This window comes from Rhinoraja longicauda, chromosome 4, assembly GCF_053455715.1.
Source record: "Rhinoraja longicauda isolate Sanriku21f chromosome 4, sRhiLon1.1, whole genome shotgun sequence".
Lineage (NCBI taxonomy): Eukaryota > Metazoa > Chordata > Chondrichthyes > Rajiformes > Arhynchobatidae > Rhinoraja > Rhinoraja longicauda.
The window spans coordinates 70645456-70774885 of record NC_135956.1 but is presented as its reverse complement, the minus strand read 5'-3'; the positions used below and the strand labels follow the sequence as shown (position 1 = coordinate 70774885).

The window sequence follows — 129430 nt, the reverse complement described above, 5'->3', positions numbered from 1 at the left end:
GAAACTGTTCCTAAAACTGAGATAGATTTTAAAACTGTTGATCGTTGATATGCAACTGAAAGACCTTTTTAGTTTAGTTTAGAGATACAGCACGGAAACAGGCCCTTAGGCCCACTGAGTCCGCGCTGACCAACGATCCCTGCACACTAACACTATCCTACACACGCGAGGGAAAATTTACAATTTTACCAAGCCAATTAGCCTACAATCTTGTACGTCTTTGGAGTGTGGGAGAAAACCGGAGCACATGGAGAAAACCCATGCAGGTTACGGGGAGAATGTACAAACTCTGTACAGACACCACCTGTAGATAGGATCGAACCTGGTTTACTGGCCTGTAAGACAAAAACTCTACCGCTGTGCCACCTTTTCATTCGAATTAATTCTTTGACTGAACATTATATTCCCACATGGCCCGGCATACAATATTATAATTTTGCTTTGCAAACCCCAGTACATAGAATTTATTACCTGGTGCTTGGTGAAGCCACTCAGATCTTATTCTCTTCCTTCTCTCTGGAACCACAAACTAGTAGATTTAAACTCTCTTTAGGCACTAGAGCCGAGTCAGGTGCTGCAGTGAGCTGAAGGAGGCACAGAACTGATGCCAAAAACCAAATCAATAAAAAATATATTCAAAGTAAGCACCCGAGTTTTATTTGTGGAGCCGTCTGTCTCATTGCAGTAAACCTCAAATCATTTTTCTTTCCGAGGATGCTGTTAATAGATTATTAGCACATTGCCAGTAAAAATCAGAGCAATATTATGATTTCCATTAAAACTGGAAAGAGTGAAGTCAGATTCCTTCCAATCGGCAGAGAGGAAAGGTTTGGAAATTAAACCTACAGTAACTACGTGATTGGAATTAATGAAACAAGAATAATACGATCAGGCAGAAAACAGTTTAATTTAGTTTAGTTTAGTTTATTGTCACGTGTACTGAGGTACCGTGAAAACTTTTAGTGGAAAGACAATACATGATTACAATCGAGCCATTTGCAGTGTACAGATACATGATAAAGGGAGTAATGTGAATAATGTTTAGTTAAAGATAAAGCTAGTAAAGTCCGATCTAAGATAGTCCAAGGGTCTCCAATGAGGTAGATAATAGTTCAAGACTGCTCTCTAGTTGTGATAGGATGGTTCAGTTGCCTGCACTGGACTGGAAGGAAGTCAAGGTGCTTTTAAGAAGGATCCCGTCCAACAACGTCACCTATCCGTGTTCTCCACAGATGCTGACTGACCTGCTGAGTTACCACAGCAATTTGTGTCTTTTTTCATAAACCAACATTCGCTGTTCCTTTTGCTGAAATAACTAAGCGGGTCAGCGGCTCAATCCTGTCTGTGTGGAGTTTGCACGTTCTCCTTGTGACCGTGTTGGTTTCCTTTGGGTGTTCCGGTTTCCTCCCACATCCCAAAGATGTGCGGGTTTGTAGGTTAATTGCCCTTTGTAAATTGCCCCCAAGATTGTCGGAAGATTTGTGGCACGGTGGCGCAGCGGTAGAGTTGCTGCCTTACAGCGAATGCAGCGCCGGAGACTCAGGTTCGATCCTGACTACGGGCGCCGTCTGTAAGGAGTTTGTAAGTTCTCCCCGTGACCTGCGTGGGTTTTCTCCGAGATCTTCGGTTTCCTCCCACACTCCAAAGACGTACAGGTATGTAGGTTAATTGGCTGGGCAAATGTAAAAATTGTCCCTAGTATGTAGGATATTGTTAATGTGCTGGGCGGCGCGGACCCGGTGGGCCGAAGGGCCTGTTTCCGCGCTGTATCTCTAAATCTAAAAGTGAATGCAAAAGTGGGATAACATATAACTAGTGTTAATGGGATCGCTGGTCAGCACGTACTCGGTGGGCCAAAGGGCCTGTTTCCATGCTGTATCTTTAATCTAAACTAAACTAAACTAACCACACTACCTCAGAGGGCTACACAGTGGCGCAACAGTAGAGTTACTGCCTTACAGCACCAGAGACCCGGGTTCGATTCTGACTACGGGCGCTGTTTGTATGGAGTTTGTACATTCTCCCCGTGACCTTTGTGGAGTTTTTCCACGTGTTCCAGTTTCCTCCCACATTCCAAAGATGTACAGGTTTGTAAGCTAATTGACTTGGGAAATTGTAAATTGTCTCTAGTGTGCGTAGGATACTGTTAGTGTATGGGGATTGCTAGTAGTCTGGACTCGCTAGGCTGAAGGGTCTGTTTCTGCGCTGTATCACCAAACTAAACTAAACTAAAGGGCTGGAGATGCTGAGGGAGAGATGGAAATGTAGAATTATTTTTCCCAAACGGGAACTGAAGCTGATTCAATTGCTGACACTGTCTGACACTAATAGACAAAAATGGGAAGATGGAGAAACAAGGAATTGCAGATGCTGGACAAAACGTGCTTTGTCAGACAGCGCCGATGGAGATCATAAAACAGAGCATCAGAATTAGGCCATTCAATCATGGTTGATCTATCTTTCCCTCTCAACCCCATTCTCCTGCCTTCTCCCCGTAACCTTTGACACCCGTACTAATCAAGAATCTGTCAATCTCTGCTTTACAAATACCCTGTGACATGGCCACCACAGCTGTCTGTGCCAGTGAATTCCACAGATTCACCACCATCTGACTAAAGAAATTCCTCATCATCTCCTTCCTAAAGCTACGTCTTTTTATTCTGAGGCTGTGCCCTCTGGTCCTAGACTCTCCCACATCCTCTCCACATCCACTCTATTCAAGCCTTTCACTATTCGGTAAGTTTCAATTAGATCCCCCCCTCATCCTTCTCAACTCCAGCGAGTACAGGCCCAATTCCATCAAATGCTCATCATATGTTAACCTAATCATTCCTGGGATCATTCTCGTAAACCTCCTCTAGACCCTCTCCAGCGCCAGCACATCCTCCCACAGATATGGGGCCCAAAACTGCCCACAATACAGAAGCTCCTCAACTTACGAAGCTTCGACTTACGATATTTCGACTGTACGATGGTGCAAACGCTGGGCAATGGCAGCGAGCTTCCGGTCACGTGATCGGGTGTATTTAAATGCATTTTTGACTTACGATATGTTTGGTTTACGATGGGTTTATTGAAACGTAGCCCCATCGTAAGGTGAGTAGCAACTGACTCCAAATGCGGCCTGACCAGTGTCATATAAAGCCTCAGCATTACATCCCTGTTTTTATATTTCAGCCCTCTCGAAATAAATGCTAGCAACCAACGCAACAGATAAAACACTGACTAAGTCACCAGCGAGGTCACTGAGAGACTTGCCCCACAGCCACTTCCAGCCTCAACTATGAAAACTATAATGCTACAGTCATCGTGCAAAAAAGTTCTCAAAATATCCTTCAACAAATTAACTTGTCGAAGCATCAGTACATTTTCCAGCACCCAAAGAAGCCAAGTAAGTTGTTAGATAATTCATTTTCCGTTTACTCTTTCACGTTGCCAATATTTCTTGGTCTTTGCAAATTCAGAGGAAGAAAAACCCTTTGCCAAATATTTAATTTCCACTCGATAAAATTTTTGACTTTGGGAATCCTGGAGCATATCACTGAGTCTGGGAGTGTTGTAAGGAGATAGACAATAGACAATAGACAATAGGTGCAGGAGTAGGCCATTCAGCCCTTCGAGCCAGCACCGCCATTCAATGCGATCATGGCTGATCACTCTCAATCAGTACCCCGTTCCTGCCTTCTCCCCATACCCCCTCACTCCGCTATCCTTAAGAGCTCTATCCAGCTCTCTCTTGAAAGCATCCAACGAACTGGCCTCCACTGCCTTCTGAGGCAGAGAATTCCACACCTTCACCACTCTCTGACTGAAAAAGATCTTCCTCATCTCCATTCTAAATGGCCTACCCCTTATTCTTAAACTGTGGCCCCTTGTTCTGGACTCCCCCAACATTGGGAACATGTTTCCTGCCTCTAATGTGTCCAATCCCCTAATTATCTTATATGTTTCAATAAGATCCCCCCTCATCCTTCTAAATTCCAGTGTATACAAGCCTAATTGCTCCAGCCTTTCAACATACGACAGTCCCGCCATTCCGGGAATTAACCTAGTGAACCTACGCTGCACGCCCTCCATAGCAAGAATATCCTTCCTCAAATTTGGAGACCAAAACTGCACACAGTACTCCAGGTGCGGTCTCACCAGGGCCCGGTACAACTGTAGAAGGACCTCTTTGCTCCTATACTCAACTCCTCTTGTTATGAAGGCCAACATTCCATTGGCTTTCTTCACTGCCTGCTGTACCTGCATGCTTCCTTTCATTGACTGATGCACTAGATCTCGTTGAACTCCCCCTCCTCCTAACTTGACACCATTCAGATAATAATCTGCCTTTCTATTCTTACTTCCAAAGTGAATAACCTCACACTTATCTACATTAAACTGCATCTGCCATGTATCCGCCCACTCACACAACCTGTCCAAGTCACCCTGCATCTTCCTCACAATTCACACTACCCCCCCAGCTTAGTATCATCTGCAAATTTGCTAATGGTACTTTTAATCCCTTCGTCTAAGTCATTAATGTATATCGTAAATAGCTGGGGTCCCAGCACCGAACCTTGCGGTACCCCACTGGTCACTGCCTGCCATTCCGAAAGGGACCCATTTATGGAGAGGGGAATAGATTGCTGGATTCCTGGAACACGATAGAACACGATAGAACATAGAACAGTACAACACAGGAACAGGCCCTTCGGCAAACAAGGGTCTGTGCCGAACATAATGCCAAGACTAACTCTTATCTACCTGGACATAATCCAAACCCCTCCATTCCCTTCACATCCATGTGCCTATCCAAAGGCCTCTTAAATGCCGCTATCGCATCTGTTTCCACCACTACCCCTGGTAGCGTGTTCCAGGCACCCACCACCCTCCATGTAAAAAACCTATCCAGCATATCTCCTTTAAACGTTGCGCCTCTCATCTTAAAGCTATGCCCTCTAGTATTTGATATTTCCATTCTGGGAAAAAGGTTCTGACTGTCAGCCCCATCTACGCCTCTCATAAATGTATACACTTCTATCAGGTCTCCCCTCAACCTCTGATGTTCCAGGTCTTGGTGACCTCCCCCTTTAGCCAGTAATCCAGGCATCACTCTGGGAGTTATTCACTCCTGCCATCGAGAAGAAAGTATATGAGTCTGAAAACAGGTTCATTAGTATCTTCCCAACAACCATCAGGCTACTGAATGCTACGAACTCCAACTAAACTCCAAAACTACAAGCTGCCTTAGTTGCACCAGGGATTTTGAGCTTTTGTTTCGTTTTTGCTCTACATTGAACTGCACACAATATTCCAATTGTGGCCTAACCTAAGTCCTAAAATCCCTCAGACAAAACTCATACAATATTGGAAAGATAGACACAAAGTGCTGGAGAAAGTCAGCGGGTCAGGCAGCATCTCTGGAGAAAATAGATGTGATGTTTCGGGTTGGGAGACTTCTTCAGACTGATCCGTCTTCAGACTAAAGGAGGGTCCCGACCCGAAACGTTACCTATCCATGTTCTCCAGAGATGCTGCCTGACCCGCTAAGTTACTCCAGTATTTTGTGTCTATTTTTGGTATGAACCAGCATCTGCAGTTCCTTTTTATTATAGCATGCAAAAAAAAGGATGGGTTTCCTAATCTGGTGAAACTGGGATGCTTGCCAAAAGAGCAGGTGGGAGCGGGATATGAAGAAGTGGTCTATGTCACTGTGTATCTGCCCACTACTCTTACTGTGCGGTGACTCTGGGATTCAACGTTGACCAGAAACGTAACTGGACCAACCACATAAATAGTGTGGATACAACAGCTGTAGTGAGTGATTGACTTCCCGATACCTCATAGCCTTTCCAACATTCACAAGACAGGAGCCAGGAATTTGATGGAATACTCTCCACTTTCCACTCAATATTCTCCAATACTGTAGCATTAGAAACGAGATGAGGAGGAACTTCTTCAGTCAGAGGGTGGTGAATCTGCGGAATTCAGACGGCTGTGGAGGCCAAGTCAATGGATATTTTTAAGGCGTAGATTGATAGATTCTGTCAATTGGCAGGAGCACCTGGGGAAAAATCAACCGGTCACAGAGAGAACGTACAAACTCTGTGCAGACACCACCCTTGGTCAGGATTGAAGGTGGGTCTCTGGCGCTGTAAGGCAGCAACTCTACCGCTGTGCCATCGTGTCGCACTACCGGTTACTGGAGTCACTGCTAAACTTTAACAGTCTGAGATTATTTGCAATATCATACGGAGAATTTCTCACAATGAGGGGGTGATTTGAAGTCGATTTTCTCTTTCCAAGTCACCTTCACAGATACATTGAATGAAATAAAAATCCAGCACAGAATGCTTGTGCTGGCTCTTTGAGAAAACTTTCCAATTAATCCCACATTCCATATTCTAGGTATTGTTTCCATTCAAGTTTAGTTTCGTTTATTGTCAGGGTTACCGAGATACAGTGAAAAGCTTTTTGTTGTGTGTCAACCAGTCAGCAGAAAGTCTTTACATGATTACAATCGAGCCGTTCACAGTGTACAGGTGCAGGATAAAGGGAATAACGTTCATTGTCCAGTAAAATCCGATTAAAGTGGGAGAGAGAGAAACTGTTCCTGAATCTGGAGGTATGCGTTTTCTGTACCCTCTTGCCTGATGGGAGAGGGAAGAAGAGGGAGTGACTGGGGTGAGACTGCTCCTTGATTATGCTGGTGGCCTTGCCAAGGCAGCGTGAAGTGTAGATGGAGTCAATGGAAGGGAGATTCATTTGTGTGATGGTCTTGGCTGCATCCACAATTCGCTGCAATTTCTTGCAGTCTTGGATGGAGCTGTTCCCAAACCATGCTGCAATGCATCCTGATAAAAGGCTTTCTACAGCGCATCAGTAGAAGTTGGTGAGAGTTGTTGGGGACTTGCCGAACTTCCTGAACCTTCAAAGAAAGTGGAGGTGTTGGTGTGCTTTCTTGGCCATTGCTTTTAAAGTATTTATCTATTGAATGTTCCCATTGAATCTGCTTCCAACTCAGGCAGCGCGTTCCAGATCACACCTCATTGAGTAAAATTATGTTTCCGAATGTGGCATGTGGTTGACAGTATCCTGGAAAAAGACCTTGGCAGTTTAGCCCACGAGCTTTCTCCACCTGTCCTTCTAGGCAGCGGAGGCCATGGATGTGGGAGGTGTTATTGGAGTAGACTAGGCAAGAAATGACAGTGCTGTTTGCAGAAGGAACACTATGGAGAACAGGTAGTGAGGGAATGAATGATTAAGGAATTGGATGTGGTGATAATCTATTCAATCTTTGTCTTCTCACCTTCCCCTGGTTTGTCCTGGATGGTACCAAACTTCTTGAGAGTTTTTGATGAGGATGTTGTCAGAACTAGATTTTGGAATAGATTGGGTGCATACACAGAGTATCTTGCCCAGAGTCGGGGAATCGAGAACCAGAGGACATAGGTTTAAGGTGAGGGGGGGGGGGGGAGATTTAATAGGAACCCGAGGGCTATCTTTTTCACACAAAGGGTGGTGAGTGCAGGGAATGAGCAGCCAGTGGAGGTAGTTAAGGCGGGTACTATCGCAACATTTAAAAAAACATTTGGCCAAGCACATTGAAAGGGTAGGTTTAGAGGGATATGGGCCTAATGCACATGCATGTGGGACTAGTGTAGATGGAGCATGTTGGTTGGTGTGGGCAAGTTGGGCCAAAGGGCCTGTTTCCACGCTGTATGATGCTATGACTTTGACTTGATAACTTGAATGCCTAAGCTATAGGGAGAGGTTGGGCGGACTACGACTTTATTCTTTGGAGCGCAGGAAGCTGAATGTGATTTTATAAGATCATGAGGGGACTAGATAGGGTGAAAGCACAGTCTTTTTCCTAGAGCAGGGGAATCAAGAACCAGAAGACATAGGTTTAAGGTGAGTGGGTAAAGATTTCATTGGAATCTGAAGGGCAACTTTTACACATGGAGGATGGTGGGTATATGAACCATCTGTCAAAGGAGGTAGTGGTGAATGTTGCCTTGGTCTTAGAGTCATGGTATCATACACGACGGAAACAGGCCCTTCGGCCCAATTCCTCCATGCTGATCAAAGTAGCCCATCTATGCCAGTCCCAATTACCTGTTTATGGCCTATGTCCTTCTGAACATTTCCTATCCATGTACCTGTCCAAATGTCTTTTAAATGTAGTTATTGTGCCTGGCTCAACTACCTCCTCCAGCTGCTCATTCCATTTTCACCTTAAATCTATGTCTTCTGGCTTTAGGTTCCCCTTCTCTGGGTTAAAGACTCTGTGCATTCACTGTTCAAGATCTTATACACCTCTGTAAGATCACCCCCTCAGCCTCCTGCGCTTCAGGGAATAAAGTCCCAGCTGGTTCAACCTCTCCCTATCGCTCAGGGCCTTGAGTCCCGGCAGGCACTGTTGTGCCACTCCAGCTTCTTTGCCTGCCTTTCATTTCACTCCCCTTTGAATGGCTCTGCTCCAGAATCTCCACAACATTTCTCTTCTTGAATCCAATGAATAAACCAGGCATTGCCAAAAAAATGACAGACAACTAGCAAGCGCAATTTTAAATGGATTGTCCCCAAATATTATTACAAGAAATTTGGCTAGAATACATTTGCATTCCACTGGACATTATAATCACCATTCATCAGTAGAACCTAGAACTGCGCAGCACACCAACATCCCTTCGGCCCACAGTGTCTGTGCTGAACATAATGCCAAGTTAAACTGTGTAGGAAGGAACTGCAGATGCCGGTTTACCCCGAAGATAGACACAAAATGCTGAAGAAACTCAGCATGTCAGGCAGCACCTCTGAAGAAAAGGAGTAGGTGACGATTCGGGTCAGAATCCTTCTTCTGAAACATCACCTTCTCCTTTTCTCCAGAGATGCTGCCTGACCCGCTGAATTACTCCAGCATTTTGTATCTACCAATCTCCTCTGTCTGCACATGATCCATATCCCTCCATTCCCTGCATATCCATGTACCTATTTAAAAGTGTCTTAAGGTCTGCCTCCACCACCACTCCTGGCACCCACCACTCGTGTAAAAACCTTACCCCACACATCTCCATTAAACTTTGCCCCTCTGAACGTAAAGCCGTGCCCTCTAGTCTGTGACATTTCCACACTGCGCTCACAGCGCCAGAGACCCGGGTTCAATCCTTACCTCAGGAGCTGTCTGCGGGATTGTGGTGCAGCGGTAGAGTTGCTGCTTTACAGCGCCAAAGACCCAGGCTCGATCTTGACTAAGGGTGCTGTCTGTACAGAATTTGTACGCTCTCTCTGTGACTGCATGGGTTTTCGCCGGGTGCTCCGGTTTCCTCGCACATTCCAGAGGTACAGGATTGTAGGTTAATTGCTGCAAATTGTAAGTTGGCCCAAGTGTGCAGGATAGTGCTAGTGTACGGGGATGATCGTTGGTCGACACGGACACGTCGGGCCGAAGGGCCTGTTCCATGCTATATCTCTAAAGTCTAAAGTCTAGCTTAGCCAGCATCTCTGAAGGGTCTCGACTTGAAACGTCACCCATTGTTTTTCTCCAGAGATGCTACCAGATCCGCTGAGTTACTCCAGCAGTTTGCGTCTAGCATCATGGGAGAACATGGATAGGTTACGTTTCGGGTCAAGACCCTTCTTCAAACTTTGCGTCCTTTTGTGTATTAACTAGCATCTGCAGTTTCTTGTTTCCACCATTCGGAAATCATCTAGTGAACGCTTGGAGTTAAGAAACCAATCCAGGACTTCCGTCAAAGTCAATATAACCTTCCTTTGAGATAATGAGTGAATGCTATCTGACTTACTGTCATAGAGTCATACAGCGCAGAAACAGGGCCTTTGCCCAAACCGACCAACATGCCCCATTTACACCAGTTCCACCTGTCAACTCTAGGCAAGAGACTCCATGCGTTTACCCGATCTATTCCTCTCATGATATTGTACATTTCCATAAGATGAAGATTTCTTGTGATGGTAAAGATCTGAAACCATGAGGTGACACAACAAACAATATCAGGGTCGGCATGCTCAGCATTTATTGAACCTTTTGTATTTACAGTCACAAATTGATCTAAACAAAGATTTAAATGAAGATTCTGTGACTTCATTCATTATCAATCAGAGCCATGATGTGAAACACCAATTCAATGTTCTGCTCAATTCCAACAAACACTCACAATTCACATTTTTGTTTCAGTCACAGGATTAAGGAGTCTTGTCCTGGCACCCGATTCCCGTGAACCCTTGGCAAGTGAACACAGCAGTGAAAATCATCGACAGTGAAGTATAACACAACAGAAACTTCAAATAAAACTCAGCATTAACCAGGATAAATACTGAAGTGCCCTATTCAGAAGCCCAATGTGAAGCTTTCAGTTCAATGGATATTCTGTCATCCAGCGCAGACGTAGGCCATTTGGCCCATCAAGTCCATGCCAACCGTCAACCACTCATTAAAAGACACTAAGTGCTGGAGCAACTCAGCGGGTCAGGCAGCATCTGGGAATGTCTGAATAAGGGTCCCAACCCAAGACATCGCCAATCCATGTTCGCCAGAGATGCTGCCTGACCCGTTGAGTTACTCCAGCACGGTGCGTCTTTTTTTTGTAAACAAGCATCTACAGTTCCTTGTGTCTCCAACACTCATTTACACTGATCATGTGCTGAGAAACTATATTCTGCACTCTGGCACCCTTCTCTTCCCTCTACCTGTTGCACTTGTGTTTGGCTTGATTGTGTTTATGTGTCGTATAATCTGATTTGATTAGATAGCACACAAAACAAAGCTTTTCACTGTACCTCGGTACACATGAAAATAATAAACCTATACTAATCCCTTTCTCCCCATTTCTCATGAACTCTCTCCCAATTCCACCACTCACCTGCACACTAGGGGCAATTGACAGAGACAAATTAACCCATCAACCTACATGCCTTTGGGATGCGAGAGGAAACCAGAGCAGCCGGAAGAAACCCATGTCGTCACAGGGAGAACATGCTAACTCCACTCACAGACAGCACCCAAGGTCAGGATCGAACCTGACGCTGTGAGGCATGGGCTCTACCAGCTGCACCACTGTTCCAAGCACAACATAGCAAGTTAGCAGTTCCCAACTTCAGGACTGCAGCCCATTTTAAGCTCGCAAAACTTAAAATAAAGGACATTTGTCAGTGTAAGGTTAGTTCTTTTCATTTGCAAAGAAAGCCAATTCAACAAAATTCAACAGAAAGTCTTAATTCAAAGGGACTATGGAAAATACTTGCTTTGGAGAGGGTGCAGAAGAGGTTTACCAGGATGCTGCCTGGATTTGAAAGTATTAGCTATAAGAAGAGGTTGGACAGATTTGGATTGTCTTCTCCAGAGCATCTGAGGCTGAGAATAAGTATATGAAGTCTATGAGAGGGCAGACAGTTAGAATCTTCCTCCTCAGAGTTGAAATATCAAATTCCTGAGGGCGTACTTAAAGGTGAGTGGGGAAAGTTTAAAGATTTTTAGTGTAAGTTTTTTTACACAGAAAGTAACGTGTCACTGCAACGTGCTGCTATGACTTGCTTCTTGATTCCACTACTCATTGAGTCATAGAGTCATAGAAGCAAACATCGTGGAAACAGGCCCTTCAGCTCAACTTGCCCACACCGACCACCACCCCCCAAATACACTAGTCCCACCTGCCTGTGTTTGGTCCATCTATATACTAAAACTCTCGTTCGTTTGTTTGTTTGTTTGTTCCTGGACCACAGCCCGAACAGTACACGATAGCGTGCCATTTCTCGGCCCACCTTACTCATCGTCGTCCCTTTGGTGCTAATGGAAGAGGTTTAATTGAAATCGGTGTTATATTTTTAAAGTTATTCACATTTTAAAGTTTAAATCTATCTCCTAGGGAGGGAGGGGAGAGGAGGGAGGAAAAGGGGGGTTGAAGGGGATGGAGTGGGGGGGAGGGGAAGGGGGTGGAGGGAGGGAGGGGGAGAGGAGGAGGGAGGAGGGAGGGGGAGATGAGGAGGGAGGAGGGGGAGGGGAGGAGGAGGGAGAGGGGAGGAGGGAGGGGGGAGAGGGGGGGGGGAGGCGAGGTTGGGGGGAGAGGGAGAGAGGGAGGGGGGGAGAAGAGGGTGCTGCACCAATGCAGGAGAGGTTTGGGCCCAACGGGTCCACTTGGTCTATTATCCCTCTAAACCTGTTCCATCCATGTACCTGTCCAAATGGATTTTAAATGTTTTTATAGTACCTGCTTCAACTCCCTCCTCTGGCAGCTTGTTCCATACAACCACCTTCCTCTGTGTGAAAAAGATGCTCCTCACTGTTCAGAGAGTTGGGACTTGGAGCACATGGGGTGAAAGGACAGATTCAACAGGAGCTTTTGAAAGGGGGAATGGAGAAATTCAGCAAGGCTTGGTGGGAGGGTGATGGAAGAGCAGAGGGAATGGGTTGAAAGGCATAATGAACTGAATAGCATCTCTATATTGCACCAGTCTATGATTCTGTGACATTATATTCTAATTGCTAATGAAAGAAAGTTGACAACATACACACACACTCACAATCACACACGCATACACACACTATCACACAAGATAGCACCTGCAAACAATAGCAGGTACTAGCGCAACGTTTAAGAAATATTTAGACAGGTACATGGATAGGACAGGTTTCGAGGAATATGGACTAAACGCAGGCAGCTGGGACTAGTGTGGATGGAACATGTTGGTCGGTGTGGGAAAGTTGGACCGAAGGGCCTGTTTCCATGCTGTATCACTCTATGACTCTATGACACACAATCACACACGCACACAAGTGCACACGCACACACATACACACACATGTGCACACATGCAACTCGCACACAGACACACATGCACCAGCACACACACACACACACTCATGCACACATGCACACACGCACACGTGCGCACACACACACATACCAAGCACCAACACACACATGCACATATGCACTCACACACACGCTCACACATGCACATTGTTACCAACAGGTATAAAGTTCAAAATATCCACAAGGAATCACAAAATATCCACAAGGTGCAGAGAATTCCCACACTCCTCAATATACAATCTGGTTTCATTGTAAAATACTTGCATTAACTTGAACGTCGACTCTTTCAAATGATTCCCCAAAATCCTTGGGCATTAATACAATAAATCCTTTTTCATAGGATGCGTTGTCCTCTTAGACATTACTGGGAGCGATACAAACAACCAGAGGAAAAAAGCAACAAGAAGAAATCTTAATAATGGGGTTCTTCATTCCCAGAACGAGCGGACACGATGCACGGTTGAATGAAGATCCCTCTTACAGAGTGTAGTCTGACACTGAGCCTACAAGGATGCACACAGTCTTGCTTAGGTCAGTTTCCCTGTGACTTTAAGCGGAGATGTACGGAGGGGGTGGGTCTTTCTCAGGGATTAAAACAGTCTCGTCGTAGTTCGGAAGGAGAACCTAAAGATGAAAGAAGTAATTTTGTTACAGGCGGGAAAGAAGGAACAGAACATAGAATGCAGAACAGTATAGCACAGGAACAGGCCCTTCAGCCCACAATGTCTGTGCCAAACATGATGCCAAGACCAACTCTTATCTGCCTGCACATAATCCATATCCCTCCATTCCCTGCATATCCATGTGCCTATTCAAACGTCTCTTAAATGCCACTATTGTATCCGCCTCCTTCACCGCCACCTCCGGCAGCATGTTCCAGGCACCCACCATCCTTTGTGTAAAAAACTTGCCCAGCACATCATACCTTTTAAACTTTGCCCCTCTCATCTTAAACCTATGCCCTCTCGTCTCTGATATTCCTACCCTGGGAAAAGGGCTCTGCCCGTACAGTGTTGGAGTGTGTACTAAACTTTATCTTCTTACAACCACATATTTCAACAGATTCATACAGCACGGAAACAGACCCTTCGGCCAAACTCGTTCAAGCCGACCAAGATACCACATCTAAGCTAGTCCCATTTGCCCGCGTTTGGTCCATCTATCCCTCTAAACCTTTCTTATACCTAATAGTCAGCATGGTTTATGGACCAAAGAGCCTGTTTCTATGCTGTGTGATTGTATAACTGTACGGAGTCTCTCAAACAAGGGGATCAGAGGTTCACAATAAAGAGCTAACCATTCAGCAGAGTTTTAGAGAGAGACAGCATGGAAACAGGCTCGTTGGCCACGCTGACCATCAATCACCTGTTTTCATTAATCTTGCATTGATCCCATTTTATTTTATTCTCTCCATTTCCATCAACTTCCATCAGAATCTCCCACTCACCCACCATGCCATTAACCTACAAACCCTATGTGGGAAGGTTACTCCAGCACTTTGCGTCAACCTACAAACTCTCACATCTTTGGGAGAAAACCGGAATACCTGGTGGAAACCCACACGAACGTGCAAACTCCACACACACAGACAACACCCGAGGACAGGATCGAACAGGGGTCTCTGGCGCTGTGAGGCAGCGCCTTTAACAGCTGTGCCACCGTGCCGACCAGCTGTGCTCCTTCTTTCACCACCTTAACTCGGTAGGGATTGCAATCAGGGTAAACGTTGCATGCAGGAGGCACAGTGGATGGAAAAAGATCTAAGGTTCAAAGACATTTAGGGCACTCACTCCTTGCTTACCATGGTGTCATTAGCCACATAGACCAACACGTCAGCCGCATGCCTGCCATTGATGTACCTGTAGCAGTTCCAGACACAACCAATGAGATACGCCTGGAAAACAAAGGAGATTGTTACTTCCTTTTGCATTTCAAACCCACTACATCACATGACCTTGTGTTTAGTTAGGTTTAGTTTATTGTCACGTGTACCAAGGTACAGCGAAATGCTTTTTACCGCATGCTATCCAGTCATCTGAAAGACTATACATGAATACGTTTAGTGCAAGATAAAGTCCAGTAAAGTCACCCTTGATTAGTAGGAGTGTCAGGGGTGATGGGGCGAAGGCAGGAGAATGGGGTTGAGAGGGAAAGATAAATCAGCCATGATTGAATGGCGGAGTGGACTTGATGGGCCGAATGGCCTAATTCTGCTCCTAGAACTTATAAAGTCCAATTGAAGATAGTCTGCGGGTCTCCAATGAGGTAGATAGTAGCTCAGGATGTCAACGTTTAGGATCAAGACCATGCATGAGGAAACCTTGCATCGGACCTTGCCTGCTAAGAACACACAACCTAGAGGGCCCAGGTTCAGGGATAATCCAACCCTTGCCAGTAACAATACCACACCATGAATTGTGCCGATTCACACTCATTTAATGTCTGTTTAATCCAATTGGATATTAATTTACCTTGGCACCATCTAACGTATACATATACAGAGAAATATTTTCATATCCGAACAGGATTTCTGCTTTTTGTGGGCAATTTAAGGCTGAAGGTTATTTAAAGGGAGGAAGAAGTTGCAGCATAAAGTACACAGAAACGTGTTGTTTGATCTTACGCACCCACACGCCTGCTCCATTTCTATAGGAACTTAACTTGGGTAAGTGTGAGGAGGTGCATTTTGGCAGGTCAGACCAGGGCAGGACTTACTCAGTGGGACATTGGAGCTGTCGTAGAGCAGAGGGACCTTGGGCTAGAGATGTCCAGTACCCTGAAAGTTGAGACACAGGTAGCTGGGGTGGTGAAGAAGTTCATGTTCATAAGTCAAAGGAGCAGGATTAAGCCATTCGGCCCATCGAGTCTACTCTGCCATTCAATCATGCCTGATCTATCTTTCCTTCTCAATCCCATTCTCCTGACTTCTCCCCATGACTCCTGACACCCGTACTAATCAAGAACCTGTCAATCTCTGCCTTAAAAAATCCAATATATGTGCCTCCGCAGCCGTCTGTGTCAATGAATCGCACAGATTCACCACCCTCTGACTAAAGAAATTCCTCCTCATCTCCTTTCTAAAGGTACATCCTTTTATTCTGTGGCTGTACATTCTGGTCGCAGACTCTCACACTAGTGGAAACATCCTCTCCACATCCACTCTATTCAGGCCTTTCACTACTCGATAAGTTTCAATGAGGTCCCCCCCCCCCCCTCATCCTTCCAATCTCCAGTGGGAGCAGGCTCAAAGCTGTTAAACGCTCCTCAATAGTCAACCTCTAGAATCATTCATGTAAACCTCCTCTGGACCCTCTCCAACGCCAGCACATCTTTCCTCAGATCCTTTTAGAAGGATGAGGGAGGTCCTCATTGAAACTTAATGAATAGTGAAAGGCCTGGATTGAGTGGATGTGGAGAGGATGTTTCCACTAGTGGGAGAGTCTAGAACCAGAGGGCACAGCCTCAGACTGAAAGAACATACCTTTAAACAGGAGATGAGGAGGAATTTCTTCCGTGAGAGGGTGGTGAATCTGGAATTCATTGCCACAAACGGCTGTGGAGGCCAAGCGATTGGTTATTTTTAAGGTGGCGGTTGATAGATTCTTGATTAGTAAGGGTATCATGGGTTATGGGGAGAAGGGCAGGACAATTGGATTGGGACAGAAAGATAGATCAGCCATGATTGAATGGCAGAGTAGACTTGATGGGCCAAATGGCCTAATTGTGCTCCTATTACTTATGAACTTTTTATGGGGGCCCAAAAGTGCTCACAGTATTCCAAATGTAGTCTGACCAGCGCCTTATAAAGCTTCCTTTTGGGAAGGGTCTTGTTGAGGAGAGCTGGTGGATTGCAGGATGAGGGGCGAACTCACGGGGCAAAGCTGAGCTTGATTGTACCAACACTTACCTTAAAGGCCAGAATAGCGCTGATGAAGAACATGACGATGAACAGCAGGCATGTTGAGCTCATCGAGGTGATGTCCTCCTTGTAGGGGATGTTGTCAGGCTGTGGGGGCAGAACATGGGAGACACGTTAAACCTGGAGCTTCTTCGGTTTGCTCTATCTATTGTTCGTGAGTTTTATTTGTTTGTATTTATCAATGGTATTATCTCAGCGGGTCAGACAGCATCTCTGGAGAAAAGGAATAGGTGACGTTTTGGGTCGAGACCCTTCTTCAGACGGTGTCTACCTTCAATTTAAACCAGCATCCGCAGTTCATTCCTGCACATGGTATTATCTTATCTGTTTGGATAGTATGCAAAGCAAAACTTTTAATTTCACATGGCAATAATAATATAAACCTACGCCTAAAATTGGAAAATTGAATGGTTATACTATTGGGTTGTAAGCTATCCAAGCAGAATACAATTGTTTAGTTTAGTTTATTGTCACTTGTACCAACATATAATGAAAAGGTTAGAAACAAAGAACAGCAGATGCTGGTTTATGCCAAAGATGGACATAAAGTGCTGGAGTAACTCAGCAGATCAGGTAGCATCTCCAGAGAAAAAAAAATGGCTAATGTTTCAGTTCAGGACCCTCCTTCTGACTGACAATAGGTCTGATTTGTGGCTGGCCCTGAGTGGTCCTGGTCTTTTCTCACCTCAATCTCTTCACCGCTCCTCATCCCCCCCCCCCCCCCCTCCCTCTTTTCTAGACTTTCCCCCCCTCCTACAATCAGCCTGCAGAAGGGCAGTCATGGTGGCACAGCGGTAGAGTTGCTGCCTTACAGTGAATGCAGAGCCGGATACCCAGGTTCGATCCTGACTGCGGGTGCTGTACTGTACGGAGTTTGTACGTTCTCCCCATGATCTGCGTGGGTTTTCTCCAAGATCTTCAGTTTCCTCCCACACTCCAAAGACGTACAGGTTTGTAGGTTAATTGGTAAATGTAAAAATTGTCCCTCCTGGGTGTACGATATTGTTAATGTGCGGGGATCGCTGGTCGGTGCGGACCGGATGGGCCGAAGGGCCTGTTTCCACGTTGTATCTCTAAACTAAATGAAACTAAACTAAACTAAAAAAGGGTCCTGCCCTGAACTGTCACATATCCATGTGCTCCAGAGATGCTGCCTGAACCGCTGAGTTACTCCAGCACTTTGTGTTCTAATGAAGTTGTTGAGTAGACAATAGACAATAGGTGCAGGAGTAGGCCATTCAGCCCTTCGAGCCAGCACCGCCATTCAATGCGATCATGGCTGATCACTCTCAATCAGTACCCCGTTCCTGCCTTCTCCCCATACCCCCTCACTCCGCTATCCTTAAGAACTCTATCCAGCTCTCTCTTGAAAGCATCCAACGAACTGGCCTCCACTGCCTTCTGAGGCAGAGAATTCCACACCTTCACCACTCTCTGACTGAAAAAGTTCTTCCTCATCTCCGTTCTAAATGGCCTACCCCTTATTCTTAAACTGTGGCCCCTTGTTCTGGACTCCCCCAACATTGGGAACATGTTTCCTGCCTCTAATGTGCCCAATCCCCTAATTATCTTATATGTTTCAATAAGATCCCCCCTCATCCTTCTAAATTCCAGTGTATACAAGCCTAATTGCTCCAGCCTTTCAACATACGACAGTCCCGCCATTCCGGGAATTAACCTAGTGAACCTACGCTGCACGCCCTCCATAGCAAGAATATCCTTCCTCAAATTTGGAGACCAAAACTGCACACAGTACTCCAGGTGCGGTCTCACCAGGGCCCGGTACAACTGTAGAAGGACCTCTTTGCTCCTATACTCAACTCCTCTTGTTATGAAGGCCAACATTCCATTGGCTTTCTTCACTGCCTGCTGTACCTGCATGCTTCCTTTCAGTGACTGATGCACTAGGACACCCAGATCTCGTTGAACATCCCCTCTTCCTAACTTGACACCATTCAGATAATAATCTGCCTTTCTATTCTTACTTCCAAAGTGAATAACCTCACACTTATCTACATAAAACTACATCTGCCATGTATCCGCCCACTCACATAACCTGTCCAAGTCACCCTGCAGCCTTATTGCATCTTCCTCACAATTCACACTACCCCCCAGCTTAGTATCATCTGCAAATTTGCTAATGGTACTTTTAATCCCTTCATCTAAGTCATTAATGTATATCGTAAATAGCTGGGGTCCCAGCACCGAACCTTGCGGTACCCCACTGGTCACTGCCTGCCATTCCGAAAGGGACCCATTTATCCCCACTCTTTGCTTTCTGTCTGTCAACCAATTTTCTATCCATGTCAGTACCCTACCCCCAATACCATGTGCTCTAATTTTGCCCACTAATCTCCTATGTGGGACCTTGTCGAAGGCTTTCTGAAAGTCGAGGTACACCACATCCACTGACTCTCCCCTGTCAATTTTCCTAGTTACATCCTCAAAACATTCCAGCAAATTTGTCAAGCATGATTTCCCCTTCGTAAATCCATGCTGACTCGGAATGATCCTGTTACTGCTATCCAAATGCTCAGCAATTTCGTCTTTTATAATTGACTCCAGCATCTTCCCCACCACTGATGTCAGACTAACTGGTCTATAATTACCCGTTTTCTCTCTCCTTTCTTAAAAAGTGGGATAACATTTGCTATCCTCCAATCCACAGGAACTGATCCTGAATCTATAGAACATTGAAAAATGATCTCCAATGCTTCCACTATTTCTAGAGCCACCTCCTTAAGTACCCTGGGATGCAGACCAGCAGGCCCTGGGGATTTATCAGCCTTCAGTCCCATCAGTCTACCCAAAACCATTTCCTGCCTAATGTGGATTTCCTTCAGTTCCTCCATCACCCTAGGTTCTCCGGCCCCTAGAACATTTGGGAGATTGTGTGTATCTTCCTCAGTGAAGACAGATCCAAAGTAACGGTTTAACTCGTCTGCCATTTCTTTGTTCCCCATAATAAATTCCCCTGCTTCTGTCTTCAAGGGACCCACATTTGCCTTGACTATTTTTTTCCTCTTCACGTACCTAAAAAAACTTTTACTATCCTCCTTTATATTATTAGCTAGTTTACCCTCGTACCTCATCTTTTCTCCCCGTATTGCCTTTTTAGTTAACTTTTGTTGCTCTTTAAAAGAGTCCCATTCCTCTGTCTTCCCACTCTTCTTTGCTATGTTATACTTCCTCTCCTTAATTTTTATGCTGTCCCTGACTTCCCTTGTCAGCCACAGGTGTCTCTTACTCCCCTCTTTGGGATAAATTGATCCTGCAACCTCTGCATTATTCCCAGGAATACCTGCCATTGCTGTTCTACCGTCTTCCCTGCTAGGGCCTCCTTCCAGTCAATTTTGGCCAGCTTCTGCCTCATGCCTCTGTAATCCCCTTTGCTATACTGTAATACCGACACATCCGATTTTCCCTTCTGCCTTTCCATTTGCAGAGTAAAACTTATCATGTTGTGATCACTGCCTCCTAATGGCTCTTTTACCTCTAGTCCCCTTATCAGATCAGGATCATTACACAACACTAAATCCAGAATTGCCTTCTCCCTGGTAGGCTCCAGTACAAGCTGTTCTAAGAATCCATCTCGAAGGCACTCTACAAACTCTCTTTCCTGGGGTCCATTTCCAACCTGATTTTCCCAGTCTACCTGCATGTTGAAATCTCCCATAACCACCGTAGCATTACATTTGTGACACGCCAATTTTATCTCCTGATTCAACTTGCACCCTATGTCGAGGCTACTGTTTGGGGGCCTATAGATAACTCCCATTAGGAGTAGTATCGCTCCTTCCGTACCAGTTGTCGTAGGTAGTCCTGGATGGAGCTTGGGTAGACGACCACACTGATGGCCACGAGAGCGTTGAGGGTGAAGTCAAAGATCTGGTAACAGAAGAAGGGAACTATCCACGCACTCCGTTGCTGCAAATCAAGAAGGAATAGACAATAGATGTAAGTCATATTAGTGGGCTCAGAAAGCCAAGGAGGCTGCTTCAAGCAGTACAACTCTACGATTGAAGCCCATCAATGGCTTATAATGTTCAATATGTAACCACCAAGGAAGAACGGGTTCAATGTTTTAAATTACATTACATCCAAGGTGGTCATCAAAGGTCGGCACAGTGGCACAGCGGTAGCATTGCTGCCTCACAGCGCCAGAGACCCGGGTTCAATCCTGACTACAGGTGCTGTCTACAGGTACAGAGTTAGTACATTCTCCCAGTGATAACGTGGACTCGGTGGGCCGAAGGGCCTGTTTCCACACTGTTCTAAAACGAAAACTAAAATTAAAGTCTAAATGCAACCTAATCTAAAGAGTCTTGATCTGAAGCAGCCATTAAGTTCTCCTGCTCTTTACATCTGAGATTGGTTGTTGTGTAGTTAACTGCAGCACCATGGCGCAGCTGGTGGAGCTGCTGCCTCACAGCGCCGGAGACCCGGGTTCAATCCTGACCTCGGCTGCAGTCTGTGTGGAATTTTCTCATTTTTCTCCAGGTGCTCTCGGTTTCCTCCATTTTCCTCCAACATAAACACGAGCAGGGCTGTGGGTTTAATGGCCCCTGTAAATTGTCCTTCGTGTGTGGGATGAAACTTGTGTATGGGTGGCAGATGGTCAGCATGGACTTGGTGGGCCGAGGGGGCTGTTTCCACGCTACATCTCTAAACTAAACTAAACTGCATTCATTCAGTTCAAAACCAGGCGGACAGTCCTAAAGGGAGCAGGTACACAGAAACAAATGGTCCCCATTTACAATTCACTGAACGTGAAATAACTTTGAACTGTAAAACTACCGTATTTTAAAACTTTCATCAAACCAACCAGAACCAGGGGCCACGGTTTAAGAATAAGGGGTAGGCCATTTAGAACGGAGATGAGGAAAAACTTTTTCACTCAGAGAGTTGTAAATCTGTGGAATTCTCCGCCTCAGAAGGCAGTGGAGGCCGATTCTCTGGATGCTTTCAAGAGAGAGTTAGATAGAGCTCTTAATGATAGTGGAGTCAGGGGGTATGGGGAGAAGGCAGGAACCGGATACCAATTGTGAATGATCAGCCATGATCACATTGAATGGCGGTGCTGGCTCAAAGGGCTGAATGGCCTACTCCTGCACCTATTGTCTATTGTCTATTAAGCACAGGTCATTCCATTCCTAAGAAACCTGCGTTTTAGCAAACTGTGTTATAAAAACAATTCTGCCAATGGGGAAGAGGGGCTTAGCCATTTTTTATATGGCTAAAGGTTAATTAAAAGTACTGAATGCTCTATGTTACATTGTTTAATGGATTATTGCATGTGTCAATAGAAGCGATTACTTCATGTTCATAAGTTATAGGACTAGAATTAGGGCATTCCGCCCATCAAGTCTATTCCACCGTTCAATCATGGCGGGTCTATCTTTCACTCTCAACCCCATTCTCCTGCCTTCTCCCCATAACCTTTGATGGCCTACCTAATCACGAAATTGGTCAATTTCTACTTTAAAAATACCCATTGATTTGGCCTCCACGGCCGTCTGTGGCAATGAATTTTGCAGATTCACCACCCTCTGACTGGAGAAATTCCTCCTCATCTCCTTTCTATAGGTACGTTCATTTATTCTAAGGCTGTGCCCTCTGGTCCCAGACTCTCCCACTAGTGGAAACTTGTCAATTACAATGGCCTCCCATGGTGAAACTGACAGACTCTGTCCTTAAGAGACAATGGAGTCTGATTACTGCGGGAACGTTACATGGAAACAGTTTTTTCCTACAGCAGCTTTTTTCTGCTCGGGCAATTTCCAACTCTTAAAATGATTTTCTAGTTCCTGATCAAAAAGGTCTTGCAATCAATTAGAACTGCATACTATAAATAGTGATCCCTAATTTACCAATTGCATCATATCCAATTCGGATTATGGAAATATTTGTTTGCACTGCAAAACGAAAAATTCTTAAATGAAATTATAGAATTTCCTCAGCTAAACAAAAGCCACCAAGATGCCTGTGGTGTTCATCTGTACCTTGTATGCACCATAAGTAGCCATGCCACAGATTGTAATCATAAGCAGGGAAATTGCAGTCGCTATGCAGATACCTGCAAGATACAGGAGTCACACGCTTGATAAAGCACACATTAGAGTCATAGAACCATAGACTTTAGACTTTGAAGATACAGCCCCACTGAGACCACGCCAGCCAGCGATCACCACGTACACTAGCACTATCCTACACACTAGAGACAATTTACAATTTACAGAAGCCAATTAACCTTTGGAGTATGGGAGGAAACTGGAGCGCCCGGAGAAAACACACGTGGTCAGAGGGAGAACATGCCAACTCCACACAGGCAGCACCTTTAGTCAGGATCGAACGCGGTTCTCTGGCGCCGTGAGGCAGCAGCTCTATCGCTGCTGTCCTACAGCGTGGAATAGGCCCTTCAGCCCAGCTTGCCCATGCTAACCAAAGTGCCCCATCTACACTAGTCCCACCTGCATTATTTCTTGATGACCAGACCAGCATGCAATGCAGCTTCCCTTCCATCAGGCAAGAGATAAAGAGGTTTGTAAACGCACACCTCCAGATCCAGGAACAGTTTCTTCACAGCTGTCATCAGGCAACTGAACCATCCTTTCACCAGCTAGAGTGTGGTGCCGATCTTTAATCAGACTTCAATGTTATATTGTGTATTGATTGCTGAACCTGCATCTTTTATCCATGCATTGTGAACAGCTTGATTGATTGTATTCATGTATTGTCTTTGACTGGATTGCGTGCAAACCAAAATTTTTCACTGTGACAATAATAAACTAAACTTTGTAAACTGCAACAGGGTTGTAATTGTTAAGTTTGTACACTGACAAACTACAAGAAAATTATACAAGTGAAAATGACTTAAGAGGCATTTTTTGATTGATCGAAAGATACAGCATGGGAACAGGACCTTCAGCCCATCGAGTCCATGCCGAATAATCAACTCCAAGATATAAGATAGATCTAAGGTCACAATGGAGCCCGAGTCTCTGGCGCTCTGAGGCAGCAGCGCTCTGAGCTGTGCCACTGTGCCACCTTCTTCTTTAGAGGATTATCTACCCAGGATCCACTTTAATCTTTTAAATTGGCTCCAAGATTTATTTACCTCGATGGAAACACTTTCCGTCTACTCTTGCTAAATCATCTTTCCATCTGACATAAATGGTCCCAATTTTAACCCTTTGGTCCTATTTTATTGTTGTTACAGAGTCATAGTCATAGTCATACAGTGTGGAAACAGGCTCTTCGGCCCAACTTGGCCACACTGACCAACATGTCCCATCTACACTAGTCCGGCCTGCCTGTGTTTGGCCCATATCCCACTCAATCTGCCCTATCCATGTACCTGTCCAAATGTCTCTTAAACTTTGCGACAGCCCCTGCCTCAACCACCTCCTCCGGCAGTTCATTCCATACACCTACTGCACCACCCTTTGTGTGAAGAAATTACCCCTCAGGTTTCTATTAAATCTTTCCCCCCTCACCTTAAACCCATGTCCTCTGCATCTCGGCTTAATTTTTTCCAAGATTTACTTACATCAATGTAAGCACTATTGTTCACTATTGTTAAATCACCTTTCCATCTGACATAATTGGTCCCAATTCCGAACCTTTGGCTCTATTTTATCATTGATTATAGTTACAACCATATCCAATCTAAATACTGGCCACCACCATCGATATGCTCCCCATTGATCTTCCTTGACTAGCTTTATCCCCTGAAACTAAACCCAGTACTGACCCAGTACATGTCCCCAACACACCTTGCTTTGTCCAGCTTAGAAATATTCTCCTGAATGGAATTGAGAAGTTGTACCTTTCACACTGCTATTGGAAGATCAGTCCGAAGATGGGCCCTGTCCCGAAATGTCGTCTTTCTATTCCCTCTGCAGATGCTATCTGACCCACTAAGTTCTTCTAGCACTTTGTGCTTTGCCCAAGATTGCAGCATCTGCAGTTCCTTGTGTATGAAGATAGGCACAAAAAGCTGGGGTAAATCAGCGGGTCAGCATCTCTGGAGAAAAGGAATAAGTGACGGTTTGGGTTGAGACCCTTCTTCAGACAGAGAGTCAAGAAAAAGGGAAACAAGAGACATAGACAGTGATATAGAGAGATGCAGAACAATGAATGAAAGATATGCAAAAAATAACGATGATCAAGGAAAGGTGGAGCCCACAATGGTCCATTGCTGGGTGTGGGGCAGGTAATAACGAGTTATACAGACAGTGAAACCCAACCCTTGTATCTCCGTTATTGGTACAGTGTTGGTTCATTATTAACATGTGCACCGATGCAATGAAAAGCTTTAGTTTGTATGCTATCCAGACAAATCATACTCTACAGGAGTACAATTGGACCGAAGGGCCTGTTTCCACACTGCATGACTCCATGACTCTATAAAACAAACCATGTTTGCCCAACCTCTCCTTAGAGCTAATACCCTCTAATCCAGATAGAATACCAGTAAACCTCTTCTGCATCCTCTCCAAAGCTTCCACATCCTTCCTGTAATGGGGCCACCAGAACTGTACACAACACCTCGTGGTAAATAACTAAACTAATAATAAATAGTAAATAATAAACTAAACTAAAGCTAATCTATGTTGTAGTCCCTCCATGGCATATGCTGAAGAAGGGTCCTGACCCGACACGTCACTTATCCATGTTCTCCAGAGATGGCGCCTGACCCGCTGAGTTACTCCAGCACTTTGTCTCCGTTTGCACATTTATCCTTTCTTAGTTAATTGCAGTAACATGTCTTCTAATAAGCACAGAGAGACGTGTAGTAAGGAACTGCAGGTACTGGTTTAAAACAAAGATAGACACAAAATGCTGGAGTAACTCAGTGGGTCAGGCAGCATCACTGGAGAAATAGAGTGGGTGAGGTTTCGGGTCGGGACCCTACTTCAGACAGAAAGTCGAGGGGAGGAGGGGGACTAGAGGTAGGAAGAGGCCAGAAGAAATCAGGGCCAGCAACAGGTGACCAAGGAACAGTGGAGCCCATAATGGCCATTGGTGCCTGGGGAAGAGGTGTCAATGTAGGATTAGAAGGACGCGGACAGTGGAACTGGTAGGGCGTCTAACGAAATCTGAAGAAGGGTCCCAACCCGAATCGCCACCCATTGTTTTTCTCCAAAGATGCTGTCTGACCTGCTGAGTTACTCCAGCATTTTGTGTCTATTTTAGGATGACAAGGGTGGGGGAAGGGAGGGGGAAGGGGGGCAGGGAGGGGGAAGGGGGGAGGGAAGGGGAAGGGGGGAGGGAGTGGAGGGGGAAAGCAGACCTATCAGGTATCCAAAGGGCAGAATTGTCATTAATTCATCACACGTTATAAGATTCTGTAACACAATGAAAGATTTATATGAATAGCAAACTTGATCTCACATCGTTTGTGCTGGGACAAAGAGTTTCTTTTGAAGCTAGACAATAGGAAACTGAATTGGATTGTCTGCAAAAGACATTGATTGTTCTATTTTCTTTATCTTTTGTTCGACCTGGTTTGACCCTCATACTTAGTTTTAACTGGCAGGTTTGTACGTACCCTGGATCTACTTGACACCCATTCAGGAACGTAAGAACACAAGGAAATAGGAGCAGGAGTAGGCCACTCGGCCCCTCAAGCCTGTCCTACTAATCAACGTGATGATGGCACGGTGGCGCAGTGGTAGAGTTGCTGCCTAACAGCGCCAAGAGACCCGGGTGCGATCCTGACTAGAGGTGCTGTCTGTACGGAGTTTGTACGTTCTCGCCGTGACCTGCATGGGTTTTCTCCGGGATCACCGGTTTCTTCCCACACTCCAAAGACGTGCAGATTCGTAGGTTAATTGGCTTCTGTAAATTGTAAAAACTGTCCCTAGTGTGTAGGATAGTGCTAATGTATGGGGTGATCGCAGGTCGGTGCGGACTCGGAGGGCCAAGGGGCCTGTTTCCACGCTGTATCTCTATAGTCTAAAGGCTGAACTCCCTCAGGAGTTATAGAACAGTACAGCACAGGAACAGGCCCTTTGGCCCACAATGTCCGTGCCAAGTTATACCAATCTCCTCTGCTTGTACATGACTCATATCCCTCCATTTCCTGCATATCCATGCACGTATCTAAAATTCTCTTAAATGTCACTTTCGTATTTGCCTCCACCACAATCCGTGGCAGTGCACTCCAAACTGCCCCTGCACATCACTTTTAAACTTTCCCCTCTGACCTTAAAGCTATGCCCTCAAGTCTTTGACATTTCCACCCTGGACTTTTCCATCCTGGGAAAAAAGTTCTGACAGCCGACTATTTCTCACATAATTTTATAAACTTCTAGCAGGTCTCCCCTCAAACTCTGATGCTCCTGAGAAAGGAAGAAGGCACAGGAGTCTGAAAACATGACCACCAGGTTCAAGGCAGCTTCTTCCCATTAAACATTAGGCTCTTGAACTCCACACAACTCTTGTTTCTTGAGTTAGATGAGATACAATGGGGATGCTGAATTTAGAAAGGACTAAAAATGTCATGACGGGCTTTCAGAAGTGAACATCCCATTTTAAAAGCATTATTTTAATTTTTCAACACTTCGGCAGTGCTGTATTTGGTTGTCTCAGTGTGGCTCAGTCACTTAATGGTCCCTGTTGAGGCCGCCACACTTGAGCAAACTCATTCTCATTCTTCTAGGTGGAGCCACCAGATGGCAGTGTTGGACAGCTTGAGCTCCAGCCCATCTCGGACCATAGTACATCAACTTTACTCAGTTCAGTGCCGAACATGATGCCAAGATAAACTAATCCCCTCTGCCTGCAGTGATCCATATCCCTCCATTCCTTGCACATGGTTTAATTTAGTTTAGTTTATTGTCACGGGTACTGAGGCACAGTGAAAAGCTTTTGTTGTGTGCTAACCAGTCAGCGTAAAGACAATACATGATTACAATCGATCCATCCACAGTGTACAGTATCCATGTGCCTATCTAAAAGCCTTGTATACGCCATTAATGTATCTGCCTCCTCCACCACCCCTGGCAGCAGCTTCCAAACACCCACTACCCTCTGTGTAAAGAACCTTGGCCCACACACCTCCTTTAAACATTCCCCCTCCCACCTCCCGCCCTACAGATTTTGACATTTCCACCCTGGGGAAAAGATTCTGAATGTCAACCCTATCTATGCCTCTCACAATTATATAAACGTCTGCAAGGGTTTCCTCCGTTTGCTCCGGTTTTCTCCCACATCCCAAAGACGTGCGGGTTTGTAGGTTAATTGGCCTCTGTAAATTGTTCCTAGTGTGTAGGGAATGGATGAGAAGGTGGGATAACATAGAACTGGTGTGAGCGTGTGATCGATGTTCGATGCTGACTCGGTGGGCCGAAGGGCCTGTTTCCAGGCTGTATCTCCGAAACTCTAAAACTCAAAAGGATAGAAAGGAAAAATGAGAAAGAAAACTAGGGAAAGTAAGGAAGAAATTCAGAGGCCATGAACACACAGAGCCATATGGCACAGAAACAGGCCCTTCGGCCCAACTCATCCATGCTGACCAAAATGCCCCATCTACGCTAGTCCCACCTGCCTGCGTTTGGCCCATATCCCTCTAAACCTATCCTATCCATGTACCTGTCTAATTGTTTCTTAAACGTTGTGATGGTAACTGCCTCAACTACCTCCTCTGGCAGCTCATTGCATACACCTACTACCCTTCTGCAAAAAACGTTGCCCCTCATGTTCCTATTAAAAGTCTTTCCCCCCCTCACAAACCTATGTCCTCTGGTTTTTGATTCCCCTATTCAGGGTAAAAGACCGTCTATTCATCCTACCAATTCACCTCATGATCACCCCTCATCCCCCTGTGCTCCAAGTAATAGAGTCCCAGCCTGCCCAACCTCTCCCTACAGCTCAGGCACTCGAGTTCCGGCAACATCCTCGTCAACCTTCAATGTATTCCAGTTTCCAGTTTTTAATGGCATGCTTGCTGTAGCAGGGATTCACCGGCGATGTTTATGTTGAAGGACTTACTGGCATCGTCGGTGAAGTCAAAGTCAGTGGCAAACTCAGCGTGGGCCAACTTGTAATGGTCGGGGTCCCCGAGGGCAGACAGCAGAATCAGCAGCACCGCGCCGTTGATCAACTAACGGGAGAGAAAGTCAAAGCATTAATCACTCACTTTGAAAGTTGATTTGTTTCGTTTTTTAGTTTAAGTGTTGGACTTGGCATTGTGTTCGGCATAGATTTTGTGGGCTGAAGAGCCTGTTCCTGTGCTGTAGTGTTCTATCACAGACGGTGGAGATAGGCCCTTCGGCCGACCGAGTCCGCGCTGACCAGCAATCCCCGCTCACTAACACTATCCTACACACACTAGGGACAATTTACAATTATACCAAGCCAATTAACCTACAAATCTGTACGTCTTTGGAGTGTAGGAGGAAACTAAAGATCTCGGAGAAAACCCACGCAGGTCACGGGGAGAATGTATAAACTCCGTACAGACAGCGCCCGTATTCGGGATCGAACCCGGGTCTCTGGCGTAACTCTACTGCTGTGCCACTATGCCGCCCTTGATTTGAGTTCAGTTTTAGTTTTAGAAGTACTTTGGGCCCACCTGGAGGAACAGCACCTCATATTCCACTTAGCTGGCTTACAACCCAACAGTAGGAATATTGAATTCTCCGATTTTAGTTCACCTCTAACTAACCCACACCCCATCTTTTCTCACTCACATTACCCCACTCTGCCTGGCTTTCCACCCATTTCTCCCCTCTCCACCCACCTCCCCTGTACTACTTTCCTCTCCCTGACTTCACAATCCACAACTCTTGAAACCTGTCGCGCACTTATTATCTCTGGCCTTTGTTCCAACCATCTGCCTGTCAAGCCTGTGTTGGCCTATTGCCTGCCACACTTTGGCCAACCTTTCCCCTTTTCCAGCTTCCCCACCCCCCCCCCCCCCTCCCAATCAGTCTGAAGAAGGGTCCTGACCCGAAACATCACCTATATAATAATAATATTCATTTATTGTCATTGCAACGAGTACAACGAAATTAAAAAATAGCCAATCCTGACGGTGCGTACAAACATATATGCAATAAATGCAAAAACAAATAAATACATAAATACAATTATATTAAGTACAGGATTTTTTAACGGTGTTGCCTAGTGCAAAGGTAGTGTTCAGTTCTCGTATGGCCCTGGGGTAAAAACTGTTCTTAAGTCTGTTTGTTCGGGATTTGATCGACCTGAAACGTGTTCTCCAGAAATGCTGTTTGACCCGTTGAGTTACTCCAGCACTTTGTGTCTTTTCTAAAGGTCCATGTAGAATTGTGTTTCTAAGGACGATTCTACCCTTTCTAATTCAGGACTTGGATTCAATGAAAATACAACAGTCTATCCTTTGTTTATTATGTATCAGCTTCAGGGATCATTGAAAATTTAATGATGTGCTTGCTTCAGTTACAATGATGCCAATCCCATGTGACTTGCATTGCCATGATATATATTACCACTTACTCATTGCAGGCAAAATTAACTTGTCTTTGCTAAAGTACTGGACAACTACCTTGATCACTGAAGAATTCTCTTGTATCTGAAAGGGTTTTATGTCATGGAAAGCAGGAGATCAAATTCCTGTTCCTCTCCATTCCGATACAGCCCTGGATCACATTGCAGCTCAGTTGGTGTTTAATGACCCGTCAATTAAACGATAGTGCACTGCGAGGTGTAAAGGCCTTGGATGAGTGACGAGCTTTGTGCCCCGTCCACCTTGGTGGCCCCCGGGGAGCATCCCGCAGACCACCTCGAGGGCGCGGTGGGCCAGACCACGGTTCCCTCTCCTCTCCCATCCGCCTCTCTCCTCGCCCGTCACGTCCGTCGTTGCCGACTCCATCCTCCTGGTTCCCACTCCTACCAGCCTCGTTCCTCACTGACTCCATCCTCCCGCTCTCTGGTCTTCGGGGGACAAGGGAGGGGGGGTGCGGCTTGGCGACTCACTCCCCTACCGACCGCGGCCCTCCACGTGTTTGTGCGTCTGGCCGCGGGGGGGGGGGGGGAGGGGGTGGCTCAGCGGCTTCACGCCTACAGGCCGCGGCCAGCCGGGAGCTTCCGGCTCAGTGGACTGTGCTGTGTGTATGGAGTTTGTACGTTCTCCCCGTGATCCGCGTGGGGTTTTCTCCGGGTGCTCCGGTTTCCACCTACACTCCAAAGACGTACAGGTTTGTAGGTTAATTGACTTCTATAAATTGTAAATTGTCCCTCGTGTGTAGGATAGTGCTAGCCTATGGAGATCGCTGGTCAGCGCGGCCTTGGCGGGCAGAAGGGCCTGTTTCCACGCTGTATTTCTAAAGCCTAAAGTCTAAAGTTAAATCCTTCCTAGATAGAATGCACTCCATTCCTCTGTACTCTATGCACCTCAATACGGGTCAACTGGGCACGGGGATGGCAGGTGAAATTTAATTCAGACTAAGTGCAAACTGGTGCATTGTCAGGTGAGGGTACAGATTTAAAAGCGACCTTTTCACACAGAGATGGGTGAGTATGTGGAACGAACAGCCAGAAACTGCTGTAAAGTTGAGTACAACTACTATGTTTAAAAGTCATTTAGGCAGGTCCTACAGGCGATGATCGATTGGGAGCTTTGGGGTCAGTGGACTATTCCTGTACACTTTACTAATCGGGCATTGTGATGAGGCATGGCAATATTGTACTGGACTGTATGTAATGAAAATAATTTCACTGTGCGTTTGTTTTCGTGACAATGAAGAACCATTGAACCGTTGGGCTGTTGTCCATCATTTACTGGGGACTCAACAGGGGAAAAAAGTAAAGCAACTGGCGTGGAGAAGTGGAAGGTGAGGTGTAAAATGCTGGCAATGTTAGGTATCGCTATCAGCAGCCAGTCAAGCTGGGAAAGAGTGCATGGAACATAGAGCAGTACAGCATGGGAACAGGCCCTTCGGCCCACACTATCTGTGCTGGACATGATGCCAAGTTAATCTCCTCTGCCCGCAGGTGATCAGAGAGTCATAGATGTAGCCCAGTCCATCGCACAGATCAGACTCCCCACCATCGACTCCATCTGAACTTCCAGCCTCCTGGGATAACATAGAACAAGTGTTTAAAGTCATCTTTTGCTCAAGAATAGCCTGAACATTTTAAATCTAAAATCGAGCCTGAATCCTAGCACAGTATCTGTGGCACTTAAATTAAATAAACATGCAATAAAATAATTATTTGAGTAATAGACTCATGAAGCTACAGGAATTTGTTGTCTGAGTGGGCGGTTGTTACGTTTCTAGCCTGGCTTCCAAAGTCCTGAGTCATAACTTCAAATCCCACCGAGGAATTAGATAATAAATGCAACTTTTTTTCTTCTAGTTTTATGATTGTCATAAAAAAGCCATCTAATTCACTAATTCACTAAGTTACTATCCATTCCTTCTCTCCTGAGATGCTGCCTGACCTGCTGAGTTACTCCAGCATTTTGTGAAGTGAATCTAATTCACTAATATCCTTCCAGGAATAAAATCTGCCTTCTTTGAGTGCAAGTGTCAAGACGTCACTTTGCAGCTTTATAAAACTTTGGTTCGGTTGCATTCTGTGGATTGCGCGCAGTTCTGGTCACCCCAGTACAGGACAGTTGTGGAGGCTTTGGAGAGGGTGCAGAAGAGGTTTACCAGGATGCAGCCAGGATTAGAGAGTGTTAGTTGTAAGGGGAGGGGTTCTCGACCTTATTCGTCCCGTTTACCCCTTTGCAACTTTTCGAAAGTAAATTTACCCCCACCCTGTTTTGTTCAGTAATTGGAGTTTATACTTCCACCATGATAAAGCGATCGACAAAGGGGAAATTTTAAAATACTGCTCTTAACATTATTATTTTAAGTTCAAATAACAATAATAACAGCACATAACAATGTTATTTCACTTATTTATGAACAACTAATTATGAACAGATACCGGTGTACCAGAACCAAACACAGTCAGTCAATGTGTACAAATCCAGAATCAACACATTTACCCCCTGGGTGTAAATTTACCCCAGGTTGGGAACCCTTGCTATAAGGGGAGGTTGGAAAACTTGGATTATTTTCCCTAGTTTAGAGTTTAGGGCTTTGAGGGGAGACCTGATAGAAGTTTATAAATTTTGAAACACTGATAGGGTAGCCAGTTGGTGTACGTGATTTTCCCAGGGTGCAAATGTCAAAGACATGAGGGCAAAGGTTTAATGTCAGAGGGGAAATATTTAAAGGAGATTTGCTGGACAAGTTAATGCTCTAAAGCTTTTCTACCTATGGACCTGCCTAAGTGTTTTTTTAAACATTGTAATTGTACCCAACATTACAGCTGTTTCTGGCTGTTCCTTGCACACAATGGCACTTGGTACCACACTGGTACCAAATGGCACTTGGTTTTAATTTAATTGTATCTGCCATCACTTTGCCCAGTTGACCCACATTGAACATGTTCTATGCGGGAGAATTTGGACAAGGCACTGGTAGAAGCAGAGATGATAGAGGTAACGTGTGGAGTGAAGACTAGAGGAGGTTTATGAGAATGATCCTGGGGATGAGTGGGTTAACGTATGAAGAGGGTTTGACGGCACTGGGCCTGTACTCGCTGGAGTTTAGAAGGATGAGGGGGTATTGTATTGAAACTTACCGAAAAGTGAAAGGTCTGGGTAGTGTGCATGTTGAGAGGATGTTTCCACTAGTGGGAGAGTCCAGAACCAGAGGGCACAGCCTCAGAATAAAAGAATGTACCTTTAGAGTGATGAGGAAGAATTTATTTAGCCAGAGGGTGGTGAATCTGTGGAATTCACTGCCACAGACAGCTGTGGAGGCATTGAGCATTTTTAAAGCAGAGACTGATGGGTTCTTGATTAGTGAGGGTGTCAAAGGTAAGGCAGGAGAATGGGGTTGAGAAGGAAAGGTAGATCAGCCATGATTGAATGGCAGAGTAGACTCGATGAGTCGAGTGGCCTAATTCTGCTCCTATGTATTATGGTCCAAGACACAAGAGGCTGCAGTTACTGGAATCCTGAGCTAAAGATAAAGTGCAGGAGGAACTCAGCGGATCAGGCAGCATCTGTAGAGGGAATGGGCAGACGATGTTTTGGGTCTTCGGGCTGGTTAGAGTAGATGTTATGTCGTGATCCTCCATAGGTAGCAGGGACTGTAGAAGCTGGCTGTGCTTGGACGGTAAGTTGCCAAGACCACATGTCTTAATGAGGAAGATTTAGCTGTTGGGTTCGGATCTTTCAATTTTAGTTTTTTTTAACGATGCAGTGTGGAAACAGGCCCTTCGGCCCACTGAGTCCACGCCGACCAGCGATCACCTTTACACTAATTCTATCCTGCACACTAGGGACAATTTACAACCTCGTAGGGGCGGTGAAAACAGAGTCTACTAGAACTTTCAAAAGAGGAATTGGATCGGCACTGGAGAGGCAACCATAGCAGGGCAGTGGGGACAGAACAGAAAGAATGGGATTGCTCATCTTGTAGCTAGCAACGTCAAGGAGGCAGAATGGTAAAGAAGGCATATGATATGCTTGCCTTCATCGGTCGAGGCATTGTGTATAAGAATCAGGAACTCACGATGCAGAGAGTTGTGGATGCAGCTCAAACCATCATGTAAACCAACCTCTCTTCCATTGGCTCCATCTAAACTTCACGCTGCCTTGGCAAGGCCACCAGCATAATTAAGGATCAGTCTTACACTTCCTCTTCTCCCCTCTCCCAGCAGGCAAGGGGTACAGAAGTGTGAAAACGCATACCTCCGGGAATAATTCTGGGACATTTTCTTCCCAGCTGTTAGCAGGCAACTGAATCATCCCATCAACAACTAGAGAGCAGTCCTAAACTACCATCTACCTCATTGGAGACCTTTGAACTATTGTTAATCGGACTTTACGGGACTTTATCTTGCACTAAACATTATATCCTTTATCCTGCATCTCTACACTGTGGATGGCTCGACTGTAATTGTGTATAGTCTGACTGGATGGCGTGCAACAAAAAAGCTTTTCACTGTATCTTGGTACACATGACAATAATAAACAAAAGTGAACCTGATGCAGCATTGTGAGACTTTGGTTAGGCTTGTTAACTCAGCATCATATTGTTGGCCACAGAGGTGCTGTTCCTGTGTTCCATGTTCGACGTTGTAAAGGGCTGAATTGTTTCCCCCTTTTGTTTTCACACAACAATTCCAGGATTCTAATTTATAATTCCATCACAAAATGGGTTTATACACCAGCAGGAAAAATCTGCAGCAAAATGGAGCAAAGCTGGAAATAGATTGGCTCAAAATAGTTCCCAGACAGCATGGAGAGACTATGGAAAATTAAACTCCACTATTTTTATCATGCATCTCCTCAATTTTGTTTAAACAATGCGGAGTTGCTTAGGAAGGTAGAGAAATGATCCTCTGAGCCCACAGATAGTTGATGAAATTACTGGGTTTAGTCCCAGGAATTTGATGATTGCATCTTTTTGTGCTGAGGTGTGTTAATCCAAATGACTGCAGTCCTCTGCAGGATATTCTCAGGAATGGCTTACATTGAGCCTGCCGCCTAATGTATTAACTTAATTACGCTCAAAATGCAAAGCTGCCTGAAGGTTATGCAGTCTCAGACATAACCTCCCAAGGCCAGGTGCATATGGGCTCAGCCCACCAACACTTCAGTTCGCTATAGATATACAACACCTCCCACCGAGCCCGCACCGACCAACGATCACCCCGTCCGTATACCAGCTCTATCCTACACACTAGGGACAACTTACAATCTTTACCAAAGCCAATTAACCTACAAACCTGTACGTTTTTGGAGTGTGGGAGGAAACCAGAAAAAAACCCCACATGGTCACAGGGTGAACGTTCAAACTCTGTACAGACAGCACCTGAGGTCAAGATTGAACCTGGGTCTCTGGCGCTGTGAGGCAGCAACTCTACCGCTGTGCTACAGTGCCACCCTTGAGGAGCAGAATTAAGCCATTCGTCCCATCGTATCTGCTCCGCCATTTGATCATGGTTGAACTATTTCTCCCTCTCAACCCCATTCTCCTGCCTTTTCCCCAGAACCTCTGACACCCTTATCTGTCAATCTCCGCCTTAAAACTACCAATTGGCCTCCTCAGCCATCTGTGGCAATGAATTGCTCAGATTCATCACCCTCTGGCTAAATTAATTCTTCCTCATCTCCATTCTAAAGGTACATCCTTTTATTCTGTGGCTGTGCCCTGTGGTCTTAGACTCTCCCACTAGTGGAAGCATCCTCTCCACATTCACCATCTTAGTCACCTCTTCTCATCTCCTCATTGTCCCACCCTTCACTCCCTGTCTCATTCCTCACGTGTTCCCTCTCCTCCTCACGTTTCCTCTCTTCCTCGCTCTACCCCCTCCTTCTCGCCCTCTATCCACTCTACTTCTTCTGCACTCCCCCTTCCTCCCTCCATCTCGCCTTCCCCCCTCTCCTACACTCTCTCCCTTCCTCCCCCTTATCTCCCTCACTCCAAGAGTCATAGTCATACAGCGTGGGAACAGGCCCTTCGGCCCAACTTGCCCACGCCGACCAACATGTCCCATCTACACTTGTCCCACCTGCCTGTGTTTGGCCCACATTGCCCATTGTTCCCTCCCTCCCTATCTCTCCACCCTCATCCTGTTCCATTCCTCCCTTCCCACTTCCTCCTTCCTTCCCCAACTCTCCCCTCCCTTCGTCCCAACTTGCCCTCGCCAACCAAGTAGCCCCATCTACCCGAGTCCCACCTGTCCACGTTTGGCCTATATCCATCAAAACCTGTGCTGTCCATGTACCTGTCCAAATGTCTTTTAAATGTTGTTATAGTACCTACATGAACTACCTCCTCTGGCAGCTTGTTCCATGCACCTACCACCCTCTGCGTGAAAAGGTTGCCCCTCACGTTCCTATTAAATCTTTCCATTCTCAACTTAAGCGTCCTCTGGTTCTTGAAACCCCCTCCTCCCTCCCTGCTCCCTCCCCCATTCTCCCCTCCCTCATTCCTCTGCCCTACCCTCACTCCCTTCTTCCCTGGTCCATTCCGCCCCACTCTCCCCTCCCTTGGTCCTCTCCCCCACCCCCTCTCCCTCCCTCCCTTTCTCCTCTCTCCCCCCTGCTCCCTCTCCCTGTCCCCCTCTTCCTCCCTTCTCTCTCCCCACCTCCCCTCCCCTGTCCCTCTCCCCTACCCTCCCTCCCTCCTCTCACCCTCACTTTCCCCTCGTCTCTCTCCCCTAACCTTTTTCCCTTCCTCCTCCCTCCCCTCTTTCCACTCGCCTCTCCCCCCCCCCCCCCCCCCTGCCCTCACTTACATCCTCCTGCCTCTCCCCTACCCCCTCTTCCCTCCCTTGGCCCTCTCCTCTCCCCCACCCACTGCCCTTTCTCCCTCCACCACCCCCTCCTCTCCCCTCAGGCTGGCACCTCACTCACCATGTACCAGACCCCCAGGATGATGGTGCCAGTGCGGACATGGCAGCAGCAGCAGGTGCTGGAGTAGCAGCGATCCAGGGCTGGGAACGTCCTCATGGCCCCAACAAACAAAAATGGAGCCAGCCACCAAAAAAAGAAAATTACTAAAAATATCTGCTCTGTTGTAGAGAGTGAAATGCCTCAGTCTCTCTCCCTGTCTCTCTCACTGTACCATTATCCTATCACTGATCCTCTTCTCTGACTCTCCCCGTCACTCAATGCATCCCTCGTTGCTCGCTGGCTGATGGAGAGAGGGGGAGGAGATGCAGCTTTTAACCCCCTCCTCACCAGTGCCCTGTGACTCCAGCTTCTCGTTTTCACCCAACAGCTAACAATGGCCTGTTTCCTTTATCATCGTTACTTTTTTGCATGTCTTTCATTCATTGTTCTTTATCTCTCTACATCATCGTCTATATCTCTCGTTTCCCTTTCCCATGACTTTCAGTCTGAAGAAGGGACTCGCCCCAAAACGTCATCCGTTCCTTCTCTCCAGAGATGCTGCCTGTCCCGCTGAGTTACTCCAGCTTTCTGTATCTATCTTCGGCTTAAACCAGCATCTGCAGTTCCTTCCTGCACACTCCTGCTTTTAAGACAGATACAAAATGCTGGAATAACGCAGAGAGGTCAGTGTGGAAATGGGAGGGAGATTTAAAGTGTTTAGTCACCAGGAGATCAGGTAGGTTTAGGCAAACTGAGCGAAGGTGTTCAGTGAAACGTTTGCCGAGCCTGTATATAGGAGTCCACACCTGGAACAGCGGATACAGTAGATGAGGTTGGAGGGGGTACAAGTGAACCTCTGCCTCATCTGAAAAGACTGTCAGAGTCCTTGGACGTAGTTGAGGGAGGAGGTATAAGGACAGGTGTTGCATCTCCTACTGTTGTAGGGGAAAGTACTGACATTGCAGAGGGTCCAGAAGAGGTTTACGAGAATAATCCTGAAGATGATTGGGTTAACAGATGATGAGCTTTTGATGGCACTGGGCCTGTACTCGCTGGAGTTTAGAAGGATGAGGGGAGACATCGTTGAAACTTACCAAATAGTGAAAGGCTTGGATACAGTGGATGTGGAGAGGATGTTTCCACTAGTGGGAGAGTCTAGGACCAGATGCCACAGCCTCAGAATAAAAGGAGGTAGCTTTAAAATGGAGATGAGGAGGGATTTCTTTAGTCATAGGGTGGTGAATCTGTGGAATTCTTTGCTGCAGACAGCTGTGGAGTCATTGGATATTTTTAAAATAGAGATTGATAGATTCTTGATTAGTTAGGGTGTCAAAGGTTATGGGGAGAAGGCAGGAGAATGGGGTTGAGGGGGAAACATTTTATCAGCCGTGATTGAATGGTAGAGCAGGCTCAATGGGCCAAATGGCCTAATTCTCCTTCTATGCCTCATGGTCTTGAATAGTACCTACAGTACATATCTACCTTTGAAGGACCCAAACCCTTACAATTACAATTGCTGAAATGTACCAGCATTCACACTATTAAATGCATGGACCTAACTTTCCTCAAAAGATATTAATGTTGGAAGATTACTGAGAAGTTAATAAGGAGATTAATAAGTGTTATGGAACCAGTGTTAGGTAGATGGAGTTAAAATAGGTTAATCTGCTCCAATAACCTAAAAATAGGAAAGAATGATATAAAATCAGGTTTGCAATGGGGGCATTTTTATAATGATATTAGAAGGGTGAAAATCCATTCAAACAAATCTGGCATCCACTAACCATAGAGTCGTAATAATGCGATCTCCCAATTATCAATATCCCAGCTAGAAACAGGCCATTCGGCCCAACTTGTCCATGCTGACCAACATGCCCAATCTAAACTAATCCCATTACCCCACACCATATCCCTGTAACCCTTTCCCATCCATGTACCAGTGTAAATGTCATTTAAATGTTGCGACAGTACTTGCCTCATTTACCTCCTCCGGCAGCTTGCATCATATACTCACCATTTTCTGTGTGAATAAGTTGCCTCTCAGGTTCCTGTTAAATTTAAACTTTAGACCGCATGGAAGCAGACCCTTCGGTCCACAGGGCCCGCGCCGACCAGCGATCACCCCGTGCATTAACACTATCCTACACACGAGGGACAATTTACAATTTTTACCAAAGCCAGGAGGAAACTGGAGCACCCGAAGAAAATCCACATGGTCACAGGGAGAACGTACAAACTCCATACAGCCAGCACCTGTAGTCACGATGAAACCCAGTTCTCTGGCGCTGCAAGGCGGCAACTCTACCGCTGCGCCACTGTGCATCCCTATCTGGATGAGATTAAGAAAAAGACATAAAATGCTGAAGTAACTCAGCGGGACAGGCAGCATCTCTGGAGAACATGGGGAGGTGACATTTTGGATTGGGACCCTTTTTGAGACTGATTGTAACAGGGGGGAGAAAGCTGGAAAAGAAGTGGACTCGGGACAAAAGCTGGCAAGTGATAGGTGGATACAGGTGAAGTGGCAGATGGGTGGACATAGGACACAATTATGAGAGGCATCGATAGGGCTGCCACCATTGGCAGTTGAGGCAGATATGAGTGGCATTTAAGAGACTGTTGGATATGCATATCGATATAAAGGGAATGGATGATGTACAGTGGACAGTTTCTTCCCAGCTGTCATCAGGCAACTGAACCATCGTACCAACAACTGGAGAGCTGCCCTGAGCTTCCATCTACCAGATTGGAGATCCTCGGACTATATTTAATCAGACTTTACTGGACTTTATCTTGCACTGAACATTATTCCCTTTATCATGTATCTGTACACTGTGGATGTCTCGATTATAATCATGATTAGTCTTCCACTGACTGGTTAGCACACAACAAAAACTTTTAACTTGTAGGGACATACGGATTAGCGGGGGGGGGTCTCGAACCCTCGGTTGGGCTAACGGGTCACGTGGTGCGGGAGCGCGAGGTATAGTTGTGTCTGGCGCCAAACTGGAGAGATGAGATTAGATTATATTAGTAGTTAAGTAGTGTGTGTCCAAAGTAAGTGCGTTGCGCCTTGTCACGGTTTTACCAAGAATAAAGTCTTTTGATACTAACGCTCGTTTTGGACTCACTACATTGGTGACCCCGAACGTAAGATCTGAAACGAACACGCAGAATGTCACAGGTGGGAGCGAGCGCGGGCGAGGTTCACCTACCGCCGTTCAGGGCCCATCAGCCGCACCTGTGGTTTGTGCAGGCGGAATCACAGTTCCATATTAAGAAGGTGGAGGGCAACCAGGAGAAGTTCCACCACCTGGTGAGCTGTCTGCAGGCGGAGGTGGCTGCGCGGGTCAGTCAATTCCTGACCAGTCCACCCCAAATGGAGCAGTACGTGGGGCTCAAGAGGCTCCTACTGAGGACTTTCGGCTGGAGCCAGAACCAGCGGGCTCTGAAGCTCCTCCATTTGCCAGAGCTGGGGCAGCGGCTGCCGTCGGAGTTGATGACCGAGATGTTGACCTTGGTGGGCGACCATCAGCCGTGTATGGTTTTTGAAGCGGCATTTTGGGAGAAACTACCCCTGGACGTCAGGCTAGTGTTGGCCGACGTCTCGTTTGAATATCCGGTAGCGTTCGCCGAGAAAGCCGACGCGCTCGTCAGGGAGCGGCACACCCGAGACTCGGTTAATCGGGTCTCGAGGCCCAGCGGCAGTCGGTGGAGCGGCCGAGAGAGCGACGCATCGGCCGCTATTTCGCAGTCAGCCCGCCAAGAAGGGGCTGCGGAACATGTTTATTGGTCGCGGGCTCAAGCAACAGGGCCGAATAGGCGCGGCTGGTGTTTCTTCCATCGGCGGTGGGGCGGTGAAGCCCGAAGCTGCAGAGCCCCGTGTGCGTTTCCGGGAAATGCCTGGGCCAATCGAATGTAGAGGCAGTCTCGATTGGCCGTAATTGCCGCCTCTACGCGACGGACCAAGGTACCGGGATCGTTTTTCTAGTGGATACGGGAGTGGTTGTGAATATTGTGCCTCCCTATGACTGCGCAGTTCAAGCGGGGGGGAAGGGGCCGCCCCTTATTGCAGTGAACGGTAGTCCCATCCGCACTTACGGTAAAAGGGCTATGTCCCTGTCCTTCGAGTCCAGGACCTACCGTTGGGATTTCATCGTGGCGGATGTGGGCCAGGCCATTTTGGGTGCGGATTTTCTATGGGCGTTTTCGTTGGCCGACGTACGGCCCCGAAGTACGGGGCCTGCGGCCCCTCCAAGCGCCGCCCCACCCAGTTCAGCGATCCAGGCCATCACCATGGCCCCGGACAGTTCGATGCGGTCCTAGCGGATTTCCCGCAGCTCCTCGTTCAGCGGTTCGATGCACCTTCCGAGAAGCATGGGGTGGTGCATTTCATTCCGACCGAGGGGCTGCCGGTTTTTGCCCGGGCACGGCGCCTCCCACCCGAAAAGCTGGCCATGGCTCGAGAGGAGTTCTTGAACTTGGAGAGGCTGGGAATTATTCGGCCTTCAAGCAGTCCGTGGGCCTCACCCTTGCATATGGTTTCCAATGCATCTGGGGGGTGGAGACCATGTGGGGATTTCCGACGACTTAACGCGGCAACACGGCCGGACCGCTACCCGATTCCGCACATACAGGACTTCTCAGCTAGCCTGGAGGGGGCTACAATTTTTTCAAAGATCGATTTAGTGCGGGGATATCATCAGATCCCGGTCCACCCGACGGACATCCCAAAGACGGCTACCATTACTCCATTTGGGTTGTTTGAGTGGTTGCGCATGCCTTTCGGCCTTAAAAACGCAGCTCAGGCATTTCAGCGTCTCATGGACCGTGTGGGTCGAGGTTTGCCGTTCGTGTTTATTTACCTCGATGACATTTTGATTGCCAGCCGTTCGGTCCAGGAGCACTTAGTCCATCTCCGCACTATATTCCAGAGGTTGCAGGACCACGGCCTGATTCTGCACCCGGCCAAATGCCAATTCGGCCTGTCGGTGGTAGATTTTTTGGGTCACCGGGTTACATCGGCCGGTGCCACTCCTTTGCCAGCCAAGGTGGAAGCGGTCCGCTCTTTTCCACACCCTACTACCATCAAGGGTTTGCAGGAATTCGTGGGCATGGTGAACTTTTATCACCGGTTCGTGCCTGCAGCAGCTCGGGTCACACGCCCCCTTTTTCAATGCCTCGCGGGTAACCCCGCTGAGTTGGCGTGGTCCGCAGCTGCAGAGATGGCTTTTGTCGCGGTCAAACAGGCCCTCGCCAACGCCACCATGCTGGTGCACCCGCGCTCCTTCGCCCCCACGGCGCTGACGGTGGACGCCTCAGACGTGGCGGTGGGTGGGGTTTTGGAGCAGCAGGTCGAAGGTCAATGGCAGCCCCTGGCGTTTTTCAGCCGGCAGCTCTCGCGAGCCGAGCTCAAATATAGTGCGTTTGATAGGGAGCTCCTGGCCCTCTATTTAGCAGTCCGCCACTTCCGTTATTTTTTGGAAGGCCGTTCTTTCGTGGCCTACACGGATCACAAACCTCTGACATTCGCTTTCGCTAAGGTTTCTGATCCGTGGTCGGCTCGCCAGCAGCGGCACCTCACCCTAATTTCGGAGTTTACCACCGATGTCCGTCATATTGCGGGTAGGCTTAATGCTGTTGCTGATGCCCTGTCCAGGCCGGCAATTCCCTCCGTGGCCGTGGTAGGCGGACAGGTGGATTCCCAGGAGCTAGCGGAGGCTCAGCGCCTGGAAAAAACGGCCGGGGTGTACGCTTCCACAGCCTCAGGACTGCGTTTGGAGCAGGTGGCGTGTGGCCCCACAGGTACCAAGTTGTGGTGTGACGTTTCCCTTTCACGCCCTCGCCCAGTGGTGCCTGCCGCCCTGCGGCGTAAGGTTTTTGAGGCCATTCATGGCCTGGCACATCCGTCCATCAGGGCGACTTCGGCCATGGTGGCCACCCGGTTTGTCTGGCACGGCCTGCGGAAGCAGGTGGCGGCTTGGGCACGGGCCTGTATTCCGTGCCAGACCTCCAAAGTTCATCGCCATGTCCAGCCCCCATATCAGAGTTTCGAGGTTCCCCCAGTCCGTTTTTTCCACATCCATGTGGATTTGGTGGGTCCATTGCCCTATTCCAGGGGTTATACTCATCTGCTGACGGTGGTGGATCGGTTTACACGTTGGCCGGAGGCGCTCCTATTGTCGGACACCTCGGCGGCCTACTGTGCACGGGCCCTGGCCTTGCATTGGGTGGCCCGTTTCGGCGTACCGGCTATCATCACCACAGATCGGGGAGCCCAGTTCACCTCCTCCCTCTGGGCCGCGCTGGCACAGTTGTATGGGTCTCGCTTACAGCAGACCACCGCCTATCATCCCCAATCCAACGGGATGGTGGAGCGTTTCCATCGGCAGCTGAAGGCGTCTCTCTGTGCCCGACTGACCGGCCACGATTGAGCTGACCAGCTGCCTTGGGTCTTCCTCGGCATTCGTACGGCACCAAAGGCCGAACTAGGCACATCCTCGGCCGAGCTCGTCTACGGTTCGCCCCTGCGGGTACCAGGTGACATCCTCCCTTCCGCCCCCGTCTTGCCGCCGCCCGTTACGTCGGTGTTGGGTACCCTCCGGGCACGGGTGGGTTCTCTGGCTCCAGTCCCGACCTCCAGTCACGGAAGCACGGCAGTCCACGTCCCGTCGGACTTGCGGGACTGCGATTTCGTGTTCCTTCGGAAAGATTCCAACCGCCCCCCTCTTCGGCCGGTTTATCAGGACGCAACATCTCTAAGTTTGCGGATGACACGAAGCTGGGTGGCAGTGTTAGTTGCGAGGAGGATGCTAGGAGGCTGCAGAGTGACTTGGATAGATTAGGCGAGTGGGCAAATGCATAGCAGATGCAATATAATGTGGATAAATGTGAGGTTATCCACTTTGGCGGCAAGAACAGGAAAGCAGAGTATTACCTGAATGGTGACCGATTGGGAGAAGGGGAGATGCAACGTGACCTGGGTGTCATGGTGCACCAGTCATTGAAAGCAAGCATGCAGGTGCAGCAGGCAGTGAAGAAAGCGAATGGTATGTTGGCATTCATAGCAAGAGGATTTGAGTTTAGGAGCAGGGAGGTTCTGCTGCAGTTGTACAGGGCCTTGGTGAGACCGCACCTGGAGTATTGTGTGCAGTTTTGGTCTCCTAACCTGAGGAAAGACGTTCTTGCCTTAGAGGGAGTACAGAGAAGGTTCACCAGATTGATCCCTGGGATGGCGGGACTTACATATGAGGAAAGACTAGATAGACTGGGCTTGTACTCGCTGGAATTTAGAAGACTGAGGGGGGATCTTATAGAAACATATAAAATTCTTAAGGGGTTGGAGAGGCTAGATGCGGGAAGATTGTTCCCGATGTTGGGGGAGTCCAGAACCAGGGGTCACAGCTTAAGGATAAGGGGGAAGTCTTTTAGGACCGAGATGAGAAAACATTGCTTCACACAGAGAGTGGTGAGTCTGTGGAATTCTCTGCCACAGAAGGTAGTTGAGGCCAGTTCATTGGCTATATTTAAGAGGGAGTTAGATGTGGCCCTTTTTGCTAAAGGGATCAGGGGGTATGGAGAGAAGGCAGGTACAGGCTACTGAGCTGAATGATCAGCCATGATCATATTGAATGGCGGTGCAGGCTCGAAGGGCCGAATGGCCTACTCCTGCACCTATTTTCTATGTTTCTATGTTTCTATGTTTCTAACATCCTCTTCGCATCCACGTGTAGGAAGAAACTGCAGATGCTGACTTATACCAAAGATACACAAAATGCTGGAGTAACTCAGCGGGTCAGGCAGGTAAGGTTTTGGGTTGGAACACTTCTTCAGACTCAAGAAGGGTTCTGCCAGTCTGAATAAGGGTTCCAACCTGAAACGTCACCTATTCCTTTCCTTTGGAGATGCTGCCTGACTCGCTGAGTTACTCCAGCATTTTGTGTCTGTCCCCACATCCACTCGCTTCAGAACTCACACCCTTCGATCACACACCCTTGCTGTTGCCCTGGGAGAGGGAAACCAAACAGAAAATCTAAAAATATCTCTGAAACCAGATGAAGGGCTGGGAAATCCCCCACTGACTCGGGGAGGAAACTAGCCAGCTGCACAGGACAGTGGTAACACCAGCTATCAGTGTCTGGGAATTCACGCTTGACATTTCACCTCTCTGGGATGTGCCAGGCTTTGCTTTGAAGGCCAGTGGACCATCCATGTTCACTGCCTGGCCCTGCCTGGCCTTGCTAGAGACGTTACGAACAGTCAATGTACGCTTGCCTTCATTGGTCAGATGGTACGCTTGCCTTCATTGGTCAGAGCATCGAGTATAAGAGTCAAGAAGTCACGTTCCAGCTTTATAGGACTTTAGTTTGCCCACATTTGGAGTATTGCGTGCAGTTCTGGACGGTCCATTACAGGAAGGATGTCGAGGCTTCAGAGAGAGTGGAGAAGAGTGCTTTAAGTTGGACAAATTTGGATTGTTTTCTCCGGAGCATCAGAGGTTGAGGGGAAAGTGGATAGTAGTATTTAAAATTATGAGAGACATAGACAGGGTAGACAGTCTGAACCTTTTTACCCCAGGGAGGAAATGCCAAGGACTAGAGGGCATAGCTTTAAGGTGAAAGGGGCAAAGTTAAAGGAGATGCGCAGGACAAGCTTTTTACAGAGGGTGGTGGGTGCCTGGAAGGCGCTGGCAGGGGTGGTGGTGGAGGCAGATGCGATTAAGAGGCTTTTGGATAGGCACATGGATATGCAGGGAATGGAGGGATATGGAACACGTGCAGGCAAATGAGATTAGTTTATCTTGCACCCTGTTCAGCATGGACTTTGTGGGCTGAAGGGCCTGTTCCTGTGCTGTACTGTTCCATGTTTATGTTGTGTTGACATCCCCCACCACTAGAGGGAGGTGGTAGCAATGGAATCTCAGTCTGTCTATGGGGAACCTTGGTGAACGAGGATCACTGCAGTCTGCAACATCTTCAGTGTGAGCCGCTGAGTACGTCGCCCCAGCATGGTGCCGCGGCGCTCATACTAGCAAGCTAAACGCCACCCTCAATGACACCATGCGGATCATCACTGGCTGCCTACACCCTACTCCGACGGATCTCCTGCCGGTGTTCGCAAGTATCGCACCCGCCAAGCTTCGCAGACCCAGTCTGAAGAAGAATCCCGACTCGAAAAAACACATATCCATGTTCTCCAGGATTGTTTTCTGACCTGCGTTGATACTCCAGCATCACATCGTTCCTCGGTAAACCAGCATTTATAGTTCCTTGTTTCTACATCAGTACAGGGGTTGGGACGTCATATGGTAACTGTACAAGTCACTAGTGAGACCACACTCCAGTATTGTAGATCCAGTCACCCAGACATAGGAACAGCTCTGCTCAAGACCGCAAGAAATTGCCATCAGTGTAGATGTCCATCACACAGAGACTCCCCACCATTGACTCCATCTACACTGCATGCTGCCTCAGAAAAGCAGCCAACATAATCAAAGACTTGTCCCACCTTGATTATTCGAGGATTTAGCGTGACGGAGGAACTGAAGGAAATCCACATTAGTCATGAAATAGTGTTGGGTAAACTGTTAGGACTGAAGGCCGATAAATCCCCAGGGCCTGATGGTCTGCATCCCAGAATACTCAAGGAGGTGGCCCTAGAAATCGTGGATGCATTGGTGATCATTTTCCAATGTTCTCTCGACTCGGGATCTGTTCCTTGAACTGGAGGGTAGCTAATGTAACCCCACTTTTTGAGAAGGGAGGGAGAGAAATGGGGAATTATAGTGCAGTTAGCCTTACATCGGTAGTGGGGAAGATGCTTGAGTCGATTATTAAAGATGAAATAGCAGCACATTTGGAAAGCAGTGACAGGATTGGTCAAAGTCAGCATGGATTTATGAAGGTGAAATCATGCTTGACTAATCTGGGATTTATTGAGGATGTAACAAGTGGAATGGATAAGGGAGAGCCAGTGGATGTGGTGTATCTGGACTTTCTAAAAGCCTTTGACAAGGTCCCACAAAAGAGATTAATGTGCAAAATTAGAGCACATGGTATTGGGGGTAGGGTATTGACATGGATAGAGAACTGGTTGGCAGACAGGAAGTAGAGTAGGAATTAAAGGGTCCTTTTCAGAATGGCAGGCAGTGACTAATGGGGTGCCGCAAGGCTCAGTACTGGGACACCAGTTATTTACAATACTGTAAATACTGTTACAATATTAACGATTTAGACAAAGGAATTAAATGTAACATCTCCAAGTTTGCGGATGACATGAAGCTGGGTGGCAGTGTGAGCTGCGAGGAAGATGCTATGAGGCTGCATGGTGACTTGGATAGGTTGGGTGAGTGGGCAGATGCAGTATAATGTGGATAAATGTGAGGTTATCCACTTTGGTGGCAAGAATAAGGCAGATTATTATCTGAATGGTGTCAGATTAGGAAAAGAGGAGGGGCAACAAGACCTAGGTGTTCTTGTACATCAGTCACTGAAAGTAAGCATGCAGGTACAGCAGGCAGTGAAGAAAGCTAATGGCATGTTGGACTTCATAGCGAGAGGATTTGAGTATACTGTAGTTGTACCAAGCCCTGGTGAGTCCGCACCTGGAGTATTGTTTGCTGTTTTGGTCTCCTAATTTGAGGAAAGACATTCTTGCAGACTGCTCCTGAAGAAGGGTCTCGACCCAAAACGTCACCCATTCCTTCTCTCCAGAGATGCTGCCTGTCCTGCTGAGTTACTCCAGCTTTTTGTGTCTATCTTCGGTTTAAACCAGCATCTGCAGTTCCTTCTTACACAGGACATTCTTGCTATTGAGGGAGTGCAGTTCACCAGGCTAATTCCCAGGAAGGCGGGCATGACATATGATGAAAGAATGGATCGACTGGGCTTATATTCGCTGGAATTTAGAAGGATGAGTGGGGATCTTATAGAAACATTAAAATTCTTATGGGATTGGACAGGCTAGATGCAGGAAAAATGTTCCCGATGTTGGGGGAGTCCAGAACCAGGGGTCACAGTTTTAAGAATAAGGGTAGGCCATTTTGAACTGAGAGGAAGAACATCAGTTGTCAATCTGTGGAATTCTCTGCCATAGAAGGCAGTGGAGGCCAATTCACTGGATGTTTTCAAGAAATTCCTTCTCATCTCCTTTCTAAAGGTAGGTCCTTTTATTCTGAGGTTGTGCCCTCTGGTTCTAGACTCTCCCACGAGTTGAAACACCCTCTCCACATTCACTCTATCCAGGCTGTTCACTATTCGTTAATGTTCTGGCTAGCACTTTTTTTTTTTAACCTCCTCTCCCTCCCTCCCACCCTCCTCCACTTCTTTCGATGCCAATTTACCTCTGTCCCATTCCTGACTCCAGCAAATATTGCTCTCCAAGTGTGGCTTAACTAGAAACGAGCTCACACTAGACTGGGTGGAACAAAATGCACACAATGTATACACATTAATTTGCTAAATTTATTTCAACAAATCAACTTAGAAATTCATTGCATTTTAACAAACTTTAGAACATGTAAACATACTTGCTATGTTTCTGAAACAGTTATAAATACATTTGTTTAACTTTAGTAATCAAGAAAATTACAAAAGCACAACAAATACCACGTCGCAACCAATTATGGCCGGTTATCTGGGGTATAATGACCATTATTTAAACTTTGCAAAATCTTAGCAGTCTGGTGCCACCAACTCAGGAAGAGCCTCGACACAGAAGATTAGTGGACTAAGTACCATTAGTATCAGTTTGTTTAACATAGCCCCATTCATTCCCACTGTGTGGCTTTGAACATCTCACACCAATTTAAAACAATAATCATGGCTTGGTATGATCAGGTTAAGTCAAGGCAGAGGTTGAACCTACTTATGGTCTTTTATCGAGAGAATGTAGGGCTGGTAAAAGTCATTAAACAATGCATGTGCATGCACTAGTTATTTCTTCACAATACTTAGACGCCAACACTGCAAAGTAGAAACTGGGAATTTACCTGCGTGGTTATGATTTAGGCTCTAACCTGACTATTTATGTTTAATAATTGGAGTTTTTTTCTCCTTTAATATTTGTGCTTCAACTATCTTCAAACCTTGCGTTTCAAGTGATTCCATTTGTCCTCCACTAATTTCGTTTCACCCCCCTCTTTCCCGGCTGTTGATGCATCTGAAGGCATCAGTGATGAACGCTGCAAGCAGCCGTTCTGCTGTCCCTTTCCCGACGATCTGCTTAGTTTACGCTGCTGCCCCAGACGCCTGCGACCGACTACACAGCAGTGTTGGGGAGGGAAGTGAGGATTAAACTCAGAGCAGAACCAGGCCCTGGACTGGGCAGTCCCGATCATCAGCGACACAAGATTACTTCGACAGGTCATTTTTGCCCTGCTCACTTCAGAATTAATCAGCAGGAAACGCCCCACATCCCTGGCAAATTTTTCCCATCCCACAATTTAAAATCAGTCTTTAATAATTTGAAGCAAATTGCAATTTTCTTTTAACATTTCTTTCTAAGCTACAGGTTAAGGCAGTAAAATGTAATTCCTGATATAAATTGAGATTCCGTCCACAAATATTAAAGCTATCTAAATATTAATTTCCCTTTTCCTTCTGTTTTTGTTTTTATTTTGCTCAACCCTGTATGGTTGGAACACCCAGGCAGTCTATGTTTAATTGCGTTTTGTTAGAGCGGTGTGTTTGCAGCAGCTTGCTGCATCTCCCCCTCCCCTCCCAACGTTAACAGCAGTATCCTCCCCCTGGAAATTAAAATTGGGAGACGGTGGAGTGGGAGTGCGAGTGGGGGTGAGGGGTCGAGGGAGAAACAAAATTCCAATGTCATTCTCAAAATCAATCCTGGCCTCAGGTTTTCAGGGAAGGGTTCTTGTGTGGAGCTAATGGTCATGTGACTTGGATCTGCACATATTTCTGAATTGCTTAAAAATTAAAAAAAAGTAAAAATCACACGTTTCCTCGTGTCAACAAACTTAGACCCAGCATGAGTGGCCGTAAACAGCATCAGTGTATTTCACTTGAAGTTTCTCACATCGTATCAAATCAAGTAGCTCATGCGCATTGCAATAGGTTTTTAATAAAAATTACAGTCAAATTTTTCTATAAAATTCTGTACATTTTCACAAATTATTGCATAAACAGATTTCTTCAAGATCATTTTGCATAACAACTGATCACTGAATACAAAATAAAAACCTCATGTTTCCCTTCTTGCTCTCTTCTTCTTCTTAATCTGCTTCGGTGATTCCCAACTTCCTTCAGATTTTGCTGAAACAAGAGGAAAACAAATATTCATTTTATTTGTGGGATCCAGACACTGCCCACTGGCGATGCCACATTCATTATCCTTGAGCTGCTTTATGTGGGGCTGTGAGTCACCACTCATCTCTGCAACTGGATCCTCGACTTCCTGACCAACAGACCCCAATCAGTGAGGATAGGAGACAAGTCGTCCTCTACGATGTAATCCTTGACACTGGTGCTGCGCAAGGTTGCGTTCCCAGCCCCCTTCTTTACTCCTTGTTCACCCACGACCGTGCAGCCAAGTCCAAATTTAATTTAATTTACAAATTCGCAGACGACACCACCATTGTGGGCCAGATATCAAGTAACGATGAGACGGAGCACAGGAAGGAGATTGAGAACCTCATGTCCTGATGTCGACACAACAACCTTTCTCTCAATGTCAGCAAGACGTAGTGATCGACTTCATGAAGTGAAGCAGTACACACACCCCAGTTTGCATTGAGGGTGCTGAAGTAGAGATGGTTGAAAACTTTAAGTCCCTAGGAGTAAATATCACCAACAACTTCCCCTAGAAGAAACGGCCCATTGCAGAAACGGCCAAGAAAGCACACCAGCCCCTCTAATTCCTTAGAAGGCTCAGGAAGTTCGTCATGTCTCAAACAACGCTCACCAACTTCTACAGATGTGCCATAGAAACCATTTTATCGGGATGCATCACAGTTTGTTTTGGGAACAGCTCCACCCAAGACCACAAGAAATTGCAGAGAATTGTGAACGCAGACAAGACAATCATCACACAAACCAACCTCACTTCCATTGAAGGGTCTCGACCCAAAATGTCACCCATTCCTTCTCTCCAGAGATGCTGCTTGTCCCGCTGAGTTACTCCAGGTTTTTGTATCTCCCTTCCATTAACTCCATTTATACCTCACGTTGCGTCGGCAAAGCCATCAGCATAATCAAGGACGAGTCGCATACTCCTGCACCTATTGTCTATGTATTCCCGTTCTGCTGTCTGGTTAGCACGCAACAAAAACTTTTCATTGTACCTCGTTACATGTGACAAAGCTAAACTAAACTAACTAAAGTTCAAGAGTCAGGAGCAATAAATTGTCATTCCTACCGACAAAAGCACAATTCAATTCTGAATTCAGCAGCACATTGAAGTTTTAGTGTGGAAACAGGCCCTTCAGCCCAACTTGCAGATGCCAACCAACACGCCCCATCTGCACTGGTCCCACCTGCCTGCATTTGGCCTATATCCTCCTAAACCTGTTCTATCCATGTACCCATCTAAATGTTTCTTAAACGTTGTGATAGTACCTGCCTCAACTACTTCCTCTGGCAGCTTGTTCCAAACACCCACCACCCTTTGTGTAGAAAAAGTTACCCTTGGGTTCCTATTAACTCTCCCCCTTCACCCTAAACCGATGTCAGGCACCAAGGGGCACCGCAAGATGTCTGCCCCGCCTACAGTCTGTCCTTTTCAAACTCTTTTTGTTATTTTTGGTAAGTTTTAAAAGTTTGTGTAAATGTTCTCTGGTTTGTTTTATGTGGGAGGTGAGATAGGGGGTCGGAGGAAACTTTTTTTACCTTTTCAATCTCTTACCATGCCGGAGATGCGATTGTTTTCCGGATCGTATCTCTGGTCACTCTGTGGCCTAACATCACGGAGCTGGAGGTCTTGCCTGGGACTGACCTTGAGTCCCCGTGGGGGCGTGGGCTTATCATCTGAGCCAGCGATCCCTTGGCTGGGATCGACGCTCCAATGCAGCCTGCGGACTTTAACATCAGGAGCTCGCAGTCTCGGGTTTAGACCGGTCGGGAGCTGCAAAAGCAGCACGAGGTTCGACTGGTCCCGACCCGGGGTAGATCGCCAGTGCGGGGGAGCTGAGATACCTCCCCCTCCCCCGATGAAGGAGCTTGATTGCCCCGACGAGGAAGACTTGCCGCCGGCTACGGGATTAAGATCATCCCGTCAACGGAAGGTTAGAGCCCCCGACTGCTGGAGGACAAAGGGAGAGATTGAACTTTTTTTTGCCTTCTATCACAGAGGAATGTGGAGGAGTCACAGTGGTGGATGTTCATGTTAAAATGTATTTTGTGTGTCCTGTTGCTTTTTATTGTTATGACTGTATGGCAAATGAAATTCCTCGTATGTTGCAAAACATACTTGGCTAATTAAAGTTTTATTGTGTTGTGATTGATTGTGATGTCCTCTGGTTCTTGATTCCTCTACTCTAGGAAAAAGACTCCGTGCATTTATCTGATCTAATCCTCTCTTGATTTTCTACACCTCTATACAATCACCCCTCATCTTCCTGTGCTTCAAGGAATAGAGTCCTAGCCTGCCCAATCTCACCATGCAGCCCAGTCTCTCTCGAGTCCTGGCAACATTCTGGTAAATCTTCTCTGAACCCTTTCAAGCTTGACAAATTCTTTCCTATAACATGGTGAGTAAAACAATCAGGCGCCATCACATCAGGCAGTCAAGGCAATAATACAAGTGAGGAAAGATCAAAACATGACTTTTAAAATGGGATTTTTGCTTTTAAAAGCTAATCATATTTTTTTGTCCTTTTCAAATCCAACATCCCCATTGACGCCTAGCTACCTCAACAGTCAAGAGTGTTTAATTTTCTATGTACCAACAATGGAACAATGAAATTCGTAACTGCTGCAGCATAACAGGTCTGTAAATGCAATACACTTAGATAATAAACAAAACAAAAAAAATTAATCACCACAGGTTTCAGAAGACAAATCCAGAGTCGGAGTCATACAGCACGGAAACAGGCCCTTTGGCCCAACTTGTTCATGCCGTCCAAGCTACCCCCTCTACACTAGTCCCCCTTTCCTACCCATCTGTCCATAAAGATGTCGACAAGGACGTCGACAGACCTCAGGGCTTTGGTAGCTGAAGGCACGACCAAAGGTGAAGCATGAAAATCCAGAAGAGAGCAAAAGCCAACATTCGTAAAATGTGGAGTTGTCAATGGGTTTGTAATTTAGAGGATTCTACAGAAATAGGAGCTGCTGTGGTGTGAAGTAGAGCAGAAACAAATGCAGCACTGAGTATTCAACCAGGGAGTAATGTTTCACTTGGCATGGAGTGAGGAATCAGCCCACGTGAATGGACACTACTTTTTTAAAAAGCTATAATGATCACATGTGTTTATAAAGACTGCTTTATATTTATTTCTCTTCAGCTGGTAAATTTCAGTAATTTAATTCAAGTACCTGATTTAAACAATTAAGAAGTCAGAGTTCAGATCCCACCATGGTGGGCAAATTCAGTGGCATTGCTGAAATATGCCCACACAGCTGTTGTACTGTAAAGACGACCACCGACCTGGATTTTTTGTAAAATTACGACTGGCTCATTAATATCCTTTTAGAAGCCTGTCCTCCCATTCACTTTATATTGGCAATAGAGTCAGCATGGAAACAGGCCCTTTGGCCCAACTCGCCCACGCCGACCAAGATGCCCCACCAAAGCTAGTCCCATTTGCTTGCATTTGGACCATATCCCTCTAAACCATTCCTATCCATGTTTCAGTCCAAATGCTTGAAATACTTCAACTACCTCCTTTGGCAGCTCGTTCCATATACTCACCAGCCACTTTGTAAAAAAAAGTTGCCCCTCAGGATCCTATTAAATCTTTTCACTCTCAGCTTAAACCCATGCCTTTTTCTTTTTGATACACCTACCCTGGAGAAAATGTGCACTCACCTTAACTATTTCCCTCATGATTTTATACACCTTTATAAGATCACCCATTAATCTCCTGCCCTGCAAGGAACAAAGTCCGAGCCTGCCAAACCTCACCCTATAGCTCACGACCTTCTTGGGGGAAAGATAGATCAGCCATGAATAAATGGCAGAGTAGACTTGAGCTAATTCTGCTCTTAGAACTTATGAACATTCTCTGGACCCTTTCATGCTTAATGTTATCAATTAGTGACTTCAGACCAACTTCATGCAGTTGATTCTTAACATACTTGGCTGGCATGGACAAGATGGGCCAAAGGGCCCATTTCTGTGCTGTACAGCTCCATGCCCTGGACAGACAGCACTCGTAGTCAAGATCTAACCCGTGTCTTAACGGAATTTATACATTGTTCCTGTAAAAGCATGGGTTTCCTCCTGGTGCTTCAATTTCCTCGCGCATTCCAAAGACATGTGGATTCGTAGGTTAATTGGCTTCCGTGAATTGGCCCCAGCATGTAGGATAGAACTAGTGTCTGGGGATCGCTGGTGGGCGTGAATTCAGTGGACTGAAGGGCCTGTTTCCACGCTGTATTTCTGAACTAAACTCCACTTGCTTTATCTTTTCTCTCTCTCTAGCTGAAAAAAACGTTTTTGGTGCCTGTTATCCTGTCAGTGGAAATACTATACATGATTATAATCAAGCCATCTACAGTGTACAGATAAAGGGAATAATGATTAGTGCAAGATTAAGTCCAGTAAAGTCCGATTAAAGATAGTCCGAGGGTCTCAAATGAGGTAGATGGTAGGTCTGGTCCGCTGTCTAGTTGGCGAGAGGACGGTTCAGTTGCCTGATAACAGCTGGGAAGAAGTTATATTCGGTAGTATTCACAATCTATCCTTATACTAAGCACCCTTGCCACTCATGTGCCCCCCCCCCCCCCCCCCGAGGTAATATCCTTTCCCTTGTCTGAGGGGTATCTCCACCAGACCCTGTCCCTGATATCTCGCCGTGGACGACCCTAGACTGTGGTCCTCCACCACACATCCTTGGCTGCACCAAGCTTCAGTGCGCGTCCCTCAGCACGTACTCCCGGAGTCTGGAATGGGCCGGTCGGCCATCTCGCTCTGCTGGGAGACCAAGTTGCCCTGACCAAAGATCAGCCAACAGAACTATGGCACTTTGTGAAGCCCACAGTCAACACTAAAATACCCAGTTATGTCCCATTTAACCAGAGCAGGCAGTGACTTGCAAATATCAAAGCTATTTTGGGGCTATGTTGTACCTCACACAGCATATGTAAAAAGAATGACAACTATAAATTGCATTTTGATGGCAGCACGCTAAAAATATAAGTGAGAAGCGAGAATCAAAACTGCCAGTTGCTAATTTGAGAAATAATCAGTCCCAAAAACCCAGAAATAGTTCAGTGTCAAAACAGCAATTCCCTTGACTCAAAAACAAAGCATTGACAGTGGGCTTGTGTGGCTGATCTGTCTGAACATTGATTGGGGCAAGGGAGAGCCACACCACCTAACAGTCAATGGCATGAACATTGCCTTGCTCCCTCACCATCAACATCCTCGTTATCACCTCTGATAAGACACAACTGGACCAGGCATGCAAATACTGTGGCTATGAGCCGCTCAGAGACTGACTATGCTGCAGTGATTCACTTACCCTCCCTGTAGTGGTAAAGGTGGCATATGGTATGCTTGCCTTCATCAGTTGGGGCATTGAGTATAAGAGTCAGGAAGACATGATGCAGCTTGATAGGAATTATGACACAAAAGTGGGTGGTATTGTATAGAGAAGGTGGTTGTCCAAAATTAGAGCAGGATCTTGATCTGTTTGTTAAGTGGGCTGAGGAATGGTTGATGGAATTTAATACGGCGAAATGTGGCGTGTTGCATTTTTGGAAGTCTAACATGGGCAGAACCTACACAGTGAATGATAGAGCTCTGTGGATTGTTGTCGAGCAGAGGAATCTAGGATTGCAGGTACATAGTTCCTTGAAAGTGGAGTCACAGGTAGATAGGGTGATTACAAAGGCTTGAGGCACATTCGTTTTCATCAGTCAGAGTATCAAGTCTAGAAAAGAAAACTGCAGATGCTGATTTAAATCGAAGGTAGACACAAAATGCTGGAGTAACTCAGCGGGTCAGGCAGCATCTCTGGTGAGAAGGAATGGGTGACGTTTCGGGTCAAGACCCGTCTTCAGATTGATGTCAGTCTGACAGACATTAGTCTGAAGAAGGGTCTCGACCCGAAACGTCACCCATTCCTTCTCTCCAGAGATGCACACCACTGCCAAGGCACAGCACACCACTGCCAAGGTGCGTACCATCGACAACACCCACCGACCAAACAAGGGAGTTTTCTCATTGAGGATGACGGTTTCAGGGAATGGCAGCACCACCACATGCAGGATCCTCACCAAATCGCACACTGACCTCAGTCATGCAACACGAAACTGCCCCTTCGGCCCAACTTGCCCGTGCCTAGCAAGATGCCCCATCTACTCTAGCCTCATTTACCCATATATCACTCTAAATCTTGTGTAGGAAGGAACTACGGATGCTAGTTTATACCAAAGAGACACAAAATTCTGGATCAAATCAACCGGTCAGGCAGCATCTCTGGAGAAAAGGAATAAGTGACTTTTGGGTCGGAACCCTTCTTCCAGTTTCAAAAGGTCACCCATTACTTTTCTCCAGAGATGCTGCCTGACCCACAGAGTTATGCCAGAATTTAATGTCTAATTTCACTCAAACCTTTCGTGTCCATGTACCTGTCCTGGTGACTTTTAAATGCTGTTATGGTACCATCCTCAACTACCTCCTCTGTCAGCTCGTTCCATGCAAGTGAAAAATTGTCCCTCAAGTCCCTATTAAATCATTCCCCTCTCACCTTGTACTCTGGTTCTTGATTCCCCAACCAGAGTAGAAAGACTGCGCATTCACCCTTTCACGATTTTATACATCTCAATGAGGTTATCTCTCAGCCTCCTGCGTTCCAAGGGATAGAGTCCTAGCGCGCCCAACCTTTCCCAAGAGCTCAGGCCCTCAAGTCCTGATAACATCATCTTAAATCTTCTCTGCACTTTTTCCAGCTTAATGACATTGTTCCTATACCAGGGTGGCCAAAACTGAACACAATACTCCAAATGAGTAGGAAGAAACTGCAGATGCAGGTTTAAACAGAACAGACACAAAAATCTGGTGTAACCCAGCAGGTCAGACAGCATCTCTGGAGAAAAGAAACATGCAACATTTTTGAAGGGTCTCAAACGATAACGTCACCTATTCCTTTTCTCCGGAGATGCGGTCTGACCTGCTGAGTCACTCCAACTTTTTGTGTCTCTCTTCACAATACTCCAAATATGGCCTCACCAACCTCTTGTACGACTGTAACATAACATCCCAACATTGTTACTCAATACCCTAACTAATGAATACCCTAACTAATGAAGACTAATGAAGACCAACGTACCAAAAACCTTCTTTATCACCTTTTTTTACCTGTGAAGCCATTTCCATGGAGCTGTGTACATGGAATAAACTGGTATTCCCTGTAAATCCTGAAATTCACTCCCCAACACTGTGGGAACGCCACAAGTTCTCCAGTGCTTCAAGGTAGCACTCGGTGGCACAGTGGCATAGCAATGAAACTGCTGCCTTGAAGCGCCAGAGACCCAGTTCGATCCAGACTATGGGTGCCATCTGTACAGAATGTATACGTTCTCCTTGTGTAGGAAAAAAACTGCAGATGCTGGTTTAAATCGAATGTAGACACAAAATACTGGAGTAACTCAACGGGTCAAGCAGCATCTTGGGAGAGAACGAATGGGTGACGTTTCGGGTCGAGACACTTCTTCAGACTGTGTTCTCCTTGTGACCGTGTGGGTTTTCTCCGGGTGCTCCGGTTTCCTCCCACACTCCAAAGACATACAGGTTTGTAGGTTAATTGGCTTTGGTAAAATTACGCTGTCCTTGGTGGTAGGGTGTGTATCTCTAAAGTCAAAAGTAAATTCTACAGCAGCTCACCACCAGCGTCAAGGACAATTGGGGAAGGGTAATAAATCCTCTGAGTACAATATGCCCTACCTACATGCTTGATGCTGTGATTTCTCCATTCGTAGGGGAAACAATTGGAAAGAATGCCGGTACTGACCTTGTGAAGGAGGCTGGTTATTCTGTTTAGCAACAGAAGCAGAAGGTTCTGACTCAGATAGTGTGTCTGGCACTTGGGAGGTGATATCCTGGGAAGAACTTTTCACAATGACAGCTGGTTCTTGGCTGATTACGACTGGCTGCGCCTCTTCAACCTGCGGAGATGCAACATCTCGTTGGAAAAGTTCAAGGCATTTGAAAAAATCTTATTACAATTCTGAAAACGCTCAGCGCAAGTACAAACTTGAAGGTCACCAACCAAAACAGTTGGGAGCACAGTGGCACAGCCGGTCGAGCTGCTGCCTCACAGGGAAAGTAACCCAAATGTGATAACATGGAACTTGTGTGAATGGGTGATCGATGATTGGCATGGACTCAATGGGCTGAAAAGCCTGTTTCCATGCTGTATCTTTTCAATCAAATGTAGCCTTTTTCTTTCAATGATACCATGATATTAATCAATTAACAACATGAACGGGTGATCAAGGGTTGGCACGGACTAATGGAGCCGAGGGGCCTGTTTCCCGCCAGTATCGTTCAATCTACCAATAACCCACCTTTCAACAAAAGGCATCAATATAAAACAGAAATATTCCATAGCATTGCAGAAGTCTCAAAGAGAAACAGATGCTGAGTTTCGGAACGGTGGGGAGAGAGTGCCGAAAGCTTTAGAGCTGGGGATAACGAAGGAATGGAAGGGCTTAGGCAGCTAAAGGCAGTTAGAAAGAGCGTGAAAGGAACGGGGAGCACAGAACAGCCCAAGGATCAGGAAAAGCAGTCAAAGTTGTTCAGGCATAAAATCGAGAAAAGGAACAACACAGCGTTTAAGTTCTGATGAGTTGGTAATGGTATTTGTTTATTATTGTCTCATGCACTAACATACAATGAAAAAATGCATTTGTGTGCTGTCCATTCAAATCACATTATAGGCTGACACAATCGCAACTTTTCAGCAGCTTTTAGATGGGCACATGGATAGGATAGGTTTAGAGCAGGGGTGTCAAACTACCGGAAGGGGTCCAATCCGGCTTGCGGGATGATTTGGGGAAAAAAACCTCCCCACTCCCCAGCTCCCGGGAGTGAGTGGAATCTACGCCCATACGGTGACCCAGGCGGGAAGGGGCCGGCACTGGGGAAGCTGGGGAGTCTCAGCGTTGTTGTGAACACCAGGAAATGCCTGGGCTGCCGCCACAGAGACCGCCACCATGTACCTGAGACCCAGGTGAGTGCGTGGATAGAGGCTGGTGGGAAGTCGCCGCACTGTGAATGGGGCCATAGCCAACAATCCAAAATCTGAGCTGCTCTCCAGGGTGGGGGCTCTGGGTTAAGGTGGGATGTGAAGACGTGCTGGTAGTTATGCGGGAATAGGGAAGAGAATAAATGTTCTTCAGTTGCCTTCATTGCTCTCATGTGTATCAGTCTCTGCTATAACTACAAAATGTTTCACGTTACGAATTTTGTTTCTTATGAAGAAGATTGCCTAGCAAGCATTACTTTTATGATTGGTATCTAGGCCCTAGATAGAGTGGATGTGGAAATAATGTTTCCAGTAATAGGAGTCGAGGGCCAGAGGTCACCGCATCAGAATGAAAGGTCACATGTTCATCAGCATGGGCAAATTGCGCGGATGGGCCTGTGTCCGCACTGTCCTACTCTATGACAATCAAGCCATACACAAATACAATAGGTAGTGCAAAGAGAAAAAATACCAGAATACAGAATATTACAGCTTTACATTTACAGAGAAACTCGATGAAAAAGTGCAAGGAGTGAAAGGAGTGGAACCTGTACTAATCAAAAATCTATCTATCTCTGCCGTAAAAATATCCACTGACGGCCTCCAAAGCCTTCTGCGGCAAAGAATTCCACAAATTCACCACCCTCTGACTAAAGAAATTTCTCCTCATCTCCTTCCAAAAAGAACGTTCTTGAGAATGAAGAATTAAAGAATGAGAATTGCCGGCACAAAGTGCTCTCAGCATCTTCCATTTATTTCATACTCCCACAATTGGCAATCGTTGCATCTGTTGCCAACTCTTACCTCAGCTGGTTCACTAGTGCATATGGTTTCAACAGGCGAAGGACTCTCTTCTTCAGGTTGGGCTTGTACATCAAGCTGCTCCTGATCTCCACACACGGGCTCCTTCTCCTGATCCTCCACCTTTTTATTGAATAAAAACATTTTTTTTTAAATCACAAAAAAAAAATCACTTTTTAAAAATCACATCCAAATTTTTAGTGAATGAAAATCAACTCTGAGAACGTTAACTTCAGAGGACCTTGGTTAGGCCGCATTTAGAGTATTGCGTGCAGTCCCAATACAGGAAGGATGTGGAGAGTTTAGAACGGGTGCAGAGGTTGACCAGAATGATGCCTGAATGAATGGGGGCTAGTTACAGGGAGAGGTTGGACAGACTGGGATTGTTTTCTCTGGAACGCCGGAGATTGGGGGAAGACCTGATAGAAGTGCATAAAATTATGAGACAAATAGGAAAGAGTTTCATCCATTTGTCCCAGGATGGAAAAAAATCAAATGCTAGAGGGCATAGTTTAAGGAGGGGTAAAGTTTAAAGGAGATATGCGGGGCAAGTTTTCTTTTACAAAGGGTGGCATGCACTGCTGGTGGTATGATACGATAATCGCATTTGAGAATTTTGGATAAGCACAAGCATATGGAAATGCAGGGTGGAGACATATGAATTATGTGCCAGCAGGGAAGAGAGTTGGTCTTGGCATCATGTTCGGCACAGACATTGTGGGTCGAAGGGCTTGTTCGTGTGCTGTACAGTTCTATGTTCCATATTCCCGTAAGAAAATGGCTGAAGATTTATACGGTGGCATTTAAAATCAGACTCCTTTTAAAATGTTAGCATTATTCTGTCTGACATCACCTAACTCGACCACAAATCAGGGCACAAAAGGCTGAAGATGCTGTAATCTGGAGCAAAATACAAGCTGATGGAGGAACTTGAGGTCCTGACCCGCAATATCGACCATCTGCTTACCTCCACAGACTGCCTGACCCGCTGAGTTCATCCAGCACTTTTAGTCAACACCAAATCATTAATCCATGCTCTCCACTGAGAGTAAGGTTTTGAGGGTTCAGATAACTTTGGGTATCAATTTAAATATAAAGTGATAAATCCAGGGCGATTTGTTCAGGCAGCTCGTGGACAATTCTACTGTAAACTACATCACTGGCAAAACACAAAGTGCCAGAGGAAGTCAGCAAGTCAGGCTGCATCTGTGGAGGGAATGGACAGATGATATTTTGGATCAGAACCCTTCATAGAAACATAGAAAATAGGTGCATGAGTAGGCCATACAGTCTTTCGAACCAGCACCACCATTCAACATAATCATGGCTGATTGTCCCCTTCATTCCCTTAGCCCTAAGAGCTAAATCTAACTCTCTCTTGAAAACGTCTTCTTCAGACTCCTTCAATTTAAAGGGCTCTGACCCAAAACATCGTTTGTCCATCCATTCCCTCCACAGATGCTGCCTGACCTGCTGGGTACCTCCAGCGCTTTGTGTTTTGCTCTAGATTCGAGCATCTACAGTTTCCTGTGTCTCCATTTTAGTTTAATTTAGTTTATTGTCACATGTACTACAGTACGGTGAAAAGCTTTTTTTTGTTGTGTGCTACCCAGTCAGCGGAAAGACTGCATATGATTACAATCAAGCCGTCTACAGTGCACAGATACAGGATAAAATAAATGACATTCAGTGCAAGATAAAGTCCATTAAAAGTCCGATTGAGAAAAAGCAGCTTAACCCAGCTGCACCACCCTTATAGTCAGTCTCCTTAAATTAAATACTAGAGGGCATAACTTTAAGATGAGGGGGCAAAGTTTTAAAGAAATTTGCAGGGCCAGTGTTTTCTTTAAACAGAGGAATGCATGGAATGCACTGCTGGGAGTAATGGTGGAGGCAGATATGTTAGCCACTTAAGAGCCTTTTGGATAGACATATGGGTATGCGTGGGGAACACTCACTTGTGCAGCAGTAGCAGCGTCATCACTCTTTTTCTTCTTTTTCTTCTTCTTTTTGGATTTGCTGCCTGCAGAACCTTGCAAACCAACGTCGGCTTTGTCCTTGTCTTCATCCGACACCTACAAAATTTAACACGAGTCTTTAAAGACACGGCGCGACTTCGATCATTCAGTTCAGACCTGTGCAGAATTGTTTGAGCTTAATTTAGAGATACAGCATGGAAACAGGCCCTTCGGCCCACCAAGTCCACGCCAACCATCGAAAACCCGGGCTCTATGGCGGCAACGATTAGGGGTGACATGGTGGTGCAGTGCCAGTTACTGCCTTACAATGCCAGAGACCCGGATTCAATCCTGACCACGGGTGCTGTCTGAAAGAAGTTTATACATTCTCCCCGCGGCGTTTGACTGGGTGCTCCGGTTTCCTCCCACTCTCCAAAGACGTACAGGTTTGTAGGTTAATTGGCCTCGGTAAAATTGTAAATTGTCCGTTGTGTGTGTTGGATAGTGCTCGTGTACGGGGCGATTGCTAGTTGGCACGGACTCGGTGGGCCGAAGGACCCGTTTCCGCGTTGTATCTCCAAATTAATCTAAGATTAGATATACCATACATGGATATAACTAGTTCAAACTCGGGTACAAAAGATAGAGCAAAAAGGAAGATAAAAAGTGCACACTATAATTCTCAACATGTTGCGCGTCAGTTCCTTAGATAAAGTCCTATCTCCTCAATGGGGTAGAGGTGAATCAGAAGCCTGGAAACAGGAGACAAAGCTGTTCCTGAGTCTGGTGGTGTGTGCTTTCCAACTTCTGAACCTTCTGCAAGATAGGAACAGAGGAGGAATGACCAGGTGGGGACGTCTTTGATTAGTAGGAGGAAACTGGAGCACCCAGAGAAAACACACGCGGTCACAGAATGATTGCCTGCCGCATCACTCCAGACTGTCCAATAAAAAGGAAAACACAAAAATTGAAAATAAAATATTCCATCCACTAGTCACACCTACCCATTCTCACCCCTTTCCGCCATCCGCAGAGACCGTTCCCTCCGCAACTCCCTGGTTAACTCACCCCTTCCTACCCAAACCGCCCCCTCCCCATGTACCTTCCCCTGCAACCGCAGAAGATGCAACACCTGTCCCTATACCTCCTCCTGCGACACTGTCCAGGGACCCCAACAGCCTTTTCAGGTTAGGCAGAGGTTCACTTGCACCTCCTCCAACCTCATCTACTGGATCCGTTGTTCAAGATGTGGACTCTTATACATCGGCGAGACCAAACGTAGACTGGGCGATCGTTTTGCTGAACACCTTCGCCCAGTCTGCCTGAACTTATGTGATCTCCCGGTTGCTGGACACTTTAATTCTCCTTCCCATTCATACACAGACCTTTCTGTCCTAGGTCTCCTCCATTGGCAGAATGAGGCTAAACGCAGATTGGAGGAACAGCATCTCATATTTCGCTTGGGCAGCTTGCAGCCCAGTTGTATTAATATTGATTTTTCTAACTTCAATAACCCCGGCATCCCTCTCTCTCTATCCCCCCTCCACCAGCTTCTCATTTTCACCCAACAAACAGCTAACAATGGCCTGTTTCCTTTATCGTTACTTTTTTGCATATCTTTCATTCATTGTTCTTTATCTCTACATCTTCGTCAATATCTCTCGTTTCCCTTATCCCTAACCAGTCTGAAAAATCTCGACCCGAAACGTCACCCTTTCCTTCTCTCCAGAGATGCTGCCTGCCCCACTGAGTTACTCCCTCCAGCTTTTTGCGTCTATGAGCAGTATTGGAGGTAGTCATTTGGGCACAACTATCTCTGCAGCTTTTCAGAAAGAGATATCCTCTTCATTCGCTGCCCTACTAATCTTTCTCTGCAGAAAGTTGTCACCGCACAATTGTTACATCCCATTGTTGATTATTATTAGTTTACTCTTGTCACATGAACATAGAGCGAAAAACTGTGTAGTCCAGTCAAATCATCCTATGCATGATGACAATCTAACCCTACGCAAGTACCGCAGGTAATGCAAAGAAAAAAATGCAGAGCGCAGAATATAGTGTTACGACATTATAGCGTTGCAGGAACAAAGAAAGTACAGATTTTAAAAAGTACAAGGGCACAACAAGGTAGAATGGGAGATCAGGAATGCACCTTGAGGTGTACGGTCAAGTGACTGATTTTCATGGGGAAGATGTTCTTAAATTTGGTGCTATGTGCTTACAAGCTGCTGTATCTTTTGTTTGATGGTTGAGGAGATCAGACGGAATGACCAGGGTGAAAAAGATCCTTGATTATGTTGGCTGCTACCCCTGAGGCTGCATGGTGTAGTCGATCGGAGTGGGGTTGAGTGCGAGGCTACTTTGTGTGGTGGACCAGGCTGCGTCCATAATTCTCTGCAATTTCTTGCGGTCTTCGGCAGAGCAGAGTGAGGCCAAACGCAAATTGGAGGAACAGCACCTCATATTTCGCTTGGGCAGCTTACAGCCCAGAAGTATGAATATCGATTTCTCTAATTTTAAGTAACCCTTGCATTCCCTCTCCGTCTCCCTCACCCTAGTTGCCCGGATAGTGTCACTGTTCGTATCCCTTCATTATCACCTCTTCCACGGCCAACAATGGACCATCGGTGCCGGCTCTGATTTGTTCTGAACCTTTTGATACCTCTAGTTTCCCTCTCTCCTAACTCTCACTGAAGAATGGTTCTCGACCCAAAAAGTCACCTATTCCTTTTCTCCAGGGATGCTGCCTGACCCGCTGAGTTATTCCAGCATTTTGTGTCTATCTTCGGTGTAAACCAGCATCTGCGGTTCATTCCTACGCACAGTCAAATGCAAACTTGTCAATGGACTTATTGCAGAATTTGACCGCATGGTACATAGAACGTAAAATTAGGGGTTGAGAATGCGTCCTTGCAGGGCGCAGGTAGTGAGAATCATCAATATATAAAGTATATAAATATATATAAAGTACCTTTATTGTCATCCAAAAACATGTTTTTGTACGAATTTACGTTATCCACAGTCAACAATGAGAGGCAATAAAAAGAAAGCAATAAAACACACAATCACAAAAACCAACATAAAACAAAAAACATCCATCTCAGTGAGTCTCCTCCAGTCACCTCCTCACTGTGATGGAAGGCCAGAATGTCTTCTCTCTTCCCTGCCGTCTTCTCCCGCGGTCAGGCAGTCGAAATTGCCACGTTGGGGCGGTCGGGGCTCCCGACATTGAAGCACCCGCCGGGCGGTGGAAAATTCCGCGGCCTATTCCAGGCCGCGCCGAACGGTGAAAGGTCCGCAGCGGGACGACCCAAGCCTTGCAATTCGGGGCGGACGAAGACGCTGCCGGAGCTCCCGAAGTCAGCCTCCATCCAGGGACCTGCGAGCTTCAGACGTCCACAGGGCCCGCGGCCTGCGTCTCCGAGGGCGAGTCGCAGCCGCACTCACAGCGCCACCACAGCCTCCGAAGACAGCCAGCTCCGCAGGTGGTGAGTACAGTCCGCGAGCTCCGCAAACCAGAGCCCCAGGTGGTCCCAGCTGAAGGCCGCCAGCTCCAGGCCGATGGTAAGCCACAGCGTGAACGGAGACACGACCCAGAAAAAAGGTTGCGTCTCCGTTCGGAAGAGACAATTTTTATAGTTCCCCCCCCCTCCCCACACATAATACATAACCACAAAAAAGACAACATCCCATCCAACACTTACAATTAAGACAAAAAAAAACAAAAAACAAACAGACAAACGGACTGCAGGTGAGCCGCAGCTGCTGCGCAGCGCCGCCAGACGAGAAACAAGGAGGATGTTTGATCACCTATGCTTACCTATTGTGTTTCGTGGGTCAAGAAGTTAGTTGAGGAGCCAGTTACAGAGGGTTGTGCTAAGTGGTAGGCTGAGACGAAGCCTGCAGGGGAAGGTGCTCCTGTGTGCTCGTTGCCGTAGTTGTTCTGGTTAGTCGAGATTGTGGGTTTGGCAGGTATTGGGAGTGGCCTTGACAAATAACTGCAGGGTGTTTTATATTCGGGATGGAAGGCAGGCATGTGCCGCTGGTGGAAGTGGACTTTTGCAATTTAACGTAGAAACAAGGAGCCGCAGATGCTGGTTTATACCGAAGATAGACACAAAGTGCTGGAGTAACTCAGAGGGACAGGCAGCATCTCTCTCTGTCTGTCTGGAGAAAAAGGATGGTTGATGTTTTGGGTCGGGACCCTTATGCAGACTGAAAAAGGGTCCCAACCAGAAACATCACCCATCCTTTTGCAATTTAACCTCCTGCTATCTTCACGGTTTCAGAGCTACAACATCTCAACTTCGAGCCATGGAAAATTATTGTTTCTTTACACTGGAAGCTAGCTGGGATCTGGCCATCAAACTTGGACACCACAGCTGCTCAGCAACTAAAAGCTCACCCTGGATCCGATGTGATCTCACCTCTGGACCAGCGTACCTTGTGAGACCTTGACAAAGGCCTCGCTAAAGTCTATGTAGACAACAACCACCATGCTGCCCAATGTCAAAGACCAGAGGGCAGAGCTTTAAGAGGAAAGTTTTAAAGAGGTGCGTGGAGCAAGTTTTTTAAACATATACACAGTGAGTGCCTGGAATACGTTTCCGGGGGTGATGGTGGATACAGATACATTAGTAGCATTTAAGAGGCTTTTAGATAGGCACACGGATTTGCAGAGAATAGACGGATATGGATCACGTGCAGGCAGAGATTAGTTTAACCTGCATATTCAGCATGGACTCTTGTGGGCTGAAGGGCCTGTTCCTGTGCTGCACTGTTCGATGTTCAACGTAATCCACATTTCTCCTGTATGGCACTGAACCACTGGGGACACTGATTCACATTACTCCTGCAGTGCTATCATCAGTCGGCCCCACTGCTTGACAGCTGAGTGGCTCCCCAGTGAACACAAGAACCCTAAATAGCAACCCCCAGCAGAGAAAATTAAATATTGTAAATATGAAAACATCTGTGGGATAGAACTACATCAGGCTTTCCGAAGGCTTGTGGTTCGTGCAATACCAACACGATTTCAGCTGGTCCACTTAGTCACAGTGGAAACGGGCCCTTCGGCTCAACTTGCCCACATGTCCCATCTACACTAGTTCCGCCTGCCTGCCTTTGGCCCATATCCTTCTACCTGTCTAATTGTTTCTTAAACGTTGCAATAATACCTGCCTCAACTACCTCCTCTGGCAGCTCGTTCCATACGCCCACCACCCTTTGTGTGAAAAAGTTACCCCCTCAGATTCTTATTAAATCTTTCCCCCTTCACCGTAAACCTATGTCCCCTGGTTCTTGATTCCCCTACTCTGGGCAGGAGACTGTGCGTCCACCCGGTCTATTTGTCTCATGATTTTACACACTTTGTTCATGATCCTCCTTAATATCATTTTATTGTCCGTTTATATTTCCCAGCTTACCACGTTGAAGTAAAACGTCAGGCACACAGTGGTGCACCGGTAGAGCTGCTGCCTCACGGCGAATGAGACCCGGATTAGGTTCTAAGCTTGGGTGCTGTCTGTATGGAATTTGCACGTTCTCCCTGTGACTGTGGGTTTCCTCCCACATCCCAAAGACATTCGGGTTTGTAGGTTAATCGGTCCTCTGTAAATTGCCAGCAGTGTGTAGGGAGTGGATGTGAAAGGGGGATAACATCGCACTAGTGTGCACGGGTTTTTATTCACAAAATGCTGGAGTAACTCAGCAGGTCAGGCAGCATCTCAGGAGAGACGGAATGGGTGACGTTTCGGGTCGAGACCCTTCTTCAAACTGATGTCAGGGGGGCGGGACAAAGGAAGGATATAGGTGGAGACAGGAAGATAGAGGGAGATCTGGGAAGGGGGAGGGGAAGAGAGGGACAGAGGAACTATCTAAAGTTTGAGAAGTCGATGGTCATACCACTGGGCTGCAAGCTGCCCAGGCGAAATATGAGGTGCTGTTCCTCCAATTTCCGGTGGGCCTCACTATGGCACTAGAGGAGGCCCATGACAGAAAGGTCAGACTGGGAATCGATGGTTGGCGTGGACTCGGTGGGCCGAAACAGCCTTTCTCCATTCTGTATCTTTCCATTAATTCAATCAACAAAGTTTCTTAAACTATCTTTGCATTAATTTCCACCTGCTACATGACAAGGCCAGCAGCATAATCCAGGATGAGTCGCACCCAGGCCACCCCCTCTTCCCTCCTCTGGCAAAAGGTATAGAAAATGCACACGTCCTGATTCAGGGAGTTTCTTCCCAGCTGTTATCAGGCAATTGAACCAACCGACCACAACTGGAGAGCATTCCTGATCTACTATCTACCTCATTGGAGACCCACGGGCTATCTTTGATCAGACTTTACTGGCTTTATCCTGCACTAAACGTTATTCACATTATTCCCTTTAACATGTATCTGCACACTGTGCATGGCTCAATTGTAATCAAGTATTGTCTTTCTGCTGACTGGTTAGCAAGCAACAAAAGCTTTTCACTGTACTACACGACAATAAACTACACTCAACTCAACCTATACTGCAAATTTGGCCACCTGAGGAAAGTTCAAGTATTTGGCTAACTTCACAATTATACTGCCAATCCAGTCAGTTAAGTGTGAACGGGTGATCGATGGATCATGGACTCGGTAGGCTGAAGAGCCTGTTTTCATGCTATATCTCTAAATTAAGCTAAAAGCTAAAAGCTTGGGTAGCTGTAGAATTTTTAATCCCCTAGACAAATTAACAAACTCCCAAAACAATTTGTTACATAAGTGTACTCACTTGTGCAGATGGAACAAGTAGTTATATTAATCATGATCCTTCAATGCTAGGAATCTGTTCAAATGGCCTACAAGCCATCTGAAAATAAAGCCCAGGGCAGGAGAGAGTGGGGATGTTGTCAGCTCCGATAAGCTGCAAGATGCTCGAAACGTGGCAGCTTCTCGGGAGAACGGGGTTTTGCTCCAAAAATAGACGTTGACGCAGCTGGGAATTCCGAGTTAACACATGGCACAGCTGCAAACACGACAACCCCGCCATTTCAGTGCGACTCGGCTTGAGAATTGAAAGGAGTATTGGTGATTTTTGTGGCAAGATTCCAGAAAGTTATTTTGTCCCAACGACCAGAGATTTCTCGGCTTGGCTCATTTCTTCAGTGGGGGGCAGCGGACATAGAACACTACAGCACAGGACAGGCCCTTTTGCCCACAATGTCTGTCCTGAACACAATGCCAAGATCAACTCCTCTCTTCCTGCACATAATCCATAATTCCTCAATTCCCCGCATATCCATGTGCCTATCCAAAAGTCTACTAAATGCCACTATCATATCAGCCTCCGCTACCACCCCATGCAGTGGATTTCAGGAACAAACCACCCTCTGTAAAAAACACGCCCCACATATTGCCTTTCAACTTTGTCGCTCTCGCCTCAAAGCTAAGTGCTCTAGTATTTAATATTGCCATTCTGGGGGAAAAGGTTCCGACTGCCTACCCTATCTATGCCTCTCATAATTTTATATACTTCTATCATATCTTCCCACAGCCCTTCAATCTCCAGTATTCCAGAGAACACAATTTAAGTCTGTCCAACCTCACCCTATAGCTAATACACTCTAATCCACGCATCATTCCAATGTCTTCGCTGCACCCCCGCAAAAGCGTTCACATCCTTCGTGTATTGGGGCGAGCAGAACTGCACGTAATACTCCACATGTGGCCTAACCAAAGTCCTATAAAACTGCGTGACTTCCTGACTCTTACTCTCAATCCCCTACCCAATAAAGGGAAGCAAACATTAAGCTTTCTTTACCACTCTAAGTACATTCAGGAAGTTATGGACTTGGACCCCAAGATCCCTCTGTACATCAACGCAGTTAAGCATGTTGCCATTAATTGTACTTTTCGTCCTTATTTTCGACCTCCCAAAATTTCTTCCCGGTGCTCTAATTTCCTCCCACATCCCAAAGACGTGCAGGTTAATTGGCCTCTGTAAATTGACCCGAGCGTGTAGGGAATGGATGAGAACGTGGGAAAACACAAAACTACTGTGAATGGGTGATCGATGGTTGGTGTGGACTCAGTGGGCTGAACGGGCTGTTTCCACTTCTCTCTAAGCTTGTATCTCTAAGCTAAACTAAATTTAAATATTTTAGATATTTAAGGCGGCACGGTAGCGCAGCGGTAGAGTTGCTGCTTTACAGCGAATGCAGCGCCGGAGACTCAGGTTCGATCCTGACTACGGGTGCTGCACTGTAAGGAGTTTGTACGTTCTCCCCGTGACCTGCGTGGGTTTTCTCCGAGATCTTCGGTTTCCTCCCACACTCCAAAGACGTACAGGTATTTAGGTTAATTGGCTGGGTAAATGTAAAAATTGTCCCTAGTGGGTGTAGGATAGTGTTAATGTACGGGGATCACTGGGCGGCACGGACTTGGTGGGCCGAAAAGGCCTGTTTCCGGCTGTATATATATGATATGATATGATATGCCTTAAGGGGTGGTGGGGGTGGGATGGAGGGGAGAAGATGTTGTACTCATCCCTCGGGAGCACCAGCCAATGGCTTTGTAGTCTTGTACTTTAAGAGTTATATGCACCAGATATGAGCCAGAATAATGAAATCCTTACTGGTTGCAGCTTTACAGGCAGGTTAGATGCATCAATGCTGTGGTTTACCACACCTTCTGTTCATCGCATTTCTGCACGTACTTTTGCCTATCCTCCACAATTTCATACACCTTCCCCCTTCCAACTCATTTCCTTCTCACTGCATGAATTCTGTTATATATCCCTTTCCCAGTCTTGCTTCCACGTCCCTCCCCATCTGCTTCACATTATCCCACCCCAATCAGCAGATTGTACATGTTAAATCGGTGCCTAATTAGGCACCAGAAAGAGAAACACAAATCACCCTTTATGTTTGATCATTTTACTCCTTGCTGGTAAAAACGAGCATTAAAACTGCAAATTTAAAGAAAATCACAACCAAAATATTCTTATGAATCTGCACTCCAGTGTTAAACTGCATTAATTCATAAATAAGTGCAGAAGAAAGAATGTATAACAATTTTCAAAGTATTTAGGTGCGACAGCTCCCTGTGATCAAAGTTATTTCTCAACAGCATTGCTTAAAAATAGAACATGTGTAAGTGTGAGGTTTTTCCAATACTCACGATGCATGTAATTGTTATACATTCTTTCTTCTGCATGGAAGTAGACCCTTTGGCCCAACAAGTCCACCTCCCCACATTTGGCCCATATCCCTCTAAACCGTTCCTATCTGCATACCTGCATCCAAATGCCTTTTCAATGTTGTGAGAGTACCTGCCTCAACTACCTCCTGTGGCAGCTCGTTCCATATACTCATCGCCCTCTGAAAAAGTTGCCCTTCCGTTTCCTATTAAATCTTTCCTTAACCTATGTCCTCGGGTTCTTGCTTGGCCAATCTCCCTCTAAACCTTTCCTATCCATGTACCAGTCCAAACGTCTTTTAAATGATGTTGGAGCAATTAATGTAACCTGCATCACGTAGGCAAAAACACGGTGTTCAAAGATCATGCGGCCTCTGTTGAAATCACCATTGTTTTATAGGACATATGAGCAGAATTAGGCCATTCAGCCAATCAAGTCTACACCGCCATTCAAACATGACTGATCTATCTTTTCCTATCTGTAGCAATTAATTCCATAGATTCACCCTCTGGCTAAACAAATTCCTCCTCATCTCATTTCTAAAGGTACATCCTTTTTATTCTCAGGCTATGCCCTCTGGTCCTCGACTCTCCCACAATGTTAGCACTGATGTTAACTACACAAACAGCACATAATACCCTTTGGCAACAGAGATCCCCACTGACGAGCTGAAGGTCTTGGAAGGGGAGCTCGGCAAGAGTGCCCAAGGTTACTAACCTTCTGAGCCTCTGGAACGGTCTCGTCGGGCGGCACGGCTGCGGCAGGCTCCTCCGCGGTCCAGTTACCCCACTCCTCAGTCGGAGCGTTCCAGTCGGAGGTCGGGTCGGCGGTCGAAATCCCGTCTGGAAGATGGAAGACAGGATAAGAGATCCAATCAATCTGAACAAGTGTATGGCGGCAAAGTAGTGCAGCAATAGAGTTGCTTACAGCGCCAGAGACCTAGGTTGGATCCTGACAAAAGAATGCTGTCTGTGCGAAGTTTGTTCGTTCTCCCTGTGGCTGCGTGGGTTTTCTCCGGGTGCTCCGGTTTCCTCCCACACTCCAAAGACCTCTAGGTTTGTAGGTTAATTGGCTTCTGTAAAAATTGTAAATAGTCCCTTGTGCTAGTGTATAGGGTGGTCGTGGTTGGCACGGTCTCGGTGGTTCGAAGGGCTTGTTTCCACGCTGTATCTCTAAAGTCTAAAGTCAAATCAGCTTTCATTTCTGTTGAGGTTGCGCAATGGAGAATAGACATAAACAGCTTTGATCAGCAAAAGCAGGGAGAATGCGCAGTCTTTTACCCAGGGTAGGGGAACTCAAGAACCAGAGAACATAGGTTTAAGGTACGAGGGGAAAGATTTAAAAGGAGCCTAAGGGGCATCTTTTTTCCATTCAGAGGGTGTTGGGTATTTGAAACAAGAGGTAGATATAAGGAACAGTAGATACTGGTTTGCAAAAAAAAAAAAAAGAGCACTGGTGTAACTCAATGGGTCAAGTAGAGATGCTTCCCAACTCGCTGAGTTACTCCAGCACTTTGTTTCTTTGTTAGCGGGGGAGGTATTTGAAGCAGATACTGTAACAGCATTTAAAATACCCTTGGACAGATCGGTGGATAGGAAAGGTTTAGAGCGATATGGGCCAAATGCAAGCAGATGGGACTAGCTGCGGTGGGGCATCTTGGTCGGCATGGACAAGTCGAGCCAAAGTGCCTCTTTCCCTGCTGTATGCCTCTATTTAAAGTGCAAGATTCTTTAAGGACAGAGCTGTTTGAGTTCAAAAGTTGAAACAATATACATTGCAATTACTCTATATACAAATGTTCAGTACTAAATATTCCAGCTTGGATATCATAAATTTAACGTTAGGCACAAGGTTTGTGGCTTAACCTCCAACAAAGTCCTCTGGTTCTTGATTCCCTTACCCTGGGTAAAAGACTCTGTGCATTCACCCTGAAACTAATGGATGAACGAAAACACTGCTAATGCTGATTCCTTCCATTTCTTTCTTATTGAGTTTTAAAAGAGAAACAACCTACTAGAAGGGCTAGATTTGGAGAGACTGATCATGCTATAGATAGACACAATGTGCTGGAGTAACTCAGTCAATCAGGCAGCATATCTGGAGAAAAAGGATGCGTGACATTTTGGGACGGGACCCTTCTTCAGCCTGAAAGTAGGGAGTGGGGAAAGAAGAGCTGGAGACAGGAAAAGACCAGCACTAATCAGGGCCAGCCACAGGTGACGTTGGGCAGAGCCTGCCTTCCTTTCAGTCTTTACACCCACCCCCCACCTCCAGCCGAAAGAAACGTCCCGACCCGTAACGTCTCCAGAGATGCCACCTGACCCGCTGAGTTGCTCCAGCACTTAGTGTCCACCTTTGGTATAAACTAGCATCTGCAGTTTTTTGTTTCTACACATTAATTAATGGTTAGCGAAGGAAACCATTCAAAGACAGAAGGAAAGGCAAGAGTAAGAATGAAAACCAATTGCAGTACAGGCAGAAAGCTCTCTGAAGGTCTCCATATAAAATAAATATATTTTTAATGGTCTCATTCATTTCAAAGGGTTTACAACTTAAAAAAAGAAATACAAATAGAAAGACAAACTAAAGGCAAAGTAAGAGACACAAGGAACTGCAGATGCTGATTTACAAATAGAATTCACAAAGTGCTGGAGTAACTTCATGGGCCAGGCAGCATCTGTGGAGGGAATGGATAGGCGACCTTTTGGGTTGGGACCATTTTTCAGATCGATTATGGTGAGAGGGGCGAAGAAGCTCAAAAAAAAAGGTGCAGATGGGACCAAGACTGGCAATATTTATTGTATTCAGCTGCATCAATTTTAGAGTTAATACTGTAGAGGACTGAAGACTAAGTCCCTAAAATAAATACCAGGGGGAATTCTATTACCAGTAAACAACAATTTATAACCACGCTGGGGAAAACAGCAATTAGAACTGCAACTTGCTATTATGGTTTAATAGAATCACGCGAGGGGAGACTTAGGTCTTGATATGCCCTCAAACCGCTGCCTGAAGATATGCCGTCGCCTGTCAAAATATCTTGCAGTTCATACGTTCTAGGAGCAGAATTAGGCCAATCGGCCCATCAAATGTTTGGCCCATCTGTCTAAATTTCTTTATACAGAGGGTGCTGAATCGTGGAATTTATTGCCACAGATGACTGGAGGCCGTCAATAGATATTTTTAAGGCAGAGATTGACAGATTCTTGATTAGTACGGGTGTCAGGGGTAATGGCCTTCTATACTCAGAAAATACAAACATTACATTCACTTTCAGCGGAGGCTCCTGCTGTAACATTTCTGCATGACATTCCAAAAACTCAATGAAAATATTCCCATTGAGAAATTTTAATTAGAGTCACAGAGTCAGGGCCATACAGCCTGGAAACAGGCCCATCGGCCCAACTTGCCCATGCCGATCAAAATACCCCATCTACACTTGTCGCACCTGCCTGCGTTTGGCCCATATCCTAACTAGAATTACGCCAACATTTTCTCCTCTCCTCAACTTCATAAAAGCAGCATACTCCTCAAAACCCACTTCCAAGTTAATCAAACTAGTTCAAGTTTATATACTGCTTCTTATAGTTCAAAATGCACTTTAATGACATACAAATGTAACTCTAGCATGCTTAATTTTTTTTTTAAACCAACACAACATACTTATCCCTGACCAGGCTTCGTCAATTGGGTTGGGAGCAGGTTTGGCATCCCATTGATGGTCGGTAGTGCTTGGCTGGGCAGCTGGTTCACCGGTGGCACCTGTTAGAAAAGATGAGGAAATTATACATGAGCAAAATGTTTCAAAATAACACAGCCACTCAGATTGATAGAACACCATCCCGATTTTGCTGACCGATCTTTCAAGGAAACTGACATTCGGTCAGCAAAATCGGGATGGTGTTCCCGAATCGAACTGCAGAGAAACAGGACCTTTGGCTGACCAAGTCCATGCTGATCACAGACCTGCATTTGGTCTATATCCCTCTATACGTTGTTGATTCATGAGATTGTTTACATCATACTTGAAAAGGTGAGAGTGCCTGCCTTTTCCACATCCCAGCATACAACTTATTTCAGAATCCAAGCACTGTGGGTGAAAATGATCCCTCAGTCCCCCTCCTCTCACCTTGTGTCTTATTCAACCTCACCATGGGACAAAGATTCTTATCATCTACCTTATCGGTAAAATTTATTTGCTTTACCAAAAAAACTACTTGTTTGCTAATGCTTCACTTAAAAAAAATGGTTTGTATATAAAAGAGACATTCATCACTTAACAAGAGTCAAGAATATGACAAGGCCTTTTCATCTAAAAAGAGTTTGTGAAAGTCCTCTCTTTTGCAAAGAACGGGCAAAGTGCAGCATTTAACTTGTGAACAAATTAATAATTGACAAAAAAATTAAAACATTGCATGGTGGGTGGTTAAGAATGATCAGTGCAGAATCAATCATATCATGAGATATAACAAAGGGGGTAGAATTAGGCCATTCAGCCCATTGCGTCTGTTCCACCATTCAATAATGGCTTATCTATTTTTCCCTCTCAACCCCATTCGCCTGCCTTCTCCCCGTAACCTTTGACACCCTTACTAATCAAGAACCTATCAATCTCCACTTTAAAAATACCCAATGACTTGACCTCCACCACCATCTATGCCAATGAATTCCAGATTCACCACCCTCTGGCTAAAGAAATCTCCATTTTGAAGATACATCCTTTAATTCTGAGGCTTCAACTCCCCCTCAACTAGAAACATCCTCCCCCACATCCACGCTGTCTAGGCCTTTCATTGTTTGGTTGGTTTCAATGAGATTTCCCCTCATGATAAACAGAATTATCATTGCAAGTCACAATTAAGTCGGATTTTTATTGCAGATGTACAATTTCTGCAGAATTTCGCGTTTGCTTTCTGATCAAAGATCTGACCTGAAATAGTAAATGTCCCTTGTATTTCTCTATCGAAAATCTGCTTGGCCCGCTGTGTGTTTCTCAAAGTTGAATGAAGTTATACGCAGCGGAGTGCTGAGAATATTTTAGCAAAGAATAGCTATTGATTCATCATTTAATCACTCTCCATTACAGTTTTGTCGTTTTTCTTTTATAAATAAAAGCTTTATGTACAAAATGTGGTTGACAGCCCCAGGAGATCAGTCAGAAACCTCAAGGGTTTAAGTCAGTACTGAAGTCTTTGATTCAATTAGAAATAACAGCCATGGTTTTTTTTTTAAATGCCAAGATTTGACCAAACTCATCATTTCGGGAAGACTGAGAACGATGAAGACATTTTTTTTCAAATAAAAAGCATTGCGAGACAAACTTGGCTCATTATTCCAGACAAACAACCAATTGCAAAGAAATACCACCAGTTTGTTGTTCCCTCTCTCTATTCCAAATGCAGACACAAACAAACAGAAATAGGTCAACGTCATTCAGCGTGTAAACAACAATTTCAACTCTGTTTCTCTTTCCTCAGATGTGGCCTAACTTGTTAAGTATTTCCAACAGTTTCTGTTTTAGATTTCTAGCATCTGTGGTTTTTCTGTTTAATTTTCAGTAAACAATTTACTTAGCTTTGCTTTTGCTGCACATTTCTTTAAAGAAACAGGAAGAAACTCCACACAGACAGCACCCACGGTTAGAATCAAACCCGGCTCTCCCCTGCCACTGCCTCACAGCACCAAACCAGTTAAACAGCTGATACAGAATTTCTAAACCGCAATCAGAGAATCTTTTGAGAAGGTACTCAACGTCCTACAAAAGAGGGATTGGGTCAAATCTTTGGGAACATAAGTGGGTATTTGGTGTGATTGTCAGTAAGAGAACATTTCCAAGGCAGTGACCAGCTTTAGTTTAGACACAACATGCTGGAGTAACTCAGCGTGTCAGGCAGTATCTCAGGAGAGAAGGAATGGGTGACGTTTCGGCTCAAGACCCTTCTGAATTTCCTACATTCCTTCTCTCCTGAGATGCTGCCTGACCCGCTGAGTTACTCCAGCATTTTGTGTCTACCTTCGATTTAAACCAGCGTCTGCATTTTTTTTCCCTACACAGCTTTAGTTTAGTTTTAGTTTAGAGATACAGCCGGGAAACAGGCCCTTCAGCACACCGAGTTCGTGCCGACCAGCAATCCCCGCACACTAGCACTATCCGACACACACTTGGGACAATTTTACAACTTACTGAAGCCAATTAACCGACAAACCTGGATATCTTTGGTGTGTGGGAGGATACTGGAGCATCCCCACGCAGGTCTCGGGGAGAACATGCAAGCTCCAAACAGATAGCACCAGTAGTCAGGATCGAACCTGGACCCCTGGTACTGTAAGACAGCAACTCTACCGCAGCGCCACCGCACACAGCTGTACTGTGTAATCACATACCATGGCGGCGGCACAGTGGCGCAGCGGTAGAGTTGCTGCCTTACAGCACCAGAGACCTGGGCTCAATACTGACCACAGGTGCTGTCTGTTCAGAGTTTGTACGTTCTCTCTGTGATCGTGTGGGGTTTCTCTGGGTGCTCCGGATTCCTCCCACATTCCAAGACGTTCAGGTTTGTAAGTTAATTGGCTTCTGTAAATTGTCCCTACTGAGTAGTTTAGAATGAGTGTATGTCATTTGGCGCGGACTTTGGTGGGCCAAAGGGCCTGCTTCCACGCCGTATCTCTAAACTAAACTTGAACACAACATATTTCTAATTCTACTTTGGCAAAACAGCTGATTCCGCGAGAGCATGTGGATTAAATGTTACAGACGGAAACAATATTTACTGGTCACCGAGGCTTTTGTCCCACGAGAGAAAGATGGTTTCGGCTCTGAGGAATTTATCCTTTCATTGACTCCTGCCCAGGCACCTGCAAAAGAAGAAAATAGGTATATCAAGTCTATTTAGGAAAGAACGTGAATAAATAACACCTTTACTTGAATAGAATCATCCCAAGATGAAACTTGAGCCATGCAGATTCATTTAGATTTAGGTTTATTACTGTCATGTCCAGTGAAAAAAGCTTTGTTTTGTATGCTTTCCAAATAGATCATATATGCCATTTAGACAAAACAACCTTTTTCAGGCAGTCCCGACCCAAAATGTCATCCATCCTTTTCCCCCAGAAATGTTGCTTGACCCGCTGAGTTACTCCAGTACTTTGTGTCTCTCTTTGGTATAAACCAGCATCTGCAGTTCCTTTAGACTTTAGAGATACAGTAAGTAAACGGGCTCTTCAGCCCATAGAGTCCACGCTGACCAGCGATCACCCCTTACACGAGCACTGTCCGACGCATTGGGGACAAATTTCAATTTGAAAACATGGAGAAGGTACAAACTCTGCACAGACAGCACACGTAGTCAGGATCAAACCCGAGCCTCTGGTGCTGTACGGCAGGAACTCCACCACTGCGCCACTGTACCACCCCCGTGTCTACAGATCAGATATACTATACATAGAGATAACCAGTTCAAACTCGGGTACAACAGATAGAGCAAAGATGGAAGATACTGAATGCAGAATATAGTTTGCAGCATAGTAGTGCATCAGTTCCTTAGATAAAATCCAATGCCCTCAATGGGGTAGAAGTGAATCAGAAGCCTGATAACAGAGGGGAAGCAGCTGTCCATAGTCTGGTAGTGCATGCTTTCAAGCTTTTGAACCTTCTGCCGGATGAGAGCAGGGAGGAGGAGGAATGGCCGGGGTGGGACAGGTCTTTGATTATGTCAGTCGTCTTCCCGAGTCATTAGTTCCAATAGAACAAATAAGGACCTTATTAATGGAGAAGTAGAGGGGAACAAATAACAAACAAAATAACTCTGAAATAGACATTAGACTAAAAAGCAAGATCATGTATGACACACGGAACAGGGCGGCACAGGACAGGCCCTTCAGCCCACAATGTCCATGCCAAGATAAACTAATCACATCTACCTGCAAGTGATCCATATCCCTTCATAACCATGCACCCATCCAAAAACCTCTTAAAACACCACTATGGTATTTCCCTCCGCTACCACCCCCGGCAGCACCTTCCATGTACCCACGCCACTCTATTAAAAAAAACTTGCCTCGCACATCTCCTTTAAACTTTGCCCCTCTCACCTTAAAGCTATGGCCTCTCGACTTTGACATCTCCACCCTGAGAAAAGGTTCTGACTGTCAAACCTATCAATGCCTGGCATAATTTTATATACTTATCCAGCCTCTGCTCAACCTCAACCGTTTCAGAGAAAACGATCCAAGTCTGTCCCAACTTTCCATCTTGACAGAGAAATTGTCTAAGCTTTGCAACAAATCAATTAAAAAAACATCTAAAACGACACACAACTTCTGAGTGGTCATAAACTGCTGATATAATGAGTTAAATTGCATTCCACATGCAGGCAGCTGGCAAATTATCTTGACTGGTCTTGCTGAGCATCAATAGGAAGCCTGAGCAACGTTTACAGCATGCTAAGGGCCATTTGGTTACAAACCCGAAACTACAGGTCATCTATGCTCATTTGGAGAAAAAAACCAATTATCAACAACTGTTACCAAATAGTTCAATATGTTCCCAACTTAAAAGAGCTAAACAGACAAGTATTCAAATTTAGGTACTTCAGAACTAAGCTTCTAATGTGAGTTTATTTTCAAGCCAAAGGCAATGTTAAATAAGGAAATAGCAACTTCAGAATATCCTGCAACCCATCTTGTAATCTGAAGTTAGACACATGCTGGAGTAACTCAGCGGGTCAGGCAGCATCTCTGGAGATTAGTGCGCAAAATTAGAGCACATGGTATTGGGGGTAGGGTACTGACATGGATAGAAAATTGGTTTGGCAGACAGAAAGCAAAGAGTGGGGATAAATGGGTCCCTTTCAGAATGGCGGGCAGTGACTAGTGGGGTACCGCAAGGCTCGGTGCTGGGACCGCAGCTATTTACAATATACATTAATGACTTGGATGAAGGGATTAAAAGTACCATTAGCAAATTTGCAGATGATACAAAGCTGGGTGGTAGTGTGAACTGTGAGGAAGATGCTATGAGGTTGCAGGGTGACTTGGACAGATTGTGTGAGTGGGCGGATGCATGGCAGATGCAGTTTAATGTGGATAAGTGTGAGGTTATCCACTTTGGTGGTAAGAATAGGAAGGCAGATTATTGTCTGAATGGTGTCAAGTTAGGAAAAGGGGACGTACAACGAGATCTGGGTGTCCTAGTGTATCAGTCACGGAAAGGAAGAATGCAGGTACAGCAGGCAGTGAAGAAAGCCAATGGAATGTTGGCCTTCATAAGAGGAGTTGAGTATAGGAGCAAAGAGGTCCTTCTGCAGTTGTACAGGGCCCAAGTGAGACCGCACTTGGAGTACTGTGTGCAGTTGTGGTCTCCAAATTTGAGGAAGGATATTCTTGCTATTGAGGGCGTGCAGCGTAGGTTTATTAGGTTAATTCCCGGAATGGCGGGACTGTCATATGTTGAAAGACTGGAGCGACTAGGCTTGTATATACTGGAATTTAGAAGGATGAGAGGGGATCTTATCGAAACATATAAGATTATATGTTTAAGAATAAGGGGTAGGAGATGAGGAAAAACTTTTTCAGTCAGAGAGTTGTAAATCTGTGGAATTCTCTGCCTCAAAAGGCAGTGGAGGCCAATTCTCTGAATGCATTCAAGAGAGCTAGATAGAGCTCTTAAGGATAGCGGAGCCAGGGGGTATGGGGAGAAGGCAGGAACGGGGTACTGATTGAGAATGATCAGCCATGATCACATTGAATGGTGGTGCTGGCTCGAAGGGCCGAATGGCCTACTCCTGCACCTATTGTCTATTGGACAAAGGAATAGGTGACGTTTCGGGTCAGAACCCTTCTTCAGACTGATAGAGATGGGTGGCGGGGGCAGGGGTGGAGAGAGAATTGGAGGCGAGAACAAAACAAGGCCAGCAACAGATGTCCTTAGGAAGGGTGGAATCCTTAATGGCCCATTGTTGGCTGGGGAAGATGTGCTAACGACAGGGTTACAGGAATGCAAACAGTAGAACTTGTAGTATAAACCGAAGGTAGACACAAAATGCTGGAGTAACTAAGCGGGTCAGGCCGCATCTCAGGAGAGAAGGAATGGGTGACGTTTCGGGTCGAGACCCTTCTTCAGATTGATAGAGATAAACCAGCACGTGCAGTTCCTTCGTACGCATTTTGTAATCTGAAGTCCCAGACGTTATCCTAATGTTTGAGAGTCATAGTTAGTGTGATAGTGCATGAAAACAGGTCCTGTGCCCCAATTTGCCCATGCCAACCTAGATGTCCCATCTACATTACTCCCACCTGCCTGTGTTTGGCCCATATCCCTCTGAACCTTTCCATCCATGTACCTATCCATGTACCTGTCCAAATGTCAAGTGTACTGTTTCAGTAACCCCCCTTTTCATTTACATAGCAATTTAAAAAAACTTCTAAAACCCTCACACGTCATTAGGGTTCTATTTCATACACAATTCAAACAAAAATAGTTCCCCTGCCAACTTTTATTTCTACCAAACAAATGTAAACTTGGAAGTACTTTTTTTTAAATCACAAGATCAACAAAAAAACCCTACTTCAAATTACCCAGGGTTCTTTACAATTTTCTAACCTTTTTCTTTTCAATTCTTTCTTTTGAAGGAAGCCAGTATCTGATGAGCAAAGATCTACGTAAAAGAGCTCTTTTAAATTGCACGGCAAGAGTCCCAAATCAAGGGTAGACATATGAAAGAGTTATCCTCTATAAGTATAATTCTTTGCTACATCTTGTATTGAAAACTGCTATTGAATACATATCCATGGAAAAAGTGTCCACATCATAACTCTGCTGTCATGTGGCACAGCGGTAGAGTTGCTGCCTTACAGCACCAGAGACCTGGGTTCGATCCTGACCACGGGTGCTCCCGGTGACGGCGTGGGTTTTCTCCGGGAGCTCCGGTTTCCTCCCACATTTCAAAGATGTAGTTTTGTAGGTTAATTGTAAATTGTCCCCAGTCTGTAGGATAGTGATAGTGATTGCTGGTCTGGCCAATTTCCACGCAATATCTCTAAACTAAACATCGTAACTGCACTTTCAGCTATCAGCAGCTGGAGATACTAAACAGGTCAAAATCCAAAAATCATGAACTTTGTGCTTCATTTTTAGTTTAACTTTTATATCGTTAAGAGTAACACAGATGTTAACTGGCATCTCATTCCATGCACCCACTACTCTGTGTGAAAAATTTGTCCCTCAAGTGCCTATTAAAACTAATCATAAGATTTATGATTACCCAAACCCCTGGCCACTTGTTCAATTAGTCGTTAGAACTCAGAATTTTACTTCTTGTTTCTTCCCCCCCAAATGTACGTACATGGAACGTAGATGGCATTGGCAATGCTGATATTTATTGATCACACAGATAAGAACAATAGGTTATCTCCCCTGATGAACTTTTGTACACTGGATAGTGTTTTTTTTAAGGACTGTTCTCTAGTTTTGTGCCAAGTGCTATCAAAAACATGTTTTTTCCCCCAGACTTAATTACTTCAATTTAAGTTCTCCCACTGTTGCATTGAATTCAAACTTGGCCCTTTGGCCAAAAGCACAAAACTCTATCTGCTTGTTCAGTAACTCGTCCGGTGTGCTCGTGAATGCACTTTGTCCAAGTGTGATGGATTCAATGGCAGCCTTCAAAAGGGAATTGGTCAATAAGTGTGGAGAAAATATAGTCCATGAGAGGAATAGATTGGGTAGACGCACAGAGTCTCATGCCCAAAATAGGGCAACTGAGAAACAGAAGACATAGGTTTAAGGTGGGGAGGGGGGAGGAAGGGAAGATTTAATAGTAACCCGAGGGGTAACTTTTTCACACAAAGGATGGTGGGTGTATGGAACGAGCTGCCAGAAGAGGTAGCTGAGGCAGGTATTATTGCAACGTTTAAGAAACATTTGGACAGGTACATGCACAGGACAGGTTTAGAGAGATAAGGGGCCAAACGCAGGCAGGTTAGACTAGTGTAGATGGGACATGTTGGCCGGTGTGGGCAAGTTGGGTGGAAGGGCCTGTTTCCACGCTGTAAGACTATGACTCTATAAAAAGTTTAGAAGCACGAGCTACATAATTGAATTACTAGCATGAAAAAGCCAGCACTGACCTGATAGGACCACTGATTTCCTTATTACTAGTGCTGGACTAACTCAGCAGCATCTGTGGAGGCAGTGTTGTGTCGGGACCCAACTTCAGACAGTCTGAAGAATGGTCCCAACCTGAGATGTCACCTATCTATTGCCTCCAGAGATGCTGCCAACCTGCTGAGTTGGTCCAGATCCTTGTGTTTAGCTCAAGATTCCAGTTCGTTGTGTCTCATTATCAGCACTTATTTATTCTATTATTTAATGGCCTTTCAGTTAATTATTCTGCTCATTGTTCAGAGGATTATTTTGGTAACTAATGGCCAAACAAAAGCAGAGTTTCTACTAAGATAGAAAGATCTTGCAGTTAGACGTCACAGAAACGAACTCAGGTGTGTCTTTAAGAGAACATCACTTTTAAAAACCGCAGTAATTGAATGTTAAATATCTGAAAGTGCGTCAAACAGAGAGCAGTGCCAGACAGTCTGTGATAGTGTGGCTGTTCCAATCTCGTGATCTCCAACAAGAATCTTTTTCCTGCCAACACATGGCACCATAGAAAAACCAGAACTCATTTTCATTTTGAACTATACATTCAACCGCATAATTATCTCCAGTCACTCGCTCAAAGGTTATTCTGGGACATTGGTATCCCATTATTATCCCCATTGAGATTTATAAACTCATGAACACAAGCAGGGTGACACAGTGTCAGTAGCCAGTAGAGCTGCTGGCTCACAACTTCCTCCCACACTCAAAAGGTGTACAGCTTTGTCGGCTGATTGGCTTTGGTAAAATTGTCCCCAGTGTGTGTTGGATAGTTTTAGTGTGCAGGGATTGCTGGTCGGCGTGGACTCTGGGCCGAAGGGCCGGTTTCCGCGTTGTATCTCTAAACTAAACCCAGGTTCAATCCTGACCCCAGGATCACTTTCTCCCCATGACTGCTGGCTTTCCCTGGGTGTCCCAGTATCCTTCCCTACATCTCAAAGACATGCAGGTTGGTAAGTTAATTGGACTGCAAACTGTCCTTAGTGTGTAGGTGAATGGGAGAATCTGAAGGGAGATCTTGGAAATATAGGGAGAACAAAATGACATTAATGTAGGATTACTGTAAGTAGGCCCACAGAGGGCTGAAAGGCCAGTTCAGTGCTGAACATTTGGTTCAGGTTAATTATTGGCATGTACACTGAGTGCAGAATATAGTTCTCAGCATAGTATCACCTCAGTTTGACAGACAGTCCCTCAAGGTATGTCAGCCGCTCCACTGCGATTTCTCCTCAAGGTATGTCTACTTTGAAGAAGTTCTCCTCCTCTCTCCGACGAGATTTTAGCAGCATGCTCTCTCGCTACTCCCCTTGATTCCTCCTGCCCTCCTACTCTCTCCAACTTTAGATAGTTCCTCTGTCCCTCTCTCCCCCCCCTTTCCAGTTTTCCCACTGTCTTCCTGTCTTCACCTCTATCCTTTCTTTGTCCCGCCCCCCCTGACATCAGTCTGAAGAAGGGCCTCGACCCGAAACGTCACCCATTCCTTCTCTCCAGAGATGTTGCCTGACCTGCTGAGTTACTCCAGCATTTTGTGATACCTTCGACAAAGTCCAATGTCCATTATGGGGTAGAGGTGAATTGGACAGTACCCTAGCTTATGGAACAACAGTTCAAAAGTCTGATAACGGACGGGAAAAAGCTGTTCCTGAGTCTGGACGTGCGCGCTTTCAAGCTTTTGTATCTTCTTTTGGATGGAAGTGCAGAGAAGGAATGACTGGGGTGGGACAAGTCTTAGAAAATGTTGGTTGCTTTTCTAAAGCATCATGAAGTGTTGATGGAGTCAATGGTGGGGAATGATGGTGGTGATGGACTGGGCTACATCTACAACTCTCTGCAATTTCTTGTTGTCGTGGGCAGAGCTACACCCAAACCGAGCTGTGATGCTACCCAACATCTATGGTTGTTACCTTTTGCCTCCACTAGCTCAACATCAATCTTAATATTTTTCTGAAAAACTGCCTGAAAGTTATCAAAATGATGCTGCATCAGGTTGACATTTAAAAAAAACACACGATAAGACAAAGTGAGACAAGATCTGGGAGTGAGCTGTGAACAAAATGCAGTCTGAAATCCCACATTACAACATTGGAAACATTCCTGAAACATTTTCTCTAAATGCGGGCAGGTACGAATGAGCGTAGAAGGATAATTTTGGTCAGCATGGGCAGTTGGACCAAAGAGCCTGTTTGCGTGCTCTTTGACTCTAAATTACCTTGGGTCATCTTGAAAATGCAAGTTACATCAAGTTACGAAATAATTTCCATTTCTTTCATTTAATCAATCTTTGAGGAGAACCCAGACTGAAGAACACTCACCAATGCTGGGGAAAAGTGCATGCTCACTCCAAGCCTTGTCGACTAAGGGTACATTCCAATCCTTTGCTCCAGTGTTGCTATCGCCACGTTCCTGGCCCCACGCAGGCTGATCTGGGCTCCTTTTAACATTGGGCAAGGCAGGGATCTGCCGCCATTTGTCTTCCTTGGTTGCGTTGATCTGAGCAGACAGTTTCACTGGAATATCACACCAACTTCCTCCGTTCACTGCTTGCTGTTCACCGGGCCCGGGGGCAACTTTGAAGAGAAAAAGAACGCCTCATTAAAACTAAATACCAATCACATTTACAAAAGACACAAAGTGTTGGGAGTAACTCAGCAGGCCGGGCCGCATCTCTGGAGAAAATGGATAGGTGACATTTTGGGTCAGGCCTAAAGGTCCAAACCCAAAACGTCACCAATCGAAGTTAAATGATTATAAAAATGCATATACAGCACAGATGCACACGTGAATAGTACAGCACAGGAACAGGCCCTTAAGCCCATGATGTCTACGCCAAGCATGATGCCTAGATCAAATCTTATCTGCCTGTCATAACCCATAAGCCTCCATTCTCTACATATCCATACGTCTATCCAAAAGTCTTTTAAATGTCATTGTCGGAACAGCCTTCTCCACCACCCCAGGCATCATGATGTTCCAGGCACTCACCACTGTTTAAAAAAAACTTGAACTGTACATTCTCCTTTAAAATTTGCCCCTCCAACTGTAAAGGTATATCCTCTAGAATTTTATACTTCCATCCTGGGTAAAGGGTTCCAAATGTCTATCCTATCTGTGCCTCTCATAATTCCATGTACTTCTCTGGTTCCCCTCTCAACCTATGCCATTCCAGAGAAAACAATCTAAGTCTGTCCAACCTCTCCCTGCAGCTAATACCCCCTATCCCAGGCATCATTCCGATAATGTTCAATACAAATTTAGCATTCAAAATTAGAAAAAAGACGAGAATTACACAAATATTTCTTTATGGGAGCAGTCTAGTTTCAAAATGTTTTTCATACAGCAGCAAAGATCCGAATTTAAAAATATCTAGAAGCAGAAACAAAGAACTGCAGATGCTGGTTTACACAAAAGGACACAAAGTGCCGGAGTAACTCAGGGGGTCAGGTAGCATCCTTGGAGAAGATAGATGGGTGACCTTTTGGGTCAGGACCCATCTTCAGACGAAAACATCTACCTCTTCTTATAATGGTACAATTTCCTGCATCAGATCATTGTTTATCTTCATCAAATCCTTCCATTAATGACCAACCTGCTGATTCGACTGCTTTGGTCTTGCGAGGAGCTAGCCCAGATGAGACCACCGTGTGCTGCTGAGCAGAGATCACTTCCATTCCACCTGCTGGGAGACTGGAATCTATGGAGGAAGTTTCATTTATTCCTTTATCACGTCTGCGCTGTTGCCGCTTTCCCCGGCTACTGATTTTGGTTTCCCAAGCACCTGTGAATGAACCAAAAAACCCCCATTATAAACAACATACACATCTCCCTATTTTCAAAAGATAGTGGGATGATCAAAGGAAGGGTGGAAATTTAAAAATTGTAGCATCCGATCTAATCGCCCTGCTCTTAAATCTCTTTTCCAGTTGTAAATCTAGCACCATCTTCCCCTTTGCTCTCACTATTTTACTTGCACCTGAGTTTGTCTTGATTATTGGTATAGTATACGTGTAGGGGTGATCTTACAGAGGTGTATAAAATCATGAGAGGAATAGATTGCATAAACGCACTTGCCCAGACGAGGGGAATCAAGAATCAGAGGACATGGGTTTATGGTGAAGGGGTAGTGGAGGCAGGGACTATCACAACATGCAAGAAACATTTTGGCAGGTATATGGATAGGAGAGGCTTAAAGGGATATAGGTCAGACGCAGGCAGGTGGGACAAGTGTAGATGGGACATGTTGGCCGATGTGGGCAAGTTGGGCCGAAGGGCCTGTTTCCACTCTGTAAGACTATGTATGAGCAGCTAATTTGATTGGATAGCATGCAAACAAAATCTTTTCACTGCACCTTGGTACATGTGACAGTAATAAACCTAAACTTAAACCCCTCCGACAGAAAGATCGTCAGTGATTAACAAGTTTTCCCACACTCTCTCCAGCATCAGTGCGGTTTGTCTCATTCAATCTCTCCGAGTGTCCACCTTATCATGACATTTCCTTGCTTCTACTCATCCCTCCCCCTTCTCTCGGTATCTTGAGGGGGAATTCATAACCGTGATTAGAGGCATGATCAGCCGAGTTGTTCCATCATTTCGAATATGCCACCTTGTTCAAACAACTGGCCTGGGTAAATGGTTTGTTTGGTGCAATGCCCTTCATAATTCTATAAAGGCACACACAAAAAAAAAAAAAATCAAGTGGAAAGAGCTAGCCAGTGGCGCCGCAGAGTCGCTGCCTTACAGCGCCAGAGTCCCGGGTTCGATCCTGACCACGGGTGCTGTCTGTGCAGAGTTTGCACGTTCTCCCCATGGCTGCGTGGGGGTTTCCCTGGGTGCTCTAGTTTCTTCTCATGTTCCAAAAACGTACAGGTTTGTAGGTTAATTGGCTTTGGCAAAGATTGTAAATTGCCCCTAGTGTGTGGAAATGTGCTTGTGTACAGGGTGATCGTGGTCGACGTGGACTCGGTGGGCCGAAGAGGCCTGTTTCCGCGCTGTAACTCTAAACTAATCTTGCAAAAGGTGCAGTGCAATGAATCTCCTTCTATGTTTAGAAACTCTTATTATAACAGAAATCGATAAGATTATCTCAGAAAATGATCATTAAGGTTGCATGTTACTCAGTATGTTTAGCAAGCCTAATAGGCCTAAAACTCCCCACATCTGACTCAGGTGGTTGTTATTCTTGTTAAAAGAAATGTTAACTGCATTGAGTCAAGCTGTTCGTGCGGTGTGCCATTCTGAGATGCTGTCTGAAGAGTCTATATTTACAGAGGTGATTTCCCCCAAATTTGTTCCTCTACTGAATTCCTGTTTTGTCTCCTGTGTTGGTTCAAGTTATTCATTCGGTTTAAACTGCCAAATTCCTCATGATGAGACAGACATTATGATAGCTACTGTCCATGATTTACTCAGATGAAAAATTTATTCCAGAGGAGTGGAGGAGATTTTGAATATACAGAGAATTCAGGAAAGAAAACCAGAATTTGTACCCATGACCTGCAGAGGCAGTAACAGGCAGCAAGTTATTGAGCTGAACAAGTGTCACAAATAGATCATGCAAGTCATATACCACAGAAACAGGCCTTTTGGCCCACCACGCCTGTGCCAATCATTTATCTTAATCCCCTTTACCGGCACTTAGTCTGCAGCCTTCAATGTCTTGATGATTGAAGTGCCTGTCTAGATACCTCCTTTGTCCACCATCCAGGTTTGAACCACCCCATGGGTGAAAATGTTCTTTCTCAGATCCCCCTAAACTGATATCCTCTAGTTTTAAATGGCTGTGCTACTGAGAAGATTTTCTACGAATCTTCCCTGTCCATACCCTACTTAATTTTGTTAATCTGGTCTCTCCTCAGCTCCCTCCTCTCCACAGAAGTGAACCACAGCATATTTAGAGGCATGATAGGAAAAAAGGCCCTTTGGCCCACCGAAGTTGTGCCGACAAGCGATCACCCACACAGTAGTTCTATCCCACACGAGGGACAATTTACAGAAGCCAATTAACCTACAAACTTGTGTAAGAAAGAACTGCAGATGCTGGTTTAATAAACAATAGGTGCAGGAGTAGGCCATTCAGCCCTTCGAGCCAGCACCGCCATTCAATGCGATCATGGCTGATCACTCTCAATCAGTACCCCGTTCCTGCCTTCTCCCCATACCCCCTCACTCCGCTATCCTTAAGAGCTCTATCCAGCTCTCTCTTGAAAGCATCCAACGAACTGGCCTCCACTGCCTTCTGAGGCAGAGAATTCCACACCTTCACCACTCTCTGATCATTAAGGAACTGCAGATGCTGGTTTAAATCGAAGGTAGACACAAAATGTTGTGGTAAGTCAGCGGGACAGGCAGCATATCTGGAGAGAAGGATTGGGTGACGTTTTGGGTTGGGAAGAGTCTCGACCCGTAACCTACAAACATGTACATCTTTGGAATGCAAGAAGAAACCAGAGCACTCCGAGAAAGCCCATGCGGTCACAGGGAAAACGTGCAAAACCTGCACAGACAGCACATAGTCAGGATCAAACCAGACACTCTGATGCTTTAAGGAAGCAACTCTACCGCTGCACCATTCTCCGCCTAGTCTGCGCATAACTGAAATGCTCCATCTCAGCCAACATGTTACTGAATTTAATTTGCACTCTCTCCAATGAGAGGTAATCATTCCCTTTTAGAAGTGCAACAAATAGATCTGTACATAGCACCAGTTGTGGCGTAATGCTTTATCAAGTTAGACCACAATGCTCTTGCTCATACATACAATGAAGACACATGAAACTAGACATGCTGGAATCTTGATTTAAAAAAAACACAAATCACTGGAGAGAACTCAGCAGTTCAGGCAGCATCTATGGAGGGAATGGTTTGACGAAGGGTCCAGACCCAAAAGGTCTCCTGGCCATTCTCTTCACAGATGCTGCCTGATTCTTTTGTACTGTGTTTTTTGCTCCCATATCAAATGCCCCAGCTAATGATGGCTACTATCATGTGTGTCTTCTTCACCACATCCTATACCTGTACTGCCACCTTCTAAAATCCTTGGAGTTGTACGACCTGTGTGTCTGTAAAGTTACACCAAGTACGAAAGTCATTCCTCTGGTTCATATGACAAATACATTCTTACATTCAGGTGATCAATGGTTGGTGTGTACTCAAATGGCCGAAGGGTCTGTTTCCATGCTGGATCTTTCAATCAATGATGTTGTAAGGTCACTTTGTTCCTCATTACCCCAAGAGCCCTACCTCCTCATAACATACCTTCACATACAAATGTATATGGGCAACCAACATCAGGGTAAAATACTGAGGGTATTTTGTGCTGTTGTACCAGAGTGGAGGATAGCATGGTGCTCCTCAGGATCAGTTTGGGACTGTTGTTCTTGATGAGGTGGATTGACAGTACAATTGTAAAGTTAACAGATCCAAATACTTGTACTTTCCCCAGGTGGTCAGATTTGCAGTTTAGGGAGTCATGTCAGATTTTTTGTTTTACAAAAAGAGTGGTGGGTATATGGAATGAGCTGCCAGAGGAGGTAGTTGAAGCAGGTGCTATAATAGTGTTTAAAATAACATTTGGACAAGTACATGGATAGGATAGGTTTGGAAGAAATGGGCAAATGCAAGCAGGTGGGACTAGTGTAGATGGAGCATGTTGGTCGGCGTGGGCAAGTTGGGCTGAAGGGCTGTATGACTCTATGTAGCAAGTGGAAATTAATGCAAAGTCAGTTTAAGGAACAACATCCTTGATTGAAGATCCAGCATGGAAACAGACCCTTCAGTCATTTGAGTACACACCAACCATTGATCACCTGTTCTATGTTGTCCCACTTCCTCATCCACTCCCTACACATGAGGGGCAATTCAGAGGGCCAATTAACCTACAAACCCGCAGATCTTCGGGAATGTGGGAGGAAACCAGAGCACCCGGAGGAAACCCACACGGTCACAGGGCAAGCTCCACAGAGAGTCAGGATCAAACCAGTCTTTGGTGGCTGCGAGGCAGATCTACCAGCTGTGCTACAGTGCTACAAATGAAGTTTTCTTGAGCCAGCTAAAGATGAATATTTTTTAACTCTTTATTGGCTTACAATCAATAAGATTCATGCCAGTATGAATATTAATGATATTCACCAATATCAACGACGTGCAAAAAGTCGTGTGGCGTCCGCACACTCGCACGGGGAAGTGTTGGAGGGAGAGTGTAGAGATGGATGTCACCTCACTTCGCAGGGGTAGCAGTGGCACAATAGTAGAGCTGCTATCTCAGCTCTGGAGACCCGGGTTCGATCCTGACCTCAGGTGCTGACTGTGTGGAATTTGCATGTTCTCCCTCTGACTATGTGGATGTCACAAGGAGAACGTGGGTTTCCTCAGGGTGCTTCCCCTTCCTCCTACGTCCCAAAGACATGCAGGTTTGTAGGTTTAGAGTCTGAAGAAGGGCCCTGGCCCGAAACGTCATCCATCCTTTTTCTCCCAGTGATGCTGCCTAACCCGTTGTGTCTATCTTCAGTGACCAAAATGGCGGCGCTGCCCTAGCAGCTGCGGCTCACCTGCGGTCCATTTGTCTTTGTGTTTTTGTTGTTTTTTTTGTCTTAATTGTAGTTGTGATGTGGTGTTTTTGTGTTTGTGTACTATGTGTGTATGTGGGGGGGAGGGGGGGAACTGTAACATTGTAAATATGTGTCCCTTCCGAACGGAGACCCGACCTTTGTTTTCTGGGTGGTGTCTCCGTTCCTGCTGCGGCCTACCATCGGCCCAACTCCTGGAGCTGTCGGCCTCCAGGGCTCTGGTTCGCAGAGCCCGCGGATCGGACTTACCATCACCGGAGCCGGCCGTCTTCGGAGGCTGCGGGAGCGGCTGCGACTCGCCTTAGGCTCGGGCCGCGTGGATGCCGACATCGGGAGCTCCGGCAGCGGCAGCGGGTTCGCCCGCCCCGGATCGCGGGGCTTGGGTCGAGGACATTTCACCGTCCGGCGCGGCCTAAGATATGCCGCGGGATATTTCTCTGCTGGGCGGGGGCTTCAATGTCGGGAGCCACGACCGCCCCGACGTGCAGCAACAGCGGCAGCAGCAGCGTGTTCGCCCGCCCCGGATCGGACTTATCATCGGCGGAGCCGGCCGTCTTCGGAGGCTGCGGGAGCGGCTGCGACGCGCCTTGGGCTTGGCCCGCTGTGGACCGTCCGGTGCGGCCTGCAACCACAACAACCTGACTGCGGGCGAGGACAGCAGGAGAAGGGAAAGACATTGTGGCCTTCCATCACAGTGAGGAGAGGACTGGAGGAGACTCACTGTGATGGATGTTTCTTTGATGGATGTTTCTTTTTTGTGTGTTTTTGGGGTTGGGTAATTTGAATGCCTATTTAATGCTTTTATTGTTGGACTGTGTTTTTGGGGGTTTTGGGGTTGTGTAATTTGAATGCCTATTTAATGCTTTTATTGTTGGACTGTGTTTTGGGGTTTTTTTGGGGTTGTGTAATTTTAATGCTTATTTAATGCTTTTATTGTTGGACTGTGGGTGACTGAATTTCGTCCAATATTGGATGACAAATAAAGCTATCTTGAATCTTGAACCAGCATCTGCAGTTCCTTTCTTGTAGTTTAATTGGCATCTGTAAATTGCTTCCAGGGGTATAATTTGAGGGGAGTTGATGAGAATGTGGGAAGCATAAAGAGTGTAGGATTAGTACAGATGGGTGGCTGGTTGACAGCCGGCATGGAATCAATGGGCCAAAGGGCCCATTTCTATACTGTACGACTCCACCCCAATATGAAGGCGGCAAAATTTTTGCATTGTGAAAGAAAAGGCCTCACTGAATAAAGATAAATCTGAATCAAAGAAGCTGTGAATAAATGCAACTGGATTTATGAAAAGGCAAACATTGTTTTAAATAGCAACGGTCTCCCTGGAATGCACATTATCGCAGTTAAGCAGAGAAAGGTTTTCATATGGACATAATTGGATCCAGTGTGGACAAAGCGCCAGCTCAAAACAAGTGCTCTCTTTCTCTCTCTCTAGGGAATGACTTGTTACCCAGATCATTTCTTATTTTACAAGTAATTTGCAAGAAAATATTTCACACCGCAAAGTCAAAATAGAGCAATGAAATCAAAAACAAGGCATCTGCTTGTGTACAAATCATAAAAAAGCATTTACACAGCTCCAGGCTAACAGATCAAATTAAGCATAGAGCAAATGTGAACGAGCCATTTGACTCCTTGAAACTGCCCATTCAATTACAAAAAAAGGCTGTCGTATGACCTCGCCCTTTATTTACTCATCTCCAGTTGTAAAGTCCAGCATTCACTGAACATTCATTCTCGGTCTGCTGTTGCCTTCCCATTCTCACATTGACCTTTCTATCCTGGGCCTCCTCCATTACCAGAGTGAGGCCACCTGCAAACTGGAGGACCAGCACCTCATATTCCAGCCCTTTGAACATTGAATTTTCCAGTTTTAGCTAACAAACCGACAAAGATTTTTTAAAAGCTGGAAGCAAAATGCTTGAATAACTCAGCATCTCCTGAGAAAAATGACAGGTGATGTTTTGGTATGGGACCTTTCTTCAGACATCATTTTTTTTCTTCTTTTTTCCTCGATTCCCAGTGCCTCACCTGGACTTGCACCTATTTCTCCTAGTCCTTTATCTGGCTTCATAACTTTCACCTCTTCTATCCTGATCTCACACTTTTTGTCTTTTCATCTCTGGCCTTTGACCAACCCTCTGCCAATCAAAGCCCCCCTCCTCCCCGAACCTGTATCCACTTTCACTCATCACTCGTCAGGCTTTGTCCTGCCCATACTTTCTTCCAGCTTTCTCTCCCACTTATCCCCACCACATTCAGTCTTTAGAAGCATCCTGACCCGAAACGGCACCTATCTATGTACTCCAAGGATGCTGCCTGACCTTCCGAATTGCTCCAGCACTCTGTCCTATTTTTCTCTTGTATCTCCATTCTCTGAAGCCTCTTCAATTATATTCAGCGGTCAGACTGTGTATCATGACCCCAAGCACATTGGGATGAGCATCTCACAATTTATGGAGACACTGGAACTGCAGGTGCTGCAATTCTGAGTAGAACACAAAGTGCTGGAGTAACTCAGCGGATAAAACTGCATCTGTGGAGGACATGGTTCAGGTCGGGCCCCATCTTCAGACTGAAGGGACCTGACCTGAAACGTCACCTATCCATGTTCTCCAACAATGCTGCCTGACCCACTGAGTTACTCCAGCACTTTGTGTCCCACAATTTACCACCTACTCTGCTGTCCTTTTGCGGTCTAAAGTATGTGACTTGACCGTTACCCACCTTAAAACTCATTTCCCCACTGCTGTGGCCCTTAATATTTCTTTGTAATCTGACACTATCATCACCTTTCACAACATCATGTTTCTTTGCCTCAATCACTCCATTCCAATATTCATGAATAAAGGCTGTAAATAACTGTGGGTATAAATCTATGCTCTTGTGGCATTCCAATATTCATACCCAAGCAACTTGGCTAATGCCTGCTTTCCATAAGCTCACTGCCTCCTGACAACCAACTGATTTCCCAACCAGATCCAAGCCCATGAGCTTCCACTGCCGACATTTTCAACAACAAACCCACAGCATGCGATTTGCCAATCAGTAGGGAAAATTTAAGAACTTGGAGCGGCGGTTTCAGTGAGTATGTTCACGAGCGCAGATGGGTGGCATAACAGTACATTTTATGTTATTGGGCCTCCTCCATTGCCAGAGTGAGGCACACTCAAGCGGGAGGAACGGCACTCCATATTCTGCTTGGGTAGCTTACAACCCAATGGTATGAATATTGGATTCTCCAATTTTGGATAACAACAAACACCCCTCGCCCACTTCCCCTCTCTTCCCTGCACCTCACCGGGACTCATACCTGTCTCCCCTTCCCCAGCATCTACATTTCTTCCTCAATCTTCACAATTTGCAACTCAATACTTTTGTTTCAAACCTTTGTTTTTTCATCTCTGGCTTTTATCCAACCACTTCTCTACCAAACAACCCCCCCCCCCCCCCCCCCCCCCCCCGTACCTATCTAACAACTGCCAGGCTTTATCCTGCCCCTCTCTTCCAGCTATTCTTCCCCCCCACCCCAAATCAGTCTGAAGGAGGGTCCCGAAAAGTCACATATCTTTTCAGCTTTTTACTAGACCTCGAAACACGTGACAATAAATTAAACTATCCATGTTCTCTAGAAATGCTGCGTGACCCGCTGAGTTACTCTAGCACTTTGCTTTTTTATTTTGTAAGGCAGCATCTGCAGTTCCTCGTTTCTTTACATGTTAGAGATGTGTAGAGTATAACTGGAAAGGTTGTTGGCTTGAGTGGCAGTACAAGACGCTGTGGGATGGAGTGGTATATTGCCATAGGATGCACGGGAGAGACTTGTCAGCACATATTGGCGAAGTATCAATAATGGTCAAAGCCAAGAAGAATAAGGCTCGAAGGGCCGAATGGCCTACTCCTGCACCTATTTTCTATGTTTCTAAGAGGGATACAGATAGATTGGTAGGCAAAATGTCAGAAAAAGAATAGGCGATGTTTCAGTTCAGAACCCTTCTTCAGACTGAAAGTAGAGGTGGGGGTGGGGGAGAGGATATAAACTGGACAATGCCAGAACAAATCAGGGCCGACAGCAGATGACCCCAGGAAGGGTGGAGTCCATAATAGCCCATCGTTGGCTAGGGAAGATTTCACTTGGGCAGCTTACAACCAATGGTATGTACGTTGATTTCTCAAATTTCAAATAACTCCTACATTTCCTCCCCATCCCATCGGTTTACGGTAAGGGGGGGAAAGATTTAATAGGAACCTAAGGGGTGACTTTTTCACGCAACAGGTGGTATGGATATGGAACAAGTTGCCGGAGGGGGTAGTTGAGGCAGGTACGATGTCAACGTTTAAGAAATATTTAGACAGGTACGTAGAAAGGACAGGTTGAGAGGGATATGGGCCGACCACAGGCAGGTGGGACAGTGTAGATGGGACATGTTGGCTGGTGTGGGCAAGTTGGAATGAAGGGCATGTTTCCACGCTGCAAGACTATGACTCTATGACTCTCCACCCCCTCCCTCCTCCACTTTAGTTGTCCTACCAGTTCCACTGGTCACATCTTTGTATCACTCTTGTTATTACATCTTCCCAGACAACAATGGGTCATTATGGGCCTCACCCTTCCTGAAGTCGCCTATTGCCAGCCCCGATTTGTTCTTGCCATGAGAAGGAGACAAGACTTTTCTTTGCCTTCCATCACAGTGAGGGTGTGTCTGGAGCAATCACTGTGATGGCTGTTTGTGTTAAAAATTGTAATTGTGTGTCTTGTGTTCTTTATTGTCTACTGCCGGACCCTGACGTGAGAGGACGCTGGCGCTATTTGTTCGCCGCTTCTCCGTCAGGACAGTTCGTTTGTTTGTTTTTATGTCTTGACTGTTTTTGTAAAGCGTCTTTGAGCATTTGGAAAAGCGCTATAAAAAATAAATGTTTATTATTATTATTATTGCCTTTTCTCGCCTCCAGTTTATTGCCCCCACCTTTACTTTCAGTCTGAAGAAGGGTTTCAAGTCTAAACATTCCTACAATGCCCTCCATAATGTTTGAGACAAAGACCCATCATTGGGTTCAGATCGAGTGATTGACTTGGCCAATTCTTGAGTGGCCAAGTCAATCACTCGATCTGAAGCAATTAAGCATGCCTTTTATATGCTGAAGAGAAAACTGAAGGGGACTAGCCCCCACAACAAGCATAAGCTAAAGATGGCTGCAATACAGGCCTGGCAGAGCATCACCAGAGAAGACACCCAGCAACTGGTGACGTCCATGAATCGCAGACTTCAAGCAGTCATTGCATGCAAAGGATATGCAACAAAATACTAAACATGGCTACTTTCATTTACATGACATTGCTGTGTCCCAAACATTATGGTGCCCTGAAAGGGGGAGACTATGTATAAACACTGCTGTAATTTCTACATGGTGAAACCAAAATGTATAAAAATTGCCTTTATTAAAATCTGACAATGTGCACTTTAACCACATGTGATTTTTTATATTACAAATCTCAAATTGTGGAGTACTGGGGCAAATAAATAAATGATCGGTCTTTGTCCCAAACATTATGTATTCTTTTTCTCCGGAGATGCTGCCTGATCTGCCGAGTTACTCCAGCATCGTGTCAATCTTTGGTATAAACCAGCATCTGCAGTTCCTTGCTACACAAATAGATTTGTGCGGTGGCGCACGGTAGAGTTGCTGCCTTACAGCGCCAGAGTCCCGGATTTTATCCTGACTATGGGTGCTCGTCCGTACGGAGTTTGTAGGGAATGGATGAGAAAGTGGAATAACATAGACATGTGAATGGATGATCGATGGTCAGTGTGGACTCAATGGCCCAAAGCGCCTGTTTGGTTGCTGTATTTCAATAGACAATAGGTGCAGGAGTAGGCCATTCAGCCCTTCGAGCCAGCACCGCCATTCAATGCGATCATGGCTGATCACTCTCAATCAGTACCCCGTTCCTGCCTTCTCCCCATTTCTAAACTAAACTAAAAGTGATGCCTTCACCTAAGAGTCACAAGGACCAAAAAACAACCCAGAGTAACTCAATGTATCAGGCAGCATCTCAGGAGAACATGGATAGGTGATCTTTTGGGTCGTGACCCTGCTTCGTACAGGCACTTTGTGTTTATTTGTAAACCAGCATCTAGTTCCTAGTTTCTACATCACAAGGAACACATCCTTTCACTTCCACAATACAACTCAACAATATTTTTGTTAACACCTCATCCAAACTGTTTACTGGACATCATACTCAGGAAGTCCCAGCTGTGAGCACGAACAAAACAAGGAAGCAGGCACTTGGGGAGGGCTCCAGCTGTGGCTGAAACAACAGGGATTTTGGCCTTCCACTCTCCAGCATTCAATCACTCAACAACAAGCTTGGAGAGAGGACATGGGTTTAAGGTGAGATGGCAAAGATTTAATAGGAACCTGAGGGACATTTTTCTTTAACACAAAGGTGGAAGGTACTTTGAATGAGCTACCAGAGGAGGTAGTTGAGACAGGTGCCATTACAACATTTATAGAACATTTAGACAGGTACATGGATAGGACAGGTTTGGAGGTTACGGGGCAAACGCAAACAGGTGGGTATAATGTAGATGGGGCATTGGTTGGCGGGGGCACGTTTGGCCAAAGGGCCTGTTTCGACGATGCATGACTATTCCACGATAATTAGGGGCTTCTGTGTTCTTTCTTTTGTTGAAACTGTATTATACACCCATTTAACTTTACCCCTGTCTCACCTGACCCTGCTGTACATCCCAAGATTTCTCCACTTATAGTCCACACTCTTGGGGAAAGACGGCAGCATCTCCTTTATGGTCAGCATTTTGCGGTGCACTGATGTGACAGTTTTAGCTCAATTCTGGTCCCCTGATCAGAAAATGCCATTCCTTTGATCTACTGAGGGAATTCCCCTCTTCCATCTTATGGGCGTTCTGCATACTACCCCAAGCCACGCCAACTCTCTTGGCTGTCAAATCTGAAGACACCGAATCCTAATGTCCCATTCAACATCGGATATGATACAGAATACAGCACAAAAACAGGCCCTTCCGCCCACAATGTCTTTGCCGAACATGATGCCAAGACCCACTCTCATCTGCCTGCACATAATCCATATCCCTCCATTCCCTGCATGTCCATGTGCCTATCCAAAAGCTTCTTAAATGCCACCATTGTATCTGCCTCAACCACCAAGTTTCAGCACACTCCTGGCACTCACCACCTTCTGTGTAAAATCTTGCCTCGCACATCTTCTTTAAACATTGGTGCTCTCACCTTAAAGCCATGCCCCCTGGTTTTGATTTTTTTTCATCCTGGAAAAAGGTTCTGACTGCCTACCCAATCTACGTCTCATAATTGTACACACTTCCATCATGTCTCCCTCCAACCTCCAGCGTTCCAGAGAAAACAATCCAAGTCTGTCCAACCTCTTCCTGTAGATATTACCACCTAATCCAGGAATCATTCGAGTAAACCTCCTCTGCAACCTTTCCAAAGCCTCCACATCCTTCCTGCAACAGGGTGAGCAGAACTGCACGCAATAGTCCAAATGCGGCCCAGTGGCCCATAGAGCAGACTTAAAATTCAATATAACTTCAGTAACATCAACATCGTTCCATCCCACACAGTGTTAACCCTCCTGACCACTGCCTCATCACCAAGTACACCTATCGCTCCATCCCTCTTCCTCAGTTAGGCCAGTCTGATCATTTGTTGGTAACGCTCTTGCTGGTTTACAGATAGAGACTGAAACAAGGAGAACAAGGAGAGTAACAGTGGTGGACTTGTCTAACAGCAGTAATCCAAACAGCAGAGAGTCTCCTCTGGGACTGCCTAACCTATACTACATGCATATTCACTGTGCCATAAGTGGCCCTCTAGTTACCCAGCAAGGGAGGGGAACCAAACAACATTCTGTCGCCTTATCACCAAGGAGATGGATGCAATTAGAGAAACATGTCAGGAATTCTGCCACTGGCCAATTGTACTTTAAAGATAGCACTGCCTTAAATTCTGTTGAAGAATTGTTGCACTTTGTAGACAACTAAGTGTTGTTAGTTGCCTGGTGTGGTTGAGGAGTCTCACTCTGGCAAGGCTGTTCATAAGTCATAGGAGCAGAATAGGACTTTTGGTCTATCGAGTCTACCCCATCATTCAAACATGGCTGATCTATCTTTCACCCTCAACCCCATTCTCCTGCTTCAAGAACCTCGTAATCAAGAACCTGTCAATCTCTGCTTTAAAAATAACCAATGAAGTCTCCACATCCGTCTGTGGCAATGAATTCCAGATTCACCAGGCTCTGACGAAAGAAATTCCGTATCTCCTTTCTAAAGGATGTGCCCTCTTGCCCTGGACTCTCCCACTAGTGGATACTCCCCTCTCCCATCAGGCAAGAGGTGTAGAAGTGTGAAGTATTGTCTATTGAAAATGCCCACCTCCAGATTCAGGGACAGATTCTTTCCAGCTGTTATCACGCAACTGAACCATCCTACCACAACTAGAGAGCAGTCCTGAACTACTATCTACCTCAGTGGAGACCCTCAGACTATCTTTGATCGGACTTTACTAGCTTTATCTTGCACTAAACATCATTCCCGTCATCATGCGTCTGTACACTGTGAATGGCTCTATTGTAATCAAATATTGTCTTTCCGCTGACTGATTAGCATGCAACGAAAGCTTTTCACGATACTTCGGTACAAGCAACAATAAACTAAACTCAAACATCCTCTTCATATCCACTCTATCCAGGCCTTTCACTGTCTGGTAAGTTTTAATGAGGTCCCACTTATCTTTCAAAACTCCAGCGAGTATGGACCCAAAGCCGTCAAAACGCTCATCATCCATCTCTGCTTCAGATGAAGATAATCGGCTGAAACAGTACAAAGTCTCTGTTTTCTTCCTCTTGTCAAACTTTCTGCTTCTAGTCTCTTCCAATGCCCACCTAAACAATCAGTCTCCAGATTCATTAGCCAACATCCCCCAGTTGTGTGTGTTGATGTCTGACATCTTCATGTCTTATCTCTGGGTTGTCATAACAGAGTCACGGGCATCCAGCATGGTCGTGACCAACCATTGCACCATATAGAAAACCCTTTGTGTTGCAGATATAATCAATCTGATGGGTTCGATCAATCCACTGCAAATGTCATTGACTTAGCGACGAACATCTTGGTGAATTCCAGTACTGTTATGATGGTTACCATATCTGACAGGAAATGCTCAGAATGCACCCAAGGTAGCAAAGGTGTTGGCCCTTTCCTTGTGTCATGCCAGGCTGTGGAGGAGTGCAGCAATGTGTGGCGCTGGATAATGATGAGGCAAGAGAATCCTGCATGGTTTTCCCTCCTGTCACTAAATCACGGCCTGGTCTAGGAACAGCTCCACCCAAGACCGCAAGCAATTTCCAGCCCAGGCAATCACGCAAACCAACCTCCCTCTCCATCTACACTTTACAATGCCTCAACGAGGCCGCCAGCATAATCAAGGACCAGTCTCACCCCAGTCACTCCCTCTACTCCCCTCTCCCATCAGGGAAGAGGTATAAAAGTTTGAAAACACATAGCCCCAGATTCAGGGACATTTTCTTCCTTGCTGTTATCAGGCAACTGACCTGTCCTCTCACCAACGAGACAGCAGTCCTGACCTATTGTCAATAGACAATAGGTGCAGGAGTAGGCCATTCGGCCCTTCGAGCCAGCACCACCATTCAATGTGATCATGGCTGATCAATCAGTACCCCGTTCCTGCCTTCTCCCCATACCCCCTGTCTCCGCTATCCTTAAGAGCTCTATCTAGCTCTCTCTTGAATGCATTCAGAGGATTGGCCTCCACTGCCCTCTGAGGCAGAGAATTCCACAGATTTACAACTCTCTGACTGAAAAGGTTTTTCCTCATCTCCGTTCTAAATGGCCTACCCCTTATTCTTAAACTGTGGCCCCTGGTTCAGGACTCCTCCAACATTGGGAACATGTTTTCTGCCTCTAAAGTGTCCAACACCTTAATAATCTTATATGTTTCGATAAGATCCCCTCTCATCCTTCTGAATTCCAGTGTATACAAGCCTAGCCGCTCCAGTCTTTCAACACATGACAGTCCCGCCATTCCGGGAATTAACCTAGTAAAACTACACTACACGCCCTCAATAGCAAGAATATGCTTCCTCAAATTTGGAGACCAAAACTGCACACAGTACTCCAGGTGCGGACTCACTAGGGCCCTGTACAACTGCAGAAGGACCGCTTTGCTCCTATACTCAACTCCTCTTGTTATGAAGGCCAACATTCCATTGGCTTTCTTCACTGCCTGCTGTACCTGCATGCTTCCTTTCAGTGACTGATGCACTAGGACATCCAGATCTCGTTGTACGTCCCCTTCTACCCAATTGAAGTCTCGGACGATCTTTCATTAGACTTTACTAGAATTTATCTTGCACTAAATTTTATTCCTGTACTGTGCACGGCTTGATTGTAATCCTGTATGGTCTTTTTTACTGACAGCATGCAACAAATAAATACTTTTCAATCTACCTCAATACATGCGACAATAAACTAAACAATCAAACTATCCCTTGTTGGGTCATCACAAAGCCAGTTGTGGTACTGTAATTATTAACTAGGTATAGGTTCACAGGCCTGGTCTGCTCATCATTTGGTGATCTCCATCAGGATGACGTTCACCTCTTACTCAACTTGGACATAACAGCTCCAGGTATTGCAATGGTCTTGTTGATTTAAGCATCGAGTGACAGACTGTCTGTAGAGCCTACCTACACAAAGCACCCAACAAGCTCCCGTAATATATCATCAGCACTGATTGATGGCATTATGGCAGCATCCTGGGTCATGATATTTGCCCAGCAACGTCTATTAGATGCTGCAGGTGTTCCGCAGTTTAGGAAAGCAAGTCCATGATGAGGAGCAGGCGCAATTTCAAGCCGTGCAATTCATGCAAGATATATCACTTTGCCAACTCCCTTTTCCTCGCAAATCTAAGCAGCAGTCAACAGGATCTTATTCAACAAGTCATCATCCTTGGGAGACCAACGGGCGTGGACCTGGATCTATTTAATTTTGGGAATCGGATAACTTTCTTTAACTACCACTTCACCAGGTTTTCAACAGGGAAAAAACAAGAACTGTGGCAATCTCGTACTTGAGAATAAGATTATGATTGAATACGCTCTCTGTGTCTCTCATAATTTTATACCCTTCTATAGAGAAAACAATCCACGTCTTTCTAGCCTCTCCTTACAGCTCCTCCCCTCTATTCCCAGCAGCATTTTAGTAAACCTCTTCTGCACCCTCTCCGAGCCTCCACGTTCTTCTCGTTATGGGACAACCAAAATGGGCATAATATGTGTAGCTTAAATATTGGTCAATTTCTACTCGGAATAAATCCAAACTCAGGTCAGGCAGCACCTCTGGAGAATGTGGATAGGTGACGTTTCACCTATCTACCCACTGAGTTACTCTAGCACTTCGTCTTTTTTTGTAAGCCAGCATCTGCAGTTCCTTGTATCCCCAGATACTATACATGAATAGAATCAAGTCAACACAAGTACAAAAAGTGAGAGCAAAGAGAATGATACCAGATACCACAGTGTAGTTTCCCAGCATTGTAGCACAATGGCTCTGGAGAAAATTAGGGCGGCACAGTAGCTAGAGACCCACGTTCGATCCTGACCTCAGGTGTTCTCTGCGTAGAGTTGTTCCTGTGATTATGTGGGTTTCATCCGGGTGCTCATCCCCCCCCCCCCCCCCCCCCCACATCCCAAAGACGTGGGTTTGCAGATTAATTGCCCCTCTGTAAATTGTTTCAAGTGTGTTAGGAGTGGATGCAAAAGTGGGACAACATAGAACTCGTGTGAATAGTCAGTGTGGCCCATTTCTATACTGTGTCTTTTATCAAAAATAAAAGATCAGTCTGCAATGAGGTCGTTTGGAGAATCAGACGGTACCATAGCTTATGGAAGGACCAGGTTTGTTAACAATTTAACAATATTCATCACAACTTGAGAACGAACATTTGCCAATTTCACCAGTTTTGATTTTAAAAAGAGATTCATTCATTGGCTATTGGTGTTGTTGCCAAAGCCAGCACCCACTTAGCGTACTAATTTAGCCATCCTAAATTGCCCCTTAACTAAGACGGCAGCTCACATTATCAATGTTAGTGGGTTAGCAGTCACAATGGACACACTGAATAAGATTACGACTGAACGAACGACAATGGTCACCAATTTGAGTTTTTAAGACAATCTGTACTGTCATTACTGACAATATGATTAGGGAAGGTTTAGAGGGATATGGGTCAAACACCCATCTTGGTTGGCAGGGGCAAGTTGGGCCAAAGGACCCGTCTCCTGGCTGTATGACTCAATGTATACGAATCTATATCTTAACTTTAATTTCCCTAGTTGCCATGCCGAGATATCACCAGGTTTAAGAAACATTTGGACGGGTACATGGATAGGAAAGATTTGGAGGGATATGGGCCAAACGCAGGCAGGTGGGACTAGTTGGTCTGCGTGGGCAAGTTGGGCCTGTGTCCATACTGTATGATTTATAAGAACGTATAACATTGGCACAATGGTATATCAACATACTCACCAAGCACCGTTCAGCAAAACCAACTTTCCGCAGCACATTTGCCATTTCCACAGTTCATTTCAAACTGCAGAACAATTTAGGTTTTTTAATTGGCTGGTTTAACTTGGCATCATGTTTGGCACGGACATTGTGGGCTGAAGGGCCTGTTCTTGTGCTGTACTGTTCTACGGGGAAAATATGCCTTGCGATTTTGGTCTTTGAACCAACAATGGCACCAAGTTAGCAGAACCCACCTTCATCAGTTTCTCTACCGTCTGCCCGATTCTGGAGCACATCCTGCAGAAACTTCATCTCTGGCTTTGGTTTCTTCTTGTTTTTCTTTGTCTATTTAACAAAACAAATTAGTCGGCTTAGCACAGACTGCTGAACATGGAAAGCATTATTCCACAAAGCACACAAGTTCCACATGAATTTGTCAACAACGGCTTATCAAGGTCATCACAGCATACTAGTTGGTAAAAGAACAGTCATGTTTACAAAGGATTTACAAAGCAGAAGCAGGCCGTCTCAGCCAAAGGTGTCCATGCCAGAGCTTCTGCTCCACTTGAGAGCAGGCAGCACAGCTGGTAGAACTGCTGTCTCATAGCGCCAGAAACCCATGTTCGATTCCGACCTTGGGTGCTGTTTGTGTGGAGTTCGCATGTTCTCCTATAACCGTGGGGGTTTCTTCCAGGTGCCCCGGTTTCCTCCCACATCCCAAAGACGCACGGGTTTGTAGGTTAATTATCTTCTTTAAAATTGGCCCCAGGGTACAGGGAATGGATTGATGGTCAGTGTGGGCCTGTTGGACCAAAGGCCTGTTTCCATGCTGTGTCTAAGATATATCTGATAGCGGTTTACAAAAGAAAAAGAGGCAAAAAAGGGTAGACAGTCAGAATCTTTTTGCCAGGGTGGAAATGTCAAAGACCAGAGGGCATTGCTTTCAGAGAGAGGGGCAAACTTTAAAGGAGATGTGCGAAGCAAGGTTTTTTTTTTAACACAGAGTGGCAAGTGTCTGGGACGTGTTGGCAGAGGTGGTGGTGGAGGCAGATACGATAGTGGCATGTAAGATGCTTTAGGATAGCCACATGGATATGCAGGGAATAGAGGGATATGGATCAAGTGCAGGCAGAGGAGATTAGTTTAACTTGGTATCATGTTCGGTACAGTGTGAGTCAAAGGGCCTGTTCCTGTGCTGATGTTCTTTGATCTGGAGCATCGGAGACAGTCACAGATAATGTTTTATTATTCAAGTAAAACTTGACTATAAAAGCAGACCATTGCCTTTGTGGAATAGTTGTGTTTAAGAGACTTTTGGATAGGCACATGGATATGCAGGGATAGGAGGGCGATGAATTATGTATAGGCAGATAAGAGTTGCTCTTGACATCATATTCGGATCAGACATTGTAGGCTGAAGGGATGGTTCCTGTGCTGTACTGCTCTATGTTCTCAGTCATTTTCCCACACCCATGTTCCTCCTGAATTTACCATCATCAACACTTCCTTTCAATTGGTTCCATTTGCGTTACTAAATGTACTCGTAAAAGTTTAATTCCACAGGCTGACTTCAGGACCATTTTTCTTCCCCAATTTGCCATCTTCCCTATAACCGATGTCATAGCTAACTTCCTTTGCTCAACCTCTACCCTCAACTTCCCAAGTTAGACATAAACTCTGCAAACTGCCCCTAGCATGCAGGGGGCGGAAGAGAAAATGGGGTTACATAACTAGCGTGAACAGGTGATCGATCCATTGTCGGCACGGACTTGGCGGGCCGGAGTTCCTTTTTCCATGTGGTATTTTTCAATCAATCAAAATTATTTTGTCCATCACCTCCATATCAGTTCTGCATAAAAGCAATCCAGCTTGAACCACTGTCCTGTCGCTTTCCATAATCTTCCAATCTTTTCCCTTCTGATACTTTTGAGTTTTGCCATCTCTGATGCTGCCCCAGGCAATACATTCCAGGCTGAGTGCTGTGCAAAGCTTATTTTCTTCTTGATAACATTGTGCAGTACAACACAGCAACAGGTCCTTCAGCCCACTATGTCCATGCCAAACATGATGCCAAGTTAAACTAATCTCATCTGCCCGCTCATGATCCATATTCATTCTCTGCATAAGATCATGAGACACAGGAGCAGAGTTGGGTATTCGGCCCATCGAGTCTGCTCCACCATTGGATCATGGGTGATCTATATTTCATTCTCAACCCCTTGCTCCTGCCTTCTCCCCGTAACCTTTGAATCCCTTACGAATCAAGAACCTATCAACCTTTACTTTAAAAATACCCAATGACTTGACCCCCACCGCCATCTGGGACAATGAATTCCATGGATTCACCACCCTCCGGCTAAAATAATTCTTCAACTTCATTCTAAAGGTACGTCTTTTTATTGAGGTTGTGCCCTCTGGTCATAGACTCTCCCACTACTGGAAACATCTTCTCCACATCCACTCTATCTAGACCTTTCATATTCAGTAGGTTTCAATGAGATCCTCCCCATGCTTCTAAACTCCAGTGAGTACAGGCCCAGAACCTTCAAACACATCCACGTGCCTATCCAAAAGCCTCCTAAACACCACTATTGCATCTTTGCCATATTTCTTGAAACTCTCTGCCAATGGGAACAATTTCACTCCATCTACTCCGTAAATAACTTTTTATGATTTTAAATACTTCTAAAATATTTCCTCAAATCTTGCTGCTTCTAGAGTTTGGCCATACAACTGAGTCCCTTATCCATGGGTCTATTTTGACAAATCTTCCCTGTACTCTCTCCAAAGTCTTTGCATTTTTCTTTTATGTGCATTGCCTGGAAATGAATAACAATAGTAAAACACAGTGCTGTGGTAATCAATGGGTCAGGCATCATCTGTGCAGGGAATGGACAGATGTTGCTTTGGGTCGGGACACTTCTTCAGACTATTGGAATTGTGCTGAGTGATAGGGAGCCTGTGCATTCAGAAGGGCTGGGATTGGAGTGGTCAAGGGGAACGGAGAAGTCAAGATAGTTATGTTGGAAATAGAGGGTAGAAGGCTACCAGAGGGAATCCATGAGGGGGAGGAACGTTGGAGACAGGAGAAGAAAAAAGGTTGTTGCTGGGAGGGGTCCCAACCTGAAACTTCACCTGTCCACGAATCTGAAGAAGGGTCCCGACCCAAATCGCCACCGATCCACATCTTCCAGAGAAGCTGCCTGACCTACTGAGTTATTCCAGCACTTTGAGTTTTACTCACGATTCTTGCATTTACAGTTCCCTGTCCCCAATAAACATTTTCAGCCAAACTAGCATTTTATGAAGGTTCAACATTATTTCCTTTGTCTTGTTCACCATTTCTCTATTTATAAAGCCCAAGACCCGATATATTGCATGAACACACTTACTCAAACGACCCTCCTGCTTTCAACATTATATCTACATCTAGCAACAGATCTCTCCACTTTACTTCGTACTTTTAAAAATTGTCTTTAAATTTATACTGCCTGGTCTCATTCTTCCCACCTAAATATATCATTCCACATTTTCTCAACATTAAATTTAATTTGCCCTTGGTGACATTTTCATACAAGCAGTGATATTATGAGATCTGCAATCAAATCCAACTTTCCTCTTTGGCTCCAATGCAATATTTACTCAATGAACTGGTTTGCAATCCATTCGAACAAGGAAGTTCTGTACATTTGAGTAAAACCTCCCCCAGCGAAATGTTTGATAGCAATTAGGTTGCAGGAAGCAAAAGAAGCTTGGCTGTCATTCAAATTATTTGTAGCTTCCTGCTTCTGGCTAAATTGAGGGGGTGGTGGATTTAACATTCCACCTGGGTCAAATGTTTGAGGATGATTTCAGAAGGGCGGCACAGTGGTGCAGCAGGTAGAACCGCTGCCTCACAGCGCTAGAGACTTGTGTTCAATAATGACTTTGAATGCTTTCTGTGTGGGGTTTGCACATTGTGACCATTTGCGTGCTCCGGTTTCCTCCCACATCCCAAACACGTGCGGGTATGTGAGCTAATCCACCTCTGTATATTGTCCCTTGTGTCTAGAGAGTGGTTGGAGAATTCAATCTTCGTACCACTGGGTTGCAAACTACCCGAGGAATATGAGGCACAGTTCCTCCAATTTGCATGTGGTCTCACTCTGACAATAGAGGAGTTGACTCAGAAAATAAATGTTGGTCCGTGAATGGGAGTTGCGATGGTTAGCAACCAGATTATGGGGAGAAGGCAGGAGAATGGGGTTGAGATGGAAAGATAGATCAGCCATGATTGAATGGCAGAGTACACTTAATGGGCCACATGGCCTAATTCTGCTCCTAGAACTTAAGAACTTATGAAGTTCTAGTAGCTCTTGGCAGACCGAGCCATAGTGTGAGATACATAAATAGGGTAGACAGTCAGAACCTTTCCCCCAGGGTAGATATGTTCAACACTAGAGGGTGAAGCTATAAGGTGAGAGGGGGAAAATTTAATGGAGATATTTGGGTCAAGTTTTTTTTTTCTCCACAGAGTGGTGGGTGCCTAGAATGCACTGCCAGTGGTGCTGGTGGAGACAGATATAATAGCAGATTCAAAAAGCTTTTACAGATTCAGAATAGCAAAACACAAAGCACTGGAGGAAGGGACAGAAGATGCTTTGGGTCGGTGAAAAAGGTAATAAGAAGGGTCTTAATCCAAAGTGCCATCTGTCCATTCCCTCCACAATGCTCTGGGAAGGAACTGCAGATGTTGGTTATCCTGAAAATAGACACAAAGTGCTCGAGTAACAGCGGGTCAGGCAGCATCTCTGGAGAAAAAGGATGAGCAGGTCTGAAGAGAGGTTCCAACCCGAAACGTCATCCATCCTACCTGACCCACTGAGTTACTCCAGCATTTTGTGTCTACCCTCTACAATGCTGCCTGACCCATAGAGTTCCTCTAGCACTTTATGTTTTGTTCATGCTTCCAACATCTGTAGTTTTTGTGTCTTCAAAAAAAGTTTTTCACTTTGGTAGCAGCTACACTAACTTCCTCCAATGCTTCCAAATACATACAAAATCTGGGGCCACTGTACCTTTGTACCTAACAAAAAGCTCTTGTATTACCATAACAACAAATCCATCACATTTGTAACTCTGGTTTTCTGAATCTCAACAAAATGTTAGCTCTTGTTACACCACAGCGAGAAATGATAGCTGTAGTATATGCTCTTAATGTTGCACCATCTCAAGCCTTCAGCAATGTTATACCAGTAGATTCTAATTGACAATTGAAGATATAGGATAAATATACATTTTAATAACTGACGCATGTTACTCAAGCACTTAAAATGCCTGACAAATAAAGAACAAAAGTCAGTAAGTAGCAATTATGGATTGTTTAATAAATATATCCTCTAGATGTGGGTGTCACTGCCAAGTCTAGTATGTGTTCCCAAGCCTTGTCTGTAGTTGACCAAAGATGGTGGCTGGTACCGAGACGGCACAGTGGTCGAGTGGCTGCCTTACTGTGCCAAAACCCATGTTCAATTTTAACTACGTGCCGTCTGTAATGAGTTTGTACATTTCCTCTGTGACCATATGAGTTTTCTCTGGGTGCTCCGGTTTCCTCCTACATTTTAAACATGTGTAGGTTTGTGGGTTAAGTGGCTTATAAATTGTCCCTAGTGTGTGGGATAGAACTCGTATGGGGTGATTGGTGGTCGGCGCAGACTCCGTGGGCTGAAGGGCCTGATTCTATGCAGCATCTCTAAACTAAACTGGTACCAGCATGAACCAATGAAATTTAGGGATTTTGTATTCTAATATAATGCCTTTCAAACTGTCAATTAATTTCAAATTATTGCCATAGTCAATCCACATGCCTGCAATTCAGGGTGCATTAGTTTGAACATCTTTGAAATGGTTCGGGACTATTTTGTTTTAAAAGGATATAAATGCAAATAGAAGATATGAATGCAAATAAAATGCAACTAGATATAAATGCAAATAGATATAAATGCAAATCGAAGATATAAATATACATTTAGTTATAAATGCAAATAAAAGATATTAGTAATTAATTCAGATGGCAGTCCAAGATATGGGATTACACAAAAATTACACAATACAATCAAGACACATCTGATGTTCACAAACCTTTTCAGTTTTCTTCTCATCATCCAGTTGTTTCACAATAATCTTCTCAAATGATTGATTGATTTCCTCTTCTAATGGTTCGGTTCCTGCTCGTCCATTCGGCTGAGATTTCTGCAAATAAAGAACCAACCATGAGCATTAGAGATTGTATAACAAAGAACAAGTATGATATTTGGACGTACAGCGACAGGGAAGGTTCAAAGGGATATGGGCTGAACGCAGGTAAATGGGACTGGCTTAGATGGGGCGTATGGGTCAGCATGGACAAGTTGGGCCAATGGGTCTGTTTCTGTGCTGCATGACGGAGTCCATATCAATCAATTTTGTTTTACAACCAAAACGTTTACTTGTCGGAAAACTAAAAGTGAGAGGGAAGGCACAAAATATTGATGCAACAAATTTAATGGACATCTGGTTAATAGCTCCTCGACTAATTTATTCTTCTTTCATACAAACATGACACGGGGAAGGACCTGTGGCACTGAGCTCACAACTCTAAAGATCGAGGAACACCCTGTCCACTTTGGCACCAATCACACTGGCAGACAATAAGCGCTACTCCCAGATGGCAGCAAGATCAACTTCACAACCACGACTAGAACTTTGAATGCTCCCTCACTAACCCCATTTCTCTTAATATCTCAATTATCAATCTTAATCTTGTGCGTACTCGGCAACTGGCCACCCGCCTGAAGAGCTTTACAAATCTCAACTCTGTCATAAACGAACAACCTCATATTTTGAGACGGTGACCCTCTAGTTTTAGACTGCCCTTCCGTGAGAACATCATCTTCACATTTACCCATCAAGCCCATAGAATTTGTTCCCATGAATCACTTGGAAATCACTCCTGAGTTTAGATGATTTTATAAATCTTCTGAAGTTGGGAGTGTATATCGGCCTATTCTCTCTCCTTATAACAAACCCACTTCCCACAAATCAATCTGGTGAACTTTTGCTACAATTTATTTCAAATGTACCCTTCCGTAGACCGTTAAAGTATTTCAGGTATGGTGTCACCGAGGCTCTATACAAGCCAAATATGACAGATATGTTCCTACTCTCGGCTGAATAAAGCTCAATTCACCCCCATACGTTACGTTAATTCCATGTGCTCTAATTTTATGAATATTGTACAGCACCTTATTGGCCATCCCAGGAGGGAAATCAAACCACTGATAATGGTTTCACTTCTTTTTACCAAAGTTGATTTGACCAACTTGTGGCGCAACGGGTAGAGCTGATGCCTCTTAGTGCCAGAGGCCCAAGTTCAATACCAACCTTAGGTGCTATCTGAGTGGAGTTTGCACATTCACCCTGTGAATGCGTGGGTTTCCTCCGGGTGCTTTGGTTTCCTCCACATCCCAAGGACGTGGGGGTTTGTAAGTTGATTGTCCATCTCTAAATTGCCCCAAGTGCTTAGGGAGTGGATGAGGAAATGGGATAACATAAAACTAGTGTGAACGGGTGATCGATGAACAGCGAGGACTCGGTGGGCTGAAGGGCCTGGTCCGTGCTGTATCTTCCAATCAATTCAAAAACCAAACTTGGGTTTTACTTCGCGCAAATGTAAAATGTAAAATACTTTGTGCAACTGTTGATTCTCAGTAAGCCGTTATCCTAAAAACGTGTCATAATCCGAAAGGCAGAGAGATCAGTCATGTTTCAGTTAACTTGCACGAAGAATACCCCACACCAATAGGCCAGTCTGCCCACAAAACCTGTAGTGATGCCTGCCCTGACAAGTTCCATCCTGTCCCACTCCCCCTTCCTCCAGCTATCTGGCCAAGATGGACCTGCACACAGTTTCCTCCTCAACTGTTAACCGTGGAATTTCACATTCCCACACATCTCCGATTCTATCCCAGCCTTTTAGAAGTTTCCATCCCATCCATGCTCAGAGTGGTGTCAAAATTCCAACAAAAACATTTCTCTTCTATATTTTCTGATTTTTTATTTTTTAATGCCAAGCATCAGGAGTGAAACTAGTGCCTCCATTTCCTTCCTATGGCATAGAGCCCAATATGCCACACACAGTTCTAACAGAGGCTACATCTAACTGGGGATAAGGACAAAGACCACTTTATTTTGTACGGCAGATTTTTTTTGCTTTTTTCAAATAAAATAACTGTATCAACCCAAGGTACAGCTTCTAACATCTGTTAAACTGTTTTAAACCTCAAAACATAGAAAAGTACATCTCCACAACAGGCCCTTCAGCCCACAATGTCTGTGCCTATCTTGAAGCCAAGATAAACTATTCTCTACTAACTGCACCTGTTACATATAGCTCCATTCCCTGCACATCCATGTGCCCAATTAAAAGCCTTTTGAATGCCGCTATTCTATCTGCCTCCACTGCCACCCCTGGCAAGACTTTCCTCTTAAGTCTTTGCTGAATAAGATGCCAAGTGCAACTCTTATCTGCCTGCTTCACTCCACATCACTCCATATCCAATAAGTGTCGGGAGGAACTGCAGATGCTGGTTTAAACCGAAGACAGACACAAAAGGCTGGAGTAATTCAGCAAGTCAGGCAGCATGTCTGGATAGAAGGAATTGGTGACGTTTCGGGTCGAAAAGAATGGTCTCACGCTGAAATGCCACCCATTCCTTCTATCCAGAGATGCTGCCTGTCCCGCTGAGTTACACCAACATTTTGCGTCTATCTTTGGTGTAAACTAGCATCTGCAATTCCTTCCTACATATTGTAGAGCACCAGTTCCACAGACAAAATCCAACATATACAATGGGGTAGAGAAGAATCGAACAGTATCCTAGCTTATCGAAAAACCGTTCGGAAGCCTGTTACAGAGAGGAAGAAGCTGATCCCGAGTCTTGTGGTGTGCCCTTTCAAGCTTATACGGGTACAGCAAGGAAGTTGGAAGTCAAATAGTATGATGGAAAACAAAACAGAAAAAGGAATGCTGGAGGAACGCAGCCAATCAGCCAGCATCCGCAGAAAGAGAAACCATTCCAAGTTTCGGGTCAACAATCCTGTTGTTGAAATGGTATGTTGATCTTTGTACAAATAAAGATAACTTGCTCTAATTGCAGAGCTGTGATGAGAACAGCTTTGGAATGTTGTGCACAGGTCTGTTAAATCTATCTAAGGGAATACATATTTGGTTAGAGGGAGCATGGCAACAGTTCCAAAGACTGATTCCCAAGATGAGCAGTATGAGGCATGAAAAGGTCTTGAGCAAACCAGGTTTTTTTCCATTCAACCACTTGCTCCACCCATCTGCCAAACAAACCACCCCTCCCTCATTTGCCCCATCCGTATCCATCAATCACTTGTCAGGCCTTGTCCCTCCACAAGGTCTATTTTCCAGCTCCACCCCCCCCCCCCCCATCAGTCTGAAGAAGGGTGCCGACCCAAAAGGTCATCTGTCCATTCCCTCCACAGATGCTGCCTGACCCATTGAATTCGTCCAGCACTGTGTTTTGGTCAAGATACCAACATCTGCAGTTCCTTGTTTCTCCAGACTTTCTTGTACTCTCCTGAGTCAGATTATGGTACGATCTTATGGAAACATGCAAAGTTCTTGTGGGGTTTAAGCTCTGGGCGTTTCCAGAAGTATCTGGAACCAGAGGTCAGAGCCTCAAAATACAGACTCAGCCATTCAGGAGAAAGTCAAGGCTAAATTTCTTTACCCAAAGGGTGGATAATCTTTGAAATTCTGCACCCAAGGGCCTTGTAATGGTTCAGTTACTAAACAAATTTGATTGAAGACGGATAGATTTTCAGATATTAAGAGACGTGGACGTGAAAAAAAAGTGGTGCTGGGTAAACTGTGTGTCACAGCAGGCATGAAGGGACAAATAATCTACTTCTGCATGTGCACCTCGTGATCTAGGTCCTTACAAAGGACAATTCAGTCGAATGAACTCCATGCTCCTGAAGGTACATTTATTCCTTTGAAGAGCATGGGCAATCCTCACTGCCCTAGACTGGGGTTTATTGCCAAACATAGGGGGCAGTTAAAAGACAAACTGCGCAATAAATCAGAAGTCACAGAAATAAGACCGCATGGCAGATCTCTTTCATTGGTGAACTGATCCGGGAGTTTAAACACCAATAAAGCGGTTTGTAAGTCACTAATGCTAATAGCAGTTTTCAACTTAATTATTTAACGGAATTCAAACCCCCAACTCCTCAAGAGTCAGAGCTATATTGGACGGAAACAGGCCCTTCAGCCCATCTCGTCTGTGCTGACCAAGATGACACACTAAAGCTAGTCCCATTTACCCACAACCTCCCTACCCCTCCCTTTCCATGCCCCCGTTTATGGGCCTTTTACATGCTTTTGTAGTACCTGTCCAGACACAGCATGGAAATAAGCCATTCAGCCCAGAGTCCGCACCGACCATTGATCAACCTGATCACACTAGTTATCCCACTACACACTATGGGCAATTTACAGAGGCCAATTAACCTACAAACCTGCACGTCTTTTGGATGTGTGAGGAAACTGGAGCACCCGGAGGAAACCCACGTGGTCACAGGGAGAACGTGCAAAACTCCACAGACAGCACCCGAGATCAGGATCAAAGCCGAGTCTCCGACACTGAGGCGGCAGCTCTACCGCTGCGCCACGGTGATGAAATGGAAAAGCATCTGTTCAAAAGGATTGCTGTTATCCACTTTGACCCATGTCCTTAATCTGCAGAAATACATCTATGGGACACTACTTTAAATGAGGATTAGCTCATATGTCAGGTTTTATCACGACAACCTAGAGGGCTGTTACAAAGATTAAATTAGCAAATTAAAAAGAGCATTTAATGAAGGAATGATACAAAATTTAATACCAACATTACAAAGCAAGAGTTGCAGCTATTGAGTGGCTAAACAACCTTGGGATACAGAGTAATCGAGCATGGAAACAGGACCTTCAGCTCATCTTGCCTATGCCAACAAGATGCCCCATCTACGCAAGACCCACCTGACCATGTTTGGCCCATATCCCCCTAAACCTTTCCTATCCACCACTAGGAATATTATTCTCGGTCTCAAGGGGCTAACTCAAGTATCAAGATTGATTTTGTACACTGTGTTGGAAGGAACTGCAGACAGTGGTTTATACCTAAGATAGGCACAAAATGCTGGAGAAACTCAGGGAGGCGGGCAGCATCTCTGGAGAGAAGGAATAGGTGACATTTCGGGTCAGAACCCTTCATCCGACATTTCTCCAGAGAGTCTGAAGAAGGATCTCGGCCTGAAACGGCACCCATTCCTTCTCTCCAGAGATGCTGCCTATCCCGCTGAGTTACTCCAGCATTTTGTGTCTACCTTCGATTTAAACCAGCATCTGCAGTTCTTTCCTACACATTTTCTCCAGAGATGCTGCCTAACCCACTGAGTTACTCCAGCATTTTTGTGTCTATCTTTGATTTACTGCACTGTTGGTTGCTGGTGCACACTTGAGCTAATAGCACAGGATGGATTTGAACCCATTGCTTCTGTGCTAGCTCCTTGAAAAATATATTAGTTATATTATACTGCTATGTCCCCATAACCCTGCTTACCTTTCCTTCACAAGTGTCAATACATTCCCATTTTGTAAACTACTGAATCTGCTCCAGTGCTACCCAATCAAGTAGAGACAAGGAACTACAGACACTGGAGTGCTGGAGTAACTCAGCGAGTCAGGCAGGATCTCTGGAGAACATGGATAGACAATGTTTTGAGTCAGGTCGAAAGAAAGTTTTCTACCCCCTACTACAATCAGTCTAACGAAGCCCCCTGACCCGAAACATCACCTATCCAGAGATGTTGCCCAGCCCGCTGAATTTCTCCAGGACTTTGTGTCTTTTTTGTAACCATTTGCAGTTCCTTGTGTCTACGTTTTACTGCTGCACTGCAAAATCTCAAGGTATGCCTGCTTTGAAGTTTTCCTCCTCTCTCCGACAGCATTTCTGTGAGTCTCTCTCTCACTGCTCTCCCTGTAATTCCAGCTGCTCTTCGACCATGTTCTGACCCTGACTTGCTACCAGAGCCTGCGTGTTTCCTCAGCACTTGCCCATGCCACGTGGCTTCCAGCTCCAATTCCAGGCCTCCCAAGTTCAGGTCCAACCAGGGTCTCAGGTAGCCACATTCAATGCACCACTTCTCACAACGGTTTCCCTTCCCTGTACGGCGTTTGACAGTCTCCTCCATGCCAACCAATGATCACCCACTACACACTAGGACCCATTTGCAGAGGCAAATAACCTTCAAACCCGCTTATCTTTGAAATGTGGGAGGATGCGGGAGCACCCGGGGAAAACCCAGGCGGTCACGGAAAACGAGCAAACTCCACAAAGAGGTCAGAATCAAATCCAGGTCTCCAGCGCAGTGAGGCAGCAACTCTTCCGCTGCGCTACTGCACCGCACCCATCAGGCCCTCGCTGTCTCTCCCGCATCTCCGGGCCTCATTCACCCAGGCCTGCAATGGACGTCCACTTTACTTTATTCTCTGCCACATCCACACCTTCAATCTTGAGTCTGAAGAAGACCCCAGATTGAAAACGTCACCCATGCCCTATTCTCCAGAGATGCTGCCTGACCCGCTGAGTTACTCCAGCACTTTGCTTTGTTTTGCCATATTTAATATTTTTAATTGATTTAAAGTTGCACTGGGACCATGGAAATTAGCTTATCAGCTTCAGATGGAGCAGAGTTTGACATTCAGTCAAATGGACCAGATCTGCAGATGCAATAGCCTCCATTTTAAAAAAAGGTCAACCATCTATCCTTATTTTTAGAATTCCATCATCAATTCCTATGTCCTTATATAGCATGGAAACTTTTGCACTGTAATTAGAATCGTCCCCATTAAGCATGGCATTAAGAGTTTTCTTTGAGGGTTGGGAAATGGCAGTACCCATCTCTCCACCCACCAGCCTCACTAACTTCATTACAACTCATCAAATGCTGAGCAGGTAGACTTAAATGGACGCGAAGTGAGCAGTTAAATTTTGCCTTTGAGCTGTAGTAACAATAATCAAAAGTGACATCCTGAGAAATGTATTATTTTGCGGTGCAGAGATGATATACGAGGATGCTGCCAGTAATCGAGGGCCTGAGCGACAGGGAGAGGTTGTGCAGGCTAAGACATTATTCCGTGGAGCACAGGAGGATGAGGGGTGATCCTAGAAATGTGTAAGATCATGAGAAGAATAGATAAGGTAAACGCAGATAGACACAAAAAGTTGGAGTAACTCAGCGGGACAGGCAGCATCTCTGGAGAGAAGAAATGGGTGGCATTTCGGGACGACACCCTTCTTCAGAAGGTAAACGCAGAGTAGGTATAAGATTAGGGGGGGGGGGAGGGAAGCGGAGGCTTAATAGGAATCCATGGGGCAGTTTTTTCACTAAGAGAATGGTGGGTATATAGAATGAGCTGCCGGATGTAGTTGAAGCAGATACTATCACAACGTTTAAAAAATATTTGGATAGGTACATGGATGCGGGCCAAACACATGTGGATAGGACTAGTGTAGCTAGGACATGTTGGTCGGCGGGACAAGTTGGGCCTAAGAGCCTTTTCCCACACTGTATGACCAGCAGAAAAGTCAAAGGAAGATTTAATAGATGTGCTCAAAGACATTTGACGTTTTGAGATAAATGAAGGGTCTGTAAGTTGAGGATATGCAATTTGAGGAAAAAGAGCACGAGGGGCGAAGGATAAGCATATATTTGTGCAGTATATTATGATTGTCCCAGTAGGATACAACCTCTACAGCAAGTGTCAGACACAACTGGCTAAAAAATATGAAATGAAACTTAATACGGCTACCTAGAAAGGAGCGAAGCAATGAGATCAGCAGTTTAATCAAAGAGCTATCACCAGGAGGGCTGAATGACTTTGCCTTATTTGCACTGTTCTCTCAAATTCTGTAAATGCAGCACGTCTAGAATAGAATCAATAAGCAAAGCACCGCAAGTTGCAGGTCTAACATGAATGCACAAACAGCAGGAAATATCCAGCAGATTAGGCAGCATCGGCAGAGGGAGAATCAGTGTTAATTTTGCAAGTTATCCAGCTGAATACAATGAATGGTTCAAGGTGGTTTTATTGTCACATGTGCAAAGTGCAAAAGCGCAAAAGCAGTGAAATTCTTTTCTTACAAACAGTCCAGTAGAGTATTACCATACCCAAGCACATCCCCGATTAGCAAATTGTACAGAAATAGTTTACTGATCCCACATGCACAAGGCAACATATTTTGATAGACACAAAGTCCTGGAGTATCTCAGCAGGTCAGGCGACATCACTGGATAAAATGGATAGGTGACGTTTCGGGTCGGGACATCACCTATCCATTCTCTCCAGAGATACTGCCTGACTGCTGAGTTACTCCAGCATTTTGTGTCTATCTTCCGAGTAAACCAGCATCTGCAGTTAATTTGTATTATAGGATTGTTTGGTAGAGGGAGCATCCACTTGGACCACAGCATCGATTCACAGCTGAGCAATCTATTCCTTGCAGTCTGTACCTCTTATGAACGTAGTCTTCGAATGTAGACAGTGCTGACGCTTAAAATAGAGTAAAGTTTAAGACCACCTCTCTTGGATGATTATGGTAGAGGTGTACCGAGATAACACCCCCAACTCCCTCAGCTCTGCACTGGTGCAGGATGGAATGGACAGCAGCCATTTCCACATCCAAAACCATGTATGCACAACTTTAAAATTAAAAAGGAGTTTGTAAGGAAGTAGTTAAGGCGTTACATGTGGGGTATCCAAATCAGGGGGTGACAGAATCAAAGTCCCCAATCAATTCAACAGTGAATTAAGTTAACTTTATTAACCAGAATGTGCTGAATATGATGACAAGTTAAACTAATCTAAAAAAAGACACAAAGTGCTGGAGTAACTCAGCGAGTCGTGGAGCATTGTTGGAAAACATGGATAGGAACATCATCTACCCAGAGATGCTGCCAGACCCACTGAGTTACTCCTGCATTGTGTGTCTTTTTACAAACCAGCATCAGCAGTTCCCTATATTCAACTCATCTCATCTGGCCTGACAAGATCTATATCCACCTATATATCCATGCGCCTATCCAAAAGCCTCTTAAATGTCCCTACCGAACTTTGAACAGTACAGGTCCTTCGGCTAACAAAGTCTGTGCCAAACATGGTGCTGAATTAAACTAATCTCCTCTGTCTGCTTGTAATCCATATCCCTCCATTCCCTGTATATATCCAATGTGCCTGGGCAAAAGTGTTTTAAATGCCACCAATCGCATCTACCTCCACCACCCCCTGGCAGCATGTTTCAGGCACCCACCACTCTGTGTAAAAAACCCGCACATCTCCTTTAAACTTTGTCCCTCTCACCTGAAAGATATTGATTGGGAACGATCAGCCATGATCACAACGAATGGCGGTGCCGGGTCGAAGGGCTGAATGGCCTCCTCCTGCACCTATTTTCTATGTTTCTATGAAAGGCACGCTAGTCTTTGATCGTCAAACTTACAGGGAAAGAGAGGCCATGTCTTTCTCTGCAAGAAACACAGGCCAACGTGACAGCTGGAGGACATCAAATACTCTGTCACCGTGATATTTTGCATATAATTTATTACAATGATTAAAAAAGTGTCTGTAATCCACAGCAATTGGGAAAACCACAAAACAAAATTCTACTTTTTCCTGTGAATATGTTTTCAGTCAGCATTTCTCACAAGTGCCCAGAAAATCATTTGATTACAGTGGCCTTTTTGTCTGATTGTGTAGTAGGAATGGAAGCACTAAGTCTAATGGTACATGGTTATAATTGGCCACCAATACACAAGTACACAATGAGAGGCAGCAGAAAAAGGGGTCCATTTGCCAACAAATGGTGTGCAGGATGCGAAAGCAGTAGAACTAGTGGTCAGGTGATGGATGGTCGGCATGACTCAGTGAGCCAAAGGGCGTTTCCACGTTGTTTCTCTAAACTAAACTAAAAACATAGCAGCAGATTAAATCAACTGCTTCCCCACAATTTGATTTAACTGAAAAACTATTCAATTCATACCAACACGATGATACGATTATTTAATATGTTATGAATTCTTGAACCTAATAAGTTTATTTTAATTTATTTTTAAAACATTTGTTATAATTTTAAAATGAGATATAAATAATATTATATAAAAGTATGAGAGGCATTGATAGGGCAGACAGTCAAAACCTTTTACCTCAGGGTGGAAATGTGAAAGATCGGAGGGCTGAGTTCTATAGATGGGGGGGGGAGGGTGTTTAAACACATCGAGAGTGGTGGAGGCAGAGTGATACGTTCTGCCAGGTGTGGTGGTGGAGGCAGATACGATAGTGACATTTAAGAGGCTTTTAGATAGGCGCATGGATATGCAGGGAATGGAGGGATCTGGGTCACGTGCAGGCAGAGGAAATTTGTTGATCTTGGCATCATGTTCAACACGGACATTTTGGGCCAAAGGACGTGTTCCTGTCCTGTCCTGTCCTACTATGTCTATGTTCTGCTATGGTGAACACACCGCCCTATTTTTCTTCCTCAATGCAACATCACCCTAACTTATTTAACGGTCAATGGTTTCTTTATTGTCGCGTGTACCAGGTACAGTGAAATACATTTTTATGCATACAGCTCAGCAAGACTATCCAAAACCAAAATTGGTAGATCTGCCACCTTAAAATGTTTATTTGATCCACAATAGCACGTCACTTCTCCGCCTATTAGTTAAATATGCCTTTGGATACAAGACATCTGAGTGGCACTTGAAAAGAACACCTGAAATAGAACTGGAGTGGAACTACCCTGGTACTGTTTGAACTATCATCTGTAACTAATTACCAACCTTCCCAAGTGCTCCAGGAGGGTTAACAGAAAACCACAAGCTTTGTATTTTGTCACGTACACCTCCTACCACTGGCATTTTGTGCATGCTTTAAAAAAAGTTTTTTTCACAGAGCCAGATGATTGCATTGTCCGCACCGTTAATTCTATCGCCTCTAGCAAACAATCTTCTCGCCTATTGCAACTTGATTATAGCTAGGGCATGAGATAGTTTGGAATGTGGACTATTTAGGTCTACATTGGTCATCACCAAACTAGTCAACTCCACCTTAGCGACGCAGCACAATCCATCCATGACTCAGCTGGTTTTGTTTAAATCACTCACTCTCCACAGCCTGCCTCGTGTTGCACCAGCTCCCATTTATATTCTGCAGCCTTCACTGCAATGATTTCCCTGCACAGCCTTACTTGAGATCCATTTGCAAAGCTTTCCCACACTGTCTTTTATACGGCATGGAAACAGGCCTTCGGCCCACCGAGTCCGCACCGGCTATTTTTCACTTAGCTCTACGTTAACCCGTTTTCTCATCCACTCCTTACACACTAGGGACAATTTACAGAAGCTAATTATCCCGCAAACTCACACATCTCCAGGATGTGGGAGGAAACCCACATGGTCACAGGGAGAATGTGCAAACTCTACACAGACAGCGCCCGAGGTCAGGATCCGGGTCTCTGGCACAGTGTGCCTGGGTCTAGATAGAGTGGATGTGGAGAGAATGTTTCCAGTAGTGGGAAAGTCGCGGATCAGAGGGCACAGCCTCGGAATAAAAGGATGCACCTTTAGAATGGAGATGAGGAGGAATTTCTTTGGCCAAAGTCAAGTCAATTTTATTTGTATAGCACATTTAAAAACAACCCACGTTGACCAAAGTGCTGTACATCTGATTAGGTTCCAATGGAAAAAAAATGAAACATACAGTAGCATGCAAACAGTTCACAGCGCCTCCTCAATGAGCCTCAAATGCTAGGGAGTAGAAATAGGTTTTGAGCCTGGACTTAAAGGAGTCGATGGAGGGGGCAGTTCTGATGGGGAGAGGGATGCTGTTCCACAGTCTAGGAGCTGCAACCGCAAAAGCGCGGTCACCCCTGAGCTTAAGCCTAGACCGCGGGATAGTGAGTAGCCCCAAGTCGGCCGACCTGAGGGACCTGGAGTTAGAGAGGGGGGTTAGAAGATTTTTGATGTAGGGGGGGGAGTGTCCATTTAGGGCTTTATACGTGAATAGGAGGAGCTTGAAGTTGATTCTGTACCGTACAGGGAGCCAGTGGAGAGAGGCCAGAATCGGGGTGATGTGGTCCCTTTTACGGGTACCCGTCAGGAGTCTCGCTGCGGCGTTTTGGACCAGTTGCAGGCGGGACAGGGAAGATTGGCTGATCCCAGTGTATAGGGAGTTGCAGTAGTCTAGGCGGGAGGAAATGAAAGCGTGAATGATTTTTTCTGTGTCGTCGAATTGGAGGAAAGGTTTGATTTTAGCTATGGTTCGAAGTTGGAAGAAGCTGGCTTTTACCACAGCGTTGACTTGCTTGCGTTGACTTGCGTTGACAGAGGGTGGCGATTGCCACAAACGGTAACTGAGGACAAGTCATTTTTAAAGCAGAGATTGATAGGTTCTTGATTAGTAAGGATGTCAAGGGTTATATGGAGACGGCAGCAGAATGGGGTTGAGAGGGAAAAAGAGAGCTGTGGACCTAGCCCAGACCATCCCTCAAACCAAATGCCCTTCCACTGACCCCCATCTGCATTTCATGTTGCTTCAACAAGGCCACCAGCATAATCAAGGACCAGTCTCACCCTAGACAGCATATAATCCTCCAACATTTTCGCCACCTCCAACGTGATCCCACTACTGGCCACATCTTCCATCTCCACCCCTTTCTGCTTTCCGCAGAGACCATTCCCTCCGAAACTCCCTGGTCCCTTCCCACCCAAACCATTCCCTCCCAAAGTACTTTCCTCTGCAACTGCAAGAGATGCAACACCTGTCCCTTTACCTTGCCCCTCGACTCCATCCAAGGACCCATCAGTCTTTCCAGGTGAGGCAAAGGTTCACTTGCACCTCCTCCAACCTCATCTATTGCATCCGTTGTTCCAGTGTCAACTTCTCGGCAAGACTAGGCGGGGGTTTATCGCTGAACACTTCTGCTCAGTCCGTCTTAACTTACCAGATCTCCCGGTTGCTCAGCACTTCAACCCCCCTCCCATTTCCAATCTGACCTTTCTGTCCTCGGCCTCCTCCATTGTCAGAGTGAGGCCCAGCGCAAATTGGAGGAACAGCACCTCATATTTCCCTTGGGTAGCTTGCACCCCAGCAGTAAGAACATTAACTTCTCTAACTTCAAATAGCCCTTGCTTTCCCTCTTTATCCCCTCCCCAGTTCTCCCACCAGTCTAATTGTCTCCGATTACATTTTATCTGTCCCGCCCACTCCGACATCAATTTGAAGATGGGTCTCGACCCGAAACATCACCCATTTCTTCTCTCCAGAGAAGCTGCATGTCCCGCTGAGTTACTCCAGCATTTTATGATTTCCTCTTCTTAGATCTTTTGAATCATTTCTATCTTCTCACGCCTTTTCAAAACACATATGGCTTATGTTCCCAACTCTCATGCCCATTCTCAGCAGCACTTTGCAAATATTTTTAGAACACCAAGGGTGTTCCATAAATACATAATTATACATAAATACACCAAAAGTTCCATAAATACATCATTATTTATCAGCATCATTGCGCTTGCTGCTATTAGGTCAAACATGCAAGCAAACTTTAAATTGTATTATTTGAGTGTTAGGGTTGAAACAATAAGCAGCAAATGAAAATAAAACTAAAACTGTAAATGCTGGAAATCTAAAGAAAAACAGAAAATGCTGGACAAACTGAGCAAGCACGACACTCTTCCTTCTCTCCAGATATGCTGCCTGACCGGCTGAGTTACTCCAGCGTTTTGTGTCTATCAGACAAGTCAGACTGCAACAGTGGGAAGGGAGAAAAAGGTCATGGTTTTAGGTCAAGGATTTTCCTCGGATCAGCTTTTATTTCAGATTTCCTGCACCCATGGTATTAAATATTTAAAGCAGAAACAGACCGACAAATTCTCTCATTACGAAGCGCAGTGTTAGCATGAATACCCTAGCATGAATACCCTTGGGCATTTTATCGGCTGCTGTGCCTTGATAAAGTAGCAAATGCAAGGCAAACATTTTATTTGCCAGCCAGCAGGGAAGTTTATGACCACCGTCAAGCTGGAGAACAATTCTTATTTAGAGGAACTCCTGCTCATTCACACTGAAGAGGAAATAACTACTTAATGGAAGAAAAGATAAAAATCGGGCATCCAGTGCGAGATTACACACAAAAACTGCTGCAAGTGCATGCTGGCAAATTCAGCTCAGGCCACGATTTTCTGGAGCTGTTTCTCTGTAACTGCCACATCACACATACTGGGCCTGGCATCAGTCCAACCCAACTCGTGCCTCATCCACCCGTCTCAGATCAGGCCAGTTCAAATCCCACCCCCTCCCCGCCTCCTCTCCCCTCCCCTCCAAACTCTGGCCATGCACAGACAAACCACTTTCCCTAACCTTTGGGGGTTTTGTTTCAAAGAGAAAGAAACGAAAAGAAAAGTTCCAGCCTCATACTGAACAATTAAATAAAATGTTGCAACAGGGCAAATAGCCGATAAGAGTTAAATATTAGACAGAGTACAGGGGTTATTAATGGCACGGGGTCGGGAATGAGGCTGTTTAAACACGAGTAGATAACGATGGTTGCAAAGATGCTGCTCATTTTCAGGGGACCAGCATAGATTCAGGGTGATCATCGGTTTCAGAAGAGGTGAGACTGGTAGATGGGGTGGTGGAGAGACAGGTAGTATACAGGAAGGAGTACATGAACATCCACACACATAAGGGGCCCTGGCGTGTCATGGACGATACAAAACAACAAGAGCTCAGGGTAAGCAGGGAGGTTATTGATAAGGGCTTTTAATTTAAGAATATAAATCAAATGTGGTAAAGGGTGCAGAAGGTTTATGAATTACTGGGGACTATGAAGGGTCAAGGAGAACATTCACTTGCAGAGCAAAACACAAAATACTGGAGGAACTCATTGGGTCCGGGAGCATCTGTGGAGGTGAATGGAGAGGCGATGACGTTTCATGTCGGGATCCATCTTCAGACAGTTGAAGAGGTTTTGGTTTAAGGTTATTGGGTTCAGGGTGGTTACAGTAATTTCCATAGCATTAGATTCGGTGTATGGCTGGGTATAAAGGATCATTAATAGGAACAAGGGTGGGAATAAGGATGGGTGATGACGGCAGAGTCGGGTGGGAATGGGAGGGTAGGGATGGAGGGAGGGTGTATGGATGGGGAGACTGGAGGGGAAAGGGGGTCGCAGGGGGCAGGGAGGGGGGAATCGGAGAAGGGGGGAATCGGAGAGGGTGGGGATCAGAGAGAGTAGATGGAATGGGGGAGGAGATTGGTGGGGAAAGGGGGGAGATTGGTGGGGAAAGGGGGGAGATTGGTGGGGAAAGGGGGGAGATTGGTGGGGAAAGGGGGGAGATTGGTGGGGAAAGGGGGGAGACTGGTGGGGAAAGGGGGGAGACTGGTGGGGAAAGGGGGGAGACTGGTGGGGAAAGGGGGGAGACTGGTGGGGAAAGGGGGGAGACTGGTGGGGAAAGGGGGGAGATTGGTGGGGAAAGGGGGGAGATTGGTGGGGAAAGGGGAGATTGGTGGGGAAAGGGGGGGAGAAGGGTAAAATCCGGGCCTACCTTTGGCTTCTCCCTCCTGCGGCCCCGCTTCCTCTGCTCCTCTGCCCGCTGTAGCTGCACCTCGGCGGGGCTGCGGTCCCTGTTCCTGGCGCCGCTGCCGCTCCTCCGGCGGCCTCCTTGGACCGAGGCCGGTCCGCTGCTCCCCCCTAGCCCCAGGAAGCGGCACAGGCCGCAGGCGGCCGCCCACACGCCAGACAACAGCAACAACAGCAGAGCCAGGCCGACTGCGGCGGCCGCCAGCAGCAGCAGCAGCCAAGCGGCCGAGCCCGGGTCGATGCCCAGGCCGGTGCGGAGCAGGCCCAAGCCGGCCCACACACCCTCCTCCAGCCGCCCCAGCAGCAGCTCGGCCTTGTCGGCCAGCGCGTCCTGCCAGCTCGCCGCCATCTCTCTCGTCCCCCCCCCTCCCCCTCAGACCGCCGGCCGCATGGCCCGTGCGACGGGTGAGCTACACCGCGCTCGGCCTGGCCGCCCGCATCCACTCGCGGGCCCGCACTCGCCCCGACTCAGGCCCGGCGCCGCCTCCACGTCCGCCCCTCGGCGCTGCGCTCCTCCCACCGCCGGGGGCGCCGCCAGTGGTCCTCCCACCGTTGCCAGTGATCCTCCCACCGCCAGGTCCCAGTTCTCCCACCTCCAGGAGCGCTGTCGCTCGTCCTCCTTGCGTAGAGGGGCGCCTTCACCGGTCCCCCCCAGCGTCGGGGACCTAGACCTCCCACGCTGGGACTAACTCTAACCTCTCCCCTCCTGAACGTGCAGCCCTCAACTCACTCCGCAACAACCCGGACTTAATAATTAAACCCGCTGACAAGGGAGGGGCTGTGGTAGTCTGGCGTGCTGACCTCTACCGCACCGAGGCCAGACGACAACTATCAGACACCTCTTCCTACCTATCCCTGGACCATGACCCCACCGATGAACACCAGACCTTCATCAGCAGCACCATCACCGACCTCACCAACTCCGGCGAACTACCCCTCAGTGCCTCCAATCTCATAGTTCCCCAGCCCCGCACGGCCCGATTCTACCTCCTACCCAAAATCCACAAACACAATTGTCCCGGCGGACCCATTGTCTCTGCCTGCTCATGCCCCACCGAACTTATCTCTACCTACCTCGACTCCATCCTATCCCCCCTGGTCAAATCCCTCCCCACCTACGTCCAAGACACCTCACACGCTCTCCATCTCTTGGATAACTTCCGGTTCCCAGGCCCCCACTCCCTCATTTTCACCATGGATGTCCAGTCACTCTACACTTCCATCCCCCACAAGGATGGTCTCGAAGCCCTCCGTTTCTTCCTCGACCGTAGAACCAGCCAATCCCCATCGACCAACACTCTCCTCCGCCTAGCAGAGCTGGTTCTTACCCTCAACAACTTCTCCTTTGACTCCTCCCACTTCCTCCAAACCAGAGGCGTAGCTATGGGCACTCGCATGGGCCCTAGCTACGCCTGCCTCTTTGTCGGGTACGTCGAACAATCCCTGTTCCAGACGTACACTGGCCCCATCCCCGAACTCTACCTCCGCTACATCGACGACTGCATTGGTGCTACCTCTTGCACCCATGCAGAACTCACTGACTTTATACACTTCACCTCCAATTTCCATCCTGCCCTTAAATATACCTGGACTATCTCTGACATCTCCCTCCCGTTTCTGGACCTCACCATCTCCATCACAGGAGAAAAACTAGTGACGGACATTTATTACAAGCCCACCGACTCGCACAGCTATCTGGACTACACTTCTTCCCACCCGGTCCCCTGCAAAAAGTCTATTCCCTACTCCCAATTCCTCCGTCTACGCCGCATCTGCGCCCGGGATGAGGTGTTTCAGACTAGGGCTTCCGAGATGTCCTCGTTTTTCAGAAAACGGGGCTTCCCCTCCTCCATTATAGATGAGGCTCTCACTAGGGTCTCTTCTACATCCCGCAGCTCAGCTCTTGCTCCCCATCCCCCCACTCGCAACAAGGACAGGATCCCCCCTCGTTCTCACCTTCCACCCCACCAGCCAGCGGATCCAACATATCATCCACCAACATTTCCGTCACCTACAACAGGACCCCACCACTGGCCATATCTTCCCATCCCCTCCCCTCTCTGCATTCCGCAGAGACCGTTCCCTCCGCAACTCCCTGGTCCACTCGTCCCTTCCTACCCAAACCACCCTAACCCCGGGCACTTTCCCTTGCAACCGCACGAGATGCAACACCTGTCCCTTTACCTCCCCCCTCAACTCCATCAAAGGACCCAAACATTCTTTCCAGGTGAGACAGAGGTTCACCTGCACCTCCTCCAACCTCATCTATTGCATCCGCTGCTCTAGATGTCAACTCATCTATATCGGCGAAACCAAGCGCAGGCTCGGCGATCGCTTCGCTGAACACCTGCGCTCGGTCCGCATTAACGCAACTGATCTCCCGGTGGCCCAGCACTTTAACTCCCCCTCCCATTCCCAGTCTGACCTCTCTGTCATGGGCCTCCTCCAGTGCCATAGTGAGGCCCGCCGGAAATTGGAGGAGCAGCACCTCATATTTCGCCTGGGCAGTTTGCGGCCCAGTGGTATGAACGTCGACTTCTCCAACTTCAGATAGCTCCTCTGTCCCTCCCTTCCCCTCCTCCTTCCCAGATCTCCCTCTATCTTCCTGTCTCCACCTATATCCTTCCTTTGTCCCACCCCCGACATCAGTCTGAAGAAGGGTCTCGACCGAAACGTCACCCATTCCTTCTCTCCCGAGATGCTGCCTGACCTGCTGAGTTACTCCAGCATTTTGTGAATAAATTGATTTGTACCAGCATCTGCAGTTATTTTCTTATATATAGACCTCCCACCTATCTCTATCCCAGAAGCTGGCGCCATGAGGTCCTCCAGCCGCTCGGGGCGCTGTCACTGGTCCTCCAGCCGCTCGGGGCGTTGTCACCGGCCCTCCAGCCGCTGGGGGCGCTGTCACCGCTCCTCCAGCCGCTAGGGGCGCTGTCACAG

At 45.9% G+C, this 129430-nt stretch overlaps 2 protein-coding genes across 3 annotated transcripts; both read right to left on the bottom strand.

The window, feature by feature from the left end:
* Window positions 1-9762: 9762 nt before the first annotated feature.
* laptm4b (lysosomal protein transmembrane 4 beta) lies at window positions 9763-37403 on the bottom strand. Of its 2 annotated transcripts, XM_078398033.1 has the most exons (8): window positions 37160-37251; window positions 34781-34978; window positions 28738-28849; window positions 22743-22816; window positions 20545-20667; window positions 16729-16827; window positions 14623-14715; window positions 9763-13445 (listed from the first exon to the last, which is right to left on the bottom strand). In XM_078398033.1, exons 2-8 carry the CDS (start codon window positions 34790-34792, stop codon window positions 13371-13373), a joined length of 588 nt encoding a protein of 195 aa, XP_078254159.1. In that variant the 5' UTR covers window positions 34793-34978; window positions 37160-37251; the 3' UTR covers window positions 9763-13370. The 2 variants fall into 2 exon arrangements, with proteins under 2 accessions (XP_078254159.1, XP_078254158.1); XM_078398032.1 differs by lacking the exon at window positions 34781-34978 and having other exon boundaries at window positions 37160-37403.
* An 11214-nt stretch (window positions 37404-48617) lies between these two features.
* On the bottom strand, window positions 48618-126985 carry mtdha (metadherin a). The gene is made up of 12 exons (XM_078398031.1): window positions 126453-126985; window positions 110874-110984; window positions 105008-105098; window positions 87170-87358; window positions 85896-86150; window positions 78204-78287; window positions 75096-75194; window positions 72150-72274; window positions 62264-62380; window positions 60309-60428; window positions 58269-58422; window positions 48618-50406 (listed from the first exon to the last, which is right to left on the bottom strand). Exons 1-12 carry the CDS (start codon window positions 126834-126836, stop codon window positions 50336-50338), a joined length of 1800 nt encoding a protein of 599 aa, XP_078254157.1. The 5' UTR covers window positions 126837-126985; the 3' UTR covers window positions 48618-50335.
* Between the last annotated feature and the right edge of the window lie 2445 nt (window positions 126986-129430).

Excerpts from the sequence above, each read along its gene's own strand:
- laptm4b (XM_078398032.1), bottom strand. The coding sequence starts at position 37,255 with ATGAGGACGTTCCCAGCCCTGGATCGCTGCTACTCCAGCACCTGCTGC. Across the intron at positions 16,828-20,544 it reads AGGACTACCTACGACAACTG|CCTGACAACATCCCCTACAA; the intron begins GTACGGAAGGAG and ends CTGCCCCCACAG. Across the intron at positions 13,446-14,622 it reads ATGTGGCTAATGACACCATG|GTTCTCCTTCCGAACTACGA; the intron begins GTAAGCAAGGAG and ends TTTCATCTTTAG.
- mtdha (XM_078398031.1), bottom strand. The coding sequence starts at position 126,836 with ATGGCGGCGAGCTGGCAGGACGCGCTGGCCGACAAGGCCGAGCTGCTG. Across the intron at positions 110,985-126,452 it reads GCAGGAGGGAGAAGCCAAAG|AAATCTCAGCCGAATGGACG; the intron begins GTAGGCCCGGAT and ends CTTTATTTGCAG. Across the intron at positions 60,429-62,263 it reads ACGCTGCTACTGCTGCACAA|GTGGAGGATCAGGAGAAGGA; the intron begins GTGAGTGTTCCC and ends TTCAATAAAAAG.